The sequence below is a fragment of the Aquarana catesbeiana genome, linkage group LG04 (assembly GCF_042186555.1).
Source record: "Aquarana catesbeiana isolate 2022-GZ linkage group LG04, ASM4218655v1, whole genome shotgun sequence".
Classification (NCBI taxonomy): Eukaryota; Metazoa; Chordata; class Amphibia; order Anura; family Ranidae; genus Aquarana; species Aquarana catesbeiana.
The window spans coordinates 19,116,260-19,246,248 of record NC_133327.1 but is presented as its reverse complement, the minus strand read 5'-3'; the positions used below and the strand labels follow the sequence as shown (position 1 = coordinate 19,246,248).

The 129,989-nt window shown below is 45.6% G+C and overlaps 2 protein-coding genes across 4 annotated transcripts; both read left to right on the top strand.

The window, feature by feature from the left end:
- Positions 1-10,289: 10,289 nt before the first annotated feature.
- LOC141139086 (adenylate cyclase type 3-like) lies at positions 10,290-51,861 on the top strand. Of its 2 annotated transcripts, XM_073624893.1 has the most exons (16): positions 10,291-10,396; positions 13,621-13,723; positions 19,763-19,893; positions 23,540-23,651; positions 26,880-27,007; positions 29,120-29,278; positions 29,389-29,554; positions 31,288-31,407; positions 34,953-35,095; positions 35,779-35,940; positions 37,228-37,315; positions 42,480-42,596; positions 44,714-44,973; positions 48,169-48,250; positions 49,604-49,762; positions 51,785-51,861. In XM_073624893.1, the coding sequence occupies exons 2-16, from the start codon at positions 13,697-13,699 to the stop codon at positions 51,794-51,796; spliced, it is 1,866 nt and encodes a 621-aa protein (XP_073480994.1). In that variant the 5' UTR covers positions 10,291-10,396; positions 13,621-13,696; the 3' UTR covers positions 51,797-51,861. The 2 variants fall into 2 exon arrangements, with proteins under 2 accessions (XP_073480992.1, XP_073480994.1); XM_073624891.1 differs by lacking the exon at positions 51,785-51,861 and having other exon boundaries at positions 10,290-10,396; positions 49,604-49,901.
- A 37,238-nt stretch (positions 51,862-89,099) lies between these two features.
- LOC141139085 (adenylate cyclase type 3-like) lies at positions 89,100-127,312 on the top strand. 2 transcript variants are annotated; one of them, XM_073624890.1, is made up of 15 exons: positions 89,100-89,198; positions 95,239-95,369; positions 99,016-99,127; positions 102,326-102,453; positions 104,572-104,730; positions 104,841-105,006; positions 106,740-106,859; positions 110,405-110,547; positions 111,231-111,392; positions 112,680-112,767; positions 117,932-118,048; positions 120,166-120,425; positions 123,621-123,702; positions 125,056-125,214; positions 127,237-127,312. In XM_073624890.1, exons 1-15 carry the CDS (start codon positions 89,172-89,174, stop codon positions 127,246-127,248), a joined length of 1,866 nt encoding a protein of 621 aa, XP_073480991.1. In that variant the 5' UTR covers positions 89,100-89,171; the 3' UTR covers positions 127,249-127,312. The 2 variants fall into 2 exon arrangements, with proteins under 2 accessions (XP_073480991.1, XP_073480990.1); XM_073624889.1 differs by lacking the exon at positions 127,237-127,312 and having other exon boundaries at positions 125,056-125,482.
- The last annotated feature ends 2,677 nt before the right edge of the window (positions 127,313-129,989 follow it).

Genomic DNA, 129,989 nt, shown 5'->3' with positions numbered 1-129,989 from the left:
AAGATTTTACCCCCTTCCTGACCAGAGCACTTTTTACGATTCGGCACTGCGTCTCTTTAACTGACAATTGCGCGGTCGTGCGACGTTGTACCCAAACAAAATTGACGTCCTTTTTTTCCCCCCACAAATAGAGCTTTCTTTTGGTGGTATTTGATCACCTCTGTGGTTTTTATTTTTTGCGCTATAAACATAAAAATAGAGCGATAATTTTGAGAAAAAAAAAGCAATATTTGTTTACTTTTTGCTATAATAAATATCCCCCAAAATATAAAAAAAACCCTTTTTTTTCCCTCAGTTTAGGCCAATATGAATTCTTCTACGTAATTTTAGTTAAAAAAAATCGCAATAAGCGATTGGTTTGTGCAAAATTTATAGCGTCTACAAAACGGGACAGTTTTATGGCACTTTTATTAATTATTTTTTTTTAATTAGCAATGGCGATCTGCGATTTTTACCGTGACTGCGACATTATGGCGGACAATTTTGACACTATTTTGGGACCATTGTCATTTATACAGCGATCAGTGCTTTAAAAATGCACTGATTACTGTGTAAATGACCCTGGCAGGGAAGGGGTTAACCACTAGGGGGCAGTGAAGGGGTTAAGTGTGTCCTAGGGAGTGATTCTAACTGTTAGGGGGGGGGTGGGCTTCAACACACAGGACAGTGATCACTGCTCTCGATGACAGGGAGCAGTGATCTCTGTCATGTCACTAGGCAGAACGGGGAAATGCTTTGTTTACAAAAGTATCTCCCCGTTCTACCTCTCCGTGACACGATTGCGGGCATCCGACCGACATCGAGTCCACGGGACCCGCTGTCACGGAGGACGTGGCACTCGCGCGCCCGCAACACCGCTTCTTAAAGGGGACATACCTGTTTGCCCTTTTGCCCCCAGTGCCATTCTGCTGATGTACATCAGCGTGCGCTGGTCAGCAAGCGATTAAAATAGAAATGGTAAGCAAAACATTTGTGTATAGATATAAAAAATAAAAAAATTATAAATATCTTTGTTGCCTTTTTTATAAGTGATCACATTCCCTCTGTTCTCAGCTGCATAAGAGCTTGGGGAGGAGAAGCAGCAGCACACTGATCTTCTCAGTGAAAAGCTGTGCAGTGGGGGGGGGGGGGGTGTCAGGACAAGTCTGATCATTGGAGGAGAGCAGGCTGAGTTCCCATCATAGCTAGAGAACTGACCACGCTGTGCTCTCCTGCTTAGTGTGGTCAGTTTTTATTAGGAAAGCAGAGGGACTGACAGACACACCAGGGATTTCACATAAAGGAAGCAAAACAAAGAGAACAGGAGACTTTCTCATACAAGTACATGGTACAGCAGGCACATATCAGGAATAGGAAATGACTAGGAATAGGAAATGACATTGTTGCCAACCATCAGTATTTATACTGGCAGCCAGTAAAAAACAGGCACTTTTCTACTGCCAGTAAATGCCAGTGACAGGAAGAAGTTGCCAGTAAAAAAAGTCTGACGGTTGGCTTGATACTGCACATGTACAATTCTGGTCTGGAGCCGGCCGAGACTATTGAAGTGCCTGCTACAGTGTGTTCGGGCAGCACCGGCAGGGGCGGGTCTACCACAGGTGTGCCTGAGCATGTCGTGTGATGGTGCAAGGGAGCTGAGCAGAGCGGCCGGAGCCTCGTGTGCAGGTCTGTGGGACAGGAGTGGGGCTGTCAGTGCTGTTTGGACTGAAGGGACCACCTGGTGTGGAGAGAGACTGTGATTCAGGAGGAGACGCGTCGTGTCGTTGAGGTGTCCTCATCATCTGTGCTGCTGCACACTGCTGTCAATGTCATTGTGAGAGTCAGTTTCATGTGTGTGCGTGCCTCCCCATTCTTATTTCTTGCCCCGTGAGCTACTTACTATATCAAAAATAAGATAGAAATATATTTTTTTGAAGTTAATATCTACTTTTGGAAAATTCCAGTAAAAACTTGGCTGTGCCAGTAAATTTTGGATGTTGTGTCAGTAAATTTCAATCTGGTAGGTTGGCAGCACTGCACAGTGATCACATGTCAAATGTACACAATGGCTTATAGTCATAGCCAATCATTGTGTACTGTTGTGATCTCTGTGATTGGTCCCTGTGATCACATGGTACAGACAGGGCTAATCACAGCACACCTGTACCATGTGATAGCCAATCACAGCTATTGCAATAATACATAATGACACATGAATTGATGCCATTCATAAAAAATAAGCGAGTACACCCCTCACATTTTGTAAATATTTTATTATCTTTTCATGTGACAACACTGAAGAAATGACACATTGCTACAATGTAAAGTAGTGAGTGTACAGCTTGTATAACAGTGTAAATTTGCTGTCCCCTCAAAATAACTCAACACACAGCCATTAATGTCTAAACCGCTGGCAACAAAAGTGAGTACACCCCTGAAAATTGTGAAAAAGTGAAAATGTCCAAATTGGTCCCAAAGTGTCAATATTTTGTGTGGCCACCATTATTTTCCAGCACTGCCTTAACCCTCTTGGGCATGGAGTTCACCAGAGCTTCACAGGTTGCCACTGGAGTTCTCTTCCCCTCCTCCATGACGACATCACAGAGCTGGTGGATGTTAGAGACCTTGCGCTCCTCCACCTTCCGTTTGAGGATGCCCCACAGATGCTCAATAGGGTTTAGGTCTGGAGACATGCTTGGCCAGTCCATCACCTTTACCCTCAGCTTCTTTAGCAAGGCAGTGGTCGTCATGGAGGTGTGTTTGGGGTCGTTATCATGTTGGAATACTGCCCTGCGGCCCAGTCTCTGAAGGGAGGGGATCATGCTCGACTTCAGTATGTGACAGTACATTTTGGCATTCATGGTTCCCTCAATGAACTGTAGCTCCCCAGTGCTGGCAGCACTCATGCAGCCCCAGACCATGACACTCCCACCACCATGCTTGACTGTAGGCAAAAAACACTTGTCTTTGTACTCCTCACCTGGTACCGCCACACAGGCTTGACACCATCTGAACCAAGTAAGTTTATTTTGGTCTCATCCCCAAAAATGGGGATATTTATTACAGCAAAAAGTACAAAATATTGTTTTTTTTTTCAAAATTGTCGCTCTTTTTTTGTTTATAGCGCAAAAAATAAAAACCGCAGAGGTGATCAAATACCACCAAAAGAAAGCTCTATTTGTGGGGAAAAAAGGACGTCAATTTTGTTTGGGTGCAACGTCGCACGACCGCGCAATTGTCAATTAAAATGACGCAGTGCCGAATCGCAAAAAATGGCCTGGTCATTCAGCAGCCAAATCTTCCAGGGCTGAAGTGGTTAACCACTTGTTTACTGGGCACTTAAACCCCCCTCCAGACCAATTTTCAGCTTTCAGCGCTGTCGCACTTTGAATGACCATTGCGCGGTCATACAACACTGTACCCAAATTAAATTTTTATCATTTTTTCCCACAAATAGAGGTTTCTTTTGGTGGCATTCGATCACCTCTGCGGTTTTTATTTTTTGTTAAAAAAATTTAAAAAGACTGAATTTAAAAAAAAATATATTTTTTTTTATATTTTGTTATAAAATGTTGCAAACAGGTAATTTTTCTCCTTCATTGATGTACGCTGATGAGGCTGCACTGATGGTCACCAATAGGCTGCACTGATAGGCACCGATGGGCTGCACTGATGGGCACCGATAGGGCGGCACTGGTGGGCACTGAGAGGTGACACTGAGAGGTGGCACTGAAGGGCATTGATAGGTGGCATTGGTGGGCACTGAGAAGTGGCACTGATAGGTGGCACTGATAACTGGCAGTGATGGGCACTGATAGGTTACACTGAAAGGCAGCACTGCTAGGTGGCACTGATTGGCACCACTGGTGGGCATTGATAGGTGGCACTTGTGGGAATTGACAGGTGGCACTGGCAGGTGGCACTGGCAAGCACAGAGGAGGAGGCAGATGTGCCTCCTTCCTCTTCGGGACCGATGTCCCTTGAACATAAGCCGGTGATCAGCTTTTTTTTCTCCTCACACTGTCAGCGTGAGGAGATAAAAAAAACAATTACCGAGCTTTTGTTTACACACGTGATCAGATGTCATTGGCTGACAGCTGATTACGTGGTAAGGGGCCGCGATCGGCCCCTTACTCGGATCGGTGATCACCCGAGTCTCGGTTAATCACGCCGCGCGTGCCCTGCAGGGGGAGCGCTGGGAGCGCGCAAAGGGGAGGACGTCCTATGATGGCCTCCCAGAAATTCAGGTCAACGCTGGGGCCATCATTCGGCTACAGCACGGACCTCAAGTGGTTAAAGTATAACTAAAGGCAAAACTTTTGTTTTTTGTTTTTTTTTTTTTAGATAGAGGGCAGAGAGATTAGAACACCTGTCAATTTTGATTGCTGTCTCTGCCCCCATTATGGAGATTCTCCCTCTGTTTGTCCTGTTTACCATTATCATTGAAAAGGAAAAAAAAAAAGGAGATCCCACATTTTTGGATTGTCCCCTGAAAAGTAATAGAGGGGGAAATCTTCCAATGGGGCATGAGTTCTGGTGACCTGGGGGTCCCCAAGGGATTCCCCTCATTTTCTGGTATTTCCTCTCACTTCCTTTTTTGGCTATGGGACAGGAAGTGAAGGGAAGTCTCCCTGCATTGGGACACAAATGGTGAAAAAAAAAAAAATCTGACAGGGGTTATCATAGTTGCCAAGATTGTAAAAAAAAAAAAAGTGGAACACTTTTGTGGCTGTAGGCGGAGCCGTACAATAATTAGGGGGAGAGGGGGAAAGGGGAAGAGGGAAATGACGCGACAGCAGCCCCAGATCCTACACAATAAAAATATGTGTATTCTAGAAAGTTTAACAATCAGCAGATAAAGTCACTCCAAAGACATGCTGGTAGGTTAATTGGATCCTGTCTAAAATTGTCCCTAGTATGTATGAATGTGAGTTAGGGACCTTAGATTGTAAGCTCCTTGAGGGTAGGGACTGATGTGAATGTACAATGTATATGTAAAGCGCTGCGTAAATTGACGGCGCTATATAAGTACCTGAAATAAAATAAATAAATAAATAAATAAATAAAGTTACTACAAACACCTGGTGTTAGCACTTCAATCATCCCGGCACCATGGTTGTTATGGTGTCAGGATGATTAAAGAGCCCCCCCCTCACACCAGGAGTCCCCGGCGGAGCCCCCCCTCACACCAGGAGTCCCCGGCGGAGCCCCCCCTCACACCAGAAGTCCCCGGCGGAGCCCCCCTCACACCAGGAGTCCACGGTGGAGCTCCCCCTCGCATCAGGAGTCCTCGGCGGAGCCCCCCCTCGCATCAGGAGTCCCCGGCGGAGCTCCCCCTCGCATCAGGAGTCCCCAGGGAAGCCCCCCCTCGCATCAGGAGTCCCCGGCGGAGCTCCCCCTCGCATCAGGAGTCCCCAGCGGAGGCCCCCCCTCGCATCAGGAGTCCCCGGCGGAGCCCCCCCTCGCATCAGGAGTCCCCGGCGGAGCTCCACCTCGCATCAGGAGTCCCCGGCGAAGCCCCCCTCGCATCAGGAGTCCCCGGCGGTGCCCCCCTCGCATCAGGAGTCCCCGGCGGAGCCCCCCCTCGCATCAGAAGTCTCCGGCGGAGCCCCCCCTCGCATCAGGAGTCCCCGGCGGAGCCCCCGGCGGAGCCCCCCTCGCATCAGGAGTCCCCGGCGGAGCCCCCCCTCGCATCAGGAGTCCCCGGCGGAGCTCCCCCTCGCATCAGGAGTCCCCAGGGAAGCCCCCCCTGGCATCAGGAGTCCCCGGCGGAGCTCCCCCACGCATCAGGAGTCCCCGGCGGAGGCCCCCCCTCGCATCAGGAGTCCCCGGCGGAGCCCCCCCTCGCATCAGGAGTCCCCGGCGGAGCCCCCCTCGCATCAGGAGTCCCCGGCGGAGCCCCCCCTCGCATCAGAAGTCTCCGGCGGAGCCCCCCCTCGCATCAGGAGTCCCCGGCGGAGCCCCCCCTCGCATCAGGAGTCCCCGGCGAAGCCCCCCCTCGCATCAGGAGTCCCCGGCGGAGCCCCCGCTCGCATCAGGTGTCCCCAGTGGAGCCCCCCTTACGATTCCCAGAGCTTTTCTTCCAATAATAATAATCCAAAAAGTGACAAAAAAAAACAAACGAAACTCCATATTAAGTGTAACTAATGAATCCATAGAACCACTGTGCAAATAGAATATAAAAAAGCAATAAATACGGCACTCTAAAATAAGTAATGGTAGTGCAACTATGTGATCTGTGCAATAATAATATAGAATCAATATATATAAATAATGACAGATAAAAATCCACACAAGTGCAATAAATAATAATTAAGTCCAATGGTATCAAAAAGGTGCTTAGATCAGTGAAGAAACGTGCCCTTGGTAAAAAGGTCCCATAGACGATACAATCAAAATTGATAAAACAGCTCCACGATCCTCCTCAAAATGACTCTCCTAGGGATCTCTCGTCCTAACACCGCATAGGATTTTCCCTATAGAACCTCCATTCACGTGGTTGTTTTACATTTCTATTATATTCATTTTTTTGAGCAATATTTATTATACTTTTTTGAGCGTCACTTAATCATCAGTTTTTTACACCATTTATATTTTAATTTGATTGAGCGCTACATTCATTTAATATTTTGTTACCTACATTTACTAGCGCCTGGGTTGTCCACTATTTGCGCCTGAATTATGCCTACTCTACATGAATGGGCGCCCGGATTGCGCCTACTTGACCCCTATTAGCGGCTCAGTTGCTGCTGCTCTGTACCAGCCGATTTAGATAGCTACAGCTTGTGCGCAAGTGTGGTAGAGCAGAGAGCGCCCCTTCAAGCCCAGCAGCGTGCGGGTGTGATTTCCAATGCTGCCTATCAGTGCCGGGACAAGGTCACCCAGTGCCCAGGGCGAACATACCAGATTGCGCCCCCCCCCCCCCATTTACAGTGCAAGGGTTCAGTAGCAAGTGATGCAGAGCTCAGGAATGGAAAAAAAAAACATATTAAGGATTGTGGAAATAGGGTTCAGAAGACTGGTATAAAACCCAATATGTTATATATTGCAGTTTAACAATCATTAGATGTGGTGGCTGCATTAGTTTTATTTTAGGCTTTTCCCCTCTGTTTTCACCTGGCGATCTGGCCAGTGGCATATGTCCTGTATTAGAGTGCCCCCAATCTGGATAAAGGAGCACAGAAGGCACAGCTGATAGCAGCATAGTCAGTCTGGGAAGGAGGGTAGTGTTAGATGTACTAGCAGATTTAGCCAAACTCAATAGCCTATGAAAAACAGGATCACACATTCTCCACACTTCAGCACACTGGACTCCTCTACTTTCTGCTCTGCTGTCTAAAGTCAACATGGGAAAGAGAATGAGGAGGACACGCTCTGACACACAGGGGGGCTCTGACACACAGGGGGGCTCTGACACACAGGGGGCTCTGACACACAGGGGGGCTCTGACACACAGGGGGCTCTGACACACAGGGGGGCTCTGACACACAGGGGGGCTCTGACACACAGGGGGCTCTGACACACAGGGGGGCTCTGACACACAGGGGGGCTCTGACACACAGGGGGGCTCTGACACACAGGGGGCTCTGACACACAGGGGGGCTCTGACACACAGGGGGGCTCTGACACACAGGGGGCTCTGACACACAGGGGGGCTCTGACACACAGGGGGCTCTGACACACAGGGGGGCTCTGACACACAGGGGGGCTCTGACACACAGGGGGCTCTGACACACAGGGGGGCTCTGACACACAGGGGGCTCTGACACACAGGGGGGCTCTGACACACAGGGGGCTCTGACACACAGGGGGGCTCTGACACACAGGGGGCTCTGACACACAGGGGGGCTCTGACACACAGGGGGCTCTGACACACAGGGGGGCTCTGACACACAGGGGGCTCTGACACACAGGGGGGCTCTGACACACAGGGGGGCTCTGACACACAGGGGGCTCTGACACACAGGGGGGCTCTGACACACAGGGGGCTCTGACACACAGGGGGCTCTGACACACAGGGGGGCTCTGACACACAGGGGGGCTCTGACACACAGGGGGCTCTGACACACAGGGGGGCTCTGACACACAGGGGGCTCTGACACACAGGGGGGCTCTGACACACAGGGGGCTCTGACACACAGGGGGGCTCTGACACACAGGGGGGCTCTGACACACAGGGGGCTCTGACACACAGGGGGGCTCTGACACACAGGGGGCTCTGACACACAGGGGGGCTTTGACACACAGGGGGGCTCTGACACACAGGGGGCTCTGACACACAGGGGGGCTCTGACACACAGGGGGCTCTGACACACAGGGGGGCTCTGACACACAGGGGGCTCTGACACACAGGGGGGCTCTGACACACAGGGGGGCTCTGACACACAGGGGGCTCTGACACACAGGGGGGCTCTGACACACAGGGGGCTCTGACACACAGGGGGGCTCTGACACACAGGGGGCTCTGACACACAGGGGGGCTCTGACACACAGGGGGGCTCTGACACACAGGGGGCTCTGACACACAGGGGGGCTCTGACACACAGGGGGCTCTGACACACAGGGGGGCTTTGACACACAGGGGGCTCTGACACACAGGGGGCTCTGACACACAGGGGGGCTCTGACACACAGGGGGGCTCTGACACACAGGGGGGCTCTGACACACAGGGGGGCTCTGACACACAGGGGGCTCTGACACACAGGGGGCTCTGACACACAGGGGGCTCTGACACACAGGGGGGCTCTGACACACAGGGGGGCTCTGACACACAGGGGGCTCTGACACACAGGGGGCTCTGACACACAGGGGGGCTCTGACACACAGGGGGGCTCTGACACACAGGGGGGCTCTGACACACAGGGGGCTCTGACACACAGGGGGGCTCTGACACACAGGGGGGCTCTGACACACAGGGGGCTCTGACACACAGGGGGGCTCTGACACACAGGGGGGCTCTGACACACAGGGGGCTCTGACACACAGGGGCTCTGACACACAGGGGGGCTCTGACACACAGCGGGCTCTGACACACAGGGGGGCTCTGACACACAGGGGGGCTCTGACACACAGGGGGCTCTGACACACAGGGGCTCTGACACACAGGGGGGCTCTGACACACAGCGGGCTCTGACACACAGGGGGGCTCTGACACACAGGGGGGCTCTGACACACAGGGGGCTCTGACACACAGGGGGCTCTGACACACAGGGGGGCTCTGACACACAGGGGGCTCTGACACACAGGGGGGCTCTGACACACAGGGGGCTCTGACACACAGGGGGCTCTGACACACAGGGGGGCTCTGACACACAGGGGGGCTCTGACACACAGGGGGGCTCTGACACACAGGGGGCTCTGACACACAGGGGGGCTCTGATTCCCAACAACATCGATGGCATTTGCAGCTTGCTGAAATAATGTTTCCCCAGCCTTTATCCCCAGTCTGCACATGTACAGAGCTCTATGCTAACACCTCAGCTCTTTTCTGGGAATGTGGGGCTGACAGAGCAGGGGAGGGCTCAATAGACTGACAGGAGACTGAGCTAATAGGGACAGGTATTTATTTTTTCATTGCACCCAGCTTATATCAGGCAAATAATATAGTAAGTACACTGCTGTTAGTGAGACATATCCTGTGTTTAGGATGGGAGACAGCTGGGGGGAGTTAGTTAAGCACTGGATCCCCTCCCTATACACAAGTACTAGATGGATCAGCAGAGAACATTAACAAATGAAAAGTCCCAGTATATTCCCAACATATATAAGAATTGTTCTTCACTTTTTGTAAACCTGCTCTGCAAAGTACAGGGCGAGTTTACAGCACAGCCAGGTAGAGTTTGGAAGGCAGAGCAGTGGGGACTCACATGGAAGAAAACTAACATCCATCCTGTGAGATCTTCATGTTGGGAGAGCTGTATGATGTATGCAGGGGGCGGAAAGCAATGATCGGAACTGCACTGTTGTATCATCTTGCTCCGCCCACCTGTAGAGGAGCTCTCAGTGTCACAGCCCGATCCAGCCAGCCAGACTGATGAGAAATCAAGGCCAGTAGAATGAATTGTTCTCCCTCTGTGCCAGAATGTGGTTGCCGCTGTAGAGAGGAGGCAAGCAATATGTATGGGTGCATCCTCAGCCCACTTTTTGGGCAGACTGTACAATTGAGTGGAGCCATAACCTAAATATTCTCTGCATGCTCATGCTGCTGTCGGCGACCTAGAGCCCCCTCCCACACTCCTCCCACACCCTGCCCAGGGCAGCCGATCCTCCCGCCCACCCCTTGTACCGGCCCTGCTGCCTATAGATGGCAGTGCTGAGCCGACGACGTCACTGAGAATCCAGCTTCAAGATAAAGAGAGCACTGCTATAACATTGCCGGACGCCGTGGCGTGTGTCCTTCATCCAAGCCAACTGGGAGGTATATCGTCAGGTCCACGAGTTCTAGTCTAACCTGGGCTATGTGGATCGGGTGTGCAACGCACACTTTTTTTTCCTACATTTTTTTAATTATTCATTTTATTTATGGTATTTATGGTTTTCATTTATTATTTTTATACCCCTTTATATTTATTCATTATTCATTTCATCAAGCACCCATTTTTATACACCATTATTTATTTTTAGATTTACCCATTATTATATTTTTTTTTTTCTTTTTCTACACCATTTTTTATTTTTCATATGCATTTATTATTTTTATACACCCTGATTCATAGTTATTTTTATATTTATTAATTATTATCCTCATTATTTTTCTTTATTTTTATACACCCTTATTTAGAGTTATTTTTATATTTATTAACTATTATATTTATCATTATTATTTATTTTATACACCCTTTTTTTTTATCTTTATTCTTTAAATTTATTCATAAATGTATCCTTTTTTATTTTTTTATATACATTTTTATTCATTATCTTTATTTTTTTATGTATATTTATACTCTCTTATTTTTTTATTTTATATTACTTTTATTTGTTTATATTTTTAACCTATTTTTTTCCATTCACAATCTTTTATTTATATTTATTTATTATTAATGTCATCGCACACCCATTTTTATTTTTATACACCGTTATTTATTTTTAGATTTACTCATTATTAAGAAAGCGGGGCCCCATTCACAGGGGCCCTGGGGCCCAGGAACCATTCCTAACAAGGAAGAGACCTGGTGTAGTATAAAAGGGGTTTTTAACCGATTCAGCCCTCGGAAGATTTTACCCCCTTCCTGACCAGAGCACTTTTTACGATTCGCCACTGCGTCTCTTTAACTGACAATTGCGCGGTCGTGCGACGTTGTACCCAAACAAAATTGACGTCCTTTTTTTCCCCCCACAAATAGAGCTTTCTTTTGGTGGTATTTGATCACCTCTGTGGTTTTTATTTTTTGCGCTATAAACATAAAAATAGAGCGATAATTTTGAGAAAAAAAAAGCAATATTTTTTTACTTTTTGCTATAATAAATATCCCCAAAAATATAAAAAAAACCCTTTTTTTTCCTCAGTTTAGACCAATATGAATTCTTCTACGTAATTTTAGTTAAAAAAAATCGCAATAAGCGATTGGTTTGCGCAAAATTTATAGCGTCTACAAAACGGGACAGTTTTATGGCACTTTTATTAATAATTTTTTTTTAATTAGCAATGGCGATCTGCGATTTTTACCGTGACTGCGACATTATGGCGGACAATTTTGACACTATTTTGGGACCATTGTCATTTATACAGCGATCAGTGCTTTAAAAATGCACTGATTACTGTGTAAATGACCCTGGCAGGGAAGGGGTTAACCACTAGGGGGCAGTGAAGGGGTTAAGTGTGTCCTAGGGAGTGATTCTAACTGTTAGGGGGGGGTGGGCTTCAACACACAGGACAGTGATCACTGCTCTCGATGACAGGGAGCAGTGATCTCTGTCATGTCACCAGGCAGAACGGGGAAATGCTTTGTTTACAAAAGTATCTCCCCGTTCTACCTCTCCGTGACACGATTGCGGGCATCCGACCGACATCGAGTCCACGGGACCCGCTGTCACGGAGGACGTGGCACTCGCGCGCCCGCAACACCGCTTCTTAAAGGGGACATACCTGTTTGCCCTTTTGCCCCCAGTGCCATTCTGCTGATGTACATCAGCGTGCGCTGGTCAGCAAGCGATTAAAATAGAAATGGTAAGCAAAACATTTGTGTATAGATATAAAAAATAAAAAAATTATAAATATCTTTGTTGCCTTTTTTATAAGTGATCACATTCCCTCTGTTCTCAGCTGCATAAGAGCTTGGGGAGGAGAAGCAGCAGCACACTGATCTTCTCAGTGAAAAGCTGTGCAGTGGGGGGGGGGTGTCAGGACAAGTCTGATCATTGGAGGAGAGCAGGCTGAGTTCCCATCATAGCTAGAGAACTGACCACGCTGTGCTCTCCTGCTTAGTGTGGTCAGTTTTTATTAGGAAAGCAGAGGGACTGACAGACACACCAGGGATTTCACATAAAGGAAGCAAAACAAAGAGAACAGGAGACTTTCTCATACAAGTACATGGTACAGCAGGCACATATCAGGAATAGGAAATGTTGGGGTAACAAACACCTTCCATTCTGGGCCAATTCTGACATCTCTCTCATACACGGAACAATTCGTTTTTTTTTTTCTTGGAACCCACAAATATTATATATTTTATAATCAGAGACCTTGGAGATTAAAAATGGTGGGTGTTGCAGTTTTTTATGTCACAAGATATTTGCATAGTGGATTATCAATTATCAAACTTTTTAGGAAAAAAATACACTGAGTTTTAGTACATAGAAATGCAGTCTAATACTCAGTTGTTTGGTAAAAAAAAAAAAAAAGTTCCGCCGAGTATATAGACACCTAACACGCCATGCTTTAAAATTGTGTATGCCCGTGGAACAGCGCTAAACTATATTACCTAAAAATTTTCATAGGAGACACTTTAAAAGCCTTGACAGGTTACCAATTCAGAGTTACACAGGAGGTTTAAATTTTTTTTGGATTAACTTTATTGCTATCACAAGGGATGAACAACATCCCTTGTGACCGCATGAGCCTTGACAGGTCCTCTTTATGGTAAGATCTGGGGTCTTTCAGACCCCATATCTCTCCTATGCCCTCCAAAGCATCCGATCTGAGTTTGGTTTGATCGCCTGTAGAATTAAGATGCTGTTGCTCCCAACGTAGAACTCAACATTTTATCTGGCATAATGCAATGTCCGATAAAAGCAGGAATGTGTATTAAGCCAATTTGTCTCCATACACCTTCTTGGACTGGGTGTTTGCTAGGCGCTGACAGTATGGGGGAGATTTACTACAACTGGAAAGTGTAAAATCTGGTGCAGCTCTACATAGAAACCAATCCGCCTCCAGGTTTTATTGTCAAAGCTTCATTGAACGAGCTGAAGTTAGAAGCTGATTGGCTACCATGCACAGCCGCTCCACATTCTGAGTGCTCCAGTTTTAGTAAATCTCCCCCATTGTACATGGCACCTTTTCTGTAACCCGTGTGAATGTAACATTACAGGACTATATATATACAATTATTTTGCCATGTGTCTTTGTATATTTAACTTGCTCTTCAACAATTGTTTTTCTTTGTCGCAGTCCTAATTGGCTGTTTTACTTTTGATTGACAGGCCAGATTCTAAAGCCGTAGTTCTGGTGGAATCCGGGATCAGAATTCACACCACGGAGTTTGAATGGCCCAAGAATATGATGCCATCTGGGTTTGCAATGAAGGTTTGAAGGAAATCAATTACAGTCTCACTCAAAACATTAGTCATGTCATGGTCTTCTGAAGCTAGTCATAGTCATTACATTCTTAGTGCACAAACTCCTTTTGGAATAGTTATGTAGTATATGGTAGGCCCTCAGACTACATGGTAGGCCCTCAGACTACATGGTATTCCCTCCGACTACATGGTATGCCCTCCGACTACATGGTATTCCCTCCGACTACATGGTAGGCCCTCAGACTACATGGTAGGTCCTATGGTAGGCCCTCAGACTACATGGTAGGCCCTCAGACTACATGGTAGGCCCTCAGACTACATGGTATTCCCTCTGACTACATGGTATTCCCTACGACTACATGGTAGGCCCTCAGACTACATGGTAGGCCCTCAGACTACATGGAATTCCCTCCGACTACATGGTATTCCCTCCGACTACATGGTATTCCCTCCGACTACATGGTATTCCCTCCGACTACATGGTAGGCCCTCAGACTACATGGTAGGCCCTCAGACTACATGGTAGGCCCTCAGACTACATGGTATTTCCTCAGACTACATGGTAGGCCCTCAGACTACATGGTAGGCCCTCAGACAACATGGTAGGCCCTCAGACAACATGGTAGGCCCTCAGACAACATGGTAGGCCCTCAGACTACATGGTAGGCCCTCAGACTACATTGATGGCCTTTTTCTGGCACCATCCTTCTATGTTTCTCACGAGCTTCCCAAGTATTATTTGATTGGTATGGTTATCTGTTGAGCAGTTGGATCTTTTTTGAGATGGCCTTGGGCCAACCTTGTTTAAGAAAAGCCTTTTGGCATTCCAGCTGTGTAGGGTTTAACCACCTCCTGCCTGGTCTATTGTAAAATTACAGCCGCCCCGGAGCCTCTGTCTTCTGGGTGGACGTTATATGACACCCTCCCGGTTGCGTGCCTTGTGTGTCCCCTAGGGGTGTTTCGTCACATATGGCGACCCATCACATTTGGCTGCCCGCTGGAGTGGGCATGCGCGACGCCGCCATATGCGTTCCAACACTTATAAAACTTTTGTCACTTTTAACACTTTTTTAAAAGTGTTTAAAAAAATAAAAAGTGTTTTTGTCACTTTTAAAACGTAAAGTTTTAAAAGTGTTGGAACGCATATGGGGCGCTGTCGCGCATTCGCACTCCAGCGGGAAGCCAAATGTGATGGGTCGCCATATGTGACAAAACAGGGGCCGTGCAGTGGCACAATCTGTGACCTGCTGTGTCCACCAGACACAGCGGAAGACAGATCGCTATACCGGGCCGGCCCTGGTACCATGTGATGGCTGTGACCAATCACAGTGACATTGTTGCCAACCATCAGTATTTATACTGGCAGCCAGTAAAAAACAGGCACTTTTCTACTGCCAGTAAATGCCAGTGACAGGAAGAAGTTGCCAGTAAAAAAATGTCTGACGGTTGGCTTGATACTGCACATGTACAATTCTGGTCTGGAGCCGGCCGAGACTATTGAAGTGCCTGCTACAGTGTGTTCGGGCAGCACCGGCAGGGGCGGGTCTACCACAGGTGTGCCTGAGCATGTCGTGTGATGGTGCAAGGGAGCTGAGCAGAGCGGCCGGAGCCTCGTGTGCAGGTCTGTGGGACAGGAGTGGGGCTGTCAGTGCTGTTTGGACTGAAGGGACCACCTGGTGTGGAGAGAGACTGTGATTCAGGAGGAGACGCGTCGTGTCGGTGAGGTGTCATCATCATCTGTGCTGCTGCACACTGCTGTCAATGTCATTGTGAGAGTCAGTTTCATGTGTGTGCGTGCCTCCCCATTCTTATTTCTTGCCCCGTGAGCTACTTACTATATCAAAAATAAGATAGAAATATATTTTTTTTAACTTAATATCTACTTTTGGAAAATTCCAGTAAAAACTTGGCTGTGCCAGTAAAATTTGGATGTTGTGTCAGTAAATTTCAATCTGGTAGGTTGGCAGCACTGCACAGTGATCACATGTCAAATGTACACAATGGCTTATAGTCATAGCCAATCATTGTGTACTGTTGTGATCTCTGTGATTGGTCCCTGTGATCACATGGTACAGACAGGGCTAATCACAGCACACCTGTACCATGTGATAGCCAATCACAGCTATTGCAATAATACATAATGACACATGACTTGATGCCATTCATAAAAAATAAGCGAGTACACCCCTCACATTTTGTAAATATTTTATTATCTTTTCATGTGACAACACTGAAGAAATGACACATTGCTACAATGTAAAGTAGTGAGTGTACAGCTTGTATAACAGTGTAAATTTGCTGTCCCCTCAAAATAACTCAACACACAGCCATTAATGTCTAAACCGCTGGCAACAAAAGTGAGTACACCCCTGAAAATTGTGAAAAAGTGAAAATGTCCAAATTGGTCCCAAAGTGTCAATATTTTGTGTGGCCACCATTATTTTCCAGCACTGCCTTAACCCTCTTGGGCATGGAGTTCACCAGAGCTTCACAGGTTGCCACTGGAGTTCTCTTCCCCTCCTCCATGACGACATCACAGAGCTGGTGGATGTTGGAGACCTTGCACTCCTCCACCTTCCGTTTGAGGATGCCCCACAGATGCTCAATAGGGTTTAGGTCTGGAGACATGCTTGGCCAGTCCATCACCTTTACCCTCAGCTTCTTTAGCAAGGCAGTGGTCGTCATGGAGGTGTGTTTGGGGTCGTTATGTTGGAATACTGCCCTGCGGCCCAGTCTCTGAAGGGAGGGGATCATGCTCGACTTCAGTATGTGACAGTACATTTTGGCATTCATGGTTCCCTCAATGAACTGTAGCTCCCCAGTGCTGGCAGCACTCATGCAGCCCCAGACCATGACACTCCCACCACCATGCTTGACTGTAGGCAAAAAACACTTGTCTTTGTACTCCTCACCTGGTACCACCACACAGGCTTGACACCATCTGAACCAAATAAGTTTATTTTGGTCTCATCCCCAAAAATGGGGATATTTATTACAGCAAAAAGTACAAAATATTGTTTTTTTTTTTCAAAATTGTCGCTCTTATTTTGTTTATAGCGCAAAAAATGAAAACCGCAGAGGTGATCAAATACCACCAAAAGAAAGCTCTATTTGTGGGGAAAAAAGGACGTCAATTTTGTTTGGGTGCAACGTCGCACGACCGCGCAATTGTCAATTAAAGTGACGCAGTGCCGAATCGCAAAAAGTGCTTTGGTCTTTGGGCAGCCAAATGGTCCGGGGCTTAAGTGGTTAAAGGCGTCAGTTTAAAAAAATATAAAGTATTCAAAAACGCAGATCTTGATGTTTTGGGGTTTGTGGTCTTATAGACCCTCGATCCCTCCATAAAGAGTACCTGTCACTGCCTATTACTGTCACAAGGGATGTTTACATTCCTTGTGACAGCAATAACAGTGATAAAAAAACAAAAAAAATAAATAAAAAGTGTAAAAAAAATGTTTTTCAATGTACAAAATATTGGCACACAATATTGGCTATTGGCCTGAGAGGTGGCCAAAATATCAGTATTTTATCGGCACCGAAAAAACAATATTGGTCGATCCCTAGAATGAACCCTTACCATTACAGCAGCGGACATGACGTCCTGCTTTTGCGGTATCACAAATTGGAATAACGCTCACCCTAGTAATAGACCAAATCCACTTATCAGCTGTGAAAGTTTCCCAACACCAGCGGCTGTCCGCTCACTGACGATTGAACTCCCGCAGTGACAACATTACCACTTTTCATAACAAGATAACTTGTCTGGCGTCAGTAATACCAATGGCCCAATGCATCCTCGGGCACCTTCATGGCCTCTGAAGACGCATTTAATGGTTGGGGGCAAACGCCAAGTGGTACCCACATTTAGGGCCCTGTGCATTCAGGGACCAAGGTCTGGAACGCAGGTCTGTGGTACCCAATTGGTACAGTGTTCAGCTCCGTGCAGCCTGCCTTAGGCTTTGTTCATACTAATGCACACTGTGTGAGTTCGGGGACATGCACCTGCATCCACATGGATGTCAGATTGGCAGCAACCGCTGAAATTACATCAACGGGACTGCCTGCATGGGCAAACTCAGACCTCGCATGGGCGTATGCTTTAGTACGCCCCGTGGGAATGAGGCCATGTACTTATGACAGGCTGCCTGCAGGGGGGGGGGGGGGGCTGGATGCTGCACCTGCTTCTCCTGGGCATGCCAAGGGCTCATTGAGATGGGCGTTGACATCCATCCTGTGCGCTGAACCACTGTTTTCTGTATCCGCACAGGCAGCCTATACAAGCGGACACAGCAGCTACACAGACATAGCCGTATGTCAGAATTTGACATGCAGGCAGGAGCAGGTGCATGGGTCTGAACGCATACTGACTGCGCTCAAACCTGAGCACCCGCGTCAAATTTTGACATGCGCCTGTGTCCGCGCATCTGCATGCGCTTGTATTGGCTGCCTGCACGCAGCTCCAAGTTGGATGCAGTGGTCAATCAACACTGCACACCGATCAGCTTCAAGTGTAAGGAAGGTAAAGAGCAGCCTCTGCCGCAGTTCTTCTCAATGGCCACACCTCCAACGTGTTTCGCCCAGCCTACCAGAGCTAAGTCATAGAGGTCCAAGGTGGATGCAGGAGCAGAAAACAGCTGCTCAGCATGCAGGAGAGGTGCCAACACCTGTCTGAATGAGTCCTAAAATGCCAGAAGGGATGCGCTGCTCCTAGATGGCCCCAAGTGAAACAGCCTTAAAGTGGGCATTTCATTTCAAGGCTGCATGAAAACATTTCCATCATGTTACAATATATGGCAAAAAAAACCTCACACCAGCCTGCATGAATTATGCTCCATATAGTGTGTGTGCACTGGGGATGTGATGCATTGCTACAAGGTATTGCTCTGTTTACAATTTTTTTTTTTTTTTTTACTTTATTGAAATGTTACAATATGGCATTTTATTCAACGCTATGCACCGCAGCTTTGCAAGCCATGTGCACCGCAGCATTGCAGCCCATGCAGAATTTTTATGCAATGCAGCTCAGCACATCATTATTGTGTGAAAAGGGCTCATAGAAAACAGTTGTTTTCTATGTGCTTTTCTGTTGAGCCTGAGTTAGTTGAGACCCAAAGGCTCCTTTCACACTTTGCGATTTGGAATTGCTGTGATTCTGCCCATGATTCCAAATCGCATAGAAATCACAGTACAATGTGCACGTTTGGATGCCCTTATCCTTCAGCCCGGGTTCACACCTATGCGAATTAGAGGTGCGTTTCCGCACCTCTAATTCGCATAGCAGGAGAATGTGACTGGCTCCCTATGGAGCCGGTTCACATATCTCCGGGGCGGCTGCGGTGCGCACTGCACAAAAACGTGCGTCTTTGGCTGCGTTTCAGGGCCGAATTCAGGCATAGAATCGGCCCTGATTCGTCCCTGAAACGGTGAACAGGGACGCACAGCGCTCCTGTGCGGTGCGCAGCGTATTATGGTGTGAACCCGGGCTTAGTGGCAAATCGGCCTTGACTGTCTCACGAGGCAAATCAAGCCTTCAAGGCCCTGGCCCAATTATTGTGAGCATCCCTGCTTTTAACAGTGCACTTTTCACACGATTCTGAGTGTCACATAGGGCAGCCCATTCGCTTGAATAGGCTTCCGTATGTGCGTTTGTCTCGCGAAGAGAAGCTTCTGCCCCTTATTGGGTGACAAGCTTTGTGCGATTTGTAAAGGTGCAGTTTGCCGCGATTGCCACGCGATACTTTTGCATGACAATCACGGCAGAATCTTATCGTTTTTAGGGTGCCATCGAAGGATAATGGCACCCAAATGTACACGCATGTTGTCCTGCAATTATCCGCCATTAGTGTGTTGTGGACCAGAAGGGTGAAGGGTGGGCGGCCTTGTATCAGGACAGCGGTGACTCATTGTGATTTCTCTTGCACTGTTTGTACAGTCTGGTGGCTCCGGAGGGCCGTAGAAGTCCTCATCCATTACGCCACGTGCTAGAATTTCCTAGAACTGAAGAACATCTCGCTCTAACCATGGCTGTCATGTTTATTTTTTCCAGGAGAGACTCCTCCTCTCCATCCTGCCCAAGCACATTGCTGACGAGATGCTCAACGACATGAAGAAGGACCAGAAGCAGAAGGAGCTACAGCAGTTCAACACTATGTACATGTACCGCCATGAAAACGTCAGGTATACCGCAGCTAGGCCTCACTCAGGCTGTCGGGCCTAGTCCATGTACAGGAGGCGTGAGAGTGTGCAGTAATTCATAGTAACCAATCAGATCCCACACTCAGGCTGCTGGGCCTAGTCAGTATACAGGGGACATGAGAGTGTGCAGCAACCCATAGCAACCAATCAGATCCCACACTCAGGCTCTCGGGCCTAGTCAGTATACAGAAGATAGCAGAGTGTGCGGTAACCCATAACAACCAGTCAGATCCCACACTCAGGCTGTCGGTCCTAGTCAGTATACAGGAGATATGAGAGTGTGCAGTAAACCATAGCAGCCAATCAGATCCCGCACTCAGGCTGTCGGGCCTAGTCAGTATACAGGAGATATGAGAGTGTGCAGTAAACCATAGCAGCCAATCAGATCCCGAACTCAGGCTGTCGGGCCTAGTCAGTATACAGGAGATATGAGATTGTGCAGTAACCCATAGCAACCTAACAGATCCCACACTCAGGTTGCTGGGCCTAGTTAGTAAGGATGAGCTCAGGCGTGTTTGCAAACAGCACGTGCCCGCCAGGAAGTCGGCACTGCCACAGCGCTATTCACAAGCAGTGAGACATTGTCCCGATGCGCGGCTGCAGAGATCGAGGAATGTCTCACTGCCTGTGATTAGCGCTGTGCAGTGCTGACTTCTTGGCGGGCTCTTCACGTGCTCTTTGCGAACACGCCTGAGCTCATCCTTACTAGTTAGTATACAGGAGATATGAGAGTGTGCGGTAACCCATAGCAACTAATCAGATCCATTGTTGACGGGCCCAGTCGGTGAAAAGGAGACGAAAGGGGGAAAGTAGCTCAAAGCAACAAATCAGATCTCTCACTGAAGCCATCAGGCCCAGCCAGTATACAGGATACACGAGGGCTTGCAGTAGCCCATAGCAACCAATCAGATCACTCATGCAGGCTGTCAGGCTTAGTTAGTATACAGGATACACGAGGGTGTACAGTCACACAGCAACCAATCAGATCCCTCACTGAAGCCGTCAGGCCTAGTTAGTATACAGGATACACAAGCACGTGCAGTAACCCATAGCAACCAATTAGATCCCTCATACAGGCTATCAGGCTTAGTCATTATACAGGAAACATGAGAGTGTACAGGTAACCATAGCAACCAATCAGGTCCGTCCCTGAGGCCGCCAGGCCTAGTCAGTATACAGGAGACATAAGGGCATGCTGTAACCCATAGCAACCAATCAAATCTCTCATGCAGACTGTAAGGCCTAGTCAGTATGCAGAAGACATGCAAGTGTGTAATAACCCATGGCAACCAATCAGATCCCTCACACAGGCTGCTGGGCCTAGTCAGTATACAGGGGACATGAGAGTGTGCAGCAACCCATAGCAACCAATCAGATCCCACACTCAGGCTCTCGGGCCTAGTCAGTATACAGAAGATAGCAGAGTGTACGGTAACCCATAACAACCAGTCAGATCCCACACTCAGGCTGTCGGTCCTAGTCAGTATACAGGAGATATGAGAGTGTGCAGTAAACCATAGCAGCCAATCAGATCCCGCACTCAGGCTGTCGGGCCTAGTCAGTATACAGGAGATATGAGAGTGTGCAGTAAACCATAGCAGCCAATCAGATCCCGCACTCAGGCTGTCGGGCCTAGTCAGTATACAGGAGATATGAGAGTGTGCAGTAACCCATAGCAACCTATCAGATCCCACACTCAGGCTGCTGGGCCTAGTTAGTAAGGATGAGCTCAGGCGTGTTTGCAAACAGCACGTGCCCGCCAGGAAGTTGGCACTGCCACAGCGCTATTCACAAGCAGTGAGACATTGTCCCGATGCGCGGCTGCAGAGATCGAGGAATGTCTCACTGCCTGTGATTAGCGCTGTGCAGTGCTGACTTCTTGGCGGGCTCTTCACGTGCTCTTTGCGAACACGCCTGAGCTCATCCTTACTAGTTAGTATACAGGAGATATGAGAGTGTGCGGTAACCCATAGCAACTAATCAGATCCATTGTTGACGGGCCCAGTCGGTGAAAAGGAGACGAAAGGGGGAAAGTAGCTCAAAGCAACAAATCAGATCTCTCACTGAAGCCATCAGGCCCAGCCAGTATACAGGATACACGAGGGCTTGCAGTAGCCCATAGCAACCAATCAGATCACTCATGCAGGCTGTCAGGCTTAGTTAGTATACAGGATACACGAGGGTGTACAGTCACACAGTAACCAATCAGATCCCTCACTGAAGCCGTCAGGCCTAGTTAGTATACAGGATACACAAGCACGTGCAGTAACCCATAGCAACCAATTAGATCCCTCATACAGGCTATCAGGCTTAGTCATTATACAGGAAACATGAGAGTGTACAGGTAACCATAGCAACCAATCAGGTCCGTCCCTGAGGCCGCCAGGCCTAGTCAGTATACAGGAGACATAAGGGCATGCTGTAACCCATAGCAACCAATCAAATCTCTCATGCAGACTGTAAGGCCTAGTCAGTATGCAGAAGACATGCAAGTGTGTAATAACCCATGGCAACCAATCAGATCCCTCACACAGGCTGCTGGGCCTAGTCAGTAAACAGGAGATATAATGTGCAGTAACACATAGCAACCAATCAGATCCCACATGCAGGCTGTCAAGCCTAATCAGTAAACAGGAAGTTGTGAAAGAGACAGTAACTCATAGCAACCAATCAGATCCCTAACTCAAGCTATCAGGCCTAGTCAGGATACATGAGGGAGTGCAGTAACCCATAGCAACCAATCAGATTCGTAACTGTGGCTGTCAATCCTACACAGTATACAGGACACATGACGGTGTGCAGTAACCCAATAGCAACCACTCAAATCCCTCACTCGGGCTGTGGGGCCTAGTCCATATACAGGAGATGTGAGAGTTTGCAGTAACCTATAGCAACCAATCAGACCCCTTACCAAGGAGGTGACATATTTTCTCCTCACCACCTCTCAAATATTGCTTTTCAGGAGAGTGGCAGGCTCTGCTGCTAGATTCAACCTAACCTAATAAAATGAAAGAGGGTGTTGCTAATATGCCTAAATGAGATTATGGGGTTTATTTATAAAAGAAAAACTCACTGTGCGAATGCCTCAGCTGTTGCAAATAATTCTCATAACGTGTGTATGTTCATTTCCTATCGTCATCAGCTCCATCTAGTGGCCATAAGGCAGTATTTTCCCGGGTGAGGTGTTTCAGGAAAATATCACATGACGACCACTAGGTGGAGCTGACCATAATGGGAAATAACGGGGATTATTTGCAACAGCTAAGCACATGCTCAGATATTCGCACAGTATGATTTTTGATTAAAACAAATTAATTGTCGGCTTACAGACCTAAAATCATCATCAATGTATATAAGAAATGTTCCGAGGAGGAAGGAAAAAAAAAGAATATAAGACTACAGAAGACTGGGCCACAGCTTTTAGCCGTTAGCTCAAACAGAGCCAATGAGGTTTTCCTTTACAAACCCCCAGGGACAGGAGGAGCAAGGATATCATGCAACAGGCCCTGGAGCCTTCATCAGCATCAGTTAATGTTGATTCTGTTGGGCAACCCATATTTAATGCCTGTGCCTTCTATGTTTTCACCAACCAGAGGTAACCCCTGTGCTTATCTCTGTCTCCCCGCAGCATACTCTTTGCAGACATCGTGGGCTTCACTCAGCTGTCCTCATACTGCAGCGCCCAGGAGCTGGTTAAACTGTTAAATGAGCTTTTTGCCCGCTTCGACAAGCTTGCAGCGGTAAGTGAGCACGCAGTCCATGTAGCATTACTTGCTTCTAAATAAGTGACATAATCTTTGCAGCCAAGGGAAATGCTTCATAGCACAAGGAAAAGGAAAAAAATCTGGTTTGCTAGCGCTGGTATCTTATGTATCTGGTGTAAAGTACCCTGTACTTTACAAACCAGACCCCTGCATTAGCCACTCCTAACCCTACAATCTATACATTACACAACTGACCCCTGCACTATGTACGTTACCCAACTCTGACTCCTGCACTACTATGTACGTTACCCAACCCTGACCCCTGCACTATGTACGTTACCCAACCCTGACCCCTGCACTATGTACGTTACCCAACCCTGACCCCTGCACTATGTACGTTACCCAACCCTGACCCCTGCACTATGTACGTTACCCAACCCTGACCCCTGCACTATGTACGTTACCCAACCCTGATTCCTGCACTATGTACGTTACCCAACCATGACTCCTGCACTATGTACGTTACCCAACCATGACTCCTGCACTATGTACGTTACCCAACAATGACTCCTGCACTATGTACGTTACCCAACCCTGATTCCTGCACTATGTACGTTACCCAACAATGACTCCTGCACTATGTACGTTACCCAACCATGACTCCTGCACTATGTACGTTACCCAACCATGACTCCTGCACTATGTACGTTACCCAACAATGACTCCTGCACTATGTACGTTACCCAACCCTGATTCCTGCACTATGTACGTTACCCAACCATGACTCCTGCACTATGTACGTTACCCAACCATGACTCCTGCACTATGTACGTTACCCAACAATGACTCCTGCACTATGTACGTTACCCAACCATGACTCCTGCACTATGTACGTTACCCAACAATGACTTCTGCACTATGTACGTTACCCAACCCTGACCCCTGCACTATGTACGTTATCCAACCCTGACCCCTGCACTATGTACGTTATCCAACCATGACCCCTGTACTATGTTCGTTACCCAACCCTGACCCCTGCACTATGTACGTTATCCAACCTTGACCCCTGCACTATGTACGTTATCCAACCCTGACCCCTGCATTATGTACGTTATCCAACCCTGACCCCTGCACTATGTATGTTACCCAACCCTGACCCCTGCACTATGTTCGTTACCCAACCCTGACCCCTGCACTATGTACGTTACCCAACCCTGACCCCTGCACTATGTACGTTACCCAACCCTGATTCCTGCACTATGTACGTTACCCAACAATGACTCCTGCACTATGTACGTTACCCAACCATGACTCCTGCACTATGTATGTTACCCAACCATGACTCCTGCACTATGTACGTTACCCAACAATGACTTCTGCACTATGTACGTTACCCAACCCTGACCCCTGCACTATGTACGTTATCCAACCCTGACCCCTGCACTATGTACGTTACCCAACCCTGACCCCTGCACTATGTACGTTATCCAACCATGACCCCTGTACTATGTTCGTTACCCAACCCTGACCCCTGCACTATGTACGTTATCCAACCTTGACCCCTGCACTATGTACGTTACCCAACCCTGACCCCTGCACTATGTACGTTACCCAACCCTGACCCCTGCACTATGTACGTTACCCAACCCTGACCCCTGCACTATGTACGTTATCCAACCCTGACCCCTGCACTATGTACGTTATCCAACCCTGACCCCTGCACTATGTACGTTACCCAACCCTGACCCCTGCTCTATGTACGTTACCCAACCATGACTCCTGCACTATGTACGTTACCCAACCCTGACCCCTGCACTATGTACGTTATCCAACCCTGACCCCTGCACTATGTACGTTACCCAACCATGACCCCTGCACTATGTACGTTACCCAACCCTGACCCCTGCACTATGTACGTTACCCAACCCTGACCCCTGCACTATGTACGTTATCCAACCCTGACCCCTGCACTATGTTCGTTACCCAACCATGACTCCTGCACTATGTACGTTACCCAACCCTGACCCCTGCACTATGTACGTTACCCAACCCTGACCCCTGCACTATGTACGTTATCCAACCCTGACCCCTGCACTATGTTCGTTACCCAACTATGACTCCTGCACTATGTACGTTACCCAACCCTGACCCCTGCACTATGTACATTATCCAACCCTGACCCCTGCACTATGTACATTATCCAACCCTGACCCCTGCACGTTATCCAACCCTGACCCCTGCACTATGTACGTTACCCAACCCTTACCCCTGCACTATGTACGTTACCCAACCCTTACCCCAGCACTATGTACGTTACCCAACCCTGACCCCTGCACTATGTACGTTACCCAACCCTGACCCCTGCACTATGTACGTTACCCAACCCTGACTCCTGCACTATGTACATTACCCAACACTGACTCCTGCACTATGTAGAGTATGATACCCAACCCTGACCCCTGCATTATGTACACTGAACATTAACATCATGGTGAGAAGTGTTCATTCTTTCCTTTCGTCAATTGGGGGTAGGACAAAACCTAGCCGTTAGTACCGTTAGAGGTCAGGTGTGTGGTTTGTCTGTCCTTTTTCTGCATTCCTCTTCCTAACAATTTGCTTATTCATAACCCACAAAGGGTTTCACACATTGCTGCCCCCCCCCCCCCCCCAGATGTCCCGTCCCCTTCAACTGTGGGACTTATATTGTAGGTACTACCGTATAAAGAACTCCATCCCAACCTAATCAGGCCTTTGCATTGGCAGTGCTATCCCATAAGGTAGCTTTTCCATTACTATAGCCAGAAAGGTTTCTGGAGTTGTCAACATTGCCTGGTAGGAAGCCTTATTTGATCTCAATTAAAGACAAGCTAGTTTTACGGCCAAGGACCTCCTTTTTACCCAAACTGGTCTCTGCTTTTCACCCTAATGAGGATATTGTGTGGCCTTGCCAGTGCCAGGACCGATGCACCCCAAGGATGCCTGGATGTGTTGAGGGCCTCTTTTGGAGGGATAGTTTCCCTGTTCGTTGTTCCAGAAGGTCTTAAAGTAGGTTTCTCCAGCTTCCATATCCACTATTTCTAATGGAATTTGTCAGGTTAATGTGCAGACAATATTCACCTGACCTGCCTCCCATCTCCTGGGCCACAGGTGAATCTGGTCATTTCTCATCTGTGGTTGGATTCTCTCTCTTTCACAGTCAGACTTACCCAGTGATATTCTCACACTTACTAGAACAGTAATATTAGGTCTTGTTCTATCTTGTAGAAATATCACCAGTTGAGGATTAAGATCCTAGGTGACTGTTATTACTGCATCTGTGGCCTCCCTGATTACAGAGAAGATCACGCCTACTGCTCCATCATGATGGGTCTGGCCATGGTAGATGCCATATCGTAAGTACCGTAACATTTTATACGTTTTAAATCTAAAAACAAAAGTGCAGCTTACCAGTGTTTAGATGAGATGCTTGCATTCGTTCCCCCTTTTTTTCCCCTTTCATTTTCACTTTGTGATCCTGCCAGTAACACATTTCCTGTCCTACAGTGACAACGCTTACCCAATGTACTGTATCTATGGAGGAGTGGTGTTGTCACTATTGGACAGAAAGTGTGTTAGGACTACAGAACACAGCCTCCTCTCCTCATCTTCATAACATGGGTCGGGGCGTTCTGTAGTCCACAGAAATACCTGGGAACTATACTAACTGATATCTTCCACGCTCTTTGACTTTTCTGCACTGTTATCAGCTTTCTATATTTCTGACAGGATCAGCAGATGTTAAGCTGGCAGGGGTTGTAATCTTTCTCTACACAAACCAACACAAAATGTTTTACCATCTACTGTATGTATGTTAATTGTTTTGCAAATAAACATTTCAAAAGTGACAAAGGACTTCCAGATCACTATGGGTTAGCTCAGTATGGCCTGAGGGTCACATCCGGCCCACAACAAGATTTTATCTGGCCTGCAGCATCTGTCTATGTGAATACCCTGGCTGGCAGTGATCTGTGTATCATAATTTGGAGTCTGGTACATCCAATGCCAGCCAGCCAGCCCTCTGATGATCACTCCTGGATGTAAGGGGGCACTCTTGGATGTAAGGGGGCATTCTGATGGGCACTCCTGGATGTAAGGAGGACTCTGATGGGCACTCCTGGATGTAAGGGAGGACTCTGATGGGAGCTCCTGGATTTAATGGTGGACTCTGATGGGCACTCCTGGTTGTAATGGAGGACTCTGATGGACACTTTTGAATGTAAAATGGGACTCTGATGGGCACTCCTGGATGTAAGGAAGGGCTCTGCTGGGCACACCTGGATGTAAGGAAGGTTTCTGATTCTAATGTAAGAAAGGATTCTGATGGGCATACCTGGATCTAAGAGGGGGCTCTGATTGGCACACTTCTATGTAAGGGGGGACTCTGATGGGCAGTCCTGAATATAAAGGGGGGCCCTAATGGGCACTCCTGGATCTAAGAGGGGGCAAACCTGGATGTATGGGGACTCTGATGGCCACTCCAGCATGTAAGGGAGGATGCTGATGGGCACACCTGGATGTAAGGGGAGACTCTGATGGGCACTCCTGGATGTAAGGGGAATCTTATGGGCACTCCAGCATGTAAGGGAGGATGCTGATGGGCACACCTGGATGTAAGGGAGGATGCTGATGGACAATCCTGGATGTAAGGTGGGGGCTCTGACAGGCACTCCTGGATGTAAGGGGGACTCTGATGGACATTCCTGGATGTAAGGGGGACTCTGATGGGCATTCCTGGTTGTAAGGGGGACTCCAATGGGCACTCTTGGATGTAAATGGGGACCCTGATGAGCACTCCTAGATGTAAAATTAGTCTGATGGTCACTCCTGGATGAAATGGTGACTCTATTGGACACTCCTCGATGTAAAGTGTGTGTGTGTGTGTGTGTGTGTGTGGGGGGGGGGGGGCCCTTGTACTTAAAAGTTTAGCAATTATTGGGTTAGCCAAAAAAGACAACAGAGCAGCTTGCTTTTCAGCTCCATCTGTTTGATTGAAACTTCCAAATGAGCCATTCTATAAGGGAGCCATTTCTCTGATGACTCATTAGAGTTCTGTGAACAAAGGCCTGATGATGTGGAAAGGAGACCTAAGCCCCATCCGCTTATTGGAGTACACAATATTAATATTGTGATATTTCTTATTTACTTGTAAGAAAAATAAATGTAAAGTAGAATTTCAGGCAGATATAAATTTATAAAGTTATAAATTATACAGTTCTGTAGTTATTACTACAGCCTACCTCCAGGGGAAGACTTACTGATACGAGGAGAGAGCAGAGTGACAGAGAGATTAGTTCTTTACTGTTCTTCTCCTTTCACTGTCCATTCATGGGCTGGAGGAGGGACAAGACCTGTAAGTGTTGTTGAACTGTGGCAGAGAACACTCAGGTCAGACAGTTCTTAAAAATGAAACATTGAATGAAGTTTTACTAGTGTTTGGCCAGCTTAAAACTTTCTTCGTCCATCAGATACGTCAGAGAGAAGACCAAAACAGACGTAGACATGCGTGTTGGTGTACACACGGGTACCGTCATTGGAGGGGTCCTGGGTCAGAAGCGTTGGCAGTACGATGTGTGGTCCACGGACGTCACCCTGGCTAATAAGATGGAGGCCGGCGGCATTCCTGGGTAAGTAGAAGATCTGCCATCTGTTATACAGTATATGTATTATGTATATCTAGGTGCATCCAATAATTTGGTTGCTCCTGCTGATGTTTTTCCATCTTGAATTCCCACAGCCGCGTGCACATCTCGCAGAGCACCTTCGACTGCCTGAAGGGGGAGTTTGAAGTGGAGCCGGGGGAAGGGGGCACAAGGTGTGACTACCTGAGAGAAAAGAGTATCGTCACTTACCTGGTCATCGTACCAAAGCAGCCAGTCAATAAGAATGGCATCAATGGAGTGGTGAGTATGAAGGACATTATCAGGGGCACCCACCAGCCTTCGTATGGTAGGTGTTGCCGTAAATCAGTGGAGGAACTCAGGCATGCAGCTGTTTTATTGTATGCTATGGACTTTCTGTACAAAGCCCCCCTGCACTGAAACTTTGCCTTCATGAATAAAAGTGTAGGACAAACTTGATTGTTTCTGGGTGTCCCTGTCCCATGCATGGTGTAATGCTGCCAATACCAGTTGAGCCTGCTCTCTTTACCACTTGGTGGAGGATGCGGGTGTAGCGGTACCCCCATAGGGGCTGCTAAGGGATGTGTCCCACCTGTCACCCTGCCCGGCCCGGCATTCATTTCCCAGACACTCCAAGACAATGAACAGTCCGTTGCTTTGTTTTTGTTATTTTTATTGAGGGAATTTAACTTGGATGGGGTGTGGGAAATATGGGATGCCCAGTGAAATAATAGCAAAGTTGCTAGGGGCAAGTAGGTACACTCTTTGTACACGTCTCCAGACTCCTCCAGCACAACTCTTCTCTTCCTATCTTGTGGTTCCAGGAACATCTAGCACATGGTGGTTAGGCCTGACACTGGCTCAGCCAGGCCTTAGCAATAGCCTTTTGCAGGCAGGGATCGCAGGCCCCTATAATGTAGCAAAAATATAGAAAGTCACTTTAGTGCTAGCTGTCCTACTGCTGGACTACTGCTCCCAGTGAGTCCTCTTTAGGCCCTGCCGGTCCTCCAGCAGCCTGACTTCACTGCCCATGACATGCAATCCTCACTACTGGCTCCAACCCCAACTCTGACTGTTTCCTCTCAGTCCTCTCTGGCATGCCTCTCCAGTCCTCCTAACAACCTACACATGTCATTCCCCAGCCCTCCTGGCTGCAACCAGTGGTTCCCTCCTGAAGACTTGCCCGGCAGTACTATCTCCTGCTGTCCGACACCTCTTGTGCTTCCAGCTAGACCTGCCTAAATTTGCCTGTACCTCGAAAAATCCTAACTTTTAGCACCTACCTAGGTAGAGGGTGCTACACGGGCAATACCTTGCACTAGATTCTGGCTTCACGTATGGTAACTCGCATGTATAGGTGTGGATGGGCCCATATAGGTAGCCTTTCCGATATGTGCTGTCAGTGGATTAAATGGAGCCCTGTTGGTGTGTGGCCCATTTTTTTTTATTGCAGTGTCAGACAAGCATTTGTCTTGTTCATTTTATGCTATGGACTTGCTGTACAAAGACCTCCTGCACTGAAACTTTATCTGTTTGCTGCCTTAATGAATAAAAGTGTAGGACAAACCTGATTGTTTCTGGGTGTCCCTGCTGCCTTAATGAATAAAAGTGTAGGACAAACCTGATTGTTCCTGGTTTATTGCTGCCAATACCAGTTGAGCCTTCCCCCTTTATCACTTGGTGGAGGATGCGGGCAATACCTTGGACTAGATTTTGATTGCACGTGTGGTAACTCACATGCATGGGGGTGGATGCATATAGGTACCCTTTTCTTTTCACCTTGTTCTTCAGTCCATAGGTGAGAACCCGTTCATTTAAGACTGCCCCCATTATAGTACTCTTTAATTTTTTTCTTTTGTGTTGTGTTTTTATCCTGGACTGGTTTTACTTTGCAATGTCATAATAGACGAGACCAACATCACATAATGATTGGATCTGCAGTAACATACCTTTCCATAATGTTTGGATTTGCAGTAACATTTCTCTCCTTTGTGTCTTTATTTTTCCTTATTTAGAAGCTGTCCCTGACATCATCACATGGAAATTCCCCACAGCTGATCAACACCAAAGAATGTAACGGAAGTATCCACACCACGTGTACTACACCCGATGAGAATGAGGAGCTGGACACCAGAGTGAGTGCTGACTATAGCCACTAAGCACAAACCCATACAGCACACAGCAACTGAGACTTGTGTCACAAGCACAAAGGGATCAGCAGGCAGTATATATTTACCCACTTAGTGATTTATGCTTTTTTTTTTTTTTGTTTAGTCTTTGAACTTATATGATTACAATAGGGTTGCACCAATACCGTTTTTTATCGCCAAAACCGATACTTTGCAATGCGATTTGCGTCAATAATGAAATGAAATTTGGCGCAAATCACACTGCAAAGAATCTATTTGAACATGAATGTGGTGCAATTCCTGTCCGAATCGCATGTGATTTTCCCCCACTGCTCCTGTGTGTGTATAGAAAGAGAAAAGCACCATCTAGTGGGCAGTTTATTCAAAATGTTAGAACTCACAGTACAGTACATATGTGGCCAAATATAAAATCTTCATAGGTGTCCCAGTTCCGTCAATGATAGCTAATCACGTCCTCTGGAAGTGCTCACAGGGCTAGAGTGGAAGTTCTGGGACCCCATGGGTATAGGGCTGATGTGATGTCAGCTTGGGGGCGGACCGCCTCTACATCTCCAGCCCTGTGATCTCCGATATTTCAAAGCACTTTACAGAGATCACTGCACAATCACATCAGTCCCTGCCCTAGAGGAGAGTACAATCTAAAAATCTGTTAACTTACTAGATATAAGGGGCCTCAATTGCTGCCCCTGGTCAACTGCATGCAGACTACTTGGTGCCATGAGAATCTGTGACACCACCTCCTCTAACAACAGAGACCAAGCCCAACCAGCATGACTCTCCTGGATGCTCCAACTTCACCCAGGCTTCAGGCTTTCTCATTAAAGTTAACAAACTAAGAGTGTAAATCAGGGTTTCTCAACCAGGGTTCTATGGAACCCTATGGTTCCCCCAGAGGTTGCTAGGGGTTCCTTGAGAAATTAGAAATTTCTGCCTCTCAGATAGGTTCCCGCCGACACCATTGGTCTTTTTAACTATCTGTAAGGGGGTAATTCTTCCCAGTGACTGCAAGTGTAAGGAGCATTTTTCCCCACTGACCATCACACTAAAGTATCAAGAGTTTTTTTAGCAGGGGTTCCCTGAGACCAGAAAGTTATATCAAGGGTTCCTCCATGTTGAAAAGGTTGAGAAAGGCTGGTGTAAACCATTGAGCTATATCCCTCTATAGTACGTAGAAAGAATTGAACTCTTTCCTCGAGAAAGCCAAACCTATATTATAGGCAAATCCTCTTTTCTGGACCTGGCCATAGGGCATAGGATTGGACAGTTAAACTCGGACAATATTTCCAGACTACAATGAGCTGTCAATGATTTTTATTTTTCCTGCAGGCAGAAATGTCAGAGAGCTTTTGTATTGATAATAGGGCTGTTATATGGTAGGTCACTGTGCTCTCCTGTCACACAATAGAGGGCCGAGTCATCCTCTTCTACATGACAACTCACAATGCTACCCCGTGCATAATCCAGCTTTCTTCTGACTGACCAGAGATGAGACCACAATGACCAGTTCTTTGGAAAATGGTGACGTTGCAGCACTAGGGTTCAAAATTTTAATCCTGGCCAGGACGCTATCTGCATAGAGTTTGCATGTTTTCCTTGTGCTTGTGTGGGTTTTCTCTAGGTACTCCAGTTTCCTCCCACACTCTCCAATCACATGCTGGTAGGTTAATTGGCTTCTGTCTAAATTGGCCCTAGTATGTGTGTTTATGCATGTGAAATAGGGACCTAGAGTGTAAGCTCCTTGAGCCCCCGTTCACACCGGTGCAACTTGTCATGCGATTTGACTGGTCCAAATCACATGACTAGTCGCACCCCATAGTCAGCAATGAAACTGTTCAAATCGGTTCGACGCTGACTGTACGGTGTCGCACTGATTTGAAAAAAAAACTCCAGCACTATTTTTTGCAATTTCAGGTGCGACTTGCATAGACATCTGTGAATGAAGTCGCACAGATGTCAGCCAAGTCGCGCGTGAAGTCGCACTGACCTGCGATTTTGAAATCGTGCAACTTCAAGTGAAGTCGCACAATTTCAAAGTCGGATTCAGTGTGAACGTGGGGCTAAGGGCGGGGATTGATGAGAATGTACAGTATGTAAAGGGTTGTATAAATTGTTTGCGCTATATAAATACCTTATTTATAGTAAAGAATGTTAATTTTGCTTGTATACATAAATATTTAGGGTGTACTCCTAAAAAAACAAAAACAAAAAGAGAAAGCATAGCTAGCCCTCCTGCTGGTACATTCGTTCTGTGTGAACAGGGCAGAATCCAATATTATCAGGCTATAGCCTCTATTATATTAAAAAATAAAAAGTGGTCTGGGAGAATACCACATTATGGCCACTAGATGGAGCCAATGATCATAGGAAACTATTATTTATATTGCATGATCATCAGCTCCATCTAGTGGCCATAAATTGGTATTTACGTGAACCACTCTATGACACATGACCTGTAGAGAAAATAGCTCAAGAATATTTGCTTTGGCCTCTATTCGCACAGTTTGCAGAATGTATAGTTCTGCAAATCTTTTTGTAAATACCCTCCCTTTGTGTTCATGCAGTTGAAATCTTAGCGGCAACAAAAAAAAAAAACAATACAATCTCACTCTCTGCTGCAATGTATATACATACACACAGCACGTTACGTCGCTCCATGTTAATTTTGTTCTTGCCTGCAACATGCCCTGGTTTGCAATTCTATTTAAGTCAATGGAAGCACGCTGCAAATGCATTCTGAATGCTCCTAAGGCGCTGCGCAGCTCAGCATACATTCTGGCACTGTGCCTGTGTGCTGAGATTTCCGAACTGCTGCGCGTGCATGGGAGTTCCGTCATTCCCACACCAGCCAATCAAGGTGGGCGAAGACTTTTACTTACAGCAAGGAATCGACATAGTTATACTAAAGACGGTCTTTACAGAAAGGCAATATGCTAATTTTTACAGAAAAGAATCCACAGCGTGCCTACTCTTACAGAAAAAGAATCCACACTATGCCTACTCACATAAAAGAATCTACAACTGTCACTCTTACAGTAAAGAATTCAAAATATGCCTACTCTTACAGTAAAGAATCTGCAATGTGCCTACTCCTATAGTAAATAGCACAAAAAGAAACCCTTACAGACTAAATTAAGGACATTAACGGTACCAATTAGATAAAATGTCACAATAGTTATTTTTTTTATACAAAGTTAAAATCATGTAAACACCACATGAAGATACATAATTATATCAAAAACATGTACATCACACATAAATTGTAATATTCTCTAAATTATCCTCATCAACCCTACTGCAGTCAGGTGATGAGTAGCTTGCTGCAACTTCTTTGGTGGAAACTCTTACAGTAAAGAATCCTCAATATCACTACTCAAATAGAAAAATGTCCTCAACCTCACTAGCCTTACGGTTAAGAAACATAGCAGGCAATAATTCTGATGAATGAGCTTTCATTTTATGTATTGCATATCCTTGGCGCATTCTATCCTAATAGCGTGGCTATCCCATGTTTGTCATCCTGCCCCTCACAGGTGGTGAATCCATCCTTCCCCAACCCCCGCAGACGCCTTCGTCTCCGAGACCTGGCTGAGAGAGTCATCGACGCCCAACAGAACGAGCAAGAGCTGAACAAGCTGCTGAATGAGGCCCTCCTGGAGAGAGAGACTGTGCAAGTGTAAGTTATTGGCTTGTATTATAACTGACCCCCACCCCCCAGACCTTCTTAACAACCCACTTCCACCCAGACCTTTCACCAGTGGTTGACAACTTATGAAGTATAACCGGCCTAAACTGACCACCAGGGCATGCTGCCAGTGCAGGACTGGACTTTGCACCCATTGCAGTTCCCTTTGTGATGTAGCACACCTAGGCGCCATTCATCTGAAACATTTATGTTTGGTAAAGCAGACCTTGCCTAAACCATAATCCAAAAAGACCTCACGTGGAGACTGTGTTGTCCAAATGAACACATTGATCCTTCTATTCGAGCTTGAACCAGTGTTCAAGCAGTATGAAATGGGTAAAGGGATGTCATAAATGCATTGTGGAGCAGAGCTTCATCAGATCAAGATCCAGTCTGCCATGGTCATCTCCATATGAAGAATATGAATGATGGTGACATCTTTGGTCAAATTTGACCAAAACAGGCCTTCTTTTAAGCCCTGAAGATGGGAAAGGCTTTTCCCCTAAAACACATTGGTTGTATTTGATGTCCTTAATGAATAAACATTTTATACCGATCACTAAGCTAGATGACTGTTTTTGCTAAGCACTCTTAACTCCATACCCAAGAACATTTCTGATAGATGTGATACTGGAGACTTAACAGTGATTTGGTTGATGTCTCTCTTGCTGCAGCTTAAAAGGGAAGTACACCTACCGCCTGTCCATGAGGTTCATCAACCCGGAGATGGAGACTCGTTTCTCGGTGGAGAAGGAGAAACAGAGCAGGGCCGCCTTCAGCTGTTCCTGTGTGGTTCTGTTCTTTACTGCTGTTGTTCAGATGCTGATCGATCCCATGTAAGTCTATAGAGGTGATTTCAAGGGCTATTTCACTAATATTTAAGGGTTCAGTAGATTCTGGAGAGTTAATACCCTTGACCATATCTCCTCTCTTGCAGACTCTATTGGTGAGATTTTTGCAGAGTTCCTGGTACCCATCATCCCTGCACTGAGGGGTTTCCACCATCCCTTCCCTGAGTTACTGGGTTTGCACACCCACTGTGCCCATTATGAAGGGTTTCTACCACCCCAGAGCTGAGTTTCTAGGTCTGCTCACCTACTGTGCCCATTATAAAGGTTTCCCACCATCCATGTGCTGAGTTCCTGGGTCTGTTCACCTATTGTGCCCATTATAAAGGGTTCTAACCATCCATAAGCTGAGTTCCTGGGTCTTCTCACCTACTGTGCCCATTATACAGGGTTTTCACAATCCCTAAGCTGAGTTCCTGAGTCTGCTCACCTGTTATTCACATTATAATGGTTCTCACAATCTCTAAACTGAGTTCTTGGATCTTCACAGCTCAGCATCCATGATGAGGGGGTCTCATCATTCCTGCACTTAGTTCCTGGGTCTACACACTTGCTGTGTCCATTATGAGGGTCTCCCACCACCTGCACCTGCAGATTATGAGGGGTTCCCACTATCCATGCAGTGAGTCGCTTAGTTTGTAACAGGATTAGAACTTATGGTAGGGAGACCTCACTGTTGGAGTATCCAAGCGGCAAGCCCATGGGCCCCCCTATAATTGAAATATACAAGATGAGCTGGAACACCGAAAACTCAGGACTATGGTGGGGAGACGTTACTGTTGAAATATCCAAGCAGGAAGCCCACCAGCCCCCGATAATTGAAACATCAGTTTTTAGTTTACTACTTCAGTCCTGGTATGCTCATGCCTCATCTGTAACAATATTCGGTCTGTATATAGATGAAGTCTTCATTCAGAAACAAATGGGTTTTGCTTGCAGAGGCCACTGCAGCCTGGAGATGGTGTTTAATACTGTAACTGTTTGATACAAGTATAGTATTAAAAAAAAAAGTAATAATTTTAAATATACACATATATTTTGTTTTAATTTTGTGTGTAAAACCAAATAATTAATGGTTCGTGCAGCTAAAGAAACTCACCCAGAATATTGCTAAGGATATCAGCAGTGCTAATTGGTGTGGGAAGTAGGTTGGAAGAAAAGTGTAACAATCAGTAGGATGACACCAAAGGTGATGACAATTCTACAGAGATTGACCTGGAAGTAAAATTTCTGCTTTTGCAATAAATATTTTGTCCTTTTTTTTTTTTTTTTTAGGCTGGTGGCCAACTATGTGACTTTTGTCATCGGTGAAATCCTTCTCCTGGTTCTCACCATCTGCTCATTGGCAGCCATATTTCCCAGGGTAAGAAGAGACTTTGTCTAAGTCAGTGGTGGTCAACTTTTGTGCTATAGGGGGCCTCAAGTGCGGCTCCTGACATCACCAAAAGGGCCACACTTTGAATGTATTGCTACATAAAAATGCTACAGATAGCTTGAGAGACTGGAGACTTGCAATATAAGATGATAAGAGACTGCAGGCTTGTGACAAGGAATTATCAGAGACTGCAGACATGATACAGGGGAAGGTCAGAGACTGCAGTCATGATACAGGAGATGGCCAAAGACTGCAGACATGATACAGGAGATGGTCAGAGACTGCAGACGTGATCCAGGAGATGATCAGAAACTACAGACATGGTACAGGAGATGGTCAGAGACTGCAGACATGATACAGGAGATGGTCAGAGACTGCAGACATGGTACAGGAGATAGTCAGAGACTGCAGATATGATACAGGTCATTGCTACAACACAAAGTGTATCCTAACTCAAAATCAAAAATGTAATATGTTGCAGCCTCCCAGTCCTTGAGTGTGATTATTTTCCTCTGTCACCATAGGCAACACTTTAAAAGCCTTTACAAGTTGCCAGTTTAGAGTAACACATGAGGTCTGGTGCTAGAACTATTGCTCTTACTTTGCTGTATCTATTGATTTAACAGGTTATCAGTTTAGAATTAACAGTGAATTTTTGCTCTCACGCTGATCTTTGCTTCACAGCAATACCTCACATGTGTGGCGCAATTTATTATTCCATACACATGCGTGCCTTATGCTATATGTATGAATGGGAGTGTGTATGGGGGTGACGAAAGTGCTTTCAAATATTTATTTTATATAGTTTGAGGGGGGGCAGGCTAACAAGCTCCCAATGTGATAGCTTAGGGTAGGTGAGTCTTTATGGAGACATTAGAGTCCTGTTGTCTCCCCTGCCATCCACTTCCAGGTTCATCATTAGTCACCAGAGGAGCACTTCCTGTGGGAGCCGTTTACCACAATCCTGGGCTCCCCGAAGGAACAGGGGAGTCCAGGAACCACTACTGGCACTGCCAGCTGGGGGCACACCTTCGAAGATCCATGAAAGGGATCACATGGCTCTAGAGCCATATGGATCACTTTTATCTGAAAGGCCTTTGCCAGCTGAAAAAAAATCAATTACAAGCTCACGGCATTTACCCTGGTCCCGGTCTTCTCTTCTCCACCGCTGGCACTGCCGACTGGGGGGAAGGTTGGGGGCACACCTTCAGAGACCCATAAAAGTGATCAGGTGTCTCTAGAGCAGTGGTTCTCAACTCCTGTTATTACCTTGGGGAGATGCAGACTAGAATACTGCAATCTCTGAGCAGCAAATGATATCACGTGTGATGTATTTCAGTTATCTTGCAAACCTGGCCTGTTAGTGGGTCCTGAGGACAGGAGTTGAGAACCACTGCTCTAGAGCAACCTGGATCACTTTACTCTAAAAGGCCCTTGCCAGCTGAAAAAACAAATAGCTAGCCTATGGCATTTACCGTAGTCCTGGTCTTCTCAGGAACCACCGCTGGCACTGCCAGCTGGTGAGAGGTTGGGGGAACACCTCCAGAGACCCATAAAAGTGATCACTGGATTACTTTTATGTGCCAGCTGGTGGGAGGTTGGGGGCACACCTTTAGATACACATAAAAGTGATCAGGGGTTCCACCCCGACACAGTTTAAATCCAGATGGGGTGTCCGGGGGTACCAGACTATACCCCTAATCTTATACCTGGCTATCCGTATTGTGAACACTGTTTAGAATGTTCATAATTGTTCACACCTTGCTATGTCATATGTATCTAAACAATTAACTTGCTCATTGTCGGATCTCAATATATGAAAAAGTCTACAACTGTTCTTATGTACTTTGATCTCTGTTATTTGTGAAACTCTTCAATAAAAACTATTGAAATGGAAAAAAAAAAGTGATCAGGGGCTCTAGAACCACCTGGATCACTTTTATTTCAAAGGCCTTTGCCTGCTGAAAAAATCTATTACAAGCTCACAGAATTTACTGTGGTCCCGGTCTTCTCAGAGGAATGGGAGAGGTCTGGCTGGGGGGGAGGTTGGGGGCACACCTTCAGAGACCCATAAAAGTGATCAGGTGGCTCTAAAGCCACCTGGATCACTTTTATCTGAAAGGTCTTTGCCAGCTGAAAAAATTAATAGCAGGCTTTTAGCATTTACTGAGGTCCCGGTCTCCACAGAGGAATGAGAGAGCTCAGGAACCATCGCTGGCATCGCTGGCTGGGGGCACAATTTCAGAGACCCATAAAAGTGATCACTACGTCACATTTTTATGTTCCAGCTGGTGGGAGGTTGGGGGCACACCTTCAGATACCAATACAAGTGATCAGGTGTGTCTAGAGCCACCTGGATCACTTATATCTGAAAAGCCTTTACCTTCTGGAAAAAAATCAGTTACAAGGTCATGTCATTTACTGTGGTCCCAGTCTTCTCAGAGGAATGGGAGAGCTCAGAAACCACCACTGGCACCACAAGCTAGGGGAGAGACCCATAAAAGTGATTAGGCTGCGCTTGAGCCCCCCAGACCACTTATATCTAAAAGCCCTTCGCCGGCTGTAAGAATTAATACCAAGCTTATGGCTGCATCAGCTGTTTATAAAGGGTACAATGGGCTTTAAATGACTCCTGAAGGAGACCTAGTCTCCTTTCAACTATCCTTGACCTGTTCTTGTGCCAAACAACCCCCTTTTCCATTTAGGCAAAAATTTACCAACAAATTTTCATCAAAAATTACCCAAAAAATAAAAATATAAGCGTCCTAGGATCCAAACACGCCTAAGCTCAACCTTATAGATAGGCCATGCTTGGCACTGGACGGAAACTATAGCAGCATGTTCTCCAGGAAGAGATAGGTAGTGTAGTAGCCCTCCTAAATCTATTGACCCATCCCGGGAAAATGTTGTGTCCTGACCGCACTGGCATCCATCATTTCTGAGTTACTGACCTGGATTAGATGCAGATCAGAAAAGTAAGAGAAAATGTGATCCAGGTAGTGACTTGGGAGTATTGAAGCCAGCAGATCTGCGTGACAGCCAGGCAACCAGCAGTTTCTAGCATCCGCCATGTTTTTCTGAGTGTAGAACGGCTTTATCGGAATCATGATCTTGTTATAATAACGCCGGGCTTTTGTGTGATAAACACGATCAAATCCATATTTTTTATTTACTCTTTAATCTCCTGTCACTGCGCATACAGTACACCTGGGCTTGTTATCTCATTGGAAAATGAGGAAATTAAAATTTGCACAGCAAACATATTTTGCATAAAGAACAAATGACTGATTCTGTAAAGATATGTTTTCCTCTTTTACAGCTGGTGGGAGAGCAACTGTGATAATTAAATCTGACCTTCGGACTTCCCTTCAGTCTTGCACAGTTGCACCGGTTTCTCTCCTGGACTGAAAGGGCTTACTCTGATTTCACTGCACACTGCGAGCTTCTCACAATGTGCATTGGAAGCTGCAGCGAGTCAGATAGACACTGCCTCATTTCCTCCTCTCCAACCTGACTGTCCCTGGCCTGCCTCCTTCAGTCATTGGATTTCAATTCTTTCAATCATGGAGGCTCAGCATTACATGTGGACGTGACCAAGGGTGGTCTGCATGCAAATGACATCCACCCATCATGGCAATTTGATATTTGCATAACTCCTCCTACTGCTTGTATCAGAAGGACTCATGAGAGGAGTACTGAGGCAGTGTGCTGTGATGTTTTCAGGAAGCTATATACAGCACCCTGCTGGCCCTTCCACCAGTTATGATATGCCTACATTGCATAGAGAAACACAGAGAGGTGTGCAGACCCAAGAACTCAGCACAGGGATAGTGGGAACCCCTCATAATGGACACAGCAGTTGTAAAGACCCAGGAACTCAACACAGGGATGGTGGGAACCCCTCATCATGGGCACAGCAGGTGTACAGACCTGATAACTCAATGAAGGGATGGTGGGAACCCCTCATAATGGACACAGCAGGTGTACAGACCTGATAACTCAATGAAGGGATGGTGGGAACCTCTCATAATGGACACAGCAGTTGTAAAGATCTAGGAACTCAGCACAGGGATGGTGGGAACCCCTCATAATGGACACAGCAGTTGTAAAGACCTAGGAACTCAGCACAGGGATGGTGGGAACCCCTCATCATGGGCACAGCAGGTGTACAGACCTGATAACTCAATGAAGGGATGGTGGGAACCCCTCATAATGGGCACAGCAGGTGTACAGACCCAGGAACTCAGCACAGGGATGGTGGAAACCCCTTATAATGGGCACAGCAAGCGTACAGCCCCAGGAACTCAACTTAGGGATGGTGGGAACCCCTCATAATGGGCACAGCAGGTGTACAGACCCCAGAAGTCAGTACAGGGATGGCGGGAACCCCTCATAATGGGCACAGCAGGTGTACAGACCCCAGAAGTCAGTACAGGGATGGTGGGAACCCCTCATAATGGGCACAGCAAGTGTACAGACCCAGGAACTCAGCACAGGGATGGTGGGGACCCCTCATAATGGGCACAGCAGGTGTACAGACCTGGGAACTCAGCTTAGGAATGGTGAGAACCCCTCATAATGGGCACAGCAGGTGTACAGACCCATAAACTCAGCTTAGGGATGATGGGAATCCCTCAAAATGGGCACAGTAGGTATACAGACCCAGGAATTCAACACAAGGATAGTGAGAACCCCTCATAATGGACACAGCAGGTGTACAGACCTGGGAACTCAGCACAGGGATGGTGGGAACCCCGCATAATGGGCACAGCAGGTGTGCAGACTCAGGGACTCTCACAAAAACAAATTCTGAGATGTAGATAAGACTGTCACTCGCATTGTATTTTTAATGCGCTTTTATGTTTTTACATACGTGCTATACAATATTTCTAGTGCACTACCTAATCAACACCTTTTGAGACAAAATCTCAGTCCTAGAGAGAACCTATTGTACATAGCTAGTCAGTCCTGACTGGTAAAATTGCATTAAGCCAAAGAAGCTGCAGAACATAGTCACTGTGCAGCACTACTAAAGCATGAAGCAGAACCCACCTATGTAATCAAGAGAAGTCTATCTGCCGCCACGTACTTACTATATATTGTAACATTCGTGCTTTGGAGAATGACCTCTCTCTCTCTTCTCTTTCTTTAGGTCTTCCCAAAAAAGCTAGTGGCCTTTTCTACTTGGATTGACAGGACCAGGTGGGCGAGAAACACTTGGGCCATGTCAGCCATATTTATCCTCACCATGGCGGACATTGTGGACATGGTAAGAAAGCTGGGACTTGTCTGTCGAATAAGCAACCATTTTGCTGGTGGCCTAGTTTTTTTCATTCTGTTTTCTGTTACATACCAGAACATTTATTCGATTTTTTGATATCTTTACAAATAAAAGAGTTAAACAAAGAACTCAAATATTTATAATGTTAAGAGCACTCACTATATTAGGTTTACCGCAGTCAAACCTTGGTGCACATGGCAGAGAATAAGATTCATTTCAGTAACTGCAAAGTATTGTAGCTTCCGAAAAAGAAAAGCATTCTATGAATGGAGGAGGCAGACCATTCATTCATCTACCCGTCCTCCGTTCATACTGTACTATAGCTTTCATCAATAAAAATCACTCTATGAATGGAGAGTGGACCTGTCATTCATCTGCCTATCCTCCATTCATGGAAGCTGTACTATAGCTTCCAGAAATAAAAATCTCTCTGTGAATGAAGGAGGCAGACCTTTCATTCATCTGCCACCTCCTCCATTCATAGAGCACTTTTCATTGCTGGAAGCTATAGTACAGGTTCTAATGGTTAAGGAAAATAGAGCAAAGTGACAAGTTTACCTTGGAGGGGTATGGAGGACAGACCTAGCTTCTACTCTGTCCCTTGTCGGCATGGAGTTCCATGTGAATGTGTCCCCTGCCTCCTCACGAAGCAGCATTGGGTGCTTGACTGGCCAATCAGTGGGCTTGGCTACTTTTATCCTTTATAAGCTCTGACCCAGTAAAGGTTACTGGGTCAGTTAAATTGCGATTTTGCAGGGAGAGGAATGGATATCAGGAAAACAGAGGGGAGTGCATGCTAAGTATGTGTGAACATGTTCCTTTACCCTGCAAGTCATCCCTGCTCTCCTGTAGAACTCCCAGGAAGCCAATAAGATCAGGGTGGTCTGATGTGCAAATAGCAACAAGCTTCTGTGGTCACTGGTCTCAGCAGTCCCCATCCAACTTATTACACTTGTGGTCACCAGTCTCAACCAACCCCATCCCACCTTATTACTCCTGTGGTCACCAGTCCCAGCCGACCCCATCCTACCTTATTACTTCTGTGGTCACCAGTCCCAGCCGACCCCATCCCACCTTATTACTCCTGTGGTCACCAGTCCCAGCCGACCCATCCCATCTTATTACTCCTGTGGTCACCAGTTCCAGCCAATCCCATTCCTTCTTATTACTCCTGTGGTCAACAGTCCCAGCCAATCCCAGCCTACGTTATTACTCCTGTGGTCACCAGTCCCAACCGACTTCATCCCACCTTATTACTTCTGTGGTCAACAGTACCATTTGACCCCATCCCACTTTATTACTCCTGTGGTCACCAGTCCCAGCCGACCCATCCCATCTTATTACTCCTGTGGTCACCAGTCCCAGCCAATCCCATTCCTTCTTATTACTCCTGTGGTCAACAGTCCCAGCCTACGTTATTACTCCTGTGGTCACCAGTCCCAACCAACTTCATCCCACCTTATTACTCCTGTGGTCAACAGTACCAGCTGACCCCATCCCACTTTACTACTCCTGTGGTCACCATTCCCAGACGACCCCATGCCACCTTATTAGTAGCCCATTGCTGTGATGCAGGGTCAGGCCGAGGGGTAGGCAGGAGAGATACCCGCCTTGGGCTCTTCACCTGGAGGGATGTGCAAATGGGCAGGACTTGCAATCCATGATTATGGAGGGGGTGCACCTTGTCCTTTTTGTCTTGGGTGCTCAATGACCTTGTCCTAACACTACTGTGCTGGACAGCCTTAGTGGGTATTCTCCAATCAAATAAGCAGAAGGTGGGAATGGGTAGCCAGAGACCATGGGAGCTGGTCACTATTTGCATAACCAAATGCTTAACCTTGTTTAGTTGTTAAAGTTGCCAAGCAGCTAGCATTTTTTTAGAAAGCCGGTAATGGTCTTCTTATATATGTCCCATAATAGGTATTCTTATATCCCTATGAAAAAGTGGCTTTCATGTTCTGTGCTGTGAATGAGAGATCTTAACGTCTAGTCCAATTTCTGTTTTCACCAGTTTAATACAGAGTAACCAGTGACAGATAATCTCCTATTGATTGCTAGAGTTGACCACATTTCACACATGTGACGGTTCCTTGTTCGTCCCACAGCTCAGCTGCCTTCAATACTACTCCACGTCCTACAACGTCACCTTACAGTCTGGGGAGGCCTGGGGCTGTGTGGAGAACCCCAAATACTACAGCTACATCGCAGTCCTGGCCCTCATCGCCACCATCATGTTGGTACAAGTCAGCCACATGGTCAAGCTGACCCTCATGCTGATGATCAGCGTCGCTGTGGGAGTGGTAAACATTTACGCCTGGAGGCCGATTTTCGATGACTACGACAGAAAACGTTTCAACGGCTATGTGTAAGAGTCTCTCCTATTTCAATTAAAGGGGCGATTGGCATTTTATTGTAGACTTCGATTTGCCAAATTTTCCCATCATAGTTAGATCATTTTTTGAACTATAATATCAATGTGAAATAATTATTATCTACGTGACACTATCATTTTTTTGTTGTGATATTGTCATTGGAGAAGGGGTTGAAGCTGACATTGAACTTTAGGGCTAGATTTAAGGGTTAGTTTGAGGTTTAGAGTTTGATAAAAAAAAACAATAGTCTAGAATTAGGTTGAAGTGTTGGATGAAGGGGTTAGGTTGAGGTTTAGGAATAGATGAAGAGGTTAGGTTGAGGTTTAGGGTTAGATAAAGGGATGAGATTGAGAGTTGGGATTTGATTAAAGGGTTGGGTTGAGGTCTGGGGTTAGATAAAGGGTTGACTGTGAGGTTTTGATGAAGGGGTTAAGTTAAAGTGTTGGATAAAAGGGATAGGTTGAAGGTTAGGGATAGGTGAAAGGGTTAGGCTGAGGTTTAGGGTTATATGGAAGATTTAGGTTGAGTTTTAAGGTGGGATTGAGGTTTGGATGAAGTGTTTATGTTAAAGTAAAGTTGTGTTAGAAAAAAGAGTTAGGTTAAAGTTTAGATAAAAAGGTTAGGTTGACGTTTAGGGTTAGATGAAAGGGTAAGGTTGAGGTTTAGGGGTAGATAAAGGGGCGAACGTGAGATTGAGGTTTTGATGAAGGAGTTTGGTTAAGGTAAAGTGTTAGACGTTAGGGTCTCCAAACGGTGGCCCTCCAGTTGTTCAGGAACTACAATTCCCATCATGCCTTGTCATGTCTTTGAATGTCAGAGTTTTACAATGCCTCATGGGATGTGTAGTTCCACAACAGCTGGAGGGCCGCAGTTTGGAGATGAAGGGGTGAGATTGAAATTTAAGTTTTGATGGAGGGGTTAAGGTAAGGTAAAATGTTACATAAAAGGGCTAGGTTGAGGTTTAGATAAAAAGGTTAGGCTGTAGTTTAGATAAAAGGTTTAGTTTGCTGTTTATGGTTAGATGGAGGGGTGAGATTAAGATTTAGGGTTAGATTCTGGGTTTGAGAGTTAGGGTTTGATGAAGAGCATAGGTTGAGATTTAGTATTAGATTAGGGGTTAGTTTGAGGTAAAGTGTTAAATGAAGGTGATAGGTTGAGGCTTAGGGTTAGATGAAAGGGTAAGGCTTAGTGTTAGGTGAAAGGCAAGGATGCAAATTTAACCAACTGTGTTCCTTGGGCCCACTTTCAAGCGCAGGAGATTTTGTGTTTGGTATCTACTTGGAAGTTTTGAAAGGGTTAGACTAGGGTTTTTTGTAAAGTCTTTATTTATAAAACACTCAGTGTCATGTATAGTGTAGGACATTAAACAATATTACAGAACTTCACAATATTCTGAACTAGACTGAACTAGTCGAACAGCATCATCATTTTGTAATGTGAACAAAAGCACAAGTATCAAGATACCGTATGTCAATATATTCTTTTTGACTAAAGCATTGTGCCTCAGGTGGTATGCTGAGAGTACAAAATGAATGTCTAAGCAGGAGCTGAGGAGTATACCATTGATATGTATGTATTAAGTATGGAAGTTATAGGTACAATCACTTATGGGTACAATAACTTATTTTTTTTAAGTAAGGAAAAGGAAATGTTGGTAGGAATTATCAGAACATAGGGTACAAAAATGTATAGGATGCAGGGGGTTGGAGGTTAGCAAGAGATGAAGGAATGAGATTGAGATTTAGGGTTAGGTTTTGGGGTTAGATTGAAGTTTGGGGTTTGATAAAGACAATAGGTCTATGTTTAGTAATAGATCAAAGGGTTAGGTTAAGGGTGATGTGTTAAAGATGATTAGGTTAGGGTGAGGTTTAGGAATAGATGAAGGGGTTTGGCTGGAGTTTAGGGTTAGACGAAGGGGTGAGAATGAGATTTAAGGTTAGGTTTTGGGGTTAGATTGAGGTTTAGGGTTTGATGAAGAGAAAAAGTTGAGGTCTAACCTTAGATTAGAGGGTTAGGTTAAAGGTGATGTGTTAGTGGATTGGGTTAGGTTGAGGTTTAGGAATAGATGAATTGGTTTGGTTGGGGTTTAGGGTTAGAAGAAGGGGTGAGATTAAGATTTAAGGCTAGGTTTTAGGGTTAGATTGAGGTTTGATGAAGAGAATAGGTTGAGGTTTAAGATTAGATCAGAGGGTCGTTAAGGGTGATGTGTCAGAGGAAGGGGTTAGGTTGAGATTTAGGGACAGATGGAAGGGTTAGGCTGGGGTGTAGGGTTAGCTGGAGTGGTGATATTGAGATTATAGGATTTGATGAAGGGGTCAGGTTTGGTTTAGGGTTTGCTGAGGAGAAAAAGCTGACATTTCGTATAAGTGTTAGATGAAAGGCTTAGTTTAGCTAGATGAAGGGTTGAGTTTAAAGGTTAGATGAAGGAGTAATGCTGAGATAACCATTGGCTGAAGGGGTTAGGTTGAGCTAAGTGTGAGATGAAGGGATTATGTCGAGGTTAAGTGCTGTATGAAGTTGAGATTAAGGGGTCTATTTATAAAAATTTGGTTCGATAAATGTCACAAAGCCATAACACGTTTTCCTCTTATTTTGTCTAATAGTTTTATTTCCTATGATTGTTAGTTTCATCTAGTAGCCATAATGCAGTATTTTCCTGAAATTCCTCAATCAGGAAAATAGCACATTATGACCACTAGATGGAGCTGACCACCATAGAAAAGAAACCTAATAGACAAAAATTAATTACAGCTGAGCGAATGCTTGTGACATTCATCCAACATTTTTTTTTATAAATAGATGCAGCAGCTATGTTGAAATTTAGTGTTAGATGAAGGACTTAGATTGAGGTAAATGTTAGATGAAGGGTTGGTTGAGGTTAAGTCTTAGTTGAAGGGGTTAAGTTGAGGATAAGCGTCAAAGGAAGGGATAAGGTTGAGGTTAAATGTTAGATTTAAGGGTTGAGTTGATGTTTAATGTTAGATTAAGGAGTAAGGGTTTAAGTGCTAGCTTTATTGGTAGGGTCCAGATTAGGGATAATATCATAGCCACAGCAATGACTTGCCTGCACCACAATGTTTTGCTTGGGTCTATCTAGCAAGGTTAATTTCTGTTAAGGTCCTCTGCTTACCGAACAATGTCATTTATGGAATTTTTATATTGAAATTGTTTTTGGTCTCTTTGCACAGAGCGAACCTCGTTCCTTCCAAATATTCCATGACAGCAATGATTTTCATCATGATGTTTAGCTTCTACTACTTTGCCCGCCACGTAAGTGCATTTTTGTCTGGTGACCTCCAACATTTACCATGGAAGCCCAGTTATGGTTCCAACTTACAGGCTGCATGCATAAAGAGAACTTGTACTGTGGAAGCTTTGTCCCAACAAAGCAAGTGGAGAGCAAAAGACTAGTGATCAGTATTGCTTGCAGGCTCCCTAACGCTGATCTTTTCTCCTTTACTGATTTACCATGTCTTGTTCTGCACTGTGTGTCTCTATGAGGGCAGCCATCTTGGAAGAGGCAAGGCTTTGCTTACTCTTGTCAAAGATACCTTCCTGATTATTGGTGGGGTAATGATACCCACAGAATGAATAAAGCAGAAGCAGGGAGATATTTTCACTACAGGCCTTCGCATACAGCTTTCTCTCCAGCACGGAGAACAGTGATCAGCACAGAAGTGACACCACCAAATCTTACTCCCAATCTGGTGAGGCTACCAGTCAGATACCTTAGTTCGGGGGTATCCAAACTTTCTAAACAAAGGGCCAGTTTACTGTTTTTCAGACTTTAGGGGGGCCAGACTTTGGACATTGGGAATATATAATGCCTCAGATTTGGTGGTCAGTGGGAGTAAAAAAATTACATAGCACCCCTGTGATTAGGTGGAGGAGAAATAGTTCCAAATTATTGGTATTAGTGGCAGAAATAATTCCCAATCATTGGTATCAGTGGGAGGATTAGTACCCCATCATTGGTAACAGTGGGAGGAATAGTTCCCAATCATTGGTATCAGTGGGAGGAATAGTTCCCAATCATTGGTATTAGTGGGAGGAATAGTGCCCCCATAATTGGTGTCAGTGGGGGGGATAGTGCCTCATTGTTGGAGTCAGTGGGAGGAATAGTGACCCACTGTTTATGCCAGTGGGAGGACTAGTGCCCCACTGTTGGTGTCAGTGGGAGGATTATTGCCCCATTATTTGTGTTAGTGGGAGGACTAGTGCCCCATTGTGGGTGTCAGTAGAAGGAATAGTGCCCCATCTTTGGTGTCAAAGGAAGAATTTATACTCTAACATTGGTGAAGAATAATACCCCATTGTTGATGTCAGAGAGGGGAAGAGTGTCAAAAGGGATGAAAAAAGGCAAGCAAAGGGCCACAGTTTGGAGACCACTGCTTTAGGTGATCTCATACTGCAGATATACACCTACAAGGCTCCAGAATAGGGGTGCCTAGGCACAGGAAGTGCCTTGCTATTTTTTTTAGGAGGAATAAAAGACAAAAGGTAGGTTTTCAGGGTATTACTTAGGCACAATTACAATTTCTGGATGTTCCCTATAATATAGAAAATCTTCACTTTTTGAATTCAGGTTCACTTGAATTTTAAAGTTGTACTTGGCTCCTATAGGTTGAGAAGTTGGCCAGGACATTGTTCCTGTGGAAGATCGACGTCCATGAGCAGAAGGAGAAGGTGTACGATATGAGGCGCTGGAACGAGGCTCTAGTCACTAACATGTTGCCCGAACACGTGGCCAGACACTTCTTGGGCTCCAAGAAAAGGGATGAGGTGAGAGAAGGCCGCATATGAAGGAAGTAAAATATAACCCATATGTACTCTTTCCTTTGTGGATACTATTATAATTATTATAATTCTCCAATGAGACCTTGAGCTTGGAGTTTCCAGTTATGTGATGCAGACTTTCAGAGGGCTTCCACCTTTCATTAGTGGGAATACCCCCACATAGGCAGGAACAATTAAAATTCCAAGATGGTAGTATACAGAGAAACACAGTAACACTTTAAAGAAGACCACTTCCCAACATTGAAATGTTTCTTATCGTACATCACGGGACACAGAGCAATAGTAGTTACTATGTGGGTTATAGGCCACCTTCAGGTGATGGACACTGGTACACCCTAAGACAGGAAGTCCACTCCCTATATAACCCCTCCCACTACTGGGAGGACCTCAGTTTTTTTGCCAGTGTCTAAGGTGTTGGTCACGAGTAAAGATGTGCTGGGCTGAGCTCCACTGGAGCAATCCCTGCTGGGGCTAGCTAGCTATGCAGCCGGATCCATTCAAAGTGTCTTTTCAGGCCGAATTGAATGGTACCCGGGCCTCGTGGCGGAAGAAACGAGGTTTTGCCTTCTCTACCCCAATCTGTCCAACTATTTCCTACTCTATCCACTTTTTTTTTTTTTTTTTTAATTTATTTAAGAATTCTACTTACCTAGGTGGATGCAGCATCGGGTCAGTGCTGAATCTGTCCCCTGCTGGCTCTAAGACTGAGAACCGAGCGATCAAACACCACTGCTCGGTTTTCAGAGCAGAGAGATGGTGGATTTCAGTCACCGCTGTCTGCTCTGCCCCTCCCCCCCTCCCTGCGCACTCACTGGAGCGCTGGGCTGTGGAGGGGACGGGAGCGGCCGGCTCAGGCTCTGAGCAGCTCGCTGAGAGGCTGATCCGGGTGTCGGTCCAGGCATGTGGGAAGATCCCGACCATATGGTCATGATCTTTCCCACGAGCCTGGACCGGCTCTATGACATCAGCTGACAGTGGGCTGCAGCCCGCTGTCTGCTGAAAACAGGTCACAGGAATGCAGAACAAACTGCACTCCTTTGATCCACAGGAGAAGTACAGCCAAATGAGCTTTGGCTGTACTTCTCATTTAAAGGTTTGCAGGAAGAAGGTTCTCAAAAAATATTTAAAAATATCAAAACTCAAACCAACCTAATAAAGGCCTGGTTTGAGCTTGACCAGCCTCCTCAGTTATAATTTTCAGGTCAAAATGTGAGAAAATATAAAAGTTTTGAAAAATCTTCATCCAGTATACATTTTAACCCCTTCCCGATCGCCGCACGCCGATATACGTGGGCAGAATGGCACAGGTGGGCAAAAGAGCGTGCAGGTACTTCCCCTTTAAGATGCGGCATTGTGGGCACGCGCGCGCCGCGTGCTCCGTGACCGCAGGTCCGCCGGACTTGATGTCTGTCTTGGTGCCTGCGATCATGTCACGGAGCGGAAGAACGGGGAGATGCCTTTGTGAACAAGGCATTTCCCCGTTCTGCCTAGTGACATGACAGAGATTACTGCTCCCTGTCATCGGGAGCAGTGATCTCTGTCATGTGAGTAGTAGTCCACCCCCCCCACAGTTAGAATCACTGCCTAGGACACACTTAACCCCTTGATCGCCCCCTAGGGTTAACCCCTTCCCTGCCAGTGTCATTTACACAGTAATCAGTGCATTTTTATAGCACTGATCGCTGTATAAATGACAGTGGTCCCAAAATAGTGTCAAAAGTGTCGGATGTGTCCGCCATAATGTCGCAGTGACAATAAAAATCGCAGATCGCTGCCATTACTAATAAAAAAAAAATAATAATAAAAATGCCATAAAACTTTTGCGCAAACCAATCAATATACGCTTATTGCGATTTTTTTTACCAAAAATATGTAGAAGAATACGTATCGGCCTAAACTGAGGAAAACATTTTTTTTTTATATATTTTTGGGGGATATTTATTATAGCAAAAAGTAAAAAATATTGCGTTTTTTTTTTCAAAATTGTTGCTCTTTTTTTGTTTATAGCACAAAAAATAAAACCCACAGAGGTGATCAAATACCACCAAAAGAAAGCGCTATTTGCGGAGAAAAGAGGACGTCAATTTTGTTTGGGTGCAACGTCGCACGACCGCGTAATTGTCAGTTAAAGCGAAGCAGTGCCGTATCGCAAAAAGTGCTCTGGTCAGGAAGGGGGTAAATCCTTCCAGGGCTGAAGTGGTTAAAGATATAATTCACAGCATTTATAATATTTAAAGTATTAACTTTAAAAAAAATAAATGTAGCATAGACCTATTAGTGTTTATGGTTATAGTTAGTATTTGATTATAATTCCTCTTAATATTATGCATTTTAGGTACAGTTAGGTATAATGCTATCTTGCACTGACGGTAACCTTTTCATACTCGCGTCATACAACTCATAAATAGACAAAGCTCTGCTTCATAAAGCAATGCCAAGTGACAACGGTTTCTGACTGTAAATAGTCTTTTTTGATCTATCAAATACCATAAATTATCTTCTAGATTCCCCTCCTGCAGCATACAATGCCTGCTTTTTGACCTGCACTTAATCCTGATGAAAAGTCTCCAGTATGAGTGGGATTAAGTCACTCGCTTACCATGTTGGCGGAGTATTACAAACATCTGGGCAATGATGCATGTGAAATTAAACTGTTTGCCCTCTAAGTATTCGTGAAATCTAATGTACAGCATAGCAACAGGAAAAAAAAAAAAAAAAAAATCAGGGACAAGGGCATAATTGTATGAGATGGGATCCTGTAATAAAAGCATTAGGACCCTAATTCTCCGACACACATATTAAAAGCATTCCTACTTAAAGTGAGTGTATGTTGTTTTTTTAACCTATTTTTCTATATTATGGCCAGGACTGCACAATTCAAATTTGAAAATCTATTTGTTCTTTCTAGTCAGGTAAATAGGTGATATTATGCATGTCTATTGTGTAGTCGCTTGTTTACAGAGCCCAAAAGTTCAAGAGGAAATTTACTCAAACACATGACCATCTCTGGGACTATTCCCTAATGTCGTGTACACAAGAGCGGAATGTCCGACAGAAAAAGTCCGACGGGAGCTTTTCATCGTATATTCCGGTCGTGTGTATGCCCCATCAGACTTTTTACATCAAAAATTCTGACGGACCTAGAAAGAGAACACGTTCTAAATTTTTCTGACGGAACCAATTCCTATCGGGAAAACCACTCGTCTGTATACTGTTCCGACGTACCAAAAACGACGCATGCTCTGAAGCAAGTACAAGACGGAAGCTATTGGCTACTGTCTATTGCACTTCCTTTATCTAGTCCCGTCATACGTGTTGTACGTCACCGCATTTTGGACGGTCGGAATTTGATGTGACCGTGTGTATGCAAGACAGCTTGAGCGGAATTCCGTCAGAACTCTGTCGGAAAAACCTTCAGAGTTTATTCCAACGGGAAAACCGGTCTTGTGTACAGGGCATTAGGCTCAGCTCACACTGCCGCAAACCTGAAAGTTGGCACAACGTTGCCAGGCAACTTAGAGGCAACTTTGAAGCAACTTCAGGGAATGCCTGGGTAATCTTCCTGTAATGTTGGATCCAAATCACCCACTAGCTAGCGCTCAAAGGTTATAGCAAGACTAAGGCTGCATTCACAGCATTTTCAGCTCGTAAAACGGTCATAAAACGCTCATCTTAAAAGTTCCAAAACGCCCAACAAGCAAAATCCCATTCATGTAGCCTCCCTGACGGTATTCCCGAGTGTGGCACGGGGTTAAATTTCAGCACCATAATGCCCCGTACACACGGTCGGATTTTCCGATGGAAAATGTCCGATCGGAGCGTGTTGTCGGAAATTCCGACCGTGTGTGGGCTCCATCGGACATTTTCGATCGGATTTTCCGACACACAAAGTTGGAGAGCAGGAGATAAAATTTTCCGACAACAAAATCCGTTGTCGGAAATTCCGATCATGTGTAGACAAATCCGACGGACAAAGTGCCACGCATGCTCAGAATAAATAAAGAGATGAAAGCTATTGGCCACTGCCCCGTTTATAGTCCCGACGTACGTGTTTTACGTCACCGCGTTTAGAACGATCGGATTTTCCGACAACTTTGTGTGACCGTGTGTATGCAAGACAACTTTGAGCCAACATCCGTCAGAAAAAATCCTAGGATTTTGTTGTCGGAATGTCCGAACAAAGTCTGACCGTGTGTACGGGGCATTAGTGGTAAACCTGAGCCACACTCGGGATTACATCTCAGGATCCTGGTGCAGGTTACTTACCTTGTCCCCAGGATCCTACGATGTCCCCCCCGCGGTGTCTGCGGGCTCTGTCCCGTTCCCTGTGAGCGTCACGACGCACGGAGCGGAGCCTGGCGGCAAATTCAAAAAATGTAAAAATCATAACACATACAGTACACTGTAATCTTACAGTTTACAGTACTGTATGAAATCATTTCACATCCCATTTGTCCCCAATGCTATATATATGATATATACTGTTCTTTCTGCCTGGAAACTTGAGATTGTCCATAGCAACCAAAAAGTGTCCCTTTACGTCAAAAGTGGCTTTAGACCAGCTAGAAAACAGCGATAGTAAATTAGAACACTTGCAGAATTGAGCGATAGTGAATCGTGGGGAAATTTATTTTATTTTATTTTTTTTTTTAATTATTTACAATTAAATTATTTTTTTATTTTTTATAATTAATTATTTATTTTTATTTATTATATTATAATTTATGATTTTGCGTTTCATCATACCCGGGATACCTACTAGACTCTTGGTGGACAGATCTAAGTGTGTTATTGCTAAGAATTACAGGCCTACAGTATAAAACGCCAAATTTCTATGCAAAATAATTGTACCGCTTTGAGATGCAAAAATCTGAAATAATCATACCGCCAGGGAGGTTAAATGGCCCCTGTTCATATCTGAGCATTCTGTTGCCTGAAGCAAAACGCCTGAAGCTCAAAAAAGTACATGATCTTCTTTTTAGGCAGATTACAGGCGGTTTTCTGTTTTTTACATTGGTGACCTTTTGACCTGTACAGAATCGCGGAAAAAAACAGTAAAATCGTGGTAAAAACGTGTGACTTTCCACCTAAGAATGATATGCTCAGGTGTGATTGCAGCCTAAATTAACCTACAACCCTATAACTAGGGTCTCTAAACAACCTCAACCAGTTCAGGAGAATCAAAAGGGTCCTGGTGTACACCTTGTGCATAAAACCCCAACAGCAGGTGGGTGTACACGTGTGCATAGGGGTACCCCTGGAGGTGGTAGAAAGTACCTGGTGCCTAGTAGTTAACATTGGCTGGCTTTCGGTGAGGTCCTTCTTTAGGTGGTGCACTGTCCCTATAAGAGCTACAATTCCCATCATTCATAGTAGCACCTGCACAGTGAGTCGTCTTTCATGCTCTCCCTTCTGCCTGGATTCGATCCGACCGCCAGGAGGGAGGGGGGAGAGTAGAGGAGTGAGTGGGGAATGACACAGAGCCTGCTCTACACAGGTCCCTGGAGGGGGGGGGGGGGAATCTCACAGCCAGTGGTTCCCAGCTACATACAGATACTGTATATAACCATTAAGAAATGTGATTCTAAACCGTTTGTGTACCCGCTGCACAGAGGGTTATCGTTTTGTACAATATGAGTATTGTTGGTATACCAGAGTTCACATTTTAAGATATGCCAATGTATGTAACTTTTGTATGAATAAAGTTATCAACTTTGAAATACTAATATATTTGCTGGGTGATTACACCGCATACTCTACTCTATGTGCCCTCCGATCCGATCTACCCAGACGGAAGGGGACAGATCCCTTTCTGTTTTTTTTTTTTTAGCGGATCGGATTGGAGGTAGGCGGATGTAGACAGACAGGGGTCTGTATACATCTACCGCTCCATAGAGGTGAATGGAGGGTCCAATTGGGTCAAACCTATTATGTGAAAGTGGCCTAAGACTGCTTTTCACACTGGTGCAGTGCACCTCTGGCTTTCCTATGGGTTAGCTGCACTTTGCCATAGACTTCTATTATAACCTGCAGGTGTAGTGCACTTTCTGAAACCCACAGGTAATAACAGAAGTCTATGGCTCAGTGCAGGTAACCCAAAGAAGTCTTTGGATCAGTTTGAAAGCAGCCCTGTAACCACTGCAGAACAGATATGGCCATATATACACTGATTTTAAAATAAATGTACTCTTAATAAGTTTTCCTTACAGGTATTGCCGGCTGTTGCTGTCCCAGGTGGAGTGCATTTGGTATCACTCCGCCTGTGACAGGAGGCGGCGCTATACAGGAAGCATTGGCTTATGCTGCTTTTCTCCTAAGCCGCTTGCTTCCTCTACTGCTGGCTTCATTCACAACACTGATGCTCTGGAATGGCGGGTCGGCAACCCACGATCTGGGCTTGCCAACCCGCTATCCCAGAGCAGGAGGTCGTGGGCCACATCAGAGAGTTCCGCAGGCCACATGTGGCCTTCAGGTCACTGGTTGGACACCCCTGCTGTATGTGGTCATGTAATGGTAATGTCTAAAGAGGGTGCCATTAGCCTTAACACATACCTCAGGATTGTCATGATGCACCAAAATACAAGGTTTTATATGGGGCCTCATATCTAAGGCTGTAAGTACCTCCTCCATGAACACACTGTCCTCTCTGTCAAACGCCTTCTCGGCGCTGGTGGAAAGTAGAAAAACAGGGAGGAAGGTCAGGGTTGCGTTGTATCCAGTGTACGACTTGCACTCCCAAAATGGCTTTTTCTCTGGCCTCTTTTCCAATAATGAAGCCAGTTTGATCATAGAGGACCAGGCCCGGGAGGAGGCACTTAGCCTGTTTCTGCAACCGGTATTTAATTTTTTTAAGTAGATACTTTCAAAAACTCTGAACTTGTATAGGAATTCTGAGGCTGCTTATTGCATCATGAATGTGATTAATATGATCAGGTGATTATCGTAAGTGCAGAATCTTGTGCTGGTTTACAATATCAGGCTTAGAAAGTGCTGTCGCTGGGATCACAAAATGCAATCAGTTGCCCCATATAAAAATACATTATAAATACCTTTCCAGTAGATGGTGAACACAATCATTGCTCTTTTGAAAAGATACAAGCACTGCTACTAGCTGACACTTTCCATGGTGCAGGGTAGTATGCCCCCTGCTGGTGGGGTAATATGCCCCCTCGCTTTTTCCAATAGGTATATAGTGGCCAGCAGGAGAAATCACAGTGCTCAGCAGGAGACATGATACCAAAGCCTCATACACACGATCGGACTGTTGGCTAACAAAGCATCAGACTTTTGTCCGAAGGGCATGTGCTGGGAACTTGTCTTGCATACTGTTGGCACACAATTGTCAGCCAACAAACACAAACGTAGTGACGTACTACGTGGAATTGCAGCTCTTGAGCGCCACCCTTTGGGCACCTTCTGCTAATGTCGTGTTTCGTGAGCATTGATTCTGAGCATGCATGTTTGTACTTTGGACTTTTGTGTGACGGACTTGTGTACACACGATAGGAAAATCTGACAGCACACCGTTGTCTGCCGAAAATTTACTAGCCTGCCATCCAACATTTGTTGGCGGAAAGTTGGACAACAATTGTCTGATGGAGCGTACTAACGGTCGGACTTTAGGCAAACAGTCTGTCATCACACAATTCCCTGCCGAAAATCTGATCGTGTGTACGAGGCTCTAGGCCTCCATCAATATCTTTAGAACAGAAGTTGCTAAATACGATTGCTAAAATCCTGTCAATGTAAAGCGTTCACATGTAGGGGATTATTTATTTTTTTTTTTTCAACAAAATGAAGTTTCAAATTAGAATGAATCACTCAATCAATTTTCATTTCCAAAACAAAGAAGATATGGTCAAAAAAGCCACTTCTCTCAATCCATAGAGCTTTGACAAAAAACATCTCCTGGAACGAAGTCTACAGCACTTGACATTGAATGTTTTCAGCATTCGATCACCGTGTCCTGGGGGCATGTTAGATTTGGCCTTTAATCTTGTATTTGTAAATGATGGGTGGTGTGTGCTTGTTGTTGAGCAGACACCACCTAGTGATGCTGAAAAATGATGCTGTGAGGTGTTGCTAGTGCCGCTGTCATATTCTGACCTTCTTCATTGTCAGGAGACGTAACTAAAGAATGTGCCCAGGGCACTTCCAAAGTGTTTGCATATGTTTGGTCATCGGCTGTAAATTCATACATCTTATTATGGCATTGAAGACACATGTGTTTTTCGGAAGAATGAAAGTGAACCTGCGAAGAACATGGGAATTGCCATTACTAACTTGCGTTTAACCCTTTTACTGCTACTGCAGTGTGTATTTTTTACAAGCCGAATGTCAGCTTTCTGAAAGCACCACCCGATCACTTTCACTCACCTCTGGAAGTGTGACCCACCCTATGCGACCCAACGCCAGGCTTCCAGGAAGTGGCGGCTGGTGCTCAAAATTTTTGGGGGGCGCAAACAAACTGAAAAATTCTGAAAAAAAAAATTAATTGCAGCCTCACTGTACCATCCATCGCAGCCACTGTGCCCATCAATTGCCACCACTGTACCATCAAACGCAGCCACTGTGCCATAAAACGCAGCCACTGTGCCATCAAACACAGCCACTGTGCCCATCAATTGCCGCCACTGTGCCCATCAAACGCAGCCACTGTACCATCAAACACAGCCACTGTGCCATCAAACGCAGCCACTATGCCCATCAATTGCTCCCACTGTACCATCAAACGCAGCCTCTGTGCCATCAAACGCAGCCACTGTACCATCAATCACAGCCACTGTACCATCAATTGCTGCCACTGTGCCATCAAACACAGCCACTGTGCCCATCAATTGCCGCCACTGTGCCATCAAACGCAGCCACTGTACCATCAATCGCAGCCACTGTACCATCAATTGCTGCCACTGTGCCATCAAACGCAGCCACTGTACCATCAATCGCAGCCACTGTGCCATCAATTGCTGCCACTGTGCCATCAAACACAGCCACAGTACCATCAATTGCTGCCACTGTGCCATCAAACACAGCCACTGTGCCCATCAATTGCTGCCACTGTACCATCAAACACAGCCACTGTGCAATCAAACGCAGCCCCTGTGCCCATCAATTGTCATCACTGTGCCATCAAACGCAGCCACTGTGCCCATCAAATGCAGCCACTGTGCCCATCAAACGCAGCCACTGTGCCATATCAAATGCTCCCACTGTGCCATCAAATGCTGCCACTGTGCCCCATCAAATGCTGCCACTGTGCCCCATCAAATGCTCCCACTGTGCCCCATCTAATGCTGCCACTGTGCCCCATCAAATGCTCCCACTGTGCCCCATCAAATGCAGCCACTGTGCCAGATCAAATCTGGGGCTGCGAATAGAGGGTGTAGTAATTCTACCTTTCTTTTTTAAATTGATCATGAACTTACAAAAATTTGGCCCTTCGAGAGGTGTGTGTTATATATAATGGATACATCCATTATTTTTTTTTCTATATGTATTTTTGTATATGTGTGTTTGTATTTTTCTTGAATGTTCTGTATTTATGTCTTTGGAATGATATGGAAGGTTTTGTATGTCTACAATAATTTAATAAAAATAATTGAAAACAAATATTCGGCCCCCTAAAATGAGCTTTAGTTTATTTTTTACTGAAAAATTGCACTGGACAAACTGTAGTGCATATATCGTGATATAAAAAAAAATGAACTACCACTATTTTATTCTCCAGGGTGTCTGCTTTCAGAAAATATATCATTTTTGGAGGTTGTAAGTAATCTTTAGGCCTAAAATTAACTAAAACCTGCACAAAAAAACCCCTGCAAAAACAACTTTGGCAGCAAAAGGGTTAAAGGTATCTCGATCACAGTTTCAGTGTTTAGTGAACAAAGACTGTGCTGATGTTGCTAACAACAATGCAGAGCTCCCTTTGTCATGTTATCCAGAGCAGCTTGGTATTGCGTGCATCAAAAGAGCTGGGCCTAGGGGTAAGCAGGAGAGGCAACGCTTTGGGACCTTAAGCAGGTGGGGGGAGGGGGGGTGCATAAGCAGTAGGACCTGCAACCTATCATGCTGAAGTTGGTTAAAGCTCATTGGAGGATTCACACTTTGGCCTTGAGTGCTGACGGACCTTGTCCGGACACTGGGTACCAGAGCAACAGGTTGATTCACTTTGACTGGAAATGTAGCAGGTATCAGGGATCCAGCGTGTGGCTGCCATGCTGTTTTGTCACATAAGGATAACACTGCATGGCCAAAATTATGTGAAAACCCTCCACATGATGGAATTTACAGCCCTGCACCTATTGTTAACAGGCGTATAATATCAAGTACATGGCCATACAGTTGTCATTGACAACCATTGGCAGTAGCATAGGACATACACCTTTGAGATGATCTGGAATGCTAATTGCGAGATAGGCCATTGCAGACAACATCAGTACCTGACCTCGCAAGTGGGCACCAACTACCCCCAGACACACTCCAAGGCCTTTGTAGAATTGTGAAGGATGTTATAGGGTGGTGCCCCGTCCATATCAATGGTTATGGTTTTGGACTAATGCCCCCTTTTTGGTGTTAGTGGGACCGATATTGCTCAATTATTTATATCCACAGGAAGAATCATGTCCCATCTCTGGTTTTAGTGGGAGGATAATTGCTCAATCATTTATTTCTGTGTGAAGAGCCATGCCCCATTGTTGGTGTCAGTTGGAGGAATCATGCTCCATTCACTGATGTTAGTAGAAAGAATTGTGCCCCACTGTTGGTGTCAATGGAATGAATGGTGCCTCAATGTTGGTGTCAGTTAGAGATATAGTTGCTCATTACGTGACCACAGTTTGGTATCTTTGGTGTTATCCTTGTGAAACAAAATAAAAGGCAATCGGAAGTTCTGGATGTGCAGCCATTTCTTTCTTCTTTTCTAGTGGCTCATAGCAGTGGAAGAAACAATGTCCCAGTGTTCAGATAAAGGCAAGCAAAGGGCCACAAGCTGAAGTTTGGAGACCACTGGTCTACACTATACTGTCAAAAGTAGTCCGTAGGGTTCAATATGGACTCGGCCCACCCATTGCAGCTATAACAGCTTCAACTCTTCTGGGAAGGCTGTCCACGAGGTTTAGCAGTTAGGAGCTGCAAAGGGTGGGTAAACTTAATATTGAACCCTACGGACTAAGACTGGGAAGCCAATAAAGTTCATGTGTATGTAAAGGCAGGCATCCCAATACTTTTGACAATATAGTGTATATCAAGCCGTGGGATAGATAATACATTATTAGACACGCTTGAGATCTTTCATGAGACCTGGTGGCCTCGGAAGACCTTTGCACAAGACCATGCTTTTTGCACTTTTTGCTGAACCCCGATACATAGGCTGTTGTATAGACAGGCAAGGGTAGATCTTCTACTTGGTATGGTTGAAGAAATTAAGGCTTTTCTGACATTTTGCGTTGGTGTAGGCCTTTGGGGAGACGGTCATGCCTATTGTTCTACAGTTCTTTTTTTCTTGTAGAAGCACTTCTATACAATAATTGATTCTGATATGAAAGTCTGTTTAAAACTTCTGTTTATCCAGAAATGTATACGTCTTGTACTGGACAGATGAACAATACTGTATTCTTCAACTCACTGTAACGTTGTAATCATGGTACTCTTGTATATGTGTGTATTTTGGCAGATTAAAAAACCTGGCGTTGAGAAAAATATCACCTATCATCCTTTGCACACTATTTGACATTGCAAATCAAGTTGATAGCAGGAGTGCTTGCCCGCATGGGGATGCCAAAGGAAGAGGCATATCAGGGTGATGACACTGCTGTGCTGTTCACTGCTATTCTTGCTGGAGGCTTTGAAGCAAATCCCTGTCTATACCAAGATGGCCACCTTCGTACAGAGACCCCATGTGGAACAAAGTGGGGTCATTCATTTAGCAATGGGGAAAAGATCAGCTGCAGAGTGATCATAAGCAACGCTGGTTCCTAGACCCTTACTAGCCCCCATCCATTGCCTTTTTTTGGGAACAGCTTCCAAAGTGCAGTTTCTAATTAAAACAAGTCTTTGTTACCCTCCCCTGCCCGTCTTAGTTTCTCTTCCCATCTCCCGCCTACTTCTCAGATCTTGACTGCAGGCAACAAGGTACAAGCTTTGATGGCAAGTACCTTCATAGACCTAATTGGCACCATTCAGGTTTCGGATGTTGAGATGGAGAAAGATTTGCTGCAGACACCTCTTGTGATTTTATATTGGGGGGGACGGGGGGGACGGAACAGTATGGTCTTCCATCTTGTCCAGTTGCTATTGGACTTCAGCCAGCTGTATCTTCAGCTGTCAGAAAAGTAAACATACAATCACCTTCTATTTTATCCAAAAGTAGCCAGACCTGGAGACTGTCATCTGACGTCTATGAAAAAGATAAAATAAATGATATCTCTTTAAAATACATATAATTTGCCTTATTATCAATAGCTTTTAATCTTAAATGTTCATTTTACAGCTAAACATATATTAAAACCAACGACCAGTACTCCATACTCATACTCTAGGACAGTGATGGCGAACCTTAGCACCCCAGGTGTTTTGGAACTACATTTCCCATGATGCTCCACTACACTGCATAGTGCATGAGCATCATGGGAAATGTAGTTCCAAAACATCTGGGGTGCCAAGGTTCATCATCACTGCTCTAGGACCTTTCTGCTCCCTTCTACATCGATGACCACCCACTCCTCCTCAAAAAAAACTCCACTCCATTGGCCTCCGTGATTCTGCTCTTTCCTGGTTCTCCTCTATCTCAGTGCACTTTCAGTGTCACATACAACACCATCTCCTCCGCTACTCTTTCTGTTGGGGTACCCCAAGTCTCCGTCCTTCGGCCCCTCATTTTCTCTCTCAATACCTCTTCCCTGGGCCAGTTGATAATCTCCCATGGCTTCCAATACCCCCTCTATACTGACGACACCCAAATCTATCTCTCCACTCCTCAACTCACCCCCTCAATCTCCTCATGTATTACAATCTTACTGACCGACATATCAATATGCATGTCACACCTCAAACCCAATCTTTCTAAAACTGAGCTTGTAATTTTTTCTCCTCTATGATCCCCTCCCCATGACTTTACCATTGAGATCAACGGCACAACCATCGGTCTCTCCACACATGCCAAGGGGCTGGGTTTAATCCAAGACTCTGACCTCTCCTAACATCCCTCACAACCAATCACTTTTGCCACCTTAACCTCTGCAACATCTCCAGAATTTGCCCCTTCCTGACTAATGACATCACAAAACAACTTATTCATTCTTTCCTTCCTCGTTGACTGCTGCAACTCCATCCTCACTGGCCTACCTTCACACAGCCTATCGCCCCCTTCAGTTTATTATGAATGCTGTTGCTAGACTTATACACCTCACTAACCAATTCGTGACTGCTGCTCTTCTCTCTGCCAATCCCTTCACTGGCTTCCTCTACCCCACCATATAAAATTCAGACTACTAATCATTCACAACATACAAATTCATCCACAACATCACCCCCAGCTACATCACCAACCTCATCTGCAGATATCATCCAAATCGTCCTCTCCACTTCTCCCAGGACCTCCTGCTCTCTAGCTCCCTTGTTACCTCCTTTCATGCTCACCTTCAGGACTTCTCCAGAGCCTCTCCCATCCTCTGGAACTCCCTGCCCTGGTATATCCGATCAGCCCCATACCCTGTCCACCTTTAGGAGATCCCTGAAAACTAAATTATTCAGGGAAGCCTACCCCACCTCCAGCTAAAAACTGTACCCGAGTCACCTCCATCATATTACCTTTTGTACCACCACCCCCTCCCTTTAGATTGTAAGCTTCATGAGCAGGGCCCTCCTATTCCTCCTGTATTGAACTGTATTGTAATTGTACTATCCTCTCTCTACATTGTAAAGCGCTGCTCAAACTGTTGGCGCTATATAAATCCTGTATTATAATATTAATAATAATAATAATAATAAAATATCATATCATCCTTTGCATTGGTGTGCACAGCCTATTGCATTAGGGAGTGCACCCCAGAACACAAAGGCCCCTTTCACACTGGGGCGGTGGGGGCGTTGGCGGTAAAACAGCGCTATTTTTAGCGCTGCTTTACCGTCATTTTTGCGGCGGCATTCGGTTTTAACCCCCGCTGGCAGCCGAAAAAGGGTTGAAACCGCTCGCATAGCGCCGCTATAGCTGCGGTATAGCCACGGTATAGCCGCGCTGCCCTATTGATTTCAATGGGCAGCAGCGGTTTAGGAGCGGTGAATACACCGCTCCTTCACCGCTCCAAAGATGTGGTTTGCAGGAGTTTTTTTTTTCTCCTGCCAGCACACCTCAGGCTTTCACACTGAAGAAACAGTAGAGGCAGTTTTAGGTTGGTTTGCAGGCGCTATTTTTAGCGCAATAACGCCTGCAAACCGCCCCAGTGTGAAATGGCTCAAACAAACATGTGTGTATATCAGCAGAGCAATGGATGGTGTCAGTAGGGCAATGGACAGTGTCAGTAGTTTTTTTATTTTTATTATTTTTTACAATATTATCAATTATACATTTTTTTACATTTTTATGAGTCCCCTTATGGGGTATTGGTGAAATATCAAGGGTCTAAACCAGGGGTGTCCAATCTTTTTTCCAAGAGGGCCAGATTTGGTGAATAGAACATGCTTGAGGGCCGACCATTTTGCCTGACATTCTTAAACCATTAAAATTTGGTCTAAGTGTGTCCATCCGAGCACTAATACACGGCCCAACAAGAATTCTCTTGCCTTTGTGCTGTGTGTGGTGAATAGATGAGCTTGGGCGTGTTATTTGGATATACCGGATTTAATCTGCTTATAACACGCACCTTCACTTTAAAAATGAAGTTTCAGGAAAAAAAATCTTAAATTTTAAATAAAGAACTGTGAAGCAAAATAAGGGTCAGTGCCCATCAATGCAGCCTAATCAGTGCCCATCTGCGGCCCCCACTCCATTGCCATGAATGTGGCCCCCACTGTATTGACATGAATGCAGCCCCCACCGTATTGACATGAATGCAGCCCCCACCACATTAACATGAATGCAGCCCCCACCACATTAACATGAATGCAGCCCCCACCGTATTGACATGAATGCAGCCCCCACCGTATTGACATGAATGCAGCCCCCACCACATTCACATGAATGCAGCCCCCACCACATTCACATGAATGCAGCCCCCACCGTATTGACATGAATGCAGCCCCCACCGTATTGACATGAATGCAGCCCCCACCGTATTGACATGAATGCAGCCCCCACCGTATTGACATGAATGCAGCCCCCACCACATTGACATGAATGCAGCCCCCACCGTATTGACATGAATGCAGCCCCCACCGTATTGACATGAATGCAGCCCCCACCACATTCACATGAATGCAGCCCCCACCACATTCACATGAATGCAGCCCCCACCACATTCACATGAATGCAGCCCCCACATTGACATGAATGCAGCCCCCACCACATTGACATAAATACGGCAGCCCCCACCACATTGACATGAATGCAGACTCACCATTGCTGTCAGTGCAGCCTGATTCATGTCCATCTGCAGCCTTGGAGGAGACAGGGAGGGGGCGGGACGAGCGCCAACAGATATACAGGAGAAATTCCTGTTTACACGGCGGCCTCTTTAATTGAAAGTCCCGCCTCCTATGATGGACAAAACAATTGTCCAATGGCAGCGCAGGAGACGGGACTTCCTTTTACACAGGACGCCGTGTAAACAGGAAATTCTCCTGTATCCTGTACGGCGCTTGTCCCGCCCCCTCCAAGGCAGCCAGCATATCTATCTTTTATGGCCCCCGGCGCTCGGGGATTCGTTGGGGGCCACAAAAGATATATATGTCAAAATTACCAGGCGGGCCGTCCGAAACCGGACCGCGGGCCGCGATTGGCCCGCGGGCCGGACTTTGGACATGCCTGGTCTAAACATACACCTGACGTCTCACTTTTGAGGCAGGGAAAGAAACTGAGGACAGAGATTCCCTAGACCTTTTCTCTGCAGCCTGTAGTAAACATAGTTTATTATGCTTCAGTTAAGAATGAAGACAGGAGCGATCAGTACAGATCACTCACTGTGTTCATTCAGGAAAGGAAGGGGCCCGTTAATGGAATATTTACCAGCCCCTTCCCCACTCCTGAGAGGAGGAAGCCTAGCAACACTACAGGGGGGAGACAGGAAGCAGGGGGGAGACAGGAAGCAGGGGGAATCAGCACCACACAGGGTGGTTAGGGTGTTCCCAGGCACACCCGACAGACCCTGTGTGCACTCCTATGGTAATATGGTCCCCTAAACAAACAGCGTAGACTTGATAGTAAGGGGGCAAAAAATATGCATTCCTAACTATAACTGCACTACAAACGTGCAATTGTTCTAATACAAGGGCAAGGAATGGGCAGTGATAACAATATGTGAGCAACAAAAATAGGAAATCAATATGGGGTTTGTTTACTAAAACTGGAAAGTGCAAAATTGGGTGCAGCTGTGCGTGGTAGCCAATCAGCTTCTAACCTCAGCTTGTTCAATTAAGCTTTGACAAAAAAAAACACCTCCTGGAAGCTGATTGGTGTCTATGCACAGCTGCATCAGATTTTGCACCCTCCAGTTTTAGTAAATCAACCCTTATGTTTGCAACAAATGATCAATCAGAGGTCTCAAACTGGCGGCCCTCCAGCTGTTGCGAAACTACAAGTCCCATCATGCCTCTGCCTGTGGGAGTCATGCTTGTAATGGTCAGCCTTGCACTGCCTCATGGGACTTGTAGTTTCCCATCAGCTGGAGGGCCGCCAGTTTGAGACCTCAAATATGTGCACAAAGCAAGGTCCATAAACACATAGCTGAGCGAGTTTGGGGTGGAGGAACTTGACTGGCCTGCACAGAGTCCTGACCTCAACCCGATAGAATGCCTTTGGGTTGAATTAGTGCAAAGACTGCGAGCCAGGCCTTCTCATCCACATCAGTGCCTGACCTCACAAATGCACTTCTGGAAAAATTTAAAAAAAGGGGGTAATATCGGCGCTTAGTAAAAAAAACAGTATGCAGCAGCTGAACACTATAACCCAGATATGAGGTAAAGAATAAATGTGTAGAAAAAATGCAGCGATAAAATATATGAAGAAAGTTGTTGGAAACAACTTACAAAAAAGTGCAAATTAGTGACCATATAATGTGAGCAGTGTTACCATAAATCACATATAAACAAAAAAATGCTAAATACTGCCAAAAAATGTGCATAAATCGCATATAAAACAAGAAAATGCTAAATACTCCCAATAAATAAAAACTTGCATAAATCAAGCAAAACTGAAGAATATACAAGGCCAAAAGATATATATATACAATATATACAATACATATACTGGGCCATATATATATGGAAAGTGCTACAATAAAAATGCAAAAAATATGGTGAAAAAAATATATAGTGAATATCTAAAAGAAGTCCATAAAAGTGACTAAAAAAATCTTCATATGAATATGTGACTTGGTGTGATTACTTGACCTCGTGATACCCGTCACCTCTAGTAAAAGGAAGGCTTACCGGACCACCAGCAACCCCCCCCTTATTCAGGGAGGTCAAAGAGTGCAAATTGGATCACAGATCCCCAGAAATGAACTCCAGATCTCCTGGGCTTCCTTGATCTCCTCTTGTTAGTATCCTGCACGGTCTCTCAATCACGGTAAGTATCCCAAGTGTTCAAAAGATTGTGCACATCTTGCAAAAAAGGTATGATACTCCAAATAGTGTGATATTGTTTCATCAAGAAGATTTATTGGAGTAAATGATAAAATGCTATTTGGGAGCTTCCACAAGTCTCCAATTAGCATAAAAACAGGTTTAAAACAAAGAGTTGCTAGCAAGTAAAAAAGTCCTGTATACAGACGTTTAAAAAAGCGATCGCGCACGCGCAGAGCGTGTGGGGGCGTGACTACCCGATGATCGTTTCGTCAACAACTGACGTCATCAGGGGTAGCTTCTGGAAGAATGGTCAAACATTCCCACAGACACACTCCTAAACCTTGTGAACAGCCTTCCCAGGGTGGGCCAACTCAATATTGAACCCTACGGACTAAGACTGGGATGCCATTAAATTTAATGTGTGTGTAAAGGCAGGCGTCACAATACTTTGACAATATAGTGTACATTTGAAATAAAATATTATTTTTTGGAAATAACATGGTGTGGGTGGATTTCTGCCAGTCACAAGCTATGTAACGCCCCTCCAGCCTGTGTCTTAAGAATAAGTGGGAAGTGAAGCCTCCATTAATCTACATGTAATATCCTGTCCCCATTGTGTTTTTTTAAACTGCTTGCCAACCACCTAACTGGGAAAATACATCATTTGTTTGACGTTACAGTAAATACTGGGGTTATGGCTGCAGCTAGATTCCATAACCCCAGTATTTTCTTTTCCCTCAGGCACTGGACTTTCTGATAAAAGTGATCCCCGTGGCAGATTCGCCACTGGATCACTTTTAGAAGAGGTGGTAAGGGTGTGCCCCCCCCCACCGTCACTTCCCAGTGGTTACTGGGACTTACCTTACCGATCGGTGAGCCCGGAAATCCATCCAGTGCTGGTGGTGGCTTGCCATAGAGATAAGCGATTGCAAGATGGCTTCCGCTCATCTTTATGCCCTTGGAGGACCAGAGCAATGTCATGACGTCACTTCTGGTTCTCAGGCTATGTACACGTGGCTTTTTTTTTCTTAAAGCAAAAGATAAAGCATTTTTTTTTATCTTTTCCTTTTAAGGGCAGAGGAGAGATTTGGTGTCTTTTGGATCCAAAACCTCTCAATAAAGAGGACCTGTCATGTCGTATTGTTATAGCAAGGGATGTTTACATTCCTTGCGATAACAATAAAAGTGATTAAAAAAATGTTTAAAGGGACAGTGTAAAAAAAAAAAAAAAAAAATTATTAAAATGAATAAAAAAAAAACAATTAAAGCACCCCCTGTCCCGCATGCAGTAGTGAACGCATATCTAGGTCACCCCCACATATGTAAACGGTGTTCGCACCACACACGTGAGGTACATGTGAGGTAAACGTCAGAGTGAGAGCAATAATTCTAGCACTAGACCTCCTCTAAACTGGTCACCTGTAGAAATCTAAAGAGTTGCTTATGGAGATTTATAAACGGTGGGTATAGATAGGATAGTGTGTATGGAGGTTTTCTATTTGTGTGTGGGTTTTTTTCCCTCTGTTGGTTGAACTGGATGGTCTTTTTTCAACCAGATTAACTATGTAACTATGTAATAAATCGTCTGTAACATTTCAATTGTTTGGGCCAATTTCTGAACACCATCTTAGACTCCCAGTAGGCCATAAAAATATTGGCCATGCTGGGAGAAACGGGAAATAGTCAGAGACCGCAGACATGGTACAGGAGATGGTCAGAGACTACAGACACGCTACAGGAGATGGTCAGAGACCACAGACATGCTACAGGAGATGGTTAGAGGCTACAGACTTGATAGAGGAGATGGTCAGAGACTGCAGACATGATACAGGAGATGGTCAGAGACTACAGACATGCTACAGGAGATGGTCAGAGGCTACAGACTTGATAGAGGAGATGGTCAGAGACTGCAGACATGATAGTGGAGATGGTCAGAGACTGCAGACATGATACAGGAGATGATCAGAGACTGCAGACATGATACAGGAGATGGTCAGAGACTGCAGACATGATACACGAGATGGTCAGAGACTGCAGACATGATACAGGAGATGGTCAACGACTACAGACTTGATAGAGGAGATGGTCAGAGACTGCAGACATGATACAGGAGAGGGTCTAAGACTGCAGACATGATAGGGGATAGGGTGTGATTTAACTGTACTTCTGTCTCGGTCTGATTCATGGTTTCTGACAGTCAGAGACTGTGGACATGGCATATGAGATGATCAGAGACTGCAGACATGATACAAGGGACAGTCAGAGACTGTGGACATGATACAAGGGATGGTTAGAGACTGTAGACATGGCAAATGAGATGATCAGAGACTGCAGACATGATACAAGAGATAGTCAGAGACTATGGATATATGAGATGATCACGGACCACAGAGGTGATACAAGAGATGGTCAGAGACTGTGGACATGCTACAGGAGATGGTCAGAGACTGCAGACATGCTACAGGAGATGGTCAGAGACTACAGACTTGATAGAGGAGATGGTCAGAGACTGCAGATATGATAGAGGAGATGGTCAGAGACTGCAGATATGATACTGGAGACGGTCCGAGACAGCAGACATGATAGGGGATAGGGTGTGATTTAACTGTACTTCTGTCTGGTATTTATTCATGGTTTCTGACAGTCAGAGACTGTGGACATGGCATATTAAATGATCAGAGACTGCAGACATGATACAAGGGACAGTCGGAGACTGTGGACATGATACAAGGGATGGTTAGAGACTGTAGACATGGCATATGAGATGATCAGAGACAGCAGACATGATACAAGAGATAGACAGAGACTTATGGATATGGTATATGAGATGATCACGGACCACAGAGGTGATAAAAGAGATGGTCAGAGACTGTGGACATGATACAAGGGATGATCAGAGAATGTGAACATAGTACAGAAGATGATCAGAGACCGCAGACATGATACAAGAGATGGTCAGAGACTGTGGACATGGCATAGGAGGTGATCAGAGACTACAGACATGGTATATGACATGGTCAGAGACAGTGGATTGGGTACAAGAGATGGTCAGAGACTGTAGACATGGCATATGAGATGATCAGAGACTGCAGACATGATACAAGAGATGGTCAGAAACTGTGGACATAGTATATGAGATGATCACAGACCGCAGATGTAATACAAGAGATGGTCAGAGACTGTGGGCATGATACAAGGGATGGTTAGAGACTGTAGACATGGCAAATGAGATGATCAGAGACTGCAGACATGATACAAGAGATAGTCAGAGACTATGGATATATGAGATGATCACGGACCACAGAGGTGATACAAGAGATGGTCAGAGACTGTGGACATGCTACAGGACAGGAGATGGTCAGAGACTGCAGACATAATGCCTCATTCCTCTTCGGGACCGATGTCCCTTGAACATAAGCCGGTGATCAGCTTTTTTTTCTCCTCACACTGTCAGCGTGAGGAGAAAAAAAAACAATTACCGAGCTTTTGTTTACACACGTGATCAGATGTCATTGGCTGACAGCTGATTACGTGGTAAGGGGCCGCGATCGGCCCCTTACTCGGATCGGTGATCACCCGAGTCTCGGTTAATCACGCCGCGCGTGCCCTGCAGGGGGAGCGCTGGGAGCGCGCAAAGGGGAGGACGTCCTATGATGGCCTCCCAGAAATTCAGGTCAACGCTGGGGCCATCATTCGGCTACAGCACGGACCTCAAGTGGTTAAAGTATAACTAAAGGCAAAACTTTTGTTTTTTTTTTTTTAGATAGAGGGCAGAGAGATTAGAACACCTGTCAATTTTGATTGCTGTCTCTGCCCCCATTATGGAGATTCTCCCTCTGTTTGTCCTGTTTACCATTATCATTGAAAAGGAAAAAAAAAAGGAGATCCCACATTTTTGGATTGTCCCCTGAAAAGTAATAGAGGGGGAAATCTTCCAATGGGGCATGAGTTCTGGTGACCTGGGGGTCCCCAAGGGATTCCCCTCATTTTCTGGTATTTCCTCTCACTTCCTTTTTTGGCTATGGGACAGGAAGTGAAGGGAAGTCTCCCTGCATTGGGACACAAATGGTGAAAAAAAAAAAAATCTGACAGGGGTTATCATAGTTGCCAAGATTGTAAAAAAAAAAAAGAAAAGTGGAACACTTTTGTGGCTGTAGGCGGAGCCGTACAATAATTAGGGGGAGAGGGGGAAAGGGGAAGAGGGAAATGACGCGACAGCAGCCCCAGATCCTACACAATAAAAATATGTGTATTCTAGAAAGTTTAACAATCAGCAGATAAAGTCACTCCAAAGACATGCTGGTAGGTTAATTGGATCCTGTCTAAAATTGTCCCTAGTATGTATGAATGTGAGTTAGGGACCTTAGATTGTAAGCTCCTTGAGGGTAGGGACTGATGTGAATGTACAATGTATATGTAAAGCGCTGCGTAAATTGACGGCGCTATATAAGTACCTGAAATAAAATAAATAAATAAATAAATAAATAAAGTTACTCCAAACACCTGGTGTTAGCACTTCAATCATCCCGGCACCATGGTTGTTATGGTGTCAGGATGATTAAAGAGCCCCCCCCTCACACCAGGAGTCCCCGGCGGAGCCCCCCCTCACACCAGAAGTCCCCGGCGGAGCCCCCCCTCACACCAGGAGTCCCCGGCGGAGCCCCCCCTCACACCAGAAGTCCCCGGCGGAGCCCCCCCTCACACCAGGAGTCCACGGTGGAGCTCCCCCTCGCATCAGGAGTCCCCGGCGGAGCCCCCCCTCGCATCAGGAGTCCTCGGCGGAGCCCCCCCTCGCATCAGGAGTCCTCGGCGGAGCTCCCCCTCGCATCAGGAGTCCCCAGGGAAGCCCCCCCTCGCATCAGGAGTCCCCGGCGGAGCTTCCCCTCGCATCAGGAGTCCCCGGCGGAGCTCCCCCTCGCATCAGGAGTCCCCGGCGGAGCCCCCCCTCGCATCAGGAGTCCCCGGCGGAGCCCCCCTCGCATCAGGAGTCCCCGGCGGAGCCCCCCCTCGCATCAGAAGTCTCCGGCGGAGCCCCCCCTCGCATCAGGAGTCCCCGGCGGAGCCCCCCCTCGCATCAGAAGTCCCCGGCGGAGCCCCCCCTCGCATCAGGAGTCCCCGGCGGAGCCCCCCCTCGCATCAGGAGTCCCCGGCGGAGCCCCCCCTCGCATCAGGAGTCCCCGGCGAAGCCCCCCCTCGCATCAGGAGTCCCCGGCGGAGCCCCCGCTCGCATCAGGTGTCCCCAGTGGAGCCCCCCTTACGATTCCCAGAGCTTTTCTTCCAATAATAATAATCCAAAAAGTGACAAAAAAAAACAAACGAAACTCCATATTAAGTGTAACTAATGAATCCATAGAACCACTGTGCAAATAGAATATAAAAAAGCAATAAATACGGCACTCTAAAATAAGTAATGGTAGTGCAACTATGTGATCTGTGCAATAATAATATAGAATCAATATATATAAATAATGACAGATAAAAATCCACACAAGTGCAATAAATAATAATTAAGTCCAATGGTATCAAAAAGGTGCTTAGATCAGTGAAGAAACGTGCCCTTGGTAAAAAGGTCCCATAGACGATACAATCAAAATTGATAAAACAGCTCCACGATCCTCCTCAAAATGACTCTCCTAGGGATCTCTCGTCCTAACACCGCATAGGATTTTCCCTATAGAACCTCCATTCACGTGGTTGTTTTACATTTCTATTATATTCATTTTTTTGAGCAATATTTATTATACTTTTTTGAGCGTCACTTAATCATCAGTTTTTTACACCATTTATATTTTAATTTGATTGAGCGCTACATTCATTTAATATTTTGTTACCTACATTTACTAGCGCCTGGGTTGTCCACTATTTGCGCCTGAATTATGCCTACTCTACATGAATGGGTGCCCGGATTGCGCCTACTTGACCCCTATTAGCGGCTCAGTTGCTGCTGCTCTGTACCAGCCGATTTAGATAGCTACAGCTTGTGCGCAAGTGTGGTAGAGCAGAGAGCGTCCCTTCAAGCCCAGCAGCGTGCGGGTGTGATTTCCAATGCTGCCTATCAGTGCCGGGACAAGGTCACCCAGTGCCCAGGGCGAACATACCAGATTGCGCCCCCCCCCCCCCATTTACAGTGCAAGGGTTCAGTAGCAAGTGATGCAGAGCTCAGGAATGGAAAAAAAAAACATATTAAGGATTGTGGAAATAGGGTTCAGAAGACTGGTATAAAACCCAATATGTTATATATTGCAGTTTAACAATCATTAGATGTGGTGGCTGCATTAGTTTTATTTTAGGCTTTTCCCCTCTGTTTTCACCTGGCGATCTGGCCAGTGGCATATGTCCTGTATTAGAGTGCCCCCAATCTGGATAAAGGAGCACAGAAGGCACAGCTGATAGCAGCATAGTCAGTCTGGGAAGGAGGGTAGTGTTAGATGTACTAGCAGATTTAGCCAAACTCAATAGCCTATGAAAAACAGGATCACACATTCTCCACACTTCAGCACACTGGACTCCTCTACTTTCTGCTCTGCTGTCTAAAGTCAACATGGGAAAGAGAATGAGGAGGACACGCTCTGACACACAGGGGGGCTCTGACACACAGGGGGGCTCTGACACACAGGGGGCTCTGACACACAGGGGGGCTCTGACACACAGGGGGCTCTGACACACAGGGGGGCTCTGACACACAGGGGGCTCTGACACACAGGGGGGCTCTGACACACAGGGGGCTCTGACACACAGGGGGGCTCTGACACACAGGGGGCTCTGACACACAGGGGGGCTCTGACACACAGGGGGGCTCTGACACACAGGGGGCTCTGACACACAGGGGGGCTCTGACACACAGGGGGCTCTGACACACAGGGGGCTCTGACACACAGGGGGGCTCTGACACACAGGGGGGCTCTGACACACAGGGGGCTCTGACACACAGGGGGGCTCTGACACACAGGGGGCTCTGACACACAGGGGGGCTCTGACACACAGGGGGCTCTGACACACAGGGGGGCTCTGACACACAGGGGGGCTCTGACACACAGGGGGGCTCTGACACACAGGGGGCTCTGACACACAGGGGGGCTCTGACACACAGGGGGGCTTTGACACACAGGGGGCTCTGACACACAGGGGGCTCTGACACACAGGGGGGCTCTAACACACAGGGGGGCTCTGACACACAGGGGGGCTCTGACAGACAGGGGGGCTCTGACACACAGGGGGCTCTGACACACAGGGGGCTCTGACACACAGGGGGGCTCTGACACACAGGGGGGCTCTGACACACAGGGGGGCTCTGATTCCCAACAACATCGATGGCATTTGCAGCTTGCTGAAATAATGTTTCCCCAGCCTTTATCCCCAGTCTGCACATGTACAGAGCTCTATGCTAACACCTCAGCTCTTTTCTGGGAATGTGGGGCTGACAGAGCAGGGGAGGGCTCAATAGACTGACAGGAGACTGAGCTAATAGGGACAGGTATTTATTTTTTCATTGCACCCAGCTTATATCAGGCAAATAATATAGTAAGTACACTGCTGTTAGTGAGACATATCCTGTGTTTAGGATGGGAGACAGCTGGGGGGAGTTAGTTAAGCACTGGATCCCCTCCCTATACACAAGTACTAGATGGATCAGCAGAGAACATTAACAAATGAAAAGTCCCAGTATATTCCCAACATATATAAGAATTGTTCTTCACTTTTTGTAAACCTGCTCTGCAAAGTACAGGGCGAGTTTACAGCACAGCCAGGTAGAGTTTGGAAGGCAGAGCAGTGGGGACTCACATGGAAGAAAACTAACATCCATCCTGTGAGATCTTCATGTTGGGAGAGCTGTATGATGTATGCAGGGGGCGGAAAGCAATGATCGGAACTGCACTGTTGTATCATCTTGCTCCGCCCACCTGTAGAGGAGCTCTCAGTGTCACAGCCCGATCCAGCCAGCCAGACTGATGAGAAATCAAGGCCAGTAGAATGAATTGTTCTCCCTCTGTGCCAGAATGTGGTTGCCGCTGTAGAGAGGAGGCAAGCAATATGTATGGGTGCATCCTCAGCCCACTTTTTGGGCAGACTGTACAATTGAGTGGAGCCATAACCTAAATATTCTCTGCATGCTCATGCTGCTGTCGGCGACCTAGAGCCCCCTCCCACACTCCTCCCACACCCTGCCCAGGGCAGCCGATCCTCCCGCCCACCCCTTGTACCGGCCCTGCTGCCTATAGATGGCAGTGCTGAGCCGATGACGTCACTGAGAATCCAGCTTCAAGATAAAGAGAGCACTGCTATACCATCGCCGGACGCAGTGGCGTGTGTCCTTAATCCAAGCCAGGCGAAGCAAAGCCAAACCAAACCAAACCAAGCCGAGCCAAGCCAAGGAGGCATATCTCAAACGAAACTGTCTTGCACGTCCACGAGTTCTAGTCTACCCTGGGGGCTATGTGGACAGGGTTGTGCAACACACACATTTTTTTCCTACATTTTTTTAATTATTCATTTTATTTATGGTATTTATGATTTTCATTTATTATTTTTATACCCCTTTATATTTATTCATTATTCATTTCATCAAGCACCCATTTTTATACACCATTATTTATTTTTAGATTTACCCATTATTATATTTTTTTTTTTCTTTTTCTACACCATTTTTTATTTTTCATATGCATTTATTATTTTTATACACCCTGATTCATAGTTATTTTTATATTTATTAATTATTATCCTCATTATTTTTCTTTATTTTTATACACCCTTATTTAGAGTTATTTTTATATTTATTAACTATTATATTTATCATTATTATTTATTTTATACACCCTTTTTTTTTATCTTTATTCTTTAAATTTATTCATAAATGTATCCTTTTTTATTTTTTTATATACATTTTTATTCATTATCTTTATTTTTTTATGTATATTTATACTCTCTTATTTTTTTATTTTATATTACTTTTATTTGTTTATATTTTTAACCTATTTTTTTCCATTCACAATCTTTTATTTATATTTATTTATTATTAATGTCATCGCACACCCATTTTTATTTTTATACACCGTTATTTATTTTTAGATTTACTCATTATTAAGAAAGCGGGGCCCCATTCACAGGGGCCCTGGGGCCCAGGAACCATTCCTAACAAGGAAGAGACCTGGTGTAGTATAAAAGGGGTTTTTAACCGATTCAGCCCTCGGAAGATTTTACCCCCTTCCTGACCAGAGCACTTTTTACGATTCGGCACTGCGTCTCTTTAACTGACAATTGCGCGGTCGTGCGACGTTGTACCCAAACAAAATTGACGTCCTTTTTTTCCCCCCACAAATAGAGCTTTCTTTTGGTGGTATTTGATCACCTCTGTGGTTTTTATTTTTTGCGCTATAAACATAAAAATAGAGCGATAATTTTGAGAAAAAAAAAGCAATATTTTTTTACTTTTTGCTATAATAAATATCCCCCAAAATATAAAAAAAACCCTTTTTTTTCCTCAGTTTAGACCAATATGAATTCTTCTACGTAATTTTAGTTAAAAAAAATCGCAATAAGCGATTGGTTTGTGCAAAATTTATAGCGTCTACAAAACGGGACAGTTTTATGGCACTTTTATTAATTATTTTTTTTTAATTAGCAATGGCGATCTGCGATTTTTACCGTGACTGCGACATTATGGCGGACAATTTTGACACTATTTTGGGACCATTGTCATTTATACAGCGATCAGTGCTTTAAAAATGCACTGATTACTGTGTAAATGACCCTGGCAGGGAAGGGGTTAACCACTAGGGGGCAGTGAAGGGGTTAAGTGTGTCCTAGGGAGTGATTCTAACTGTTAGGGGGGGATGGGCTTCAACACACAGGACAGTGATCACTGCTCTCGATGACAGGGAGCAGTGATCTCTGTCATGTCACTAGGCAGAACGGGGAAATGCTTTGTTTACAAAAGTATCTCCCCGTTCTACCTCTCCGTGACACGATTGCGGGCATCCGACCGACATCGAGTCCACGGGACCCGCTGTCACGGAGGACGTGGCACTCGCGCGCCCGCAACACCGCTTCTTAAAGGGGACATACCTGTTTGCCCTTTTGCCCCCAGTGCCATTCTGCTGATGTACATCAGCGTGCGCTGGTCAGCAAGCGATTAAAATAGAAATGGTAAGCAAAACATTTGTGTATAGATATAAAAAATAAAAAAATTATAAATATCTTTGTTGCCTTTTTTATAAGTGATCACATTCCCTCTGTTCTCAGCTGCATAAGAGCTTGGGGAGGAGAAGCAGCAGCACACTGATCTTCTCAGTGAAAAGCTGTGCAGTGGGGGGGGGGGGTGTCAGGACAAGTCTGATCATTGGAGGAGAGCAGGCTGAGTTCCCATCATAGCTAGAGAACTGACCACGCTGTGCTCTCCTGCTTAGTGTGGTCAGTTTTTATTAGGAAAGCAGAGGGACTGACAGACACACCAGGGATTTCACATAAAGGAAGCAAAACAAAGAGAACAGGAGACTTTCTCATACAAGTACATGGTACAGCAGGCACATATCAGGAATAGGAAATGACTAGGAATAGGAAATGACATTGTTGCCAACCATCAGTATTTATACTGGCAGCCAGTAAAAAACAGGCACTTTTCTACTGCCAGTAAATGCCAGTGACAGGAAGAAGTTGCCAGTAAAAAAAGTCTGACGGTTGGCTTGATACTGCACATGTACAATTCTGGTCTGGAGCCGGCCGAGACTATTGAAGTGCCTGCTACAGTGTGTTCGGGCAGCACCGGCAGGGGCGGGTCTACCACAGGTGTGCCTGAGCATGTCGTGTGATGGTGCAAGGGAGCTGAGCAGAGCGGCCGGAGCCTCGTGTGCAGGTCTGTGGGACAGGAGTGGGGCTGTCAGTGCTGTTTGGACTGAAGGGACCACCTGGTGTGGAGAGAGACTGTGATTCAGGAGGAGACGCGTCGTGTCGTTGAGGTGTCCTCATCATCTGTGCTGCTGCACACTGCTGTCAATGTCATTGTGAGAGTCAGTTTCATGTGTGTGCGTGCCTCCCCATTCTTATTTCTTGCCCCGTGAGCTACTTACTATATCAAAAATAAGATAGAAATATATTTTTTTGAAGTTAATATCTACTTTTGGAAAATTCCAGTAAAAACTTGGCTGTGCCAGTAAATTTTGGATGTTGTGTCAGTAAATTTCAATCTGGTAGGTTGGCAGCACTGCACAGTGATCACATGTCAAATGTACACAATGGCTTATAGTCATAGCCAATCATTGTGTACTGTTGTGATCTCTGTGATTGGTCCCTGTGATCACATGGTACAGACAGGGCTAATCACAGCACACCTGTACCATGTGATAGCCAATCACAGCTATTGCAATAATACATAATGACACATGAATTGATGCCATTCATAAAAAATAAGCGAGTACACCCCTCACATTTTGTAAATATTTTATTATCTTTTCATGTGACAACACTGAAGAAATGACACATTGCTACAATGTAAAGTAGTGAGTGTACAGCTTGTATAACAGTGTAAATTTGCTGTCCCCTCAAAATAACTCAACACACAGCCATTAATGTCTAAACCGCTGGCAACAAAAGTGAGTACACCCCTGAAAATTGTGAAAAAGTGAAAATGTCCAAATTGGTCCCAAAGTGTCAATATTTTGTGTGGCCACCATTATTTTCCAGCACTGCCTTAACCCTCTTGGGCATGGAGTTCACCAGAGCTTCACAGGTTGCCACTGGAGTTCTCTTCCCCTCCTCCATGACGACATCACAGAGCTGGTGGATGTTGGAGACCTTGCGCTCCTCCACCTTCCGTTTGAGGATGCCCCACAGATGCTCAATAGGGTTTAGGTCTGGAGACATGCTTGGCCAGTCCATCACCTTTACCCTCAGCTTCTTTAGCAAGGCAGTGGTCGTCATGGAGGTGTGTTTGGGGTCGTTATCATGTTGGAATACTGCCCTGCGGCCCAGTCTCTGAAGGGAGGGGATCATGCTCGACTTCAGTATGTGACAGTACATTTTGGCATTCATGGTTCCCTCAATGAACTGTAGCTCCCCAGTGCTGGCAGCACTCATGCAGCCCCAGACCATGACACTCCCACCACCATGCTTGACTGTAGGCAAAAAACACTTGTCTTTGTACTCCTCACCTGGTACCACCACACAGGCTTGACACCATCTGAACCAAGTAAGTTTATTTTGGTCTCATCCCCAAAAATGGGGATATTTATTACAGCAAAAAGTACAAAATATTGTTTTTTTTTCAAAATTGTCGCTCTTTTTTTGTTTATAGCGCAAAAAATAAAAACCGCAGAGGTGATCAAATACCACCAAAAGAAAGCTCTATTTGTGGGGAAAAAAGGACGTCAATTTTGTTTGGGTGCAACGTCGCACGACCGCGCAATTGTCAATTAAAATGACGCAGTGCCGAATCGCAAAAAATGGCCTGGTCATTCAGCAGCCAAATCTTCCAGGGCTGAAGTGGTTAACCACTTGTTTACTGGGCACTTAAACCCCCCTCCAGACCAATTTTCAGCTTTCAGCGCTGTCGCACTTTGAATGACCATTGCGCGGTCATACAACACTGTACCCAAATTAAATTTTTATCATTTTTTCCCACAAATAGAGGTTTCTTTTGGTGGCATTCGATCACCTCTGCGGTTTTTATTTTTTGTTAAAAAAATTTAAAAAGACTGAATTTAAAAAAATATATATATTTTTTTTATATTTTGTTATAAAATGTTGCAAACAGGTCATTTTTCTCCTTCATTGATGTACGCTGATGAGGCTGCACTGATGGTCACCAATAGGCTGCACTGATAGGCACCGATGGGCTGCACTGATGGGCACCGATAGGGCAGCACTGGTGGGCACTGAGAGGTGACACTGAGAGGTGGCACTGAAGGGCATTGATAGGTGGCATTGGTGGGCACTGAGAAGTGGCACTGATAGGTGGCACTGATAACTGGCAGTGATGGGCACTGATAGGTTACACTGAAAGGCAGCACTGCTAGGTGGCACTGATTGGCACCACTGGTGGGCATTGATAGGTGGCACTTGTGGGAATTGACAGGTGGCACTGGCAGGTGGCACTGGCAAGCACAGAGGAGGAGGCAGATGTGCCTCCTTCCTCTTCGGGACCGATGTCCCTTGAACATAAGCCGGTGATCAGCTTTTTTTTCTCCTCACACTGTCAGCGTGAGGAGATAAAAAAAACAATTACCGAGCTTTTGTTTACACACGTGATCAGATGTCATTGGCTGACAGCTGATTACGTGGTAAGGGGCCGCGATCGGCCCCTTACTCGGATCGGTGATCACCCGAGTCTCGGTTAATCACGCCGCGCGTGCCCTGCAGGGGGAGCGCTGGGAGCGCGCAAAGGGGAGGACGTCCTATGATGGCCTCCCAGAAATTCAGGTCCACGCTGGGGCCATCATTCGGCTACAGCACGGACCTCAAGTGGTTAAAGTATAACTAAAGGCAAAACTTTTGTTTTTTGTTTTTTTTTTTTTAGATAGAGGGCAGAGAGATTAGAACACCTGTCAATTTTGATTGCTGTCTCTGCCCCCATTATGGAGATTCTCCCTCTGTTTGTCCTGTTTACCATTATCATTGAAAAGGAAAAAAAAAAGGAGATCCCACATTTTTGGATTGTCCCCTGAAAAGTAATAGAGGGGGAAATCTTCCAATGGGGCATGAGTTCTGGTGACCTGGGGGTCCCCAAGGGATTCCCCTCATTTTCTGGTATTTCCTCTCACTTCCTTTTTTGGCTATGGGACAGGAAGTGAAGGGAAGTCTCCCTGCATTGGGACACAAATGGTGAAAAAAAAAAAAATCTGACAGGGGTTATCATAGTTGCCAAGATTGTAAAAAAAAAAAAGAAAAGTGGAACACTTTTGTGGCTGTAGGCGGAGCCGTACAATAATTAGGGGGAGAGGGGGAAAGGGGAAGAGGGAAATGACGCGACAGCAGCCCCAGATCCTACACAATAAAAATATGTGTATTCTAGAAAGTTTAACAATCAGCAGATAAAGTCACTCCAAAGACATGCTGGTAGGTTAATTGGATCCTGTCTAAAATTGTCCCTAGTATGTATGAATGTGAGTTAGGGACCTTAGATTGTAAGCTCCTTGAGGGTAGGGACTGATGTGAATGTACAATGTATATGTAAAGCGCTGCGTAAATTGACGGCGCTATATAAGTACCTGAAATAAAATAAATAAATAAATAAATAAATAAAGTTACTCCAAACACCTGGTGTTAGCACTTCAATCATCCCGGCACCATGGTTGTTATGGTGTCAGGATGATTAAAGAGCCCCCCCCTCACACCAGGAGTCCCCGGCGGAGCCCCCCCTCACACCAGGAGTCCCCGGCGGAGCCCCCCCTCACACCAGGAGTCCCCGGCGGAGCCCCCCCTCACACCAGAAGTCCCCGGCGGAGCCCCCCTCACACCAGGAGTCCACGGTGGAGCTCCCCCTCGCATCAGGAGTCCTCGGCGGAGCCCCCCCTCGCATCAGGAGTCCCCGGCGGAGCTCCCCCTCGCATCAGGAGTCCCCAGGGAAGCCCCCCCTCGCATCAGGAGTCCCCGGCGGAGCTCCCCCTCGCATCAGGAGTCCCCAGCGGAGGCCCCCCCTCGCATCAGGAGTCCCCGGCGGAGCCCCCCCTCGCATCAGGAGTCCCCGGCGGAGCTCCACCTCGCATCAGGAGTCCCCGGCGAAGCCCCCCTCGCATCAGGAGTCCCCGGCGGTGCCCCCCTCGCATCAGGAGTCCCCGGCGGAGCCCCCCCTCGCATCAGAAGTCTCCGGCGGAGCCCCCCCTCGCATCAGGAGTCCCCGGCGGAGCCCCCGGCGGAGCCCCCCTCGCATCAGGAGTCCCCGGCGGAGCCCCCCCTCGCATCAGGAGTCCCCGGCGGAGCTCCCCCTCGCATCAGGAGTCCCCAGGGAAGCCCCCCCTGGCATCAGGAGTCCCCGGCGGAGCTCCCCCACGCATCAGGAGTCCCCGGCGGAGGCCCCCCCTCGCATCAGGAGTCCCCGGCGGAGCCCCCCCTCGCATCAGGAGTCCCCGGCGGAGCCCCCCTCGCATCAGGAGTCCCCGGCGGAGCCCCCCCTCGCATCAGAAGTCTCCGGCGGAGCCCCCCCTCGCATCAGGAGTCCCCGGCGGAGCCCCCGCTCGCATCAGGTGTCCCCAGTGGAGCCCCCCTTACGATTCCCAGAGCTTTTCTTCCAATAATAATAATCCAAAAAGTGACAAGAAAAAACAAACGAAACTCCATATTAAGTGTAACTAATGAATCCATAGAACCACTGTGCAAATAGAATATAAAAAAGCAATAAATACGGCACTCTAAAATAAGTAATGGTAGTGCAACTATGTGATCTGTGCAATAATAATATAGAATCAATATATATAAATAATGACAGATAAAAATCCACACAAGTGCAATAAATAATAATTAAGTCCAATGGTATCAAAAAGGTGCTTAGATCAGTGAAGAAACGTGCCCTTGGTAAAAAGGTCCCATAGACGATACAATCAAAATTGATAAAACAGCTCCACGATCCTCCTCAAAATGACTCTCCTAGGGATCTCTCGTCCTAACACCGCATAGGATTTTCCCTATAGAACCTCCATTCACGTGGTTGTTTTACATTTCTATTATATTCATTTTTTTGAGCAATATTTATTATACTTTTTTGAGCGTCACTTAATCATCAGTTTTTTACACCATTTATATTTTAATTTGATTGAGCGCTACATTCATTTAATATTTTGTTACCTACATTTACTAGCGCCTGGGTTGTCCACTATTTGCGCCTGAATTATGCCTACTCTACATGAATGGGTGCCCGGATTGCGCCTACTTGACCCCTATTAGCGGCTCAGTTGCTGCTGCTCTGTACCAGCCGATTTAGATAGCTACAGCTTGTGCGCAAGTGTGGTAGAGCAGAGAGCGCCCCTTCAAGCCCAGCAGCGTGCGGGTGTGATTTCCAATGCTGCCTATCAGTGCCGGGACAAGGTCACCCAGTGCCCAGGGCGAACATACCAGATTGCGCCCCCCCCCCCCATTTACAGTGCAAGGGTTCAGTAGCAAGTGATGCAGAGCTCAGGAATGGAAAAAAAAAACATATTAAGGATTGTGGAAATAGGGTTCAGAAGACTGGTATAAAACCCAATATGTTATATATTGCAGTTTAACAATCATTAGATGTGGTGGCTGCATTAGTTTTATTTTAGGCTTTTCCCCTCTGTTTTCACCTGGCGATCTGGCCAGTGGCATATGTCCTGTATTAGAGTGCCCCCAATCTGGATAAAGGAGCACAGAAGGCACAGCTGATAGCAGCATAGTCAGTCTGGGAAGGAGGGTAGTGTTAGATGTACTAGCAGATTTAGCCAAACTCAATAGCCTATGAAAAACAGGATCACACATTCTCCACACTTCAGCACACTGGACTCCTCTACTTTCTGCTCTGCTGTCTAAAGTCAACATGGGAAAGAGAATGAGGAGGACACGCTCTGACACACAGGGGGGCTCTGACACACAGGGGGGCTCTGACACACAGGGGGGCTCTGACACACAGGGGGGCTCTGACACACAGGGGGGCTCTGACACACAGGGGGCTCTGACACACAGGGGGCTCTGACACACAGGGGGCTCTGACACACAGGGGGGCTCTGACACACAGGGGGGCTCTGACACACAGGGGGCTCTGACACACAGGGGGGCTCTGACACACAGGGGGGCTCTGACACACAGGGGGGCTCTGACACACAGGGGGGCTCTGACACACAGGGGGGCTCTGACACACAGGGGGCTCTGACACACAGGGGGGCTCTGACACACAGGGGGCTCTGACACACAGGGGGGCTCTGACACACAGGGGGGCTCTGACACACAGGGGGCTCTGACACACAGGGGGGCTCTGACACACAGGGGGCTCTGACACACAGGGGGGCTCTGACACACAGGGGGGCTCTGACACACAGGGGGCTCTGACACACAGGGGCTCTGACACACAGGGGGGCTCTGACACACAGGGGGCTCTGACACACAGGGGCTCTGACACACAGGGGGGCTCTGACACACAGCGGGCTCTGACACACAGGGGGGCTCTGACACACAGGGGGCTCTGACACACAGGGGGCTCTGACACACAGGGGGGCTCTGACACACAGGGGGGCTCTGACACACAGGGGGGCTCTGACACACAGGGGGCTCTGACACACAGGGGGGCTCTGACACACAGGGGGGCTCTGACACACAGGGGGGCTCTGACACACAGGGGGGCTCTGACACACAGGGGGGCTCTGACACACAGGGGGCTCTGACACACAGGGGGGCTCTGATTCCCAACAACATCGATGGCATTTGCAGCTTGCTGAAATAATGTTTCCCCAGCCTTTATCCCCAGTCTGCACATGTACAGAGCTCTATGCTAACACCTCAGCTCTTTTCTGGGAATGTGGGGCTGACAGAGCAGGGGAGGGCTCAATAGACTGACAGGAGACTGAGCTAATAGGGACAGGTATTTATTTTTTCATTGCACCCAGCTTATATCAGGCAAATAATATAGTAAGTACACTGCTGTTAGTGAGACATATCCTGTGTTTAGGATGGGAGACAGCTGGGGGGAGTTAGTTAAGCACTGGATCCCCTCCCTATACACAAGTACTAGATGGATCAGCAGAGAACATTAACAAATGAAAAGTCCCAGTATATTCCCAACATATATAAGAATTGTTCTTCACTTTTTGTAAACCTGCTCTGCAAAGTACAGGGCGAGTTTACAGCACAGCCAGGTAGAGTTTGGAAGGCAGAGCAGTGGGGACTCACATGGAAGAAAACTAACATCCATCCTGTGAGATCTTCATGTTGGGAGAGCTGTATGATGTATGCAGGGGGCGGAAAGCAATGATCGGAACTGCACTGTTGTATCATCTTGCTCCGCCCACCTGTAGAGGAGCTCTCAGTGTCACAGCCCGATCCAGCCAGCCAGACTGATGAGAAATCAAGGCCAGTAGAATGAATTGTTCTCCCTCTGTGCCAGAATGTGGTTGCCGCTGTAGAGAGGAGGCAAGCAATATGTATGGGTGCATCCTCAGCCCACTTTTTGGGCAGACTGTACAATTGAGTGGAGCCATAACCTAAATATTCTCTGCATGCTCATGCTGCTGTCGGCGACCTAGAGCCCCCTCCCACACTCCTCCCACACCCTGCCCAGGGCAGCCGATCCTCCCGCCCACCCCTTGTACCGGCCCTGCTGCCTATAGATGGCAGTGCTGAGCCGATGACGTCACTGAGAATCCAGCTTCAAGATAAAGAGAGCACTGCTATAACATTGCCGGGCGCCGTGGCGTGTGTCCTTCATCCAAGCCAACTGGGAGGTATATCGTCAGGTCCACGAGTTCTAGTCTAACCTGGGCTATGTGGATCGGGTGTGCAACGCACACTTTTTTTTCCTACATTTTTTTAATTATTCATTTTATTTATGGTATTTATGGTTTTCATTTATTATTTTTATACCCCTTTATATTTATTCATTATTCATTTCATCAAGCACCCATTTTTATACACCATTATTTATTTTTAGATTTACCCATTATTATATTTTTTTTTTTCTTTTTCTACACCATTTTTTATTTTTCATATGCATTTATTATTTTTATACACCCTGATTCATAGTTATTTTTATATTTATTAATTATTATCCTCATTATTTTTCTTTATTTTTATACACCCTTATTTAGAGTTATTTTTATATTTATTAACTATTATATTTATCATTATTATTTATTTTATACACCCTTTTTTTTTATCTTTATTCTTTAAATTTATTCATAAATGTATCCTTTTTTATTTTTTTATATACATTTTTATTCATTATCTTTATTTTTTTATGTATATTTATACTCTCTTATTTTTTTATTTTATATTACTTTTATTTGTTTATATTTTTAACCTATTTTTTTCCATTCACAATCTTTTATTTATATTTATTTATTATTAATGTCATCGCACACCCATTTTTATTTTTATACACCGTTATTTATTTTTAGATTTACTCATTATTAAGAAAGCGGGGCCCCATTCACAGGGGCCCTGGGGCCCAGGAACCATTCCTAACAAGGAAGAGACCTGGTGTAGTATAAAAGGGGTTTTTAACCGATTCAGCCCTCGGAAGATTTTACCCCCTTCCTGACCAGAGCACTTTTTACGATTCGGCACTGCGTCTCTTTAACTGACAATTGCGCGGTCGTGCGACGTTGTACCCAAACAAAATTGACGTCCTTTTTTTCCCCCCACAAATAGAGCTTTCTTTTGGTGGTATTTGATCACCTCTGTGGTTTTTATTTTTTGCGCTATAAACATAAAAATAGAGCGATAATTTTGAGAAAAAAAAAGCAATATTTTTTTACTTTTTGCTATAATAAATATCCCCAAAAATATAAAAAAAACCCTTTTTTTTCCTCAGTTTAGACCAATATGAATTCTTCTACGTAATTTTAGTTAAAAAAAATCGCAATAAGCGATTGGTTTGCGCAAAATTTATAGCGTCTACAAAACGGGACAGTTTTATGGCACTTTTATTAATAATTTTTTTTTAATTAGCAATGGCGATCTGCGATTTTTACCGTGACTGCGACATTATGGCGGACAATTTTGACACTATTTTGGGACCATTGTCATTTATACAGCGATCAGTGCTTTAAAAATGCACTGATTACTGTGTAAATGACCCTGGCAGGGAAGGGGTTAACCACTAGGGGGCAGTGAAGGGGTTAAGTGTGTCCTAGGGAGTGATTCTAACTGTTAGGGGGGGATGGGCTTCAACACACAGGACAGTGATCACTGCTCTCGATGACAGGGAGCAGTGATCTCTGTCATGTCACCAGGCAGAACGGGGAAATGCTTTGTTTACAAAAGTATCTCCCCGTTCTACCTCTCCGTGACACGATTGCGGGCATCCGACCGACATCGAGTCCACGGGACCCGCTGTCACGGAGGACGTGGCACTCGCGCGCCCGCAACACCGCTTCTTAAAGGGGACATACCTGTTTGCCCTTTTGCCCCCAGTGCCATTCTGCTGATGTACATCAGCGTGCGCTGGTCAGCAAGCGATTAAAATAGAAATGGTAAGCAAAACATTTGTGTATAGATATAAAAAATAAAAAAATTATAAATATCTTTGTTGCCTTTTTTATAAGTGATCACATTCCCTCTGTTCTCAGCTGCATAAGAGCTTGGGGAGGAGAAGCAGCAGCACACTGATCTTCTCAGTGAAAAGCTGTGCAGTGGGGGGGGGTGTCAGGACAAGTCTGATCATTGGAGGAGAGCAGGCTGAGTTCCCATCATAGCTAGAGAACTGACCACGCTGTGCTCTCCTGCTTAGTGTGGTCAGTTTTTATTAGGAAAGCAGAGGGACTGACAGACACACCAGGGATTTCACATAAAGGAAGCAAAACAAAGAGAACAGGAGACTTTCTCATACAAGTACATGGTACAGCAGGCACATATCAGGAATAGGAAATGTTGGGGTAACAAACACCTTCCATTCTGGGCCAATTCTGACATCTCTCTCATACACGGAACAATTCGTTTTTTTTTTTCTTGGAACCCACAAATATTATATATTTTATAATCAGAGACCTTGGAGATTAAAAATGGTGGGTGTTGCAGTTTTTTATGTCACAAGATATTTGCATAGTGGATTATCAATTATCAAACTTTTTAGGAAAAAAATACACTGAGTTTTAGTACATAGAAATGCAGTCTAATACTCAGTTGTTTGGTAAAAAAAAAAAAAAAGTTCCGCCGAGTATATAGACACCTAACACGCCATGCTTTAAAATTGTGTATGCCCGTGGAACAGCGCTAAACTATATTACCTAAAAATTTTCATAGGAGACACTTTAAAAGCCTTGACAGGTTACCAATTCAGAGTTACACAGGAGGTTTAAATTTTTTTTGGATTAACTTTATTGCTATCACAAGGGATGAACAACATCCCTTGTGACCGCATGAGCCTTGACAGGTCCTCTTTATGGTAAGATCTGGGGTCTTTCAGACCCCATATCTCTCCTATGCCCTCCAAAGCATCCGATCTGAGTTTGGTTTGATCGCCTGTAGAATTAAGATGCTGTTGCTCCCAACGTAGAACTCAACATTTTATCTGGCATAATGCAATGTCCGATAAAAGCAGGAATGTGTATTAAGCCAATTTGTCTCCATACACCTTCTTGGACTGGGTGTTTGCTAGGCGCTGACAGTATGGGGGAGATTTACTACAACTGGAAAGTGTAAAATCTGGTGCAGCTCTACATAGAAACCAATCCGCCTCCAGGTTTTATTGTCAAAGCTTCATTGAACGAGCTGAAGTTAGAAGCTGATTGGCTACCATGCACAGCCGCTCCACATTCTGAGTGCTCCAGTTTTAGTAAATCTCCCCCATTGTACATGGCACCTTTTCTGTAACCCGTGTGAATGTAACATTACAGGACTATATATATACAATTATTTTGCCATGTGTCTTTGTATATTTAACTTGCTCTTCAACAATTGTTTTTCTTTGTCGCAGTCCTAATTGGCTGTTTTACTTTTGATTGACAGGCCAGATTCTAAAGCCGTAGTTCTGGTGGAATCCGGGATCAGAATTCACACCACGGAGTTTGAATGGCCCAAGAATATGATGCCATCTGGGTTTGCAATGAAGGTTTGAAGGAAATCAATTACAGTCTCACTCAAAACATTAGTCATGTCATGGTCTTCTGAAGCTAGTCATAGTCATTACATTCTTAGTGCACAAACTCCTTTTGGAATAGTTATGTAGTATATGGTAGGCCCTCAGACTACATGGTAGGCCCTCAGACTACATGGTATTCCCTCCGACTACATGGTATGCCCTCCGACTACATGGTATTCCCTCCGACTACATGGTAGGCCCTCAGACTACATGGTAGGTCCTATGGTAGGCCCTCAGACTACATGGTAGGCCCTCAGACTACATGGTAGGCCCTCAGACTACATGGTATTCCCTCTGACTACATGGTATTCCCTACGACTACATGGTAGGCCCTCAGACTACATGGTAGGCCCTCAGACTACATGGAATTCCCTCCGACTACATGGTATTCCCTCCGACTACATGGTATTCCCTCCGACTACATGGTATTCCCTCCGACTACATGGTAGGCCCTCAGACTACATGGTAGGCCCTCAGACTACATGGTAGGCCCTCAGACTACATGGTATTTCCTCAGACTACATGGTAGGCCCTCAGACTACATGGTAGGCCCTCAGACAACATGGTAGGCCCTCAGACAACATGGTAGGCCCTCAGACAACATGGTAGGCCCTCAGACTACATGGTAGGCCCTCAGACTACATTGATGGCCTTTTTCTGGCACCATCCTTCTATGTTTCTCACGAGCTTCCCAAGTATTATTTGATTGGTATGGTTATCTGTTGAGCAGTTGGATCTTTTTTGAGATGGCCTTGGGCCAACCTTGTTTAAGAAAAGCCTTTTGGCATTCCAGCTGTGTAGGGTTTAACCACCTCCTGCCTGGTCTATTGTAAAATTACAGCCGCCCCGGAGCCTCTGTCTTCTGGGTGGACGTTATATGACACCCTCCCGGTTGCGTGCCTTGTGTGTCCCCTAGGGGTGTTTCGTCACATATGGCGACCCATCACATTTGGCTGCCCGCTGGAGTGGGCATGCGCGACGCCGCCATATGCGTTCCAACACTTATAAAACTTTTGTCACTTTTAACACTTTTTTAAAAGTGTTTAAAAAAATAAAAAGTGTTTTTGTCACTTTTAAAACGTAAAGTTTTAAAAGTGTTGGAACGCATATGGGGCGCTGTCGCGCATTCGCACTCCAGCGGGAAGCCAAATGTGATGGGTCGCCATATGTGACAAAACAGGGGCCGTGCAGTGGCACAATCTGTGACCTGCTGTGTCCACCAGACACAGCGGAAGACAGATCGCTATACCGGGCCGGCCCTGGTACCATGTGATGGCTGTGACCAATCACAGTGACATTGTTGCCAACCATCAGTATTTATACTGGCAGCCAGTAAAAAACAGGCACTTTTCTACTGCCAGTAAATGCCAGTGACAGGAAGAAGTTGCCAGTAAAAAAATGTCTGACGGTTGGCTTGATACTGCACATGTACAATTCTGGTCTGGAGCCGGCCGAGACTATTGAAGTGCCTGCTACAGTGTGTTCGGGCAGCACCGGCAGGGGCGGGTCTACCACAGGTGTGCCTGAGCATGTCGTGTGATGGTGCAAGGGAGCTGAGCAGAGCGGCCGGAGCCTCGTGTGCAGGTCTGTGGGACAGGAGTGGGGCTGTCAGTGCTGTTTGGACTGAAGGGACCACCTGGTGTGGAGAGAGACTGTGATTCAGGAGGAGACGCGTCGTGTCGGTGAGGTGTCATCATCATCTGTGCTGCTGCACACTGCTGTCAATGTCATTGTGAGAGTCAGTTTCATGTGTGTGCGTGCCTCCCCATTCTTATTTCTTGCCCCGTGAGCTACTTACTATATCAAAAATAAGATAGAAATATATTTTTTTTAACTTAATATCTACTTTTGGAAAATTCCAGTAAAAACTTGGCTGTGCCAGTAAAATTTGGATGTTGTGTCAGTAAATTTCAATCTGGTAGGTTGGCAGCACTGCACAGTGATCACATGTCAAATGTACACAATGGCTTATAGTCATAGCCAATCATTGTGTACTGTTGTGATCTCTGTGATTGGTCCCTGTGATCACATGGTACAGACAGGGCTAATCACAGCACACCTGTACCATGTGATAGCCAATCACAGCTATTGCAATAATACATAATGACACATGACTTGATGCCATTCATAAAAAATAAGCGAGTACACCCCTCACATTTTGTAAATATTTTATTATCTTTTCATGTGACAACACTGAAGAAATGACACATTGCTACAATGTAAAGTAGTGAGTGTACAGCTTGTATAACAGTGTAAATTTGCTGTCCCCTCAAAATAACTCAACACACAGCCATTAATGTCTAAACCGCTGGCAACAAAAGTGAGTACACCCCTGAAAATTGTGAAAAAGTGAAAATGTCCAAATTGGTCCCAAAGTGTCAATATTTTGTGTGGCCACCATTATTTTCCAGCACTGCCTTAACCCTCTTGGGCATGGAGTTCACCAGAGCTTCACAGGTTGCCACTGGAGTTCTCTTCCCCTCCTCCATGACGACATCACAGAGCTGGTGGATGTTGGAGACCTTGCACTCCTCCACCTTCCGTTTGAGGATGCCCCACAGATGCTCAATAGGGTTTAGGTCTGGAGACATGCTTGGCCAGTCCATCACCTTTACCCTCAGCTTCTTTAGCAAGGCAGTGGTCGTCATGGAGGTGTGTTTGGGGTCGTTATGTTGGAATACTGCCCTGCGGCCCAGTCTCTGAAGGGAGGGGATCATGCTCGACTTCAGTATGTGACAGTACATTTTGGCATTCATGGTTCCCTCAATGAACTGTAGCTCCCCAGTGCTGGCAGCACTCATGCAGCCCCAGACCATGACACTCCCACCACCATGCTTGACTGTAGGCAAAAAACACTTGTCTTTGTACTCCTCACCTGGTACCACCACACAGGCTTGACACCATCTGAACCAAATAAGTTTATTTTGGTCTCATCCCCAAAAATGGGGATATTTATTACAGCAAAAAGTACAAAATATTGTTTTTTTTTTCAAAATTGTCGCTCTTATTTTGTTTATAGCGCAAAAAATGAAAACCGCAGAGGTGATCAAATACCACCAAAAGAAAGCTCTATTTGTGGGGAAAAAAGGACGTCAATTTTGTTTGGGTGCAACGTCGCACGACCGCGCAATTGTCAATTAAAGTGACGCAGTGCCGAATCGCAAAAAGTGCTTTGGTCTTTGGGCAGCCAAATGGTCCGGGGCTTAAGTGGTTAAAGGCGTCAGTTTAAAAAAATATAAAGTATTCAAAAACGCAGATCTTGATGTTTTGGGGTTTGTGGTCTTATAGACCCTCGATCCCTCCATAAAGAGTACCTGTCACTGCCTATTACTGTCACAAGGGATGTTTACATTCCTTGTGACAGCAATAACAGTGATAAAAAAACAAAAAAAATAAATAAAAAGTGTAAAAAAAATGTTTTTCAATGTACAAAATATTGGCACACAATATTGGCTATTGGCCTGAGAGGTGGCCAAAATATCAGTATTTTATCGGCACCGAAAAAACAATATTGGTCGATCCCTAGAATGAACCCTTACCATTACAGCAGCGGACATGACGTCCTGCTTTTGCGGTATCACAAATTGGAATAACGCTCACCCTAGTAATAGACCAAATCCACTTATCAGCTGTGAAAGTTTCCCAACACCAGCGGCTGTCCGCTCACTGACGATTGAACTCCCGCAGTGACAACATTACCACTTTTCATAACAAGATAACTTGTCTGGCGTCAGTAATACCAATGGCCCAATGCATCCACGGGCACCTTCATGGCCTCTGAAGACGCATTTAATGGTTGGGGGCAAACGCCAAGTGGTACCCACATTTAGGGCCCTGTGCATTCAGGGACCAAGGTCTGGAACGCAGGTCTGTGGTACCCAATTGGTACAGTGTTCAGCTCCGTGCAGCCTGCCTTAGGCTTTGTTCATACTAATGCACACTGTGTGAGTTCGGGGACATGCACCTGCATCCACATGGATGTCAGATTGGCAGCAACCGCTGAAATTACATCAACGGGACTGCCTGCATGGGCAAACTCAGACCTCGCATGGGCGTATGCTTTAGTACGCCCCGTGGGAATGAGGCCATGTACTTATGACAGGCTGCCTGCAGGGGGGGGGGGGGGGGGCTGGATGCTGCACCTGCTTCTCCTGGGCATGCCAAGGGCTCATTGAGATGGGCGTTGACATCCATCCTGTGCGCTGAACCACTGTTTTCTGTATCCGCACAGGCAGCCTATACAAGCGGACACAGCAGCTACACAGACATAGCCGTATGTCAGAATTTGACATGCAGGCAGGAGCAGGTGCATGGGTCTGAACGCATACTGACTGCGCTCAAACCTGAGCACCCGCGTCAAATTTTGACATGCGCCTGTGTCCGCGCATCTGCATGCGCTTGTATTGGCTGCCTGCACGCAGCTCCAAGTTGGATGCAGTGGTCAATCAACACTGCACACCGATCAGCTTCAAGTGTAAGGAAGGTAAAGAGCAGCCTCTGCCGCAGTTCTTCTCAATGGCCACACCTCCAACGTGTTTCGCCCAGCCTACCAGAGCTAAGTCATAGAGGTCCAAGGTGGATGCAGGAGCAGAAAACAGCTGCTCAGCATGCAGGAGAGGTGCCAACACCTGTCTGAATGAGTCCTAAAATGCCAGAAGGGATGCGCTGCTCCTAGATGGCCCCAAGTGAAACGGCCTTAAAGTGGGCATTTCATTTCAAGGCTGCATGAAAACATTTCCATCATGTTACAATATATGGCAAAAAAAACCTCACACCAGCCTGCATGAATTATGCTCCATATAGTGTGTGTGCACTGGGGATGTGATGCATTGCTACAAGGTATTGCTCTGTTTACAATTTTTTTTTTTTTTTTTACTTTATTGAAATGTTACAATATGGCATTTTATTCAACGCTATGCACCGCAGCTTTGCAAGCCATGTGCACCGCAGCATTGCAGCCCATGCAGAATTTTTATGCAATGCAGCTCAGCACATCATTATTGTGTGAAAAGGGCTCATAGAAAACAGTTGTTTTCTATGTGCTTTTCTGTTGAGCCTGAGTTAGTTGAGACCCAAAGGCTCCTTTCACACTTTGCGATTTGGAATTGCTGTGATTCTGCCCATGATTCCAAATCGCATAGAAATCACAGTACAATGTGCACGTTTGGATGCCCTTATCCTTCAGCCCGGGTTCACACCTATGCGAATTAGAGGTGCGTTTCCGCACCTCTAATTCGCATAGCAGGAGAATGTGACTGGCTCCCTATGGAGCCGGTTCACATATCTCCGGGGCGGCTGCGGTGCGCACTGCACAAAAACGTGCGTCTTTGGCTGCGTTTCAGGGCCGAATTCAGGCATAGAATCGGCCCTGATTCGTCCCTGAAACGGTGAACAGGGACGCACAGCGCTCCTGTGCGGTGCGCAGCGTATTATGGTGTGAACCCGGGCTTAGTGGCAAATCGGCCTTGACTGTCTCACGAGGCAAATCAAGCCTTCAAGGCCCTGGCCCAATTATTGTGAGCATCCCTGCTTTTAACAGTGCACTTTTCACACGATTCTGAGTGTCACATAGGGCAGCCCATTCGCTTGAATAGGCTTCCGTATGTGCGTTTGTCTCGCGAAGAGAAGCTTCTGCCCCTTATTGGGTGACAAGCTTTGTGCGATTTGTAAAGGTGCAGTTTGCCGCGATTGCCACGCGATACTTTTGCATGACAATCACGGCAGAATCTTATCGTTTTTAGGGTGCCATCGAAGGATAATGGCACCCAAATGTACACGCATGTTGTCCTGCAATTATCCGCCATTAGTGTGTTGTGGACCAGAAGGGTGAAGGGTGGGCGGCCTTGTATCAGGACAGCGGTGACTCATTGTGATTTCTCTTGCACTGTTTGTACAGTCTGGTGGCTCCGGAGGGCCGTAGAAGTCCTCATCCATTACGCCACGTGCTAGAATTTCCTAGAACTGAAGAACATCTCGCTCTAACCATGGCTGTCATGTTTATTTTTTCCAGGAGAGACTCCTCCTCTCCATCCTGCCCAAGCACATTGCTGACGAGATGCTCAACGACATGAAGAAGGACCAGAAGCAGAAGGAGCTACAGCAGTTCAACACTATGTACATGTACCGCCATGAAAACGTCAGGTATACCGCAGCTAGGCCTCACTCAGGCTGTCGGGCCTAGTCCATGTACAGGAGGCGTGAGAGTGTGCAGTAATTCATAGTAACCAATCAGATCCCACACTCAGGCTGCTGGGCCTAGTCAGTATACAGGGGACATGAGAGTGTGCAGCAACCCATAGCAACCAATCAGATCCCACACTCAGGCTCTCGGGCCTAGTCAGTATACAGAAGATAGCAGAGTGTGCGGTAACCCATAACAACCAGTCAGATCCCACACTCAGGCTGTCGGTCCTAGTCAGTATACAGGAGATATGAGAGTGTGCAGTAAACCATAGCAGCCAATCAGATCCCGCACTCAGGCTGTCGGGCCTAGTCAGTATACAGGAGATATGAGAGTGTGCAGTAAACCATAGCAGCCAATCAGATCCCGCACTCAGGCTGTCGGGCCTAGTCAGTATACAGGAGATATGAGAGTGTGCAGTAACCCATAGCAACCTAACAGATCCCACACTCAGGCTGCTGGGCCTAGTTAGTAAGGATGAGCTCAGGCGTGTTTGCAAACAGCACGTGCCCGCCAGGAAGTCGGCACTGCCACAGCGCTATTCACAAGCAGTGAGACATTGTCCCGATGCGCGGCTGCAGAGATCGAGGAATGTCTCACTGCCTGTGATTAGCGCTGTGCAGTGCTGACTTCTTGGCGGGCTCTTCACGTGCTCTTTGCGAACACGCCTGAGCTCATCCTTACTAGTTAGTATACAGGAGATATGAGAGTGTGCGGTAACCCATAGCAACTAATCAGATCCATTGTTGACGGGCCCAGTCGGTGAAAAGGAGACGAAAGGGGGAAAGTAGCTCAAAGCAACAAATCAGATCTCTCACTGAAGCCATCAGGCCCAGCCAGTATACAGGATACACGAGGGCTTGCAGTAGCCCATAGCAACCAATCAGATCACTCATGCAGGCTGTCAGGCTTAGTTAGTATACAGGATACACGAGGGTGTACAGTCACACAGCAACCAATCAGATCCCTCACTGAAGCCGTCAGGCCTAGTTAGTATACAGGATACACAAGCACGTGCAGTAACCCATAGCAACCAATTAGATCCCTCATACAGGCTATCAGGCTTAGTCATTATACAGGAAACATGAGAGTGTACAGGTAACCATAGCAACCAATCAGGTCCGTCCCTGAGGCCGCCAGGCCTAGTCAGTATACAGGAGACATAAGGGCATGCTGTAACCCATAGCAACCAATCAAATCTCTCATGCAGACTGTAAGGCCTAGTCAGTATGCAGAAGACATGCAAGTGTGTAATAACCCATGGCAACCAATCAGATCCCTCACACAGGCTGCTGGGCCTAGTCAGTATACAGGGGACATGAGAGTGTGCAGCAACCCATAGCAACCAATCAGATCCCACACTCAGGCTCTCGGGCCTAGTCAGTATACAGAAGATAGCAGAGTGTACGGTAACCCATAACAACCAGTCAGATCCCACACTCAGGCTGTCGGTCCTAGTCAGTATACAGGAGATATGAGAGTGTGCAGTAAACCATAGCAGCCAATCAGATCCCGCACTCAGGCTGTCGGGCCTAGTCAGTATACAGGAGATATGAGAGTGTGCAGTAAACCATAGCAGCCAATCAGATCCCGCACTCAGGCTGTCGGGCCTAGTCAGTATACAGGAGATATGAGAGTGTGCAGTAACCCATAGCAACCTATCAGATCCCACACTCAGGCTGCTGGGCCTAGTTAGTAAGGATGAGCTCAGGCGTGTTTGCAAACAGCACGTGCCCGCCAGGAAGTTGGCACTGCCACAGCGCTATTCACAAGCAGTGAGACATTGTCCCGATGCGCGGCTGCAGAGATCGAGGAATGTCTCACTGCCTGTGATTAGCGCTGTGCAGTGCTGACTTCTTGGCGGGCTCTTCACGTGCTCTTTGCGAACACGCCTGAGCTCATCCTTACTAGTTAGTATACAGGAGATATGAGAGTGTGCGGTAACCCATAGCAACTAATCAGATCCATTGTTGACGGGCCCAGTCGGTGAAAAGGAGACGAAAGGGGGAAAGTAGCTCAAAGCAACAAATCAGATCTCTCACTGAAGCCATCAGGCCCAGCCAGTATACAGGATACACGAGGGCTTGCAGTAGCCCATAGCAACCAATCAGATCACTCATGCAGGCTGTCAGGCTTAGTTAGTATACAGGATACACGAGGGTGTACAGTCACACAGTAACCAATCAGATCCCTCACTGAAGCCGTCAGGCCTAGTTAGTATACAGGATACACAAGCACGTGCAGTAACCCATAGCAACCAATTAGATCCCTCATACAGGCTATCAGGCTTAGTCATTATACAGGAAACATGAGAGTGTACAGGTAACCATAGCAACCAATCAGGTCTGTCACTGAGGCCGCCAGGCCTAGTCAGTATACAGGAGACATAAGGGCATGCTGTAACCCATAGCAACCAATCAAATCTCTCATGCAGACTGTAAGGCCTAGTCAGTATGCAGAAGACATGCAAGTGTGTAATAACCCATGGCAACCAATCAGATCCCTCACACAGGCTGTGGGGCCTAGTCAGTAAACAGGAGATATGAATGTGCAGTAACACATAGCAACCAATCAGATCCCACATGCAGGCTGTCAAGCCTAATCAGTAAACAGGAAGTTGTGAAAGAGACAGTAACTCATAGCAACCAATCAGATCCCTAACTCAAGCTATCAGGCCTAGTCAGGATACATGAGGGAGTGCAGTAACCCATAGCAACCAATCAGATTCGTAACTGTGGCTGTCAATCCTACACAGTATACAGGACACATGACGGTGTGCAGTAACCCAATAGCAACCACTCAAATCCCTCACTCGGGCTGTGGGGCCTAGTCCATATACAGGAGATGTGAGAGTTTGCAGTAACCTATAGCAACCAATCAGACCCCTTACCAAGGAGGTGACATATTTTCTCCTCACCACCTCTCAAATATTGCTTTTCAGGAGAGTGGCAGGCTCTGCTGCTAGATTCAACCTAACCTAATAAAATGAAAGAGGGTGTTGCTAATATGCCTAAATGAGATTATGGGGTTTATTTATAAAAGAAAAACTCACTGTGCGAATGCCTCAGCTGTTGCAAATAAATCTCATAACGTGTGTATGTTCATTTCCTATCGTCATCAGCTCCATCTAGTGGCCATAAGGCAGTATTTTCCCGGGTGAGGTGTTTCAGGAAAATATCACATGACGACCACTAGGTGGAGCTGACCATAATGGGAAATAACGGGGATTATTTGCAACAGCTAAGCACATGCTCAGATATTCGCACAGTATGATTTTTGATTAAAACAAATTAATTGTCGGCTTACAGACCTAAAATCATCATCAATGTATATAAGAAATGTTCCGAGGAGGAAGGAAAAAAAAGAATATAAGACTACAGAAGACTGGGCCACAGCTTTTAGCCGTTAGCTCAAACAGAGCCAATGAGGTTTTCCTTTACAAACCCCCAGGGACAGGAGGAGCAAGGATATCATGCAACAGGCCCTGGAGCCTTCATCAGCATCAGTTAATGTTGATTCTGTTGGGCAACCCATATTTAATGCCTGTGCCTTCTATGTTTTCACCAACCAGAGGTAACCCCTGTGCTTATCTCTGTCTCCCTGCAGCATACTCTTTGCAGACATCGTGGGCTTCACTCAGCTGTCCTCATACTGCAGCGCCCAGGAGCTGGTTAAACTGTTAAATGAGCTTTTTGCCCGCTTCGACAAGCTTGCAGCGGTAAGTGAGCACGCAGTCCATGTAGCATTACTTGCTTCTAAATAAGTGACATAATCTTTGCAGCCAAGGGAAATGCTTCATAGCACAAGGAAAAGGAAAAAAATCTGGTTTGCTAGCGCTGGTATCTTATGTATCTGGTGTAAAGTACCCTGTACTTTACAAACCAGACCCCTGCATTAGCCACTCCTAACCCTACAATCTATACATTACACAACTGACCCCTGCACTATGTACGTTACCCAACTCTGACTCCTGCACTACTATGTACGTTACCCAACCCTGACCCCTGCACTATGTACGTTACCCAACCCTGACCCCTGCACTATGTACGTTACCCAACCCTGACCCCTGCACTATGTACGTTACCCAACCCTGACCCCTGCACTATGTACGTTACCCAACCCTGACCCCTGCACTATGTACGTTACCCAACCCTGATTCCTGCACTATGTACGTTACCCAACCATGACTCCTGCACTATGTACGTTACCCAACAATGACTCCTGCACTATGTACGTTACCCAACCCTGATTCCTGCACTATGTACGTTACCCAACAATGACTCCTGCACTATGTACGTTACCCAACCATGACTCCTGCACTATGTACGTTACCCAACCATGACTCCTGCACTATGTACGTTACCCAACAATGACTCCTGCACTATGTACGTTACCCAACCCTGATTCCTGCACTATGTACGTTACCCAACCATGACTCCTGCACTATGTACGTTACCCAACCATGACTCCTGCACTATGTACGTTACCCAACAATGACTCCTGCACTATGTACGTTACCCAACCATGACTCCTGCACTATGTACGTTACCCAACAATGACTTCTGCACTATGTACGTTACCCAACCCTGACCCCTGCACTATGTACGTTATCCAACCCTGACCCCTGCACTATGTACGTTATCCAACCATGACCCCTGTACTATGTTCGTTACCCAACCCTGACCCCTGCACTATGTACGTTATCCAACCTTGACCCCTGCACTATGTACGTTATCCAACCCTGACCCCTGCATTATGTACGTTATCCAACCCTGACCCCTGCACTATGTATGTTACCCAACCCTGACCCCTGCACTATGTTCGTTACCCAACCCTGACCCCTGCACTATGTACGTTACCCAACCCTGACCCCTGCACTATGTACGTTACCCAACCCTGATTCCTGCACTATGTACGTTACCCAACAATGACTCCTGCACTATGTACGTTACCCAACCATGACTCCTGCACTATGTACGTTACCCAACCATGACTCCTGCACTATGTACGTTACCCAACAATGACTTCTGCACTATGTACGTTACCCAACCCTGACCCCTGCACTATGTACGTTATCCAACCCTGACCCCTGCACTATGTACGTTACCCAACCCTGACCCCTGCACTATGTACGTTATCCAACCATGACCCCTGTACTATGTTCGTTACCCAACCCTGACCCCTGCACTATGTACGTTATCCAACCTTGACCCCTGCACTATGTACGTTACCCAACCCTGACCCCTGCACTATGTACGTTACCCAACCCTGACCCCTGCACTATGTACGTTACCCAACCCTGACCCCTGCACTATGTACGTTATCCAACCCTGACCCCTGCACTATGTACGTTATCCAACCCTGACCCCTGCACTATGTACGTTACCCAACCCTGACCCCTGCTCTATGTACGTTACCCAACCATGACTCCTGCACTATGTACGTTACCCAACCCTGACCCCTGCACTATGTACGTTATCCAACCCTGACCCCTGCACTATGTACGTTACCCAACCATGACCCCTGCACTATGTACGTTACCCAACCCTGACCCCTGCACTATGTACGTTACCCAACCCTGACCCCTGCACTATGTACGTTATCCAACCCTGACCCCTGCACTATGTTCGTTACCCAACCATGACTCCTGCACTATGTACGTTACCCAACCCTGACCCCTGCACTATGTACGTTACCCAACCCTGACCCCTGCACTATGTACGTTATCCAACCCTGACCCCTGCACTATGTTCGTTACCCAACTATGACTCCTGCACTATGTACGTTACCCAACCCTGACCCCTGCACTATGTACATTATCCAACCCTGACCCCTGCACTATGTACATTATCCAACCCTGACCCCTGCACGTTATCCAACCCTGATCCCTGCACTATGTACGTTACCCAACCCTTACCCCTGCACTATGTACGTTACCCAACCCTTACCCCAGCACTATGTACGTTACCCAACCCTGACCCCTGCACTATGTACGTTACCCAACCCTGACCCCTGCACTATGTACGTTACCCAACCCTGACTCCTGCACTATGTACATTACGCAACACTGACTCCTGCACTATGTAGAGTATGATACCCAACCCTGACCCCTGCATTATGTACACTGAACATTAACATCATGGTGAGAAGTGTTCATTCTTTCCTTTCGTCAATTGGGGGTAGGACAAAACCTAGCCGTTAGTACCGTTAGAGGTCAGGTGTGTGGTTTGTCTGTCCTTTTTCTGCATTCCTCTTCCTAACAATTTGCTTATTCATAACCCACAAAGGGTTTCACACATTGCTGCCCCCCCCCCCCCCCCCAGATGTCCCGTCCCCTTCAACTGTGGGACTTATATTGTAGGTACTACCGTATAAAGAACTCCATCCCAACCTAATCAGGCCTTTGCATTGGCAGTGCTATCCCATAAGGTAGCTTTTCCATTACTATAGCCAGAAAGGTTTCTGGAGTTGTCAACATTGCCTGGTAGGAAGCCTTATTTGATCTCAATTAAAGACAAGCTAGTTTTACGGCCAAGGACCTCCTTTTTACCCAAACTGGTCTCTGCTTTTCACCCTAATGAGGATATTGTGTGGCCTTGCCAGTGCCAGGACCGATGCACCCCAAGGATGCCTGGATGTGTTGAGGGCCTCTTTTGGAGGGATAGTTTCCCTGTTCGTTGTTCCAGAAGGTCTTAAAGTAGGTTTCTCCAGCTTCCATATCCACTATTTCTAATGGAATTTGTCAGGTTAATGTGCAGACAATATTCACCTGACCTGCCTCCCATCTCCTGGGCCACAGGTGAATCTGGTCATTTCTCATCTGTGGTTGGATTCTCTCTCTTTCACAGTCAGACTTACCCAGTGATATTCTCACACTTACTAGAACAGTAATATTAGGTCTTGTTCTATCTTGTAGAAATATCACCAGTTGAGGATTAAGATCCTAGGTGACTGTTATTACTGCATCTGTGGCCTCCCTGATTACAGAGAAGATCACGCCTACTGCTCCATCATGATGGGTCTGGCCATGGTAGATGCCATATCGTAAGTACCGTAACATTTTATACGTTTTAAATCTAAAAACAAAAGTGCAGCTTACCAGTGTTTAGATGAGATGCTTGCATTCGTTCCCCCTTTTTTTCCCCTTTCATTTTCACTTTGTGATCCTGCCAGTAACACATTTCCTGTCCTACAGTGACAACGCTTACCCAATGTACTGTATCTATGGAGGAGTGGTGTTGTCACTATTGGACAGAAAGTGTGTTAGGACTACAGAACACAGCCTCCTCTCCTCATCTTCATAACATGGGTCGGGGCGTTCTGTAGTCCACAGAAATACCTGGGAACTATACTAACTGATATCTTCCACGCTCTTTGACTTTTCTGCACTGTTATCAGCTTTCTATATTTCTGACAGGATCAGCAGATGTTAAGCTGGCAGGGGTTGTAATCTTTCTCTACACAAACCAACACAAAATGTTTTACCATCTACTGTATGTATGTTAATTGTTTTGCAAATAAACATTTCAAAAGTGACAAAGGACTTCCAGATCACTATGGGTTAGCTCAGTATGGCCTGAGGGTCACATCCGGCCCACAACAAGATTTTATCTGGCCTGCAGCATCTGTCTATGTGAATACCCTGGCTGGCAGTGATCTGTGTATCATAATTTGGAGTCTGGTACATCCAATGCCAGCCAGCCAGCCCTCTGATGATCACTCCTGGATGTAAGGGGGCACTCTTGGATGTAAGGGGGCATTCTGATGGGCACTCCTGGATGTAAGGAGGACTCTGATGGGCACTCCTGGATGTAAGGGAGGACTCTGATGGGAGCTCCTGGATTTAATGGTGGACTCTGATGGGCACTCCTGGTTGTAATGGAGGACTCTGATGGACACTTTTGAATGTAAAATGGGACTCTGATGGGCACTCCTGGATGTAAGGAAGGGCTCTGCTGGGCACACCTGGATGTAAGGAAGGTTTCTGATTCTAATGTAAGAAAGGATTCTGATGGGCATACCTGGATCTAAGAGGGGGCTCTGATTGGCACACTTCTATGTAAGGGGGGACTCTGATGGGCAGTCCTGAATATAAAGGGGGGCCCTAATGGGCACTCCTGGATCTAAGAGGGGGCAAACCTGGATGTATGGGGACTCTGATGGCCACTCCAGCATGTAAGGGAGGATGCTGATGGGCACACCTGGATGTAAGGGGAGACTCTGATGGGCACTCCTGGATGTAAGGGGAATCTTATGGGCACTCCAGCATGTAAGGGAGGATGCTGATGGGCACACCTGGATGTAAGGGAGGATGCTGATGGACAATCCTGGATGTAAGGTGGGGGCTCTGACAGGCACTCCTGGATGTAAGGGGGACTCTGATGGACATTCCTGGATGTAAGGGGGACTCTGATGGGCATTCCTGGTTGTAAGGGGGACTCCAATGGGCACTCTTGGATGTAAATGGGGACCCTGATGAGCACTCCTAGATGTAAAATTAGTCTGATGGTCACTCCTGGATGAAATGGTGACTCTATTGGACACTCCTCGATGTAAAGTGTGTGTGTGTGTGTGTGTGTGTGTGGGGGGGGGGGGGGGGGGGCCCTTGTACTTAAAAGTTTAGCAATTATTGGGTTAGCCAAAAAAGACAACAGAGCAGCTTGCTTTTCAGCTCCATCTGTTTGATTGAAACTTCCAAATGAGCCATTCTATAAGGGAGCCATTTCTCTGATGACTCATTAGAGTTCTGTGAACAAAGGCCTGATGATGTGGAAAGGAGACCTAAGCCCCATCCGCTTATTGGAGTACACAATATTAATATTGTGATATTTCTTATTTACTTGTAAGAAAAATAAATGTAAAGTAGAATTTCAGGCAGATATAAATTTATAAAGTTATAAATTATACAGTTCTGTAGTTATTACTACAGCCTACCTCCAGGGGAAGACTTACTGATACGAGGAGAGAGCAGAGTGACAGAGAGATTAGTTCTTTACTGTTCTTCTCCTTTCACTGTCCATTCATGGGCTGGAGGAGGGACAAGACCTGTAAGTGTTGTTGAACTGTGGCAGAGAACACTCAGGTCAGACAGTTCTTAAAAATGAAACATTGAATGAAGTTTTACTAGTGTTTGGCCAGCTTAAAACTTTCTTCGTCCATCAGATACGTCAGAGAGAAGACCAAAACAGACGTAGACATGCGTGTTGGTGTACACACGGGTACCGTCATTGGAGGGGTCCTGGGTCAGAAGCGTTGGCAGTACGATGTGTGGTCCACGGACGTCACCCTGGCTAATAAGATGGAGGCCGGCGGCATTCCTGGGTAAGTAGAAGATCTGCCATCTGTTATACAGTATATGTATTATGTATATCTAGGTGCATCCAATAATTTGGTTGCTCCTGCTGATGTTTTTCCATCTTGAATTCCCACAGCCGCGTGCACATCTCGCAGAGCACCTTCGACTGCCTGAAGGGGGAGTTTGAAGTGGAGCCGGGGGAAGGGGGCACAAGGTGTGACTACCTGAGAGAAAAGAGTATCGTCACTTACCTGGTCATCGTACCAAAGCAGCCAGTCAATAAGAATGGCATCAATGGAGTGGTGAGTATGAAGGACATTATCAGGGGCACCCACCAGCCTTCGTATGGTAGGTGTTGCCGTAAATCAGTGGAGGAACTCAGGCATGCAGCTGTTTTATTGTATGCTATGGACTTTCTGTACAAAGCCCCCCTGCACTGAAACTTTGCCTTCATGAATAAAAGTGTAGGACAAACTTGATTGTTTCTGGGTGTCCCTGTCCCATGCATGGTGTAATGCTGCCAATACCAGTTGAGCCTGCTCTCTTTACCACTTGGTGGAGGATGCGGGTGTAGCGGTACCCCCATAGGGGCTGCTAAGGGATGTGTCCCACCTGTCACCCTGCCCGGCCCGGCATTCATTTCCCAGACACTCCAAGACAATGAACAGTCCGTTGCTTTGTTTTTGTTATTTTTATTGAGGGAATTTAACTTGGATGGGGTGTGGGAAATATGGGATGCCCAGTGAAATAATAGCAAAGTTGCTAGGGGCAAGTAGGTACACTCTTTGTACACGTCTCCAGACTCCTCCAGCACAACTCTTCTCTTCCTATCTTGTGGTTCCAGGAACATCTAGCACATGGTGGTTAGGCCTGACACTGGCTCAGCCAGGCCTTAGCAATAGCCTTTTGCAGGCAGGGATCGCAGGCCCCTATAATGTAGCAAAAATATAGAAAGTCACTTTAGTGCTAGCTGTCCTACTGCTGGACTACTGCTCCCAGTGAGTCCTCTTTAGGCCCTGCCGGTCCTCCAGCAGCCTGACTTCACTGCCCATGACATGCAATCCTCACTACTGGCTCCAACCCCAACTCTGACTGTTTCCTCTCAGTCCTCTCTGGCATGCCTCTCCAGTCCTCCTAACAACCTACACATGTCATTCCCCAGCCCTCCTGGCTGCAACCAGTGGTTCCCTCCTGAAGACTTGCCCGGCAGTACTATCTCCTGCTGTCCGACACCTCTTGTGCTTCCAGCTAGACCTGCCTAAATTTGCCTGTACCTCGAAAAATCCTAACTTTTAGCACCTACCTAGGTAGAGGGTGCTACACGGGCAATACCTTGCACTAGATTCTGGCTTCACGTATGGTAACTCGCATGTATAGGTGTGGATGGGCCCATATAGGTAGCCTTTCCGATATGTGCTGTCAGTGGATTAAATGGAGCCCTATTGGTGTGTGGCCCATTTTTTTTTATTGCAGTGTCAGACAAGCATTTGTCTTGTTCATTTTATGCTATGGACTTGCTGTACAAAGACCTCCTGCACTGAAACTTTATCTGTTTGCTGCCTTAATGAATAAAAGTGTAGGACAAACCTGATTGTTTCTGGGTGTCCCTGCTGCCTTAATGAATAAAAGTGTAGGACAAACCTGATTGTTCCTGGTTTATTGCTGCCAATACCAGTTGAGCCTTCCCCCTTTATCACTTGGTGGAGGATGCGGGCAATACCTTGGACTAGATTTTGATTGCACGTGTGGTAACTCACATGCATGGGGGTGGATGCATATAGGTACCCTTTTCTTTTCACCTTGTTCTTCAGTCCATAGGTGAGAACCCGTTCATTTAAGACTGCCCCCATTATAGTACTCTTTAATTTTTTTCTTTTGTGTTGTGTTTTTATCCTGGACTGGTTTTACTTTGCAATGTCATAATAGACGAGACCAACATCACATAATGATTGGATCTGCAGTAACATACCTTTCCATAATGTTTGGATTTGCAGTAACATTTCTCTCCTTTGTGTCTTTATTTTTCCTTATTTAGAAGCTGTCCCTGACATCATCACATGGAAATTCCCCACAGCTGATCAACACCAAAGAATGTAACGGAAGTATCCACACCACGTGTACTACACCCGATGAGAATGAGGAGCTGGACACCAGAGTGAGTGCTGACTATAGCCACTAAGCACAAACCCATACAGCACACAGCAACTGAGACTTGTGTCACAAGCACAAAGGGATCAGCAGGCAGTATATATTTACCCACTTAGTGATTTATGCTTTTTTTTTTTTTTGTTTAGTCTTTGAACTTATATGATTACAATAGGGTTGCACCAATACCGTTTTTTATCGCCAAAACCGATACTTTGCAATGCGATTTGCGTCAATAATGAAATGAAATTTGGCGCAAATCACACTGCAAAGAATCTATTTGAACATGAATGTGGTGCAATTCCTGTCCGAATCGCATGTGATTTTCCCCCACTGCTCCTGTGTGTGTATAGAAAGAGAAAAGCACCATCTAGTGGGCAGTTTATTCAAAATGTTAGAACTCACAGTACAGTACATATGTGGCCAAATATAAAATCTTCATAGGTGTCCCAGTTCCGTCAATGATAGCTAATCACGTCCTCTGGAAGTGCTCACAGGGCTAGAGTGGAAGTTCTGGGACCCCATGGGTATAGGGCTGATGTGATGTCAGCTTGGGGGCGGACCGCCTCTACATCTCCAGCCCTGTGATCTCCGATATTTCAAAGCACTTTACAGAGATCACTGCACAATCACATCAGTCCCTGCCCTAGAGGAGAGTACAATCTAAAAATCTGTTAACTTACTAGATATAAGGGGCCTCAATTGCTGCCCCTGGTCAACTGCATGCAGACTACTTGGTGCCATGAGAATCTGTGACACCACCTCCTCTAACAACAGAGACCAAGCCCAACCAGCATGACTCTCCTGGATGCTCCAACTTCACCCAGGCTTCAGGCTTTCTCATTAAAGTTAACAAACTAAGAGTGTAAATCAGGGTTTCTCAACCAGGGTTCTATGGAACCCTATGGTTCCCCCAGAGGTTGCTAGGGGTTCCTTGAGAAATTAGAAATTTCTGCCTCTCAGATAGGTTCCCGCCGACACCATTGGTCTTTTTAACTATCTGTAAGGGGGTAATTCTTCCCAGTGACTGCAAGTGTAAGGAGCATTTTTCCCCACTGACCATCACACTAAAGTATCAAGAGTTTTTTTAGCAGGGGTTCCCTGAGACCAGAAAGTTATATCAAGGGTTCCTCCATGTTGAAAAGGTTGAGAAAGGCTGGTGTAAACCATTGAGCTATATCCCTCTATAGTACGTAGAAAGAATTGAACTCTTTCCTCGAGAAAGCCAAACCTATATTATAGGCAAATCCTCTTTTCTGGACCTGGCCATAGGGCATAGGATTGGACAGTTAAACTCGGACAATATTTCCAGACTACAATGAGCTGTCAATGATTTTTATTTTTCCTGCAGGCAGAAATGTCAGAGAGCTTTTGTATTGATAATAGGGCTGTTATATGGTAGGTCACTGTGCTCTCCTGTCACACAATAGAGGGCCGAGTCATCCTCTTCTACATGACAACTCACAATGCTACCCCGTGCATAATCCAGCTTTCTTCTGACTGACCAGAGATGAGACCACAATGACCAGTTCTTTGGAAAATGGTGACGTTGCAGCACTAGGGTTCAAAATTTTAATCCTGGCCAGGACGCTATCTGCATAGAGTTTGCATGTTTTCCTTGTGCTTGTGTGGGTTTTCTCTAGGTACTCCAGTTTCCTCCCACACTCTCCAATCACATGCTGGTAGGTTAATTGGCTTCTGTCTAAATTGGCCCTAGTATGTGTGTTTATGCATGTGAAATAGGGACCTAGAGTGTAAGCTCCTTGAGCCCCCGTTCACACCGGTGCAACTTGTCATGCGATTTGACTGGTCCAAATCACATGACTAGTCGCACCCCATAGTCAGCAATGAAACTGTTCAAATCGGTTCGACGCTGACTGTACGGTGTCGCACTGATTTGAAAAAAAAACTCCAGCACTATTTTTTGCAATTTCAGGTGCGACTTGCATAGACATCTGTGAATGAAGTCGCACAGATGTCAGCCAAGTCGCGCGTGAAGTCGCACTGACCTGCGATTTTGAAATCGTGCAACTTCAAGTGAAGTCGCACAATTTCAAAGTCGGATTCAGTGTGAACGTGGGGCTAAGGGCGGGGATTGATGAGAATGTACAGTATGTAAAGGGTTGTATAAATTGTTTGCGCTATATAAATACCTTATTTATAGTAAAGAATGTTAATTTTGCTTGTATACATAAATATTTAGGGTGTACTCCTAAAAAAACAAAAACAAAAAGAGAAAGCATAGCTAGCCCTCCTGCTGGTACATTCGTTCTGTGTGAACAGGGCAGAATCCAATATTATCAGGCTATAGCCTCTATTATATTAAAAAATAAAAAGTGGTCTGGGAGAATACCACATTATGGCCACTAGATGGAGCCAATGATCATAGGAAACTATTATTTATATTGCATGATCATCAGCTCCATCTAGTGGCCATAAATTGGTATTTACGTGAACCACTCTATGACACATGACCTGTAGAGAAAATAGCTCAAGAATATTTGCTTTGGCCTCTATTCGCACAGTTTGCAGAATGTATAGTTCTGCAAATCTTTTTGTAAATACCCTCCCTTTGTGTTCATGCAGTTGAAATCTTAGCGGCAACAAAAAAAAAAAACAATACAATCTCACTCTCTGCTGCAATGTATATACATACACACAGCACGTTACGTCGCTCCATGTTAATTTTGTTCTTGCCTGCAACATGCCCTGGTTTGCAATTCTATTTAAGTCAATGGAAGCACGCTGCAAATGCATTCTGAATGCTCCTAAGGCGCTGCGCAGCTCAGCATACATTCTGGCACTGTGCCTGTGTGCTGAGATTTCCGAACTGCTGCGCGTGCATGGGAGTTCCGTCATTCCCACACCAGCCAATCAAGGTGGGCGAAGACTTTTACTTACAGCAAGGAATCGACATAGTTATACTAAAGACGGTCTTTACAGAAAGGCAATATGCTAATTTTTACAGAAAAGAATCCACAGCGTGCCTACTCTTACAGAAAAAGAATCCACACTATGCCTACTCACATAAAAGAATCTACAACTGTCACTCTTACAGTAAAGAATTCAAAATATGCCTACTCTTACAGTAAAGAATCTGCAATGTGCCTACTCCTATAGTAAATAGCACAAAAAGAAACCCTTACAGACTAAATTAAGGACATTAACGGTACCAATTAGATAAAATGTCACAATAGTTATTTTTTTTATACAAAGTTAAAATCATGTAAACACCACATGAAGATACATAATTATATCAAAAACATGTACATCACACATAAATTGTAATATTCTCTAAATTATCCTCATCAACCCTACTGCAGTCAGGTGATGAGTAGCTTGCTGCAACTTCTTTGGTGGAAACTCTTACAGTAAAGAATCCTCAATATCACTACTCAAATAGAAAAATGTCCTCAACCTCACTAGCCTTACGGTTAAGAAACATAGCAGGCAATAATTCTGATGAATGAGCTTTCATTTTATGTATTGCATATCCTTGGCGCATTCTATCCTAATAGCGTGGCTATCCCATGTTTGTCATCCTGCCCCTCACAGGTGGTGAATCCATCCTTCCCCAACCCCCGCAGACGCCTTCGTCTCCGAGACCTGGCTGAGAGAGTCATCGACGCCCAACAGAACGAGCAAGAGCTGAACAAGCTGCTGAATGAGGCCCTCCTGGAGAGAGAGACTGTGCAAGTGTAAGTTATTGGCTTGTATTATAACTGACCCCCACCCCCCAGACCTTCTTAACAACCCACTTCCACCCAGACCTTTCACCAGTGGTTGACAACTTATGAAGTATAACCGGCCTAAACTGACCACCAGGGCATGCTGCCAGTGCAGGACTGGACTTTGCACCCATTGCAGTTCCCTTTGTGATGTAGCACACCTAGGCGCCATTCATCTGAAACATTTATGTTTGGTAAAGCAGACCTTGCCTAAACCATAATCCAAAAAGACCTCACGTGGAGACTGTGTTGTCCAAATGAACACATTGATCCTTCTATTCGAGCTTGAACCAGTGTTCAAGCAGTATGAAATGGGTAAAGGGATGTCATAAATGCATTGTGGAGCAGAGCTTCATCAGATCAAGATCCAGTCTGCCATGGTCATCTCCATATGAAGAATATGAATGATGGTGACATCTTTGGTCAAATTTGACCAAAACAGGCCTTCTTTTAAGCCCTGAAGATGGGAAAGGCTTTTCCCCTAAAACACATTGGTTGTATTTGATGTCCTTAATGAATAAACATTTTATACCGATCACTAAGCTAGATGACTGTTTTTGCTAAGCACTCTTAACTCCATACCCAAGAACATTTCTGATAGATGTGATACTGGAGACTTAACAGTGATTTGGTTGATGTCTCTCTTGCTGCAGCTTAAAAGGGAAGTACACCTACCGCCTGTCCATGAGGTTCATCAACCCGGAGATGGAGACTCGTTTCTCGGTGGAGAAGGAGAAACAGAGCGGGGCCGCCTTCAGCTGTTCCTGTGTGGTTCTGTTCTTTACTGCTGTTGTTCAGATGCTGATCGATCCCATGTAAGTCTATAGAGGTGATTTCAAGGGCTATTTCACTAATATTTAAGGGTTCAGTAGATTCTGGAGAGTTAATACCCTTGACCATATCTCCTCTCTTGCAGACTCTATTGGTGAGATTTTTGCAGAGTTCCTGGTACCCATCATCCCTGCACTGAGGGGTTTCCACCATCCCTTCCCTGAGTTACTGGGTTTGCACACCCACTGTGCCCATTATGAAGGGTTTCTACCACCCCAGAGCTGAGTTTCTAGGTCTGCTCACCTACTGTGCCCATTATAAAGGTTTCCCACCATCCATGTGCTGAGTTCCTGGGTCTGTTCACCTATTGTGCCCATTATAAAGGGTTCTAACCATCCATAAGCTGAGTTCCTGGGTCTTCTCACCTACTGTGCCCATTATACAGGGTTTTCACAATCCCTAAGCTGAGTTCCTGAGTCTGCTCACCTGTTATTCACATTATAATGGTTCTCACAATCTCTAAACTGAGTTCTTGGATCTTCACAGCTCAGCATCCATGATGAGGGGGTCTCATCATTCCTGCACTTAGTTCCTGGGTCTACACACTTGCTGTGTCCATTATGAGGGTCTCCCACCACCTGCACCTGCAGATTATGAGGGGTTCCCACTATCCATGCAGTGAGTCGCTTAGTTTGTAACAGGATTAGAACTTATGGTAGGGAGACCTCACTGTTGGAGTATCCAAGCGGCAAGCCCATGGGCCCCCCTATAATTGAAATATACAAGATGAGCTGGAACACCGAAAACTCAGGACTATGGTGGGGAGACGTTACTGTTGAAATATCCAAGCAGGAAGCCCACCAGCCCCCGATAATTGAAACATCAGTTTTTAGTTTACTACTTCAGTCCTGGTATGCTCATGCCTCATCTGTAACAATATTCGGTCTGTATATAGATGAAGTCTTCATTCAGAAACAAATGGGTTTTGCTTGCAGAGGCCACTGCAGCCTGGAGATGGTGTTTAATACTGTAACTGTTTGATACAAGTATAGTATTAAAAAAAAAAGTAATAATTTTAAATATACACATATATTTTGTTTTAATTTTGTGTGTAAAACCAAATAATTAATGGTTCGTGCAGCTAAAGAAACTCACCCAGAATATTGCTAAGGATATCAGCAGTGCTAATTGGTGTGGGAAGTAGGTTGGAAGAAAAGTGTAACAATCAGTAGGATGACACCAAAGGTGATGACAATTCTACAGAGATTGACCTGGAAGTAAAATTTCTGCTTTTGCAATAAATATTTTGTCCTTTTTTTTTTTTTTTTTAGGCTGGTGGCCAACTATGTGACTTTTGTCATCGGTGAAATCCTTCTCCTGGTTCTCACCATCTGCTCATTGGCAGCCATATTTCCCAGGGTAAGAAGAGACTTTGTCTAAGTCAGTGGTGGTCAACTTTTGTGCTATAGGGGGCCTCAAGTGCGGCTCCTGACATCACCAAAAGGGCCACACTTTGAATGTATTGCTACATAAAAATGCTACAGATAGCTTGAGAGACTGGAGACTTGCAATATAAGATGATAAGAGACTGCAGGCTTGTGACAAGGAATTATCAGAGACTGCAGACATGATACAGGGGAAGGTCAGAGACTGCAGTCATGATACAGGAGATGGCCAAAGACTGCAGACATGATACAGGAGATGGTCAGAGACTGCAGACGTGATCCAGGAGATGATCAGAAACTACAGACATGGTACAGGAGATGGTCAGAGACTGCAGACATGATACAGGAGATGGTCAGAGACTGCAGACATGGTACAGGAGATAGTCAGAGACTGCAGATATGATACAGGTCATTGCTACAACACAAAGTGTATCCTAACTCAAAATCAAAAATGTAATATGTTGCAGCCTCCCAGTCCTTGAGTGTGATTATTTTCCTCTGTCACCATAGGCAACACTTTAAAAGCCTTTACAAGTTGCCAGTTTAGAGTAACACATGAGGTCTGGTGCTAGAACTATTGCTCTTACTTTGCTGTATCTATTGATTTAACAGGTTATCAGTTTAGAATTAACAGTGAATTTTTGCTCTCACGCTGATCTTTGCTTCACAGCAATACCTCACATGTGTGGCGCAATTTATTATTCCATACACATGCGTGCCTTATGCTATATGTATGAATGGGAGTGTGTATGGGGGTGACGAAAGTGCTTTCAAATATTTATTTTATATAGTTTGAGGGGGGGCAGGCTAACAAGCTCCCAATGTGATAGCTTAGGGTAGGTGAGTCTTTATGGAGACATTAGAGTCCTGTTGTCTCCCCTGCCATCCACTTCCAGGTTCATCATTAGTCACCAGAGGAGCACTTCCTGTGGGAGCCGTTTACCACAATCCTGGGCTCCCCGAAGGAACAGGGGAGTCCAGGAACCACTACTGGCACTGCCAGCTGGGGGCACACCTTCGAAGATCCATGAAAGGGATCACATGGCTCTAGAGCCATATGGATCACTTTTATCTGAAAGGCCTTTGCCAGCTGAAAAAAAATCAATTACAAGCTCACGGCATTTACCCTGGTCCCGGTCTTCTCTTCTCCACCGCTGGCACTGCCGACTGGGGGGAAGGTTGGGGGCACACCTTCAGAGACCCATAAAAGTGATCAGGTGTCTCTAGAGCAGTGGTTCTCAACTCCTGTTATTACCTTGGGGAGATGCAGACTAGAATACTGCAATCTCTGAGCAGCAAATGATATCACGTGTGATGTATTTCAGTTATCTTGCAAACCTGGCCTGTTAGTGGGTCCTGAGGACAGGAGTTGAGAACCACTGCTCTAGAGCAACCTGGATCACTTTACTCTAAAAGGCCCTTGCCAGCTGAAAAAACAAATAGCTAGCCTATGGCATTTACCGTAGTCCTGGTCTTCTCAGGAACCACCGCTGGCACTGCCAGCTGGTGAGAGGTTGGGGGAACACCTCCAGAGACCCATAAAAGTGATCACTGGATTACTTTTATGTGCCAGCTGGTGGGAGGTTGGGGGCACACCTTTAGATACACATAAAAGTGATCAGGGGTTCCACCCCGACACAGTTTAAATCCAGATGGGGTGTCCGGGGGTACCAGACTATACCCCTAATCTTATACCTGGCTATCCGTATTGTGAACACTGTTTAGAATGTTCATAATTGTTCACACCTTGCTATGTCATATGTATCTAAACAATTAACTTGCTCATTGTCGGATCTCAATATATGAAAAAGTCTACAACTGTTCTTATGTACTTTGATCTCTGTTATTTGTGAAACTCTTCAATAAAAACTATTGAAATGGAAAAAAAAAAGTGATCAGGGGCTCTAGAACCACCTGGATCACTTTTATTTCAAAGGCCTTTGCCTGCTGAAAAAATCTATTACAAGCTCACAGAATTTACTGTGGTCCCGGTCTTCTCAGAGGAATGGGAGAGGTCTGGCTGGGGGGGAGGTTGGGGGCACACCTTCAGAGACCCATAAAAGTGATCAGGTGGCTCTAAAGCCACCTGGATCACTTTTATCTGAAAGGTCTTTGCCAGCTGAAAAAATTAATAGCAGGCTTTTAGCATTTACTGAGGTCCCGGTCTCCACAGAGGAATGAGAGAGCTCAGGAACCATCGCTGGCATCGCTGGCTGGGGGCACAATTTCAGAGACCCATAAAAGTGATCACTACGTCACATTTTTATGTTCCAGCTGGTGGGAGGTTGGGGGCACACCTTCAGATACCAATAAAAGTGATCAGGTGTGTCTAGAGCCACCTGGATCACTTATATCTGAAAAGCCTTTACCTTCTGGAAAAAAATCAGTTACAAGGTCATGTCATTTACTGTGGTCCCAGTCTTCTCAGAGGAATGGGAGAGCTCAGAAACCACCACTGGCACCACAAGCTAGGGGAGAGACCCATAAAAGTGATTAGGCTGCGCTTGAGCCCCCCAGACCACTTATATCTAAAAGCCCTTCGCCGGCTGTAAGAATTAATACCAAGCTTATGGCTGCATCAGCTGTTTATAAAGGGTACAATGGGCTTTAAATGACTCCTGAAGGAGACCTAGTCTCCTTTCAACTATCCTTGACCTGTTCTTGTGCCAAACAACCCCCTTTTCCATTTAGGCAAAAATTTACCAACAAATTTTCATCAAAAATTACCCAAAAAATAAAAATATAAGCGTCCTAGGATCCAAACACGCCTAAGCTCAACCTTATAGATAGGCCATGCTTGGCACTGGACGGAAACTATAGCAGCATGTTCTCCAGGAAGAGATAGGTAGTGTAGTAGCCCTCCTAAATCTATTGACCCATCCCGGGAAAATGTTGTGTCCTGACCGCACTGGCATCCATCATTTCTGAGTTACTGACCTGGATTAGATGCAGATCAGAAAAGTAAGAGAAAATGTGATCCAGGTAGTGACTTGGGAGTATTGAAGCCAGCAGATCTGCGTGACAGCCAGGCAACCAGCAGTTTCTAGCATCCGCCATGTTTTTCTGAGTGTAGAACGGCTTTATCGGAATCATGATCTTGTTATAATAACGCCGGGCTTTTGTGTGATAAACACGATCAAATCCATATTTTTTATTTACTCTTTAATCTCCTGTCACTGCGCATACAGTACACCTGGGCTTGTTATCTCATTGGAAAATGAGGAAATTAAAATTTGCACAGCAAACATATTTTGCATAAAGAACAAATGACTGATTCTGTAAAGATATGTTTTCCTCTTTTACAGCTGGTGGGAGAGCAACTGTGATAATTAAATCTGACCTTCGGACTTCCCTTCAGTCTTGCACAGTTGCACCGGTTTCTCTCCTGGACTGAAAGGGCTTACTCTGATTTCACTGCACACTGCGAGCTTCTCACAATGTGCATTGGAAGCTGCAGCGAGTCAGATAGACACTGCCTCATTTCCTCCTCTCCAACCTGACTGTCCCTGGCCTGCCTCCTTCAGTCATTGGATTTCAATTCTTTCAATCATGGAGGCTCAGCATTACATGTGGACGTGACCAAGGGTGGTCTGCATGCAAATGACATCCACCCATCATGGCAATTTGATATTTGCATAACTCCTCCTACTGCTTGTATCAGAAGGACTCATGAGAGGAGTACTGAGGCAGTGTGCTGTGATGTTTTCAGGAAGCTATATACAGCACCCTGCTGGCCCTTCCACCAGTTATGATATGCCTACATTGCATAGAGAAACACAGAGAGGTGTGCAGACCCAAGAACTCAGCACAGGGATAGTGGGAACCCCTCATAATGGACACAGCAGTTGTAAAGACCCAGGAACTCAACACAGGGATGGTGGGAACCCCTCATCATGGGCACAGCAGGTGTACAGACCTGATAACTCAATGAAGGGATGGTGGGAACCCCTCATAATGGACACAGCAGGTGTACAGACCTGATAACTCAATGAAGGGATGGTGGGAACCTCTCATAATGGACACAGCAGTTGTAAAGATCTAGGAACTCAGCACAGGGATGGTGGGAACCCCTCATAATGGACACAGCAGTTGTAAAGACCTAGGAACTCAGCACAGGGATGGTGGGAACCCCTCATCATGGGCACAGCAGGTGTACAGACCTGATAACTCAATGAAGGGATGGTGGGAACCCCTCATAATGGGCACAGCAGGTGTACAGACCCAGGAACTCAGCACAGGGATGGTGGAAACCCCTTATAATGGGCACAGCAAGCGTACAGCCCCAGGAACTCAACTTAGGGATGGTGGGAACCCCTCATAATGGGCACAGCAGGTGTACAGACCCCAGAAGTCAGTACAGGGATGGCGGGAACCCCTCATAATGGGCACAGCAGGTGTACAGACCCCAGAAGTCAGTACAGGGATGGTGGGAACCCCTCATAATGGGCACAGCAAGTGTACAGACCCAGGAACTCAGCACAGGGATGGTGGGGACCCCTCATAATGGGCACAGCAGGTGTACAGACCTGGGAACTCAGCTTAGGAATGGTGAGAACCCCTCATAATGGGCACAGCAGGTGTACAGACCCATAAACTCAGCTTAGGGATGATGGGAATCCCTCAAAATGGGCACAGTAGGTATACAGACCCAGGAATTCAACACAAGGATAGTGAGAACCCCTCATAATGGACACAGCAGGTGTACAGACCTGGGAACTCAGCACAGGGATGGTGGGAACCCCGCATAATGGGCACAGCAGGTGTGCAGACTCAGGGACTCTCACAAAAACAAATTCTGAGATGTAGATAAGACTGTCACTCGCATTGTATTTTTAATGCGCTTTTATGTTTTTACATACGTGCTATACAATATTTCTAGTGCACTACCTAATCAACACCTTTTGAGACAAAATCTCAGTCCTAGAGAGAACCTATTGTACATAGCTAGTCAGTCCTGACTGGTAAAATTGCATTAAGCCAAAGAAGCTGCAGAACATAGTCACTGTGCAGCACTACTAAAGCATGAAGCAGAACCCACCTATGTAATCAAGAGAAGTCTATCTGCCGCCACGTACTTACTATATATTGTAACATTCGTGCTTTGGAGAATGACCTCTCTCTCTCTTCTCTTTCTTTAGGTCTTCCCAAAAAAGCTAGTGGCCTTTTCTACTTGGATTGACAGGACCAGGTGGGCGAGAAACACTTGGGCCATGTCAGCCATATTTATCCTCACCATGGCGGACATTGTGGACATGGTAAGAAAGCTGGGACTTGTCTGTCGAATAAGCAACCATTTTGCTGGTGGCCTAGTTTTTTTCATTCTGTTTTCTGTTACATACCAGAACATTTATTCGATTTTTTGATATCTTTACAAATAAAAGAGTTAAACAAAGAACTCAAATATTTATAATGTTAAGAGCACTCACTATATTAGGTTTACCGCAGTCAAACCTTGGTGCACATGGCAGAGAATAAGATTCATTTCAGTAACTGCAAAGTATTGTAGCTTCCGAAAAAGAAAAGCATTCTATGAATGGAGGAGGCAGACCATTCATTCATCTACCCGTCCTCCGTTCATACTGTACTATAGCTTTCATCAATAAAAATCACTCTATGAATGGAGAGTGGACCTGTCATTCATCTGCCTATCCTCCATTCATGGAAGCTGTACTATAGCTTCCAGAAATAAAAATCTCTCTGTGAATGAAGGAGGCAGACCTTTCATTCATCTGCCACCTCCTCCATTCATAGAGCACTTTTCATTGCTGGAAGCTATAGTACAGGTTCTAATGGTTAAGGAAAATAGAGCAAAGTGACAAGTTTACCTTGGAGGGGTATGGAGGACAGACCTAGCTTCTACTCTGTCCCTTGTCGGCATGGAGTTCCATGTGAATGTGTCCCCTGCCTCCTCACGAAGCAGCATTGGGTGCTTGACTGGCCAATCAGTGGGCTTGGCTACTTTTATCCTTTATAAGCTCTGACCCAGTAAAGGTTACTGGGTCAGTTAAATTGCGATTTTGCAGGGAGAGGAATGGATATCAGGAAAACAGAGGGGAGTGCATGCTAAGTATGTGTGAACATGTTCCTTTACCCTGCAAGTCATCCCTGCTCTCCTGTAGAACTCCCAGGAAGCCAATAAGATCAGGGTGGTCTGATGTGCAAATAGCAACAAGCTTCTGTGGTCACTGGTCTCAGCAGTCCCCATCCAACTTATTACACTTGTGGTCACCAGTCTCAACCAACCCCATCCCACCTTATTACTCCTGTGGTCACCAGTCCCAGCCGACCCCATCCTACCTTATTACTTCTGTGGTCACCAGTCCCAGCCGACCCCATCCCACCTTATTACTCCTGTGGTCACCAGTCCCAGCCGACCCATCCCATCTTATTACTCCTGTGGTCACCAGTTCCAGCCAATCCCATTCCTTCTTATTACTCCTGTGGTCAACAGTCCCAGCCAATCCCAGCCTACGTTATTACTCCTGTGGTCACCAGTCCCAACCGACTTCATCCCACCTTATTACTTCTGTGGTCAACAGTACCATTTGACCCCATCCCACTTTATTACTCCTGTGGTCACCAGTCCCAGCCGACCCATCCCATCTTATTACTCCTGTGGTCACCAGTCCCAGCCAATCCCATTCCTTCTTATTACTCCTGTGGTCAACAGTCCCAGCCTACGTTATTACTCCTGTGGTCACCAGTCCCAACCAACTTCATCCCACCTTATTACTCCTGTGGTCAACAGTACCAGCTGACCCCATCCCACTTTACTACTCCTGTGGTCACCATTCCCAGACGACCCCATGCCACCTTATTAGTAGCCCATTGCTGTGATGCAGGGTCAGGCCGAGGGGTAGGCAGGAGAGATACCCGCCTTGGGCTCTTCACCTGGAGGGATGTGCAAATGGGCAGGACTTGCAATCCATGATTATGGAGGGGGTGCACCTTGTCCTTTTTGTCTTGGGTGCTCAATGACCTTGTCCTAACACTACTGTGCTGGACAGCCTTAGTGGGTATTCTCCAATCAAATAAGCAGAAGGTGGGAATGGGTAGCCAGAGACCATGGGAGCTGGTCACTATTTGCATAACCAAATGCTTAACCTTGTTTAGTTGTTAAAGTTGCCAAGCAGCTAGCATTTTTTTAGAAAGCCGGTAATGGTCTTCTTATATATGTCCCATAATAGGTATTCTTATATCCCTATGAAAAAGTGGCTTTCATGTTCTGTGCTGTGAATGAGAGATCTTAACGTCTAGTCCAATTTCTGTTTTCACCAGTTTAATACAGAGTAACCAGTGACAGATAATCTCCTATTGATTGCTAGAGTTGACCACATTTCACACATGTGACGGTTCCTTGTTCGTCCCACAGCTCAGCTGCCTTCAATACTACTCCACGTCCTACAACGTCACCTTACAGTCTGGGGAGGCCTGGGGCTGTGTGGAGAACCCCAAATACTACAGCTACATCGCAGTCCTGGCCCTCATCGCCACCATCATGTTGGTACAAGTCAGCCACATGGTCAAGCTGACCCTCATGCTGATGATCAGCGTCGCTGTGGGAGTGGTAAACATTTACGCCTGGAGGCCGATTTTCGATGACTACGACAGAAAACGTTTCAACGGCTATGTGTAAGAGTCTCTCCTATTTCAATTAAAGGGGCGATTGGCATTTTATTGTAGACTTCGATTTGCCAAATTTTCCCATCATAGTTAGATCATTTTTTGAACTATAATATCAATGTGAAATAATTATTATCTACGTGACACTATCATTTTTTTGTTGTGATATTGTCATTGGAGAAGGGGTTGAAGCTGACATTGAACTTTAGGGCTAGATTTAAGGGTTAGTTTGAGGTTTAGAGTTTGATAAAAAAAAACAATAGTCTAGAATTAGGTTGAAGTGTTGGATGAAGGGGTTAGGTTGAGGTTTAGGAATAGATGAAGAGGTTAGGTTGAGGTTTAGGGTTAGATAAAGGGATGAGATTGAGAGTTGGGATTTGATTAAAGGGTTGGGTTGAGGTCTGGGGTTAGATAAAGGGTTGACTGTGAGGTTTTGATGAAGGGGTTAAGTTAAAGTGTTGGATAAAAGGGATAGGTTGAAGGTTAGGGATAGGTGAAAGGGTTAGGCTGAGGTTTAGGGTTATATGGAAGATTTAGGTTGAGTTTTAAGGTGGGATTGAGGTTTGGATGAAGTGTTTATGTTAAAGTAAAGTTGTGTTAGAAAAAAGAGTTAGGTTAAAGTTTAGATAAAAAGGTTAGGTTGACGTTTAGGGTTAGATGAAAGGGTAAGGTTGAGGTTTAGGGGTAGATAAAGGGGCGAACGTGAGATTGAGGTTTTGATGAAGGAGTTTGGTTAAGGTAAAGTGTTAGACGTTAGGGTCTCCAAACGGTGGCCCTCCAGTTGTTCAGGAACTACAATTCCCATCATGCCTTGTCATGTCTTTGAATGTCAGAGTTTTACAATGCCTCATGGGATGTGTAGTTCCACAACAGCTGGAGGGCCGCAGTTTGGAGATGAAGGGGTGAGATTGAAATTTAAGTTTTGATGGAGGGGTTAAGGTAAGGTAAAATGTTACATAAAAGGGCTAGGTTGAGGTTTAGATAAAAAGGTTAGGCTGTAGTTTAGATAAAAGGTTTAGTTTGCTGTTTATGGTTAGATGGAGGGGTGAGATTAAGATTTAGGGTTAGATTCTGGGTTTGAGAGTTAGGGTTTGATGAAGAGCATAGGTTGAGATTTAGTATTAGATTAGGGGTTAGTTTGAGGTAAAGTGTTAAATGAAGGTGATAGGTTGAGGCTTAGGGTTAGATGAAAGGGTAAGGCTTAGTGTTAGGTGAAAGGCAAGGATGCAAATTTAACCAACTGTGTTCCTTGGGCCCACTTTCAAGCGCAGGAGATTTTGTGTTTGGTATCTACTTGGAAGTTTTGAAAGGGTTAGACTAGGGTTTTTTGTAAAGTCTTTATTTATAAAACACTCAGTGTCATGTATAGTGTAGGACATTAAACAATATTACAGAACTTCACAATATTCTGAACTAGACTGAACTAGTCGAACAGCATCATCATTTTGTAATGTGAACAAAAGCACAAGTATCAAGATACCGTATGTCAATATATTCTTTTTGACTAAAGCATTGTGCCTCAGGTGGTATGCTGAGAGTACAAAATGAATGTCTAAGCAGGAGCTGAGGAGTATACCATTGATATGTATGTATTAAGTATGGAAGTTATAGGTACAATCACTTATGGGTACAATAACTTATTTTTTTTAAGTAAGGAAAAGGAAATGTTGGTAGGAATTATCAGAACATAGGGTACAAAAATGTATAGGATGCAGGGGGTTGGAGGTTAGCAAGAGATGAAGGAATGAGATTGAGATTTAGGGTTAGGTTTTGGGGTTAGATTGAAGTTTGGGGTTTGATAAAGACAATAGGTCTATGTTTAGTAATAGATCAAAGGGTTAGGTTAAGGGTGATGTGTTAAAGATGATTAGGTTAGGGTGAGGTTTAGGAATAGATGAAGGGGTTTGGCTGGAGTTTAGGGTTAGACGAAGGGGTGAGAATGAGATTTAAGGTTAGGTTTTGGGGTTAGATTGAGGTTTAGGGTTTGATGAAGAGAAAAAGTTGAGGTCTAACCTTAGATTAGAGGGTTAGGTTAAAGGTGATGTGTTAGTGGATTGGGTTAGGTTGAGGTTTAGGAATAGATGAATTGGTTTGGTTGGGGTTTAGGGTTAGAAGAAGGGGTGAGATTAAGATTTAAGGCTAGGTTTTAGGGTTAGATTGAGGTTTGATGAAGAGAATAGGTTGAGGTTTAAGATTAGATCAGAGGGTCGTTAAGGGTGATGTGTCAGAGGAAGGGGTTAGGTTGAGATTTAGGGACAGATGGAAGGGTTAGGCTGGGGTGTAGGGTTAGCTGGAGTGGTGATATTGAGATTATAGGATTTGATGAAGGGGTCAGGTTTGGTTTAGGGTTTGCTGAGGAGAAAAAGCTGACATTTCGTATAAGTGTTAGATGAAAGGCTTAGTTTAGCTAGATGAAGGGTTGAGTTTAAAGGTTAGATGAAGGAGTAATGCTGAGATAACCATTGGCTGAAGGGGTTAGGTTGAGCTAAGTGTGAGATGAAGGGATTATGTCGAGGTTAAGTGCTGTATGAAGTTGAGATTAAGGGGTCTATTTATAAAAATTTGGTTCGATAAATGTCACAAAGCCATAACACGTTTTCCTCTTATTTTGTCTAATAGTTTTATTTCCTATGATTGTTAGTTTCATCTAGTAGCCATAATGCAGTATTTTCCTGAAATTCCTCAATCAGGAAAATAGCACATTATGACCACTAGATGGAGCTGACCACCATAGAAAAGAAACCTAATAGACAAAAATTAATTACAGCTGAGCGAATGCTTGTGACATTCATCCAACATTTTTTTTTATAAATAGATGCAGCAGCTATGTTGAAATTTAGTGTTAGATGAAGGACTTAGATTGAGGTAAATGTTAGATGAAGGGTTGGTTGAGGTTAAGTCTTAGTTGAAGGGGTTAAGTTGAGGATAAGCGTCAAAGGAAGGGATAAGGTTGAGGTTAAATGTTAGATTTAAGGGTTGAGTTGATGTTTAATGTTAGATTAAGGAGTAAGGGTTTAAGTGCTAGCTTTATTGGTAGGGTCCAGATTAGGGATAATATCATAGCCACAGCAATGACTTGCCTGCACCACAATGTTTTGCTTGGGTCTATCTAGCAAGGTTAATTTCTGTTAAGGTCCTCTGCTTACCGAACAATGTCATTTATGGAATTTTTATATTGAAATTGTTTTTGGTCTCTTTGCACAGAGCGAACCTCGTTCCTTCCAAATATTCCATGACAGCAATGATTTTCATCATGATGTTTAGCTTCTACTACTTTGCCCGCCACGTAAGTGCATTTTTGTCTGGTGACCTCCAACATTTACCATGGAAGCCCAGTTATGGTTCCAACTTACAGGCTGCATGCATAAAGAGAACTTGTACTGTGGAAGCTTTGTCCCAACAAAGCAAGTGGAGAGCAAAAGACTAGTGATCAGTATTGCTTGCAGGCTCCCTAACGCTGATCTTTTCTCCTTTACTGATTTACCATGTCTTGTTCTGCACTGTGTGTCTCTATGAGGGCAGCCATCTTGGAAGAGGCAAGGCTTTGCTTACTCTTGTCAAAGATACCTTCCTGATTATTGGTGGGGTAATGATACCCACAGAATGAATAAAGCAGAAGCAGGGAGATATTTTCACTACAGGCCTTCGCATACAGCTTTCTCTCCAGCACGGAGAACAGTGATCAGCACAGAAGTGACACCACCAAATCTTACTCCCAATCTGGTGAGGCTACCAGTCAGATACCTTAGTTCGGGGGTATCCAAACTTTCTAAACAAAGGGCCAGTTTACTGTTTTTCAGACTTTAGGGGGGCCAGACTTTGGACATTGGGAATATATAATGCCTCCGATTTGGTGGTCAGTGGGAGTAAAAAAATTACATAGCACCCCTGTGATTAGGTGGAGGAGAAATAGTTCCAAATTATTGGTATTAGTGGCAGAAATAATTCCCAATCATTGGTATCAGTGGGAGGATTAGTACCCCATCATTGGTAACAGTGGGAGGAATAGTTCCCAATCATTGGTATCAGTGGGAGGAATAGTTCCCAATCATTGGTATTAGTGGGAGGAATAGTGCCCCCATAATTGGTGTCAGTGGGGGGGATAGTGCCTCATTGTTGGAGTCAGTGGGAGGAATAGTGACCCACTGTTTATGCCAGTGGGAGGACTAGTGCCCCACTGTTGGTGTCAGTGGGAGGATTATTGCCCCATTATTTGTGTTAGTGGGAGGACTAGTGCCCCATTGTGGGTGTCAGTAGAAGGAATAGTGCCCCATCTTTGGTGTCAAAGGAAGAATTTATACTCTAACATTGGTGAAGAATAATACCCCATTGTTGATGTCAGAGAGGGGAAGAGTGTCAAAAGGGATGAAAAAAGGCAAGCAAAGGGCCACAGTTTGGAGACCACTGCTTTAGGTGATCTCATACTGCAGATATACACCTACAAGGCTCCAGAATAGGGGTGCCTAGGCACAGGAAGTGCCTTGCTATTTTTTTTAGGAGGAATAAAAGACAAAAGGTAGGTTTTCAGGGTATTACTTAGGCACAATTACAATTTCTGGATGTTCCCTATAATATAGAAAATCTTCACTTTTTGAATTCAGGTTCACTTGAATTTTAAAGTTGTACTTGGCTCCTATAGGTTGAGAAGTTGGCCAGGACATTGTTCCTGTGGAAGATCGACGTCCATGAGCAGAAGGAGAAGGTGTACGATATGAGGCGCTGGAACGAGGCTCTAGTCACTAACATGTTGCCCGAACACGTGGCCAGACACTTCTTGGGCTCCAAGAAAAGGGATGAGGTGAGAGAAGGCCGCATATGAAGGAAGTAAAATATAACCCATATGTACTCTTTCCTTTGTGGATACTATTATAATTATTATAATTCTCCAATGAGACCTTGAGCTTGGAGTTTCCAGTTATGTGATGCAGACTTTCAGAGGGCTTCCACCTTTCATTAGTGGGAATACCCCCACATAGGCAGGAACAATTAAAATTCCAAGGTGGTAGTATACAGAGAAACACAGTAACACTTTAAAGAAGACCACTTCCCAACATTGAAATGTTTCTTATCGTACATCACGGGACACAGAGCAATAGTAGTTACTATGTGGGTTATAGGCCACCTTCAGGTGATGGACACTGGTACACCCTAAGACAGGAAGTCCACTCCCTATATAACCCCTCCCACTACTGGGAGGACCTCAGTTTTTTTGCCAGTGTCTAAGGTGTTGGTCACGAGTAAAGATGTGCTGGGCTGAGCTCCACTGGAGCAATCCCTGCTGGGGCTAGCTAGCTATGCAGCCGGATCCATTCAAAGTGTCTTTTCAGGCCGAATTGAATGGTACCCGGGCCTCGTGGCGGAAGAAACGAGGTTTTGCCTTCTCTACCCCAATCTGTCCAACTATTTCCTACTCTATCCACTTTTTTTTTTTTTTTTTTAATTTATTTAAGAATTCTACTTACCTAGGTGGATGCAGCATCGGGTCAGTGCTGAATCTGTCCCCTGCTGGCTCTAAGACTGAGAACCGAGCGATCAAACACCACTGCTCGGTTTTCAGAGCAGAGAGATGGTGGATTTCAGTCACCGCTGTCTGCTCTGCCCCTCCCCCCCTCCCTGCGCACTCACTGGAGCGCTGGGCTGTGGAGGGGACGGGAGCGGCCGGCTCAGGCTCTGAGCAGCTCGCTGAGAGGCTGATCCGGGTGTCGGTCCAGGCATGTGGGAAGATCCCGACCATATGGTCATGATCTTTCCCACGAGCCTGGACCGGCTCTATGACATCAGCTGACAGTGGGCTGCAGCCCGCTGTCTGCTGAAAACAGGTCACAGGAATGCAGAACAAACTGCACTCCTTTGATCCACAGGAGAAGTACAGCCAAATGAGCTTTGGCTGTACTTCTCATTTAAAGGTTTGCAGGAAGAAGGTTCTCAAAAAATATTTAAAAATATCAAAACTCAAACCAACCTAATAAAGGCCTGGTTTGAGCTTGACCAGCCTCCTCAGTTATAATTTTCAGGTCAAAATGTGAGAAAATATAAAAGTTTTGAAAAATCTTCATCCAGTATACATTTTAACCCCTTCCCGATCGCCGCACGCCGATATACGTGGGCAGAATGGCACAGGTGGGCAAAAGAGCGTGCAGGTACTTCCCCTTTAAGATGCGGCATTGTGGGCACGCGCGCGCCGCGTGCTCCGTGACCGCAGGTCCACCGGACTTGATGTCTGTCTTGGTGCCTGCGATCATGTCACGGAGCGGAAGAACGGGGAGATGCCTTTGTGAACAAGGCATTTCCCCGTTCTGCCTAGTGACATGACAGAGATTACTGCTCCCTGTCATCGGGAGCAGTGATCTCTGTCATGTGAGTAGTAGTCCACCCCCCCCACAGTTAGAATCACTGCCTAGGACACACTTAACCCCTTGATCGCCCCCTAGGGTTAACCCCTTCCCTGCCAGTGTCATTTACACAGTAATCAGTGCATTTTTATAGCACTGATCGCTGTATAAATGACAGTGGTCCCAAAATAGTGTCAAAAGTGTCGGATGTGTCCGCCATAATGTCGCAGTGACAATAAAAATCGCAGATCGCTGCCATTACTAATAAAAAAAAAATAATAATAAAAATGCCATAAAACTTTTGCGCAAACCAATCAATATACGCTTATTGCGATTTTTTTTACCAAAAATATGTAGAAGAATACGTATCGGCCTAAACTGAGGAAAACATTTTTTTTTTATATATTTTTGGGGGATATTTATTATAGCAAAAAGTAAAAAATATTGCGTTTTTTTTTTCAAAATTGTTGCTCTTTTTTTGTTTATAGCACAAAAAATAAAACCCACAGAGGTGATCAAATACCACCAAAAGAAAGCGCTATTTGCGGAGAAAAGAGGACGTCAATTTTGTTTGGGTGCAACGTCGCACGACCGCGTAATTGTCAGTTAAAGCGAAGCAGTGCCGTATCGCAAAAAGTGCTCTGGTCAGGAAGGGGGTAAATCCTTCCAGGGCTGAAGTGGTTAAAGATATAATTCACAGCATTTATAATATTTAAAGTATTAACTTTAAAAAAAATAAATGTAGCATAGACCTATTAGTGTTTATGGTTATAGTTAGTATTTGATTATAATTCCTCTTAATATTATGCATTTTAGGTACAGTTAGGTATAATGCTATCTTGCACTGACGGTAACCTTTTCATACTCGCGTCATACAACTCATAAATAGACAAAGCTCTGCTTCATAAAGCAATGCCAAGTGACAACGGTTTCTGACTGTAAATAGTCTTTTTTGATCTATCAAATACCATAAATTATCTTCTAGATTCCCCTCCTGCAGCATACAATGCCTGCTTTTTGACCTGCACTTAATCCTGATGAAAAGTCTCCAGTATGAGTGGGATTAAGTCACTCGCTTACCATGTTGGCGGAGTATTACAAACATCTGGGCAATGATGCATGTGAAATTAAACTGTTTGCCCTCTAAGTATTCGTGAAATCTAATGTACAGCATAGCAACAGGAAAAAAAAAAAAAAAAAAATCAGGGACAAGGGCATAATTGTATGAGATGGGATCCTGTAATAAAAGCATTAGGACCCTAATTCTCCGACACACATATTAAAAGCATTCCTACTTAAAGTGAGTGTATGTTGTTTTTTTAACCTATTTTTCTATATTATGGCCAGGACTGCACAATTCAAATTTGAAAATCTATTTGTTCTTTCTAGTCAGGTAAATAGGTGATATTATGCATGTCTATTGTGTAGTCGCTTGTTTACAGAGCCCAAAAGTTCAAGAGGAAATTTACTCAAACACATGACCATCTCTGGGACTATTCCCTAATGTCGTGTACACAAGAGCGGAATGTCCGACAGAAAAAGTCCGACGGGAGCTTTTCATCGTATATTCCGGTCGTGTGTATGCCCCATCAGACTTTTTACATCAAAAATTCTGACGGACCTAGAAAGAGAACACGTTCTAAATTTTTCTGACGGAACCAATTCCTATCGGGAAAACCACTCGTCTGTATACTGTTCCGACGTACCAAAAACGACGCATGCTCTGAAGCAAGTACAAGACGGAAGCTATTGGCTACTGTCTATTGCACTTCCTTTATCTAGTCCCGTCATACGTGTTGTACGTCACCGCATTTTGGACGGTCGGAATTTGATGTGACCGTGTGTATGCAAGACAGCTTGAGCGGAATTCCGTCAGAACTCTGTCGGAAAAACCTTCAGAGTTTATTCCAACGGGAAAACCGGTCTTGTGTACAGGGCATTAGGCTCAGCTCACACTGCCGCAAACCTGAAAGTTGGCACAACGTTGCCAGGCAACTTAGAGGCAACTTTGAAGCAACTTCAGGGAATGCCTGGGTAATCTTCCTGTAATGTTGGATCCAAATCACCCACTAGCTAGCGCTCAAAGGTTATAGCAAGACTAAGGCTGCATTCACAGCATTTTCAGCTCGTAAAACGGTCATAAAACGCTCATCTTAAAAGTTCCAAAACGCCCAACAAGCAAAATCCCATTCATGTAGCCTCCCTGACGGTATTCCCGAGTGTGGCACGGGGTTAAATTTCAGCACCATAATGCCCCGTACACACGGTCGGATTTTCCGATGGAAAATGTCCGATCGGAGCGTGTTGTCGGAAATTCCGACCGTGTGTGGGCTCCATCGGACATTTTCGATCGGATTTTCCGACACACAAAGTTGGAGAGCAGGAGATAAAATTTTCCGACAACAAAATCCGTTGTCGGAAATTCCGATCATGTGTAGACAAATCCGACGGACAAAGTGCCACGCATGCTCAGAATAAATAAAGAGATGAAAGCTATTGGCCACTGCCCCGTTTATAGTCCCGACGTACGTGTTTTACGTCACCGCGTTTAGAACGATCGGATTTTCCGACAACTTTGTGTGACCGTGTGTATGCAAGACAACTTTGAGCCAACATCCGTCAGAAAAAATCCTAGGATTTTGTTGTCGGAATGTCCGAACAAAGTCTGACCGTGTGTACGGGGCATTAGTGGTAAACCTGAGCCACACTCGGGATTACATCTCAGGATCCTGGTGCAGGTTACTTACCTTGTCCCCAGGATCCTACGATGTCCCCCCCGCGGTGTCTGCGGGCTCTGTCCCGTTCCCTGTGAGCGTCACGACGCACGGAGCGGAGCCTGGCGGCAAATTCAAAAAATGTAAAAATCATAACACATACAGTACACTGTAATCTTACAGTTTACAGTACTGTATGAAATCATTTCACATCCCATTTGTCCCCAATGCTATATATATGATATATACTGTTCTTTCTGCCTGGAAACTTGAGATTGTCCATAGCAACCAAAAAGTGTCCCTTTACGTCAAAAGTGGCTTTAGACCAGCTAGAAAACAGCGATAGTAAATTAGAACACTTGCAGAATTGAGCGATAGTGAATCGTGGGGAAATTTATTTTATTTTATTTTTTTTTTTAATTATTTACAATTAAATTATTTTTTTATTTTTTATAATTAATTATTTATTTTTATTTATTATATTATAATTTATGATTTTGCGTTTCATCATACCCGGGATACCTACT

Coding starts and splice junctions, on each gene's coding strand:
- LOC141139086 (XM_073624891.1), top strand. CDS start 13,697: ATGATGCCATCTGGGTTTGCAATGAAG. Junction 35,941..37,227: donor CAGATGCTGATCGATCCCAT/GTAAGTCTATAG, acceptor TTTTTTTTTTAG/GCTGGTGGCCAACTATGTGA. Junction 42,597..44,713: donor TGGCGGACATTGTGGACATG/GTAAGAAAGCTG, acceptor TTCGTCCCACAG/CTCAGCTGCCTTCAATACTA.
- LOC141139085 (XM_073624889.1), top strand. CDS start 89,172: ATGATGCCATCTGGGTTTGCAATGAAG. Junction 99,128..102,325: donor GCTTCGACAAGCTTGCAGCG/GTAAGTGAGCAC, acceptor TCTATCTTGTAG/AAATATCACCAGTTGAGGAT. Junction 111,393..112,679: donor CAGATGCTGATCGATCCCAT/GTAAGTCTATAG, acceptor TTTTTTTTTTAG/GCTGGTGGCCAACTATGTGA.